The sequence below is a fragment of the Accipiter gentilis genome, chromosome 7, assembly GCF_929443795.1.
Source record: "Accipiter gentilis chromosome 7, bAccGen1.1, whole genome shotgun sequence".
Taxonomy (NCBI): Eukaryota; Metazoa; Chordata; class Aves; order Accipitriformes; family Accipitridae; genus Astur; species Astur gentilis.
In genome coordinates, this window is record NC_064886.1 from 30514486 (window position 1) to 30658664 (window position 144179).

A 144179-nucleotide genomic window follows, 5' to 3' on the forward strand; every position below is an offset into this window, starting at 1 on the left:
AAGAGTAATCCATGCAAAGAAAAACAAGCCCTTTCTTGGTGCAAGGGGTGTAATATGAAGTCATTGCTTTTAATGAAACTGTTCTGAGTGAAACTGAATTTGCTACTTCAAAGCATGTGTAATTGTTGGTTTTGTTGCTTTATACATCTCTCCGTAGTCCTGAGAATTCTGGTCACATTTTAGATAAGTGATGATTATGAAAACAATTTATGGATTAACATGAATTAAACTGAGGTTCTTTCATAGGAATATTTCAGCAGTAGGAATGAGAGGCCTAAACGGCACTTGTATAGCTTCTAAAAACTGCACTTTCCACTGTAGGTTAGACTTAGAATCAAAGCTCTGATTTAAATTCTCCTTAATAACTTTATGTGATAACTTTTCCTTTCTGTGCCCTCTAAATTACTTTGTCTATTCTAAATAAATTGATCTCATCAAGTCTGAAAAGGGCATCTTTTTTGAAGCATCAAATCTTTCTTGCTAGAATCTAGATTTATTAACTTCACATTATGAAGTTAATAAATGTTGTCCCTCTCTCCCTTCTGAGGCCTTTGAGGATGGAATGGACTGAATGCTTAGAGGTTTAGGATATTTATGTGTAATGAGAAGTCCTTAACAATGAACTGCACCTTTAATTTAGGGGCTGACACCTTATGTTTGGAAAAGGCACCTTTTGAAGGTTTTGTTGTTGTTGCTGCTCTTTTTTTGTTATTTGAAGAAATCCATTTGGGACTTTCAAATCTGTTCTCTTAGACATTCAGTGTGTAGTAAGATGTTCAGCTCCTTGCTTCAGGCTCCAAATGGAGATTTAATGAAATGAATAGTTTTAAAGCACCGGTCTAAACATAATTATAGCAGGATGTGTTACTGAGATGGCAACCTCGAGTTGTTCAGTAACTGTAAAGATAGTATTCCCCAGGGAAAGCTCCCAGCAAATATAAAAGGACAAATAGTTATCTACCAGCCCAGACCACACGCGTGGTGCAGGTACCTACAAGATAGATAGTGAAATGGCAGAAGCACTGATATACACATTTCAGAAGCAATATCATCTCTTTGTGGTCCAGAAGATGCCTCAGGGAAAACTGGGAGATATTCCTTTTTAAGTGCTCAAGATGTCTGCTGATGACAGCTATTGTTCTAGAAAAAGACAAGTTTTCAAGTATAAGCTATAGCTATTTGACCTATAGAACACTATTCCTTATATATGCAAGCTACTTTCAAGCATAGCTGATTTTTAGAGTATTTAGGATACACTGCAAATATTTGGACCCAAGAATGAGATTTATTCAGAGTCACAAATACATAAATGTCTATATGAAAAAATCTAAGACAATCTACTTTTTTAAAGGATTTAATGGAAATATTAACATTCTACTTGTCAAAGAGCTACAATTTCAACAAAAACAATATTTGAAATTCCTTTTGATTTGCATGAATAAGAATATATTTTTTCCTCTGTGACTATTCTTTTGAAGGAACCCAACCAAAGTACTTGTGATTTTGCCTGAAAGCAATAGTTAGCACTAATTTAGCTAGAAGTATGTAACAAAGAATATTTTATCCAGCTGTAAGTGTGTGATGATGAATTGGTGGGAATATATAGCCATTTGTTGTGCTTATATAGCAGTTCATAGCTGCAGTAATCCTGGATCACTTGAGTCTTCTCTGTGAATTAAGCAACATTAATATTTATTTTTGTCTATGCAGATTGAAAGACAGAAAGCAGGAGAGCTGTATTTTTCACTTCTTTCCCCCCCCTCCCCCCGCCATGGGAAAGCTTTTTCAGTTATACTGGCTTAACCTCCTCTCTCTCTCTCCACCCATGCAGATAAACTTCTTAGAAAACTTTGGAAGTACTTTAACTTTAAAGTTCAGATGTCTTCTAGGACCACGTTGTCATAGCTTTGAACTTAGACTCTCCCTCTGTTGAGGATCGCACTTAGAGGTAAGGAAGAACAAGTGTGCTAAAAGCTCTCCCAGACATTTCTCCATAATTTCAGCCTAAGGGAAGACACGCACTGCTGCAATTGAATGAGTGCCTGCTCCATTTTTGCATTTGTCCAATTGCATCTGTGGCAAATTCAGTCACTCTGTGCACTGATATACCCTGGAAGATGAAGCAGTATGTGTAGGGCTTTGTGGTGGGGATGTCTGTATGAAGATTTACCTGATTCAGGTTCCAGTTTCTGATTACCTAAGCTGTAAAGCCTGAACTTAAATGACTTGCCCGAAGTTACCTAACAGTCCTATTGTGGAGTAAATAATTTAAATTGATATCTCCAAAGTTAGTATCCTCCATTCACTGTCGATACACACTGATTAGAAGCTGTCTGCGGCAATAGGTTAGTACTTTAACTCTTCCTGAACTCAACAGGAGCTGTTTTGAGTGTGACAGCTTCCAGCATGGTGCCCCTTACCAGGCAATTTGCAGCTGAGTTGTAGAGCAGAGGAACAGCATGAGAGCTGCAGCTGTGCCGCTTCCAGTGAGCCCCATGCCAAGTGCTACCCGGCATTACTTCTCCAGCTCTGAGGTCTTACAGGCTGAAGGCAGGAATTAGGGAGATGGTTTTTCCCCTTGTTGGTTCTCCATATCCTTTTCTACATATGGACAAGTACTGATTTATGTGGAAAAAAAATACCCCTTACCATGGCAGAAAGTAACTCCTATCAGTGACTCTTTTTCTCTCTCTCTTTAACTGTGTTCTTTGAATCCAGTTTCTGATAACACGGTCTTATATTTATATTAAGAGAACTCATAATCTTACCACAGTGCCTGTGCCCAGTTCAAATCTATCGGGTTTTCACAGGTGCTTTTCTTTCATTTCAGATGTTATTGTTAACACACTTTTATTAAGCAATCTATAGAGCTCATATCAGGCTATTTCACAATAAGTATTCCTAATCTTCTCTGTAAAATTCACCGTGTGCATGTATATCTTCTGGTAATTCAAACTTGCTTTCCTCTACCAACTGTCTGGTTTTTAAATTACCATAATCTTGATTCAAATCTACCCAGTTATCAGTTGACACAAACAGGTTTATTAACGTTTCTTATTCTCTCTGCCAGATCTCATATTTAGTGATGTGTTTTACTTCTACCTTATTGATCAAAAAACCCTTTTGAATCATTCATCTTTTTCTTCTAGTTTTCAGAGCTTGTTGCTCCAATGATTTAATAGTTCATTTTACATTACAGTATTCGTAACCAGAATCTCTTATTTTCTAATTTAGTTGTAGGGAATACCTCAAAATTCCCTTCTAAGCCAATCAGTATTGGTGAGGTAGTAAATATGTCTGCCAGTGTTGTTGTAAATGAATCTTCCCTCATCTGAAGGTTCCCAGGACTCCGCTATGCAGTTTTCTACCTACTTTTAAGTACAAAGAAAATTTCTACGTCTTTTAAGACAAGAGTTTTAGGTCTGACTTTCCAATCCCCATCAAGTATCTTTGAGAGGCAACTGCTGTATAATATCTGACATAGCTACATCGTCTGCAGCATGTAGATTTTGTACAGATATGCTGATCTAAAAAAAGCCAGAAAGAGATCTCACCTGGACAAACTAGAGCTAAGTAGCACCCCTTCTGTAGGCATTCTGAACTCTGCCTTTCTGTTCCTCATTCCCAGAGGAGCCTGCTTTTGCTTATTGTACTTATCTATATACTTATGCATGTGTATATTGGTAAAATTGGCAGAAAGTGTTAATTTGTGTACATGTGTTTATGGAGGTAGGTACAAGTCATCTTCTGTGCTACAGTACAGAAAAGGAGGGTAAAACAACATATCCTGAAGGTTGTTTTAGTAAAGACTTTGAGATTTTTATCGTGAATTATGCCCTGGTGCCATCAAATCACAAAATACTATGTCCTTGCTGTTAACCCAGTGAGAGTTTCAACAAGAAACTTATAGGTCTGATGTCAGTGTAACTCTGGGACTATACTGTAACTTCACTGGTTCAAAACTGTTTTTCTTAGCTCCAGCCCCACAGGTGTGTTAAGTCACAGGTGCACATAGGAAATGCACACAAGCATTCAGAGTTCTTGTAAAATGCTCAGCTTTTCTGAAGAGTGCAGGCTGGATGCCCTGGCAAGGCACGATTCCTACTTCATACTGTTGGAGCTCATATCTGAGTACTGATACAGCTGCCTTTTGTCCCATGTCTCTCTGTGGTGAGCATTGAGTGCAGCAAGGGGCAAGGGAGCACACGGCAACTAGGACCCTCCTGGCCCTTCTTTTACACTGTGTCTCCATCCTCTGCCTCCACTCACCGAGAGACAAATGTGGCCTTGGGGTCTCAGTAGTTAAGTGTTCCACTTCCCTAAATGTGCCCTGACTAGGTATTTGCCTAATTATGAATATGTTAGGCTAACAAAAACCTCCCTCATCCTGCTGGCCTGATGAGGGACCTGGAGAAATATACCCTCTACTTAATATTGTGTAGTGATAAGCAGTTTCCACTCACCATTTTAGGCATCTGCAGGCTTCAGCTGACTCCATAGGGCTCATTTGCATGCCATTAGGCATGGTGGTTTGTGTTTCTTTTCATGCTTTGTCAATTGATGTGAATTCGTATGGGTAAAAAAACACCAATAGGTCAGGATCTCTTACCCCAAAAAAGCCTCAGGTTGGGTGCTCTAACGTGACACAGAATTTCCCAGGGCTTAAAAAAGAGTCTTTGTAACTTAATGAGGCTAGTTTAGTACGTAAGCAGTTGTGTGGGTACATACCGTAGTTCATAAGCTACAGCAATGGTAGAATGGGAGAGGTTGTGGTTGCTTTCTATAAATGGACCAAACGGAAGGTGGAAGTGTTATTTGAGTTAAAGGGCAGCATTGGCAGCAGAACTCGAATAAGCTTTCCACAAATAAATTTAATTTGGTAATGAGAAGGTTGCTAAACACTAGAGCAGTGAGGTTCTGGAGCAACTTTGCAATTAGAGCAGTGGGGACAAGAAACCAAATTACTTCTAAGATGGAACTTGCTCATTTGTGAAGAGGTTATATTATGTGGTTGCCTGTGATAGCAGGGAATTGCATTTGATGACCCAGGAGGTCCCTTCCAGTCTTACTTCCTATGAATATGCAATCATTATGAAAATAAATAAAGCTTCTGGTGTGCTTCACTGGGTGCAAAATCATTTCTGTAATAACCCTAGGAACCTAGCTGGAAATAATTAGTAGAATTACCAGTTATAATCTGAAGACACAGAAAGCTGAAGTGAATGAAGAAACAATGTGGAGAGTCTTTTACTTTCTGGATTTGGGTGGCAAAATTGTGTATGATGCACTTCCTTGAAAGGGTAATTGCTATTAAAGCAATTTGCTTTATGCCCTTTGCTTGCATTTACAACAGAACTTACTGTATGGAACCATATATTCCCTCTTCTATTGTACTGTATCTGTGTGCATTTTTAGCTATCCATTGCGTGCTCCTATGCTGTGTACTTAAATGACTGACAGTAGAAATTGCTGGCATTTACTGAATATTCAGAATTAACTTGTCCAAGATTTCCTTCTCTTCTAAGAAAGCATGCACTCTGCTGTTGCAGCAGTCAGTGATTCCCGAGTGACCTTCTGATCTTCAATTCAAGTCTTTCAGATGGCTGCCTGACTTGTGCTTCTGCTGATAGAATATATATCATCCTGAGGTGACTGAGGCTGCTAGCTGTATTTCTGAGCAGATCAGACCAAACAAAGCAACACTGCTGGAAATCCAAATATGGTCTGTAAAGCATCATCAAAATATTAACAATAAATCACAGGACTCTATGCTGTGCTACAAATCCTGTGATTCAGTGTGTCGAAAAGGAACTATTAGGCTTCCAACTTGGGATAAAATAATCACAGGAAAATAGGTGGATCTGTCAAGTTGTTAAAAGATAATGCTGAAATATGCAGCAATCTGCTCAGCAATAAGGCTGTCAAAGATGGTAAATATTAGTCTAGAAAATGGGAAAATAGACAATTTTTTACATTAGTGCTTGTGAAAATAACTTGTATTTGACTTTGCATTTTAATATTTGCATCTTTAACCCACACTGGAAGGTTAGAGCCAAACGAAAATATGCAGAAGAAGCTATTATGTTAAACAAAAAAACCCACCACCAACAACAACAAACACCACCAACAAACAAAGAAGAAAAAAACCCACAGCAACCCTAAATCCCTGCTATATGACCTTGTAGAACAGAAGTACAAAGAAATGGTTTGTATTTAAAAAAAAATTAAAAATTACTTGGGCAAATCCAGTTTTAGTTTAAACAAATTTTTATGGTTCATTTACAGTACAAAATCCTAACATCTCTGGAGACCTGACAAGAAGGAACAAAAAGTTTCATCTTCTTCCTGCAAAATTACAAAGTCACCTTTTTGATTATCAATTGCTATAAATCTCCCCAGTGCACTTAGCAACCTAAAACATGGTTAAAATACACTGACTTGCAATGGCAAAGGATCACTGCTCACACCAGATTTGACAGTTCCGTACTCAAACTGTGTACAACGTGCAAACACAAACCCTACATTTTCAGTTTTCTAGTATTGTGAGGGAATCCACTTGAAAAACAATGTCACTGCTTCTAGGATTGCTGGTAATTGATCAGTCTCACAAATGCAGAGGAACACTGACGGTGCAGCATCACTATTACTTGGTGCCTATTAGAAGAGTGTGAAGAATTCTGCAAATGCTATGGAGTGCAAGAAGGTGTTTTCAATCCACTGCAGCTGCTCACTTTCCTCACCATTTTAGACATATAGCTTAGATAGGGAGAAATTCATTGTCCTCTTTAACTCCTCAGAGATCATTAAAAAGCGATGCACTTGGCTATGCTGTGCTTTACAGTCATTGTTCAGTGCAGAAGAAACACAAGCCTGTAAGATATGATGTAGGCGTAGCTGTTTGTGCTTCCTGGAGTTAAGGTTACCTTGTATGTCCATTTTGTAAGATTTGTTTCTGCTGAGTTGAGCTTCATCAAGCTGAAGTATGCTTGGCTGCTGCTATGGGATGAATTTGAGACTTTGTCAGCAGAAACAATTGAGCTTTGCCTTGGAAGGAGACTACATTCTTAATTGTTGGCTGAAAAGCTCTCACACTTTCATATTTCAGACCAGACGCTTTTGTCTAGAGGTTTGCTCTGTTGGTGGGGTGACTCTTTTTCTGTTCCTCTCATAAGAATCCAGCTAAATCTAGTCAAGTTACTGACTTGGATTTTATTTGCATGTGCTTTGTTAGAGGCTGAATGGGGTTCTAAATGGGAAGGTATCACTTTTCCTGGACCTGCCCTAGCTCAGGGATACATTCAGACCAGCAGCTGCTTTGTAGTACCCGTAAGACATCCTGAGTGGACAAGTGAACGCTCCATTGCTGTAGAGCTTCTGCTGTGGCACTGAGGTAGGATAGCCCCCAAAGACTAAATGCAGCAGGGACTGGAGCTCAAGGCCGATGCTTTGGCTGGGCAAAGGATGCTGGAAGCTGAAATAAGGAGTAGTGAGGTGAGGAGAGGAGAGGAGTGACATGGAATTGCTGGAGGAAGACTGTAGGCAAGGGAGTGCATATGAGCTTAATCAAGAAAGTTCCATAAGGGCTGGTGCGGGCAGTGGGTGCTTGAGGTAGCAGCGACTGAGATCAGAGGGGTACTTAGCACTGCTGTGTGTGAGAGTTGTCCATGCGATGATGTTCCTGGGGTAGAAAAAAAGAATGTGTTCATATAATTATGTATGTATAGAGTTGTGATGCATCTGTTCAAAGAAGCAGAATTAAGCTTAACTGGGCTTGAGTTTGCAGCCTGAATGATCTTTTACAACAGCATTTTGCATGCAAGAGAAAGATGTAAGCTTACTTTCAGCTGGATTTCTGGGTGGTTCAGTGCAGACAGTTTTAATGGTGCTCTTTCGGCTCCCTTACCTTGGGATTCACTGCTCACCGCCAGTGAGACCCCAGTCAGTGCAGTTTGTCCTTCTGCCTCCTACCAGCAACGGTGTGATCCAAGCTGTGTATCTCTGTTCTAACTATGTTTTTTTGTGGAAGATGTGGCTGTAATACCAGCTCCTGAATTTCCATCTATTTGTGGCAAACAGCTCTGCTGGTGTATGGCATTCTTAGTCTGTAGCAGATGTCCACCTATGTACCCTCTACATATGCTGCTGACAGCTTAACAACTGATGTAGTCTAAAGATAATTAAATATTAAGTCTTGAATAGGCTCTAATATCCTATCAGTAATTATCAGTAATCAGAACTACCATAATATATTTGCCTGTGTTTACTGCTGTGTGCTAAGCCAGATGCATTTCATCATTTTGATCCTTTTCATGCAGCTTTTCTCATATAATGCAGCTTCATGTGTAAGCAGTTGTATTAAGTAACAGCCCTATGTGCTTTCCATCTGTCTTTGCTATAAGAACAAGCTACATGCAATAAATGCATCCCTGTTCTTAAAACAAGGGAGAGCAATTACAGAGACATTCTGTAGCCACCTATTGGAAAGAATCTGTCCCAGATATTCTTCATAATTTCTTTAAGCTTTCTTGACTACTACTTACTACTTCCACCCCACCCACCCACCCACCCTTAATTAGCCAGTATGTTTTCTAGACCTGGCTCTTTTCCCTTGTACCCTATATGTAGCTTTATTTATTGTTACAGGATTGCATGGTTTCCTGAAACTGTTCTACACAAAAACCTTTGGCTTTGGTTTTGCCAGAACTATACAAACTTTGCAAATAAGTCAATTTTAGGGGCCCACTTAAGCCAGTCCCAAGATTGCCTTGCAAGGGAAAAGGGAAAAAGGGAAGGCAATGTTGCCTTTGAAATTTGTAGCTCTGTCTCTTGGTCTGGTAAAGGACTGTACTTCTGGATTTGCCTGGATGATAGTTAGTGTGGAACTAAGGGCAGTGAGAGCACCAAAAGCACCAGCAACCTCTGTTACTTGGCCACTGTTGGGAAGATGGACCCTACAAGTACCTCAGACCTCTCAGGGCTCATATCTGTGTACTCTAGCACTAGAACTGTGTGCTGTGAGGTGCTATGTTTAAGTTCATACAGCACACCAATAACTAAGTGAGGAGAGTAATTTTAATTTGATTGCTGTAGCACCATGGTCCTGCATTATGGCTGTGGTTGTCTTACACTAGCTGCCTCTCAAACATGAAGCGAGTCTTCTGCCTTTCTGTAACTAATAGTCTAGTCTCTTGATAAGAGAGTGTATGCAACAAATCTGTCTCTTTGAGGAGGGAAAGAAATGGCAGACAAAGACATAAAAGTAGGCTTCATGATGGAGAGCTAGATACATAATATCAGCTAAAGTCTGTCTCTTTTTTTTTTTCTTTTTTTTTTTCCCCTTAAGGGCCAGAACCCAGATCTGCTGGTTCTTTGCCCCATCCATTAGGCAGCAGTGTCCAATAGTCTGTATTCATTATTCACTATAAACTGAAATGTTATTCTCCTTAGACAGCACTGTAATCCTCCTTCTGCTTTGAATCAAATGTCTTCCGGTGTAAACCAAACCCCATCATAGTTGAAGAAGTAGGTCAGATCAAGAGACATTGCTGTGCATGACAGCATAATCCAGTGGAATTGGTTCCAAAATGGTGCCTTTTGATGGGGGAAGGGGACACTGGGCTGCAGCCTACACTTTGAAACAGTGACTGTATTGGAAGAGTGTAAACATTCAGTGTTTGTCGATGCCGTGGTTTTTATTTCAGGGCATATTGTGGGTGCTGCATTTACACAAGGATCCCCATGCCTTTCATGTGCTTTGCCTGTCAGTGCTACACAAAAATTTGAGTGAAATACACTTTCCAAAGTCCATTTGCAGAGCAATGAAATGAAACCATCTTAATCTAACAGTATGTAAAAGTGTATAAATTTGGCAGTGACATATGGATGTATAATTGTACAGCTTATGTACTGCATTAATGAGGTATAAAACTTGTCTCAGGAATGCAGCTATGCAGTGACTTTCATTCCACAAATCCATCAGAAGAGCATATCAACGAAAGTATATTCTTTCCACGGTGTTTGGAAGACATTTGTTAAGCGTTAGCACTAGTTGTCATATGGTTCAGAGAGTCACTGTAAGGCCTAAGAGGGCTGATTTTGCCCCACTTGGACTTACTTGCATTGAACTATTAACTGTTATGATTTAATATTTCTGTCAAATGGCAGACTCCAGGCTGAAAGGACCATCTTGGCTGTGGGGCAGTTTGGTGTGGACTTTGCTATCTCTACACTTCTGGTTTGGAAAGGAATTTGCAGGGGGTGTTGGAACAGGACAGACAGTGCACAGCTGCAGGGAAGAAGAGGCAGAAAGAGAAGCCTGAAGTATGAACAGAGCAGACAAAAGCGTAGAGGACTGCTAGAGTTGAGGATTCTGGGGAGATACTTTCAGAGAGATCTTCAAGATCTCTCTATATCCAGACTGTTTTCATAAATCAACTCTATATGAGGGATGCCTTTCCACAGTCTGTGCATTGGCACTCACATTCCCATGTGTATGGGAGACAGTGAACAACCCGGGGCTGGATGGAGAGCTGCATTGGTCTGTAAGTAACTGGAATTCAAAGCTGATGGAAACCAACTGCATATACATTGAAGACTTACAGCTGCAGATGTAAACTGGGGGCATGCAAGTTCTCACTTAAGATGAGCAGAGTGGTTAAATGAGCAGACCAGTAAGGAAAAACTCATCAGTGTCGTAAGAAACCTGAAAATGAACTTTGCATCTTGCCTGAACAGTTCAGAGTTTGTTAAAACAAACAAATAAAACAAACCCATACCTATTCCTTGACGCATTTCTTAATAAGTAGCTTTAGCCAATTTTTTTTGTCCTAATGTTAACATTTGAACCTCTCTCTTCTGGGACACCGTTTAAGTGAAACATTGAGGTATATTTAATTTAAAAGTATAAGCACCACACAAAAAAATTAGGTATTTGAACTAAAATGAAACTGAAATAAATGGCAGCATGGTCCTTAGCCAGAATTTTGTGTAGTGATAAAGCAGTGGGTTGGGGCCTCTGGAAAGGTGAGGCTGAGACTGCTCAAGGGAGTAGAGCACCAAGAGAACTCTGCAAGACTGTGCCCTCATTTCAGGCAGTGTGGTGCAGCAAGAGCAGAGCTGTAAAATGGAGTGGTTAAGTGCTGAGGTCCCATTGCCCCTGTTATACGCAGTTCAGAAAAGCTCTGTCTGGTCCTAGGGATCACATATCAATTAGTGGTTTAAGTACATTAGTGGCAGTCTTCCAGTTTTGTTTCATACCAAAGGAATCTGTTTTGTCCTCTCTGAGGCTGCACCACAACAGAAAAGACTGCCAAGTAGGAGTGACTGGGATGTTTGCCTCAAAAGTACCCAAAACAGAGGGAGACCTAGAGAGAAACTGATAAAGGAGGATGTGGAATGAAAAATAAAGGTCATCTAACTAGGATCAGATTTTCTCATCAAGATATGTTGATGTGAAAATAAGCAATTGAAAAAACTACTACTATTATATCGGACTTTCTGGGGATCTGTGCTGGAGAACAGGTCTTGCATGAGGGCAGTCTGAATTTGCACCCCCAGGCTCTGGGGTCACATACATCTCTTTTCTGACCAAGTCTGCAAGTGTCTGGGCAACTGGACATTGGAAACGGAGAAAAGGCTTGTCCCAAGTAGTGTGTGCATACCCAAAGTTACACTGCAGCAAAACCTCCCAATCCTTTGAACACATGATTCATCTTCACAAAAGCTTTTATCAACACAGTCGACATTACGGATATGTTTTCCTTTATCAGATCTAAGTAAGGAATACAGGGAACAAATCTTTTTTGTAGGAGCCGTTTAAGGTTCTCAAAGTGTACTTGTTGCATATGCTTGACAAAATCTAGAACAAATTCGACTGTCTGCACAAGACAGGCTATTTTACACTGACAATGCAAAAAGCCAAGCACAGTTTGGAAAGGAGGTTATTCTGAATGTTGGTTATAATGAGAATCCTTCAGCCTAATTCTAAGCAAACAGATGGAAACAATCATAAAATTTCTTACAGCTCAAATAAAGTACAAGAAGTGTAAAATGTAAGCCAATGTTTAAGATTCAAGTTTATAATCGAAGAATCTCTAAAATCCTCTATTGTCCCCAAAGCCTGAATGAGAAAGAGGTAAGTCCATCGTGATCATGGAATTCAGATACTTCAGGCTAAGACCAGCCAAGGTAGTTTTCAATCCCTTCTCACCTAATAAAAAAGAAAAACTGGTACATATTGTTTAAAATAAGTGTGTGACAAAGTGAAATGCTTTAGTAGTTGAGTTTCCTGACATGCATACCTTAGCAGCATGCTGTACTCCACCGGAGTGGGGACACCAAAGGTGGGAGAGAATTTTATAGTCCAGACTTCTTAAATTAAAATGTTCTCTGTTGTTTCCTTGCTGGGTATTTGCATATATATTTGCAAGTGTTGGGCTGAGGGGCTAATGAGACTGAAATTTGGGAAGGAAAGTAGAGAGGTTGAGTTCAGCATGTGAATTTGGCAGGAAGAAAACTTGTATCTAATTCTAAAATGAAAAATGTTATCTCTTTTTGGAGACTGATGCTTAGTTTGGGGGAAATGGGAAGCAGAGTGGCAAATATCCCCATGCTTTCAACACTGACTTTGTAGCAGAAGGATGTGAAAGGTCTTGATTTTGATACAATACTAAGGATGCTACAGAGCATGTATCATCCATACCAGCCTGGATAATTTAAAAAAAAAAAAGAAAGCAAGCAAAGAAGAAAGAAAGAAAAAAAGGGGAGAGAGAGAGAGTATCGATCCTGTGAAGGATCATATGATATCTGATCAAAGTACCAAAACTTAAGTCATAATTCTTATTTTGATGTCAGTTATGAAATGTACATTTGTTACCTAAATGCAATGGAATGCCTTTCCAAAGCTGATCAGGGTTTCATTTCTCCACTTTATCAACATGAAGTAGGTAACCTGAGCCTTTTCATCTCTGGGTACTCATCTGTGCTGAAGAGAGATCTGTTAATTAGAGCCTTCTCTCAGTATGGATTTTCTTTCTTTCTGTGTGTATGTGAGTGGAATCAGTCTTTTAAAAAAGCAACCAAGTAAGTCTGTATTAAGTGCTCTGTGGCAGCACTGGATTTGCAGACACAGAATGCAAACCTGTCACCTTTTGTGTTTGGGAGGAAGGCTCTGTCTCTCCTGTGGATGAGAATTGACTTGAAGAGTCAACAAAGAGCAGTTTCATACCTGATTCTTTGCCAGTGTCTTAAGTCCTGTATGAAATTATTAAAGCTGGCATCTATTTTTTCCAAGGTACTTGTTGAGAGTAGGGATTGCAGAGGTTATGTCAGCCCAAGATACCAGTATGATTAAACATGTCATATATAGGTTTTTGTACTGTCTTTGTGGCCTCCAAGAAATGTATGAGTAATAAGAGAATTAAGGAATGCCATAAATAACCCCATTTTCAAATGGGTCCTGAGTAGACCTTTAGTTCAAATACACAGGAGCATGTCTACTCCATTGTCAGAGTTAACTTGTTATCTGTCTTCTAAGCTTGTAATGGCTATCACAGTAGAGAGATGATGTACAGATGCTACCAAATTAAAAAAAAAAAAAAAAAAAAAAAAAAAAAGAGGAAATATGAAATGTTACTATCCCTATCATTAAAAATCTCAAAAATTCAGTAATGATCAATGACTGAGCATTGGCCAGTGAAAACTAGAAGGACCAAAAGAAGTCATTCTTCCCACAGATAAAGGCAAAACTGCACAAAAGATCTGTAAGCATCTGCTTGAGGTAATGGAAGACTTGGAAAGGAGATTAAAGTGATAGAACAAGCAGGTGAAAAGTAATGCATGGCTGATCCTCTGATTGCCTGTAAGATTTAGAAGTTTATCACTAGTAATAACTTTTTCCACAGTGGACTGACAAAAAACAAGTTGAGAACTCTGCTGATGCATTTTGAGAAAATGATCAAAACATAGTAAAATTGTGTTAAAGCAACGTGGAGATTAGATTAATGAGTTGACTATCACTTGTACATTTTCAGATAATGTACTTAAGCCAAACTCCCTCTGCTGTATTTGTGCTCTTGTGAGAGGCTGCAGATAAGTAGAAGGAAAAAAAGCTCAGATCTGTCCATGAATCAAGGCTTCAGCAAGAAAAGATCAAAATATTTCTTATGCATCTCTGCCACTGATTCACTGTCGTGAAAAACGTGTGATACTTTTTTGTGATACATCACAAAAGCCACCTTGCCTTGAGACCCTTAAGACATGTACACACGGTGGGGTGGTGGAAAACAATGGCTGTGTAGCATGCCATACATCTGTTGTGTTCTTACCAGTGCAGCTCTGCAATGGCATTCAAGCAGCCCTGCAGCTGGCCAGGGCCTTCTCCGAGGGGCAGAGCTGGTGACCCTGAGAGAGGACAGTCACGCTGCCATGCTGCGTGGTTCCCTCTCATGCATAGGAGTGGGACATGGCTACCTGGATTGGGGCTGGGCTGGTCTGTAGCCCTTATCTCAATTTAACCTCCTATTTCTGCAGCTGATTCTCTGCAAGCAAACGGTTTTCATTCAGCTTCTGAAAAAAAATTGTATGAGCAGATAGTACAGGAGTTACCAGAGTAGGAAGATTCTCCCAATTGGTGTTGACCTGTGGGTTTGTTTGGTGGTTCAGGGGTGGTTTTTTTTTCCTTTTTCAAAAAACAGAAGTGGTATTATGGTATTGTATGTAAATGGATGTATTTTCCCTTGCAGTAAATGTTCCTTAAATGCTAAGGTTTGTTTATACATTCCTGGTTTTATTTTATTATACTTTTACCTTTTTGCAATCTTGCTTGAAATCTCTTATGGTTAGTGCCTGGCCATCTTTACTAGTTTTTAAATTTCAGTAAAATGATTCCATTGTTTATGTCAAGGGGATTAAAGGAAATCACATTCTTCTGCTCAATTTTTTTCCTCACAGCTGGATTACTGATAGAAGTTATCACCTTTAGGCACTTCTCAGCTCACACAGTGCTTTCTCAAACACCAGGGGCATGTCTTTTTGCTTGAAAATTCAAATTCAATTGCATTTCAGGCCATGTCAGATTTAGCACTGAGAATGGCAGGGGTCCAATGTAAGTGAGCATGTGGTCATACATGAAGCCTGTGTCAAATACACGGGGCACCTCAGTAAGGAATTACAGTTTCATTCTTTTCAGATAGTTGGATCATGGCAAGCTAGCAAAAGCATTAATTCTTACTAGCTTAAAATTTATTTTCTTAAATATGGTATTGTCATGGTTTAACCCCAGCCAGCAACTAAGCACCACGCAGCCACTCACTCACTCCCCCCTCACCAAGTGGGATGGGGGAGAAAATCGGGAAAAGAAGTAAAACTTGTGGGTTGAGATAAGAACGGTTTAATAGAACAGAAAAGAAGAAACTAATAATGATAATAACACTAATAAAATGACAACAGTAGTAATAAAAGGATCGGAATGTACAAATGATGCGCAGGGCAATTTCTCACCACCCGCCGACCGACACCCAGCTAGTCCCCGAGCGGCGATTCCCGGCCCCCACTTCCCAGTTCCTATACTAAATGGGACCACCCATGGTATGGAATACACTGTTGGCCAGTTTGGGTCAGCTGCCCTGGCTGTGTCCTGTACCAACTTCTTGTGCCCCTCCAGCTGTGTCCTGTACCAACTTCTTGTGCCCCTCCAGCTTTCTCACTGGCTGGGCTTGAGAAGCCGAAAAATCCTTGACTATAGTCTAAACACTACTGAGCAACAACTGAAAACATCAGTGTGTGATCAACATTCTTCGCATACTGAACTCAAAACACAGCACTGTACCAGCTACTAGGAAGGCAGTTAACTCTATCCCAGCTGAGACCAGGACAGGTATACAATATGTAATGGATAAAGTAATAAAATATAACCTATATAAACAGAAGGACAATCTTTTTTACTGTAAGGGTGATCAAACACTGGAACAGCTTGCATGGACAGGTTTTGGATTCTCCATGCGTAGTCATTCAACTCTCAATTGGACACAGCTCTGAGCAATCTGCTGTAGTTGGCCCTACTCTGAGCAAGGAGGTCCAACTAGATGATCTCCTCAAGTCCCTTCCAACCTCAACCTTTCTGTGCTTTTATATCTGCAACACGCTTAGTGTAGTCTTAATAGACTGCGACTTTCCATGCCAATTTTCATCCTGAAGCACGTTTTTATGACAAAGTTTCAAGTCCTGGTAAGAGATTTATAATGGAAGTGCTAGCAAAACCTTTCCTGTAACAGTACAAATGTGTTACTATTATACAGAAAGAGAACACCAAATAAGGTCTAGAATTAGGGATTGACCTATAACTCATGCATGACAAAGCATTAGGGATGCTTATAATTAGCAATTATCAGTAGCAGTCTCCTATGATTTTCTGTATCATATAGCCCTTTAATATCTGCTTTCAATTTCCTCTTAAATTAGAATATCTATTTCATAATGTATTCGATCTGATTTTCTTATGCTTTCAAAAATCATTATCAAAAGAACCAGCTGAGCCTACTTTTGTTTGTTTGAGAGTTGTTGATAGGGTTTTTTTCTTTTATTTTTAGGTTTGTCAGGTTTCTTATCTATTTTATTTTTGTGATTCTAGGATTGCATTTTATTGTTTGTACAGTGATGCATTTTCCTTCTGGAGAGATTGTCCTCTATGTACAGTATCTGTTATTTCAAACTATAAGGCAGCTTAATTTTTGAACTTAGATACACAGTTGGGTTTGGGGGGTTTTTTTCCTCCTTAGTGTCATACTGGGTGGGGTTTGGAAGCAGGAAGTTATTTCAGAGACATATATTCAAACCTGATGAGCATTCCCCCCTTCCCCTCCCACTTGGGATCTGCCCCTGCATTTGAAGAATAAGAAGGGAAAAAAGGACGTTGCTTTTCTATATTTCATCTTAGAGGTGGTTTCATTTCTGCACTGAAAACAGTGATTTGATGTTGCCTGATTGTTACTGATGGACCTATTCTGCAAGTTGCAGCACAATCGTTTCCCATTTTTATTGCCAGTTGGGACCACTCAGAACTTTGAAGCCAAATTATGCAAAGCCTGTTGGGAACCTTTCTGGAGGAGGAAAGGTATCGTAATGAATCTAACCTATTTACTCTCTTTAACTCAGTGAGAGGAAAGTAAACAGGGCCTTGGAAAGGGACTGAAAGGAAGAGGAAAGGCTCCTTGATTTAGGATTGCAAAACCAAACTTGTCCTTCTTGTAGAGGCCTGAGAACTGAGTCTTCAAAGAAAGGACAAACATCTGCCAGTAAAAACAAGGTTAACTTGCTGCTTGTGATCTTTTTTTTCTTTTCTTTTCTTTTTTAAGTAGAAGCTATTGTGATAGAGGAGTCCAGAAAAGTCAGAGAAGAAGGTTGTTAGGAAGATGTGTAACTAGGGAAGACATTTTATTTCTGGTTTGTAATTAGGAAAAAGAGGGCTCTACTTTGTGCCTTGGCTTTAGGCTGTAGCTGCGACGCCTGGCTGCCCCTGTGCTTAGGGCAAGGTTACGTGGACTGCTCAGGCTGTCATGCACAGACAGTAAGAAGTTAGAACAAACCTGTTTCTGTTCAAGCTGGTCTGTTGCCAGGAATCTGATAAAACCTGTGCCCATCAATCCAAGAAAAAATTTCTGGTTACAGGGCTTTTTAGAAGTGTAGTCCTTGATGTTATGTTGTCATTAATGGTCCACCTCCCATTTTCACGTGAGGAAGCTATTACCCCAATTGCCTGCGTAACAGGCCTTTTTCTAATTATTCATACTTACAGGTAGTGGTGTTTCACTTTTGCTCTTCAGGTTGGCTTAAGCAGCACTCTGGCAAGGAAGCAGATGTGTCAGGGGGGTGGGGGGATGGTATATGTATCTCTCTTTCATATTGTTTCTCACCATGAAATGTATTTTTCAAATGAAAGACAAAACACATGCTTGTCTCTAATTTTTTTTTAATTAAAGTACCTGTATACTTGCAATCTATGTTTAATTATTTCCTATTCATGTTGGCTTCCCCTTGGTCACTATTAGTGTTGAATAATTTATTTTATCATAAAATCAATCTATTTAGGTCAATTTTTAAAAACTATGTATTTGTGTCTTTCAGTCGTCTCTGACAAGAAAGCTTGCTATGTATTTTTTTAATTGCAGACTAAAAAATGGAAAAGTGATTTTTTATCTGTCATGTCTTAATTGTGTGTGATCTGTCAAATATGCTGCATTAAAAATAAACAAAACAGATTCAGAAGACAAATTATGGATAAGATTCTGGTGGTAACTACTAAATTAATCTCAAGATGCATCTGCTTTATGGTGAGGTTTGTAGGCAACAGTAATACCACTGCCACTACATCGTGTTTCATTGGCAGAGTCAGTAACTGGGGAAATTCTGATAAAAGCCAGGAGGATTTTTTTTTTTTTTTTTTTTCCCCTCCTGATTGGTAGGGCAGAACTTCGTCTTTTATTTTCTTTGCACCTATGTACTCCTAAATTTTAGTGCCACATATTATAACAAACTGCTATGTTCATTCAGGAATATTTATCAGTGTATTAAACTGAACTGCACTTACTAGATGAAATTTTAAAAAATAATCTATAAGATCCCAGAAGCTTCACCATACGAATGCAGCACTCTACAGCAGGGCAGAGCTTCAGAATGGAAACTATTTGGACAACACTGTTCTCCTCCAATCTTTCAGATTTTCTGTAGTGCTTCTCAGCAATGACTAAGCATTTATTGCTCTCTAGATTATCTGAGTACTTACAAGTGTATCTGATAAGTTACTCACTATATAAATGCATGAAAATTTGCAGTATCTCTCTAAATGACAAGAATATCAGAAGTGACAGATAATTTATTGGGTACGGTTGTTAACTGGACATGAAGTTAGTATGAGCCAAAACCCAGAGCAGTTTTCTGGCTCTGACAGTAAAATACTGACTTTAAGCATCATCAGGCTTCTTCAGGGTTTCTTTCTACAATGATATGTAAACCCTAATTGTTAAATATTCTGTGGGACCTCTGGCAGCTGTGCCAGTTGGACATTAAGCCAAGTTTTCTTTCTCTCTCCAGTAATAGCTTAACTCCGTAGGGTTGTGGAGAAGGTGGGCTGAAAAATTCAGTTTGCTGGATTGCTTACATGCATAATACCATGCATGTGTGAGTGTCCTCGGCAGCAGTGCTTGCTGCTGGACTGACATCGCTCACAGTGGGTCAATTCTCACAGTGGCCCCCGAGGATTCACAGAGTCCTCTGGTCCCAGTTATAGCTCCTGTTTCACTTTTGTTCCCATGTGGTATGTGTATGCTGAACGGGGAGACTTTGCAGGCTGGTGGCTGGTGGGGTGTGCGTGCTGGGGAATCCCATTTGAAAAGGGTCCTTTTAAACCATGTCAGTGTTATACCATTGTAATTTTGCTGAAGCATTTTGACTCCTTTTCAGTTCTTTACATTGTTTACTGAACTTTTAATGTGCTTCCCCACATTTAAAGGTCCTTTAGTAAGCCTCTTGGAGAGCTACCATGTCTGCTTGCTTGCTAGAACACTATTAAGGTATTGTTGATAAGCTACAAAACAAGATGCACATGTAATAGATACATAAGAAAAAAGAAGAAAAATACAAAAGCCCGCTTGGGAATATAAGTTGGTTTGCTTTTTATCAGAGGTTTATAGTTTTCTTCTAATTAACTGTCACAATTAAAATATTACTGTCAAATATATTTTCTTTGCAAAAAGAAATGGAGTTCTCTGTGGGACAGTAAGAGTATCTATCTGATACCTCCAAATGACCTTTGTCCTTTAAAGTCCAGCAAAACTTCATTCATTGCACTTTTCGGGCTGTATAAGCCTGGAGGAGAAACATTGTCATTCAGAAGTCAGTTCTGCTAACCCATTAGGAAAGCACATTCACACCAGTGGTTCTACAGTCAATCAGTGACAAAGACCTACAGGAAGACATACCTGTTTCACTGTTCACTGATCTTGCAATTTGATCAATATTATTTTAAATAAGTCTTTTTTTACTTCATCTGTAACATCTCTTTACGGCCAGACTGAATATACACCATAAAACTGTATTGCAGATATTGCTAAAAGGACTAGCCATGTCTTTCACAGGTCTAAGTCCATAGTCGAGGCTCAAGCTCATTCACCCACATGGTTTTATCTGTTTTCAAATGAGCTCCAATTATTCTGTCATACCCTGAGGGACTGATAATTGTGATCTCTTCGCTGACTCTTTGAGATGCTGTTCTCTCTAGCAGAATTTCTCAGCATGTACCACAGGCTTTCTGTATGCTTCCAAAGTGTTAGGGAAGCTTTCAGGCATTTAAATTTTGCTGTTCTGTTCACAGAGTTGTAAAAATACGAGAATGACTCAAGTTTAACTTTTTATCTGTTATAGGTGGTCTGTGCCTGTGGTTTTGAGGTCTATATTCCATGGTCCCAGCGTAGGACCATAGGCAGAGAGCTTCCTGCGGAGCCTGTGCACTCTATACCGAGGATGGACTGATTTTCTGTTCTCACCTACCTGTCTCCAGCTGGATGAAGAAATCATTCAGCTGGTAAGCGTTCATGGGATCTGCACAGATGTGACTTGGTTGCTCCTGTGAAGAAGAGCTTCTGCCAGTGTTTCATTTCCTCTCTGCTTTTCACCACTGCAGCTAAATACAAGGCAGATTTCCAAGAAGAAGGTAGGAATCTTAAATGAAAGTACTTATACTTGTGTAAGTCAATTACAGTTCCATCCAGAGAACAAATACCATGTAATATAGAGAGCACAATGGAGATCAGAGGCTTGTAGCAGAGCAATTTATTTATTTTCAGTCTAGCATTTTATTAAACACGTGACTTCCTGTAAGCTGTGTATTACCGAGCAAAAAAAATATTTCTGCACAGAGTAAGAAACAAGTGGATGATATTCTTTTGTTGAGAAGGTTTCAGTTGAGAAGGAGCTCTACGGGTGACCAGGTAATCTAGTTGTTCAGATCTTATTCTTCTGCTACAATGAAATCGTTTGTAAGGTGTTTAAAGTTAGAATGGGTCAGATTAAGTACATTATAGAGGAAACCATATCTAGAAGATGCCAGGTAGCAATATGGAATGTTGTTGCCTATTTGGTGCCTTAAATAACTGAGAAAATGGCACAGGGAGAAGATAACTGTTACAGCCCCAGTGTTAGTAGAGGCAACAGAAAGCATGTCTGGATGTGGGCAAGAACAGTGTTGTAAGGCTTTTCCAGTAAAGAGGAATTATGTGATTGGAATACTAGGGTCCAGAATATGTCCACAAGTTACATGGTCTGAAAGTAGAGAGGAGAATTACTGTTAGTTGTAAGCAGAAGACAAAAAGGAAGCAACAACTGTAAAAAGCAGTTAATACAGTTCTAATTGAAAAAAAGCTTGTCAGATTTCTGCTTCATAAAGAGTAAGAGAAGGATACAGTCTGGGTTAAGTAGGATGGAAACTTGGCTGGGGTATGAGACTCCACTCTCCTGGTCCAGAATTCTTCATTGACCTGCTGCATGGTTTTCCCATCTGTAAAATGGCGTAGAATGAATACCCATCTTCTGAGGTGCTGTAGTACCTTAACCTAGAAAATCAATTAGATTCATATGCTTAATAGTAAGCATATGTAAGTAACTTCTTACTACTACATTAAGTAACTTCTCAGAGATGCCGGTGTATCTTATCTTCTGAAATGTTTCTGTCCTTTCCTGAGGTCAAGGCCAAAATGTGCTGCATCTTGCCAATTCAGCTATCACAGAACTAACTTCTAGATTCAGATACTATAAATAGCAGAATTATGGAAAGTAAGAGTGTAACTCTGAGAGAATTAAAACCCATCATTAGAATAATTCTTGTGTGCCACCCTTCATTAACTACAGACTGTATTCAGAAGGGCCATTTTTTATCTAACACAGGTTGTGACGTATCTGCATTTTACAAAAGTTATCGGTAGGTTTTCAACAGGGATGTCCTGAAACTTTCTATTTTCTCAATCTCCTAGCAATAAAATTCCATTATAAGCTGCAGGTATTCTGAATAGAAAGTCACCTGTTTGAAGAGCTCTTAATAGAATAAATGGTAGAAGTGTGTTTGTAGTTTATGTAACTGCTACCATGTAAGAACAGGTAGAGTCAAAAGTGCCATTTCTGTAATGTATAAAACGTATTTTACTTTTTAATCCATTTGCAAGATTGTTATTGGCATTTAAAATAGACACTATGTTGGACATCAGTTAGTATGGTTGTTTACATATAGGTTATTGATTTTTTATTTTTTAATTCTTTTTATATCACTTAGGAAGGAGAGCGAAAGCAAACTTTGTAAAACCACAGACTAGATGGTCAACCATTTGTGGACTTGCAGAGCTTGCAAAAAAGCCCTAGTTTGAGTCAGCAGATATTCTTAGTCTGTTATTTGAAGAGAGAAAGGAGAGTGCTTTTCTAATCAGCTAATATTATCCATCCTGTGATCAGTAGTGGAGAGAGGCACGACTTAGGAGGTGCTCTGATTTGTCTTCTGCAGGAGCCCCTCTGTGCTGGCTCTACAAGATCCTAATTTAGATGCTGAAATTTGTAGTCTCAAACTAGATGGTATGAATCAGTCTCTAATCAACTTTTTCTGTATTTCTGCATAAAATTTGGGGGGGGGGGGGTGTATTGGTTTTGTGTGGCAAGGTTTTGGTAGCGGGGGGGTTACGGGGGTGGCTTCTGTAAGAAGCTGCTGGAAGCTTCCCCTGTGTTTGAGAGAGAGCCTATACCAGCCGGCTCTAGGACGGACCTGCCGCCAGCCAAGGCCGAGCCAATCGGCGATAGTGGTAACGCCTCTGTGATAACATTTTTAAGAAGGGAAAAGAGTTGGGACGGGGAGAACAGCCGCCTGAGCGAGGAGTGAGAACATGTAAGAGAAACAACCCTGCAGACACCAAAGTCAGTGAAGAAGGAGGGGGAGGAGATGCTCCAGGCACCGGAGCGAAGATTCCTCTGGTGAAGACCATGGTGAGGCAGGCTGTCCCCTGCAGTCCATGGAGGTCCACAGTGGAGCAGATCTCCACCTGCAGCCCGTGGAGGATCCCACGCCGGAGCAGGTGGGTTCCCGAAGGAGGCTGTGACCCTGTGGGAACCCCGTGCTGGCGCAGGCTCCTGGCAGGACCTGTGGTCCCATGGAGACAGGAGCCCATGGAGCAGGTTTTCTGGCAGGACTTGTGACCCTGTGGGGGACCCACACTGGAGCAGTGTGCTCCTGAAGGACTACACACCGTGGAAAGGACCCATGCTGGAGCAGTTCGTGAAGAACTGCAGCCCGTGGGAATGGCCCACGTTGGAGAAGTTTGTGGAGGACTGTCTCCCGTGGGTGGGATCCCACGCTGGGACAGAGGAAGAGTGTGATGAGCCCTCCCCCTGAGGAGGTGAAGCGGCAGAAAATAACGTGTGATGACCGTAAACCCCATCCCCGTCCCCCTGTGCCGCTGGGGGGGTTTGGTAGAGAAATCCGGGAGTGAAGTTGTGCCCGGGAAGAAGGGAGGGGTGGAGGGAAGGTGTTCTGAGATTTGGGTTTATTTCTCATTACCTTACTCTGGTTGATTTGTAATAAATTGAGTTAATTTTCCCCAAGCTGAGTCTGTTTTGCCTGTGACGGTAATTGGTGAATGATCTCTCCTGTCCTTATCTCAACCCACAAGCTCTTTGTTATATTTTTCTCTCCCCTGTCCAGCTGAGGATGGGGGAATGATAGAATGGCTTTGGTGGGCACCTGGCGTCCAGCCAGGGTCAACCCATCACAGGGGGGGTTCAAGGACCAATCCCATTATTGTCTTAAAGGGTCTAATATTGCTCCCTTTGCTGTGGGGAGGAGGAGGTGATGATTCACTGTCAAGGCATTCAGACCCAAACCCCTGTTACACTTGTATCTACCTTTGCTCGGGAAAGTTTTTCTGTTGATGTATTTTCTCATGAGTAAACTTTTTGGTCACAAGTTTTACAAAGTTCAGTACATAGGGTTACCCACCTGATCATGGTGTCAAATCTTGGGAACTCATAAGTAACTACACAAATTGCAAAACATAACTTAATTACATAAATCCTTTGAACTACCTAAATAATGTAGTATTTTGTTTGTAAGATTTTTCCTTTTTTTTTTCCCCTTACCTGAATCCAAAAGCTGGTGATTGTATAGCAGTTTTTTCTTTCTTTTCTGAACTCAGAAATGCTAAAGAACTTGAACCTTAAAAGTTCAAAATGAAAAAGCATATTCTTAGGTAGAAAAGAGAAACCTAATAATTTATTATTTTAAGCCCCCCAAAATTTGGAGGTTCTTTTAATAAATTTTGAATACTACTACTAGCAAAGCAAAATTCAAACCATGATAGTAATGCTAGATGTGTCCATATGCCATGTTGAGACCTAAGAAATATCTTAGGTTTTAGAGGAGATTTTCAGTCCCCTCTGTTCCACAGAATTATGTCCTAAAGTTGAAAGAAACTCCCCAAACATCAGCAAGTTTTTAAAAGTGCATTTTTATTAAGGAGTTTTTCTCTTATTGTGCAATGTAGTGTTCCTTTTTCACTCTGTAACTTCAATGATCTTTTTCTTTAATTTTTCTTTCACAATCTTGGGTTTATCAAAAGGGACCCCAGTGTTGCCTTGGTCAACTTTCAAAGCCGCTTGTAAACTGTAGAGATGAAATTAAGCCAGTAACAAATAAAAATTTATCTTTGTCTATTTAAAATAATGCTCCTACATATAGCTATTTTCTTTTAACATCAGATTCCTGCTCCCACTCTTAATATCAGGACAGGCACATTCTTCAAGTTAAAAAATTGCTTTATGTTGGTATCTTCTTTCCTGGTGTGAAATCGCTTGACTTGTCCATCAAGTTTCTCTGCCAGTCAGTGAGTGTGTTACTGCTAACAGTCTGTGTCTTGCAAATTAAAAATGCACTGAGATCGTAAACTTCCTTTTTTACTCTGATAATTCTCAGATTATTGGCTATTCTCAGGTAATGTTAAAATAATGGGAACTTTTACCAAGTGAAAGGATGCGATCCTTTCATTTAAAGCAATTCTATATAAAAAGGTTATGAAAGGTTATGAGTGGATGATCAACTCTTAGTAATGTTTCTCTAAGTATCTCAAGCCCGACTTTGGTTTGTGAGATTTCCTGATTGCTTCTACAGAGGGAACATGGTGATGCTTCTCAGTTAGTCTAGAAAGTCAGCTTCAAAACCAGTGCAGTGAAATTCAGTTGTGTGCACATACTCATTGAGTCAGTATCTGGTACACTGCAGGTGCCATATACATGCAAAATTAATATTAGATAATTTAAACTTCATTGCACTGTCAGCGCACACTGTTCTGCATTCAATTGATGCTTGTCTCCTACACTTAAAAACAGAGGCTTGGTGTTCCCCCCCCCCCCCCCCTCTATTTTTCCTGTTCTGCAGAGTTAAATGCATACATTAATTCAGTGATATCTGATTAGAATAAATGATAGCATGAAATTGAAGAGAAAAGTAATTGTCTCTAAGATGTCAATAAAATCAAATGACATCTTCCCATTCTAGCTTTTCTTAAGCTCAGGATTTCCTGTGTTCTTTCAGCAGTGCTTTTAATGTGCTTTGAGTTCATTATGTTATTGCTTTGAAGATAATCTCTGTATGGTGAAGGTGCTGCCAGCCCTACCAGAAGGGCATTGCTATTCCTTAGTAGCTTGGAGATAACATCTCCAAGATATTATCTAGTAATAGATAATTATTATAGATAATATAGATATTCTCTAGTAATAGATAATTAATAAATAGATAAAGAACAGACTAGCAGCCAATTAATTTTAAGAATTACAAATATAGTTAACTCCCTGTTTCCAAAATTATGAACTTTTTCACAATTAAGAATATTGCTTGCAGTGTATCATAGTTTTTGAAGCTATTATCAGAGCATGTACTCTCTCTGTCAAAATGAATCCTCCTGGGGATAGTGTATTAAATGAGGGTGAAAATAGATACCTTCAGTGTGAATGCACTGAATTAAATTCATAACACATTACCACAATTGTAAAGGTATTGCTAAAGAAGTTTTTATCATTTTATATTTGAGGAGTATTTAAAAAAGTATAATTGAACTAACAACCGTGCCATGATTTTAGGAATATGTGATAACCAAAGGTCTGACTGCATTCATCCAAAAGGATTCTACCCAAATCCCTGAAGGCCTAATGAATTAATGTCTGCCCAAATCATGCTATAATGAGCCATAATTTATTTATAATGTTTTTTTGTGGAAAAGGAAACCTCTTTAAACTTCAGCATTTTGTACCAGGATTTAGAAAAGTGCTCTTTTTTATTGCCACATGGAATAGTTACTGTGCTTCCCATAGTTATCTTCTGTTTCATTCATTTGTTCCGTAGTGTCAACTTGTTGATATTAGTGTGCTATTAATAGTGAGCTATTCATATTCTGAATATTAAATATCTGTAGGTTATTCCTACATTTTCACTCTCCTGTGAAGACAAAGGCACTCTTGGCATGAGCCAAAGATCTTTTGAAATCACCAGGGAAGTTCCTACTGCTGTTAGTGGGCACTGGCTCCTTTATGTGGTATTTAGTGACTCCATTTAATAGAGTTGTTGGCCGAACCGAAGTCATTCCTCTATCAGAATGACAGAAGGAAAAGACTAGAGGCCAGCCTGGCATTGCACACCAAATGCAGCTGGGAGATGCCTCACAGTAAGATCCTGTCAAGGCGAGAGTGGCTGCACAGATCTCTGCATTGTGCTCTGGGTATCAGCAGCCTTGCCAGGTAGGATGGAGGTGGCATATGGAGTCCAAAACCACCTACATTGCAAAGACTTCAAACAGGGCAAGGAAAAAAAAACCTACAAATAAATAAAGACACCCAGCAAAAAGATGTTTTAAAGTGCTGCTCTGTACACACACATTCATGTGCTTTATTTTACACTAACAAGCAGCTCCATGCAGGCTTGAGGGCTGAAATGCGTGAAGGGTTTGCCCTGCCTCACTGTGCACTGGGTCCAGGCTGACCTCCTAAGCCCTGCCTTGAAAATACTGTATGCTGAATACTGTCTATTTCTAAAGGTAAACCCCAATTTTTAAAGTTTTACTGTAGTTTCATGCTGTTTGTTTTAATCAGTAAAGGTGAACAGTATTATGGCACTCCATACGCACATAATTTTTCAGCGTATAGAATGTCCCCCTGTAATGGTGGTACCTAAAACCACATTTCTTTAGCAGGCAGTGAAAATCATGGCTAAAAAGAGTACCTCAAAACACCTATTCAGCAGTCATAAATCTCCCTTAGACCACTCTTTTTAACAGAGCTATAATTTCACAATCTGTGATATTAAAATGAAGTTTGAAACCATAATATTGCTATGTGCAACAGAATGGTAAAATAAAGAACGCTATGGTGAGAACTGAGAATCATCTCAGCTTTCTCAGTTTGCATCCAGCTAAATCTATCAAGATAAGTGACAGGTGATTTATACTAACAAGGAATTGTCCGAGAGGAAAACAGAACAGAAAGAGAATAGAATTGAGATAGACACGAGTGAGGAGAATGAGACACTTGAATTTCTCAGATGTGTCTAAGCATGTCATTGTATAGACAACAGCTGAGGGAGCAAAAAGAAGTCACTGATCAAGCACAGAGGCAACTACCAAACAGTAACCAGAAAAAAACAACTGTGGAGAAACTCATTTAAGTATTCTGGACAAAACTAGATAATGAGGAATGTACCTTAACACCAATTTATTCCACTGACTGCCTTAAAATGTCACTTGTGTCTTTACTAAAAGCATTTATCATCATAATTTTAAATAACAGCTAACAAAAATACAGCTAAGTCATACTGGCAGTTGGTGTGAGAGGAGTGTGGCTAGCAGAGGAGGGTGGAAGCCTGCCCGTGCCTCCGAGGCAGCGTGGTGACCCAGGCAGATAGTGTGTGGGGTCCTCTGCGCCACGACACTCATGCTTTGGTGCTGCTGTATGGTCTCACTGCAGCCATGCAGCTCCGCAGGTCTCTGTGGCTGCACAAGTGATTCGGCCCTTTTGTCCGTTCTGTTCTCAGTCAAATTGCCATTTCCCGTTCCATATTTCTTTCCCTGTACCTTTTTTTTTTTTTTTTTTTTTTTGAGTGGCGATGCTTACAGTGTGCGCAGCTTGGAGCACAGTGAACCTTTCTGACGGAAAAGGCCACCATTGTAATATATCTAGATGGTTAACTTCTGCTGTTGGAAAAGTAGATTTTGTTCCAAGAAACAATGTGCTGAGCTAATGGTTCAAGCTTAAATAAAGCACCTGCAGCTTTTCAGGACTGGCCAATTGCAAGGCTCAAGGAAGTCCCACGAGGCGGGGAGAAGCAGAGCAAAGAAGGGAGCTCATATAGGCAAACTGCCTGCAAGATGCTTCTGCTCTTGGGTGGTTGCTTGGGTAGCTGGAGCCAAGGAGCCGTGTCACCGCGAGGCGACATGTCACGGGGTGAAAGGAGAGGTCTATAGGGAGAAGACCACCAGGCCACCTGCCCACTGGCAGCGGGGAGATGACAGAGTGCCGACAGCAGAGCAGGGAAAGGGACAAGGGAACTGGTTAATCGCTGGGTGGGCCGCAGGAGGGCTGCGGGGGCTTGTCAGCTGAACTACACCGATGCCGGTGACTTGAGGGGTGTGTTTGTCACCCTGAAATGCATTAGGAAGGGGGATTTAACTGTGAGATTTGCTTAGATTTTCACACTTTCTTTTTATGAAAAGCAATGAATATTCTGCTTTCTGAGAGGTTAAATATAAAAGCTTGTCTCTGGTGCAGCTGCCATTTGTTCTGTTGCAGAGTACCTTTTTTTTTTGTGCTGATTTTTGATATGAAAAATTCATTATTTAAGACCAACTGCTCCTTTTTTCCTCCTTTATCATTTTAAAAATAATCTTTGAAATTCTAGAATAATAAGCTGGAAAGAAGTGTCAGAGCAGAACAGATCCAGTTCATACACTTTGGTTCCAGCATTGCATAATTAGATCTTCTGCAAACTTAATTAAATCTTCTTTTAGTGCTGTTCAGACCTGTCTACAGCTTTCCATTTGGTTATGTAATAAACCTGTATCATTGTTTAATTACATCAACTAGGTTGGTTGGTTGAGCTGACATCAGGTTGCTTACTTGAAGACGCAGCATTTAAAAGAGAGAGCAGGCGTTTATTCTCATTTTCTTCACTGCATGCTTTGATGTGTGTACTCTTCACCTGTGCTCATCTGTTCAGTGTTTCTAGGTAATTATTGCAATTGAAGACCTGTTTAATTATAACTTGTTACGTTTATTTTGATAATAAGTCCAAAGAGTATATATTTCTCCAGTCTGTATGATGAATTCTTTTTATGGAAACAAGTTCTCTTTTCAGTAATGATGATTACATTCTGGTGATTTACCTGGCCTAATTGGAATATTTCTTGTCGCGGTCCTTAAAAATAACTTTTGGGGTGCATTGCCAGTGCATTCTAATGCCACTTACTCATACATTTTGTCTTACTGATGCCACTCTTCTGTGACTGTATGAGTATTAAAAATTCAGACTGTCATTCTATAGATCCTGTTAAATGTTAAAACCATCCAGGAATGTCTTAATCGATTAGTCTTGTGCAAACATGAGATGCAGAATGATAGCAGTAAATTCCATCTTCAGCTTATGCTGTAACTGCTAATGCTTTAGTCCTTATGAAAACCTTCTGAATTTTTTTAAATGTTTAAGATGATTATAAGGAAAGCTGACAGGTTTAAGGCCTAGAAGTTGGTGCAAGTTTATATTTAACAGTCATACTTACGAAGTTCATGTAAGAAACAGCAGTAGTAGATGTGCAATTTGTACCCTTATGCGTTGGTTCCTGTATCGGCATTTGTTTTGCATGTTTAAAAGGAAAGAGAAATCCATTTGCTGCCTGGGTAGTTGCCATTTTATGTTTACATGTAGTTTACAGTGAAGAAAATGCATTTTTCTGCCCTCTGGAAGAGCTGACTTGCATATCCATTTGCAGTTTGTATGTTATCTGCTAAAGCAGGGCGACAGTAACACTGCATATAAAGCATAGTGTCTGTACTGAACTATAATAAATACTCAGATTCTGACATTTTCCAAAAACTTTGACGCTCAGCAGCTTAACTGAAGCAGAGCAAGAAGCAGCTTATTTCACACTCAGAAGGTCCCCAAAAGATTGTTGTCTTTTGAGGTTAGTAATTAAGCAGGGTGAGCATCTTCCTAATTCTCGTCCAGAGGGCTTGGAGGTGGCATCTGGGCAGCGAGATGCCAGGCACCTCAGAAAGAAGTGCAGCCAGAGTCGGCACGTGGGCTGCAACGCTGAAAAGCCGAGAGGAGGTTGGACACCACGGGCATGGGACAGACAGAGAGGCAGGGCCCTGTGGTGGCAGAAAAGCAGGGGAGGCATACAGTTGCCTTACCCTGTTTGTCCCACCTTTACAATGGATGTCTCTGAACAAAGGGGTAACGTATGTTCACAGGTGGTCTATGTTTGGGTTCATGCGATCATTCCTACAGAATATTTGGGGGGGGTTGGATTGCTTGTTTCTTTTTGAGGAATCGCACTGAAAGCATTTCATTGCTCCAGGTATCCTCTAATCACTGATGCCCCTTATCCACTTTTCCTCCAGAAGTGTCCGTCACAGGACACCGGTTGTAAGACACATAATTTTTTCCTCTATAGAATATAGGCTGTCTTTTTCCCAGTAGGTCGTGTTTATCAGTGTGTTCAATTCTGGGCTAGCAGTGGAAGTGGGAGCCTGCATGCCAGCTCTGGCCCAGTGCACTCCTTCAGACCCAGTGTGGATCTGCCACTGGCAGGTCCCTGGGGACAGAAGTGGGTCAGTGGGAGCCCAGAGCATTCCCACTTGCTGCCTGTGCCATTGTGTTCCCTCAGCTGTGCTGAGCCTGGCTTTGCTTCTGCCCAGAGCCAAATGGGATGGGCAAACTGAAGAATAAAATTCTCCAACATGCCCATTTTAAGGCCATTTTTCTAGATTTCGCTCTAAACACATGGAACAAAATCAAGCGGCTTTAAGAGTGGAACATAAAAATATCAAGAACAGAGAGTTTCAGTGCCCATGACCATAGTACTGCTCACTACAAGGCTGGCTATTGTATTAGCCTTTGCTATTCTTTTTTTTTCCTCTCCCCTTTCTCCCTGTTTTCAACCAAAAGTATAATCCACTTCAAATCAAGAACAGTGTGGTACATCCCATAGAGGACTGCTAAGTCTGTGGCTGCCAGTGCTGACCTGTTACCCGAGAAGCCGTGTGGGGTGAGAGGCTGTGGGGTCCTCTGCATGGAGGCAGACACGGAAGAGGTGTGCTGCCAGGACAAATGGGATGTGCTAGTACCAAACTTGAAATGCCCCTCAAAAATAGCAGCATCTGCTGGAGTCGTCATGATTATTTGTTTTTTTGTAAACTTGAAAAGTTGCTTCCCATGACTGCAGTCCTCTTTCGCTCAAGATGGGCCCATCCTACCTGTGTTTCACCCAGCTCTACCACTGTCTGTGACAAAACTAGAGAATGTAAATTGAAATTATAGCCCCAAATAATCTGCAGAGACCAAAAGGGATACCCCTATATAACTGCATACTGTTGGTATTGAAACTTTGAATCATCTTGATTCAAAAAAAATTTCAATCACCTTGTAGCTTTACTTTCTAGTCTTACCTAATGAGAAAATACTAGGAAGCCCTGATAACACACACGCATACATGTATCTTGAGCAAAGATCAAGGTAACTATCTAGTATTCAGCTGGTAATTATTCAAGCCTTAGGACACCATTTTCTTGAAAATACACACAAGGGAGAAATGAAAAATAACCATAATAAATTATGCATTTCAAGAAAATTAATATGCTAGCTGCAAAAATAATCACTCTGAAATGCAAATATGGTTAGAATGGTTTAGGTGGTTAGATATGCTGTATTGATAATAAATATTTATGGAGGTATAGGTTGTCATAAAAGTTAGCTTTGGACACGCGGCTTCTTCCGCTTTAATTCTACATGAATTTGGTAAATAGAAATTGTGCTATTTCCTACAAACATTTCTAGACTCTAATTTTATTTTTGTTTTGACCTGAATGCTTATTCTGTTTATATTTATAATTTTCCAAGGTATAACTACTGCTTCATCTGCTATACAAATAGACAATTTGCTTATTGCTGAGACAGAAGCCTTTAAATATTTAACAAAATCATGTTATGATTGCAGAAATAGAACAGGAAAAATTTTGGAAATCAAAATGCTGACTAGATAAAGTTTGTGTTATTAAGGAATGCATGATGAATTAAACATTTGTCTCACATGTATGTGTTTTGAGTATAATGGTCCTTTGGACTTTGTTTATTCTACAGCCTATAGGTAAAGCAAGTCACACTATTATTTTAATTTTTCCCTTTCTCAACTGCTCTTCCATGTTTAACATGCTTGCTATCAAAAACTTACATTTGAAAATCACCCAGGCAATTACCTTGACAAATTTTAAAATAAAAAATACTTACTTAGGAAAAGTTACCAGTATTTTAATGATTGTAATTGATTGTAATACTTAATGTTGGAAATTCAGTATTGGAAATCTAATGTTAAATGGATTGGATTGACCTCAAATGAAAGAATAGTTTGCTTCATCAAACAGATATAAACTGTTCTGTATATAGACATGGCTAGTTTTATTCAGTCAGGAAAAGTTAAGTAGGTTTATTTGTGCAAACACATTCCTCACCTGCTATATTACATAGCACTAATAATCTTGTTCTGGTGGGAGATGCCGCCAGTGGGTATCACAGTGCGGCTCCTGTCAGTTTCTGGAGGAACTCTGTGCTGCTAGGTATAGAGCAGTTCTGCAGCAGAGCCCTTCAAAAGTGCCACAATGTGGTCCTTGCCTCAACAGAGACAGCAGCGAGATCTTTTTAAGATTAAACTAGATACTTTAAAACCTAAGGGTAACCTTATTTGCTTCATTGGTGGTTGAAGAACCTACTACTATTGGACAGTAGTTTTGTAGATGGTTATCATCTGTTTAACGAACTAGCGGTTAACAATTAATTTGATCAGTATTCTTTGGGAAGAGTGTTCACTGATCTTTGAATTCTGGCTATTAGGAATAACAGGAAGACTGTTAAAATGTGTTTCAAGTTCTGGGCTCTTCAGTTTCAGTGATATCGTGAGAAAATGCAAATGTGTAGGTTGGGTATTTAAGGTGAAGATTAATTTAATTAGGAATTGCTGTATAATGTTATTCCATAGAAAGCTTCTTTTCCTAGTGGCAAGTATTTAGTGATACTCACAATAATGACACATGGGAAATATTTTGGTCTATTGGGTACCTTGGTCTTCTGAATCCTTGCATTCAGAACCTTCTATTTTAAATTCACAAATGTATCTCTCAACAGTGGCAGAAGATTCCCCCGTCCAGACTGTAAAAACTAAAGCCAGAAAAGGGAAATCGTTCACAGCAGTGCTCTCAGAACTTGATCTTTTAGCAGTTCACCTGTGGATCTGTTTAATTTCTTGGCACAGGACGACTTGTGGGACTCTGGGCGATGTATCACTCATTACTATAGGAATCACAGTCACCTGAAGAGCACCTGAAGTGTTTACGGAGTTGGGCGCATTAACAATTAATCTGACTGAAAGCAAAACAAATATTTCTTTTATTGCATAAGAAAGAGTCCTATATGTTTATAAATATTCAGCTTAGTACAAGGAACCTTATTCAGTAATTCCTGTGTTAAACTCCTATGTGCTTCAATCATGATAGTCATCCAAGTCACTGCTTCTCCAGCTGTGGGGTGCCTCCGCAGTGCAATACCACTTCTCGAAGACTACAGAAGCATGCCAAAGGCACTGGAAAGTAGAAGAAAAAGCTTTAAAGTGTTGAAAATATTCCACCAACTGTCTCAGACTTTGCAAGCAGATAGAAACAGAGAGCCAAAAGGGGGATTGTATTTTCAGTAAGTCTGAGAAATACTGATGGAAGGAATTCTTAAGCAGCTCCATTCCTCTTTATATTCAGATTGTTAACAAGGTTATTTGAACTTCTTTCTTTGCATGGAAAAACACAGAGGGAGTCTGCTGGATATTTCTATTCTAATTTGAAAGAGTATAGTATATCGGGGAATATGCGGTAAAGCAATATTATGCAAGTGTGTAATCTATTTTTAGCTAACCTTTAATGCGCTGTAGTATGTGAAAATGAGTGAAAAAGTAATAGCAGCAGTCTCTGAATCACCTTAACATCAACACTGCCTTGAACGCTTTGAAATTGCACATTCTGCCTCATCCACATTCTGCCTCTTTCCTTATCTGTAGCTGTAATGAATGTCTGGATAATACCTATTGATGCAGATGATGGTACTGCCACTTCTACCTTTCAGTAATGTTCCCTTTCAAGCTGGGTTTTTATGCTGATCCTTTGCTTTGCCAAAATTCCTTCCGTTGTTATATTTTATATGGAAGATGCCAAATACTTGCCATTTTCCCTGTGTCTCACTTACCTGGCCTTATTCCATTTTGTTCTTGCAGGTAAATGATACTGTGAATTACTGGGGGTGCAGGGGTGATGTTCATGAAATGCAAAATTTAGCCTTACTTGGCTTTGTCTTGAATTACTGTTTTTCATTTTAATTATATTTGTGGCAGACTCTTTTTTCTTATTTTGTGACAATCTCAATAATTAGTTTTCTGGATTTGCACTTTGTCTGGAAAGTCCTTCATTTGGATTTCTTATCTCTGTTCATGCAACCTCTCTCACTACCTTCTTCACATGTTTCTGGAGCTCCTGGCTCTGTCAGTGATAAATTTCAACCTAGGATGGGTTTGTTTCTATCTCCTCTGACTCATTCAGTGTCTTTTGTACCGGGAATAAGAGACAAAGAATAAGAACTGCTTCTGGTATGTGAGAAGACAGAAAGCTGCATTTCAATACAGTTAGCCTTCAAAAATACAATAAAATAAAACGGGGGGGGGGGGGGGGGGGGCAAGAGAGCGGGATTACTCTGGAAAGCCTCACAGATTATACATCTGCCCCTGTAATTCAAACTGGGAATTAACACAGAAGTGGTAGAATAATCTCCCTCTTTCAGTGGCATGTGTCTTCAAAACCTTCCCTCACTAACCACCCCCTCACTCTCAAATGTTTGAATGCTGCTTACTGTACTTGCCAAATATAAAATTAAACACCTGTATGGTTGTTATGCACAGCTGTACCCATCTGCTGAGCATGCCACTTGCTATTTGCTTTGATTAAGAGCAGGTTAAGAGAGGCTTTAATTAAAAAAAGTCTGTAACACAGTTAAGCATCCACCTCTACAGCCTCTTTCCTTGATTATATATTTTTCTGCTTTTCTCCTTGCAAAAGACAAGGTATTGGCTCCAGTAGGGATATAGTTTAATAATAAAAATAGCTAATGATTTTCCAGCTTAAATATAGAGCATCTAGACAGCATGCCTAGACTGACACATTGGCTGTGATTTTGTGAACCAGTGATTCTTCCTCAAAGTGTGGTATGGGGCTAACAAACTACTCTTGACAGGCAGATGCTGTTCGCTTATTGTACTGCCATCATGTAGTGTAGTCATATTGTGCTGTCCCTATGTATAAAGATAATAGTTTTCTTGAAACTGTGGTTATCTGCTATTAGGGTAGGAAATACCTTAAGAAGTATTCCATGGAAAGGCATATAAGACAAGAAAAGATTTCAGAGAACTATGTCATAACGGGGACATTTCCCGTTTGGATGCAAGACAGCCCAACAGTATTGCGGAGTGGCACTTGTGGGCACTGAGGTGAAGGACCTTGGTCCGGTCCCAAATAAATTTTAGAGCACCCAATCAGTATGTGCTCTTGAGTCACAAACTTTCTTCCTTCAAATTGCTGCGACTTGGTAAATTTGCTTCTTAATGAGAATTAGCTATATTGAAGTAAACAGCGATAAAATGCATGCAGTAGTTACTGTGTACAGTTAATACAGATATTCTTTCTGTAGCACTCTTAGCTTGATTGCAGTTGCTACCCATGGTCTGCAGTTTGCAGTAAGAGGAGTAATCAATGATACATTTAAACAAAGACAAAACATATCTTATGTGTGCATATGATTATGAAACTCAGTGTGGGATCTGGGGGCATATGGTCTAGCTTGCTGTTAACATCCCGAATTTTACAAAGGAAAAGAGAATGACAAATAATTAGTCACGTTAATCTTCAAGTGATTCTGATTGGTTCTTGGTAGTCATTCTTCCTGAAGGGAAGCCCAGAGGACCTCTTTGGAGTGCAGCTGAAACTTGCAAGCATTACTGCTACTACGCACTTCCTCTGTTATTCCCAAAAATGTAAAATAAATGTATCTGGATCGCACCAGGAAATTGCTGGTAAATATTCATGGGTGAAATTAAGCTTCACTTGTTATTTTGCTTGTTTGGGAAATATTAGGGAACATCTGCAGTTAGAAGGAATGTCCAGAGTAATTTGCTGGCTTTTTCGGGGCTGTTCATCTAGTTTTCCAAAGGCAATAAAGTGATATAAAGAACTCCAGAAGAGTACTTAAACAAAACAAGGCTGAAGCTTTGCACTGAGTCAGTGCTCAGAAAAAAGGTACAATGTATTAATAGAACAAGCCTTACTAGGATTAGAGAGGAAAGACAGACTTACTTTTCAGTTGAATGGCAGCCAATTTTTGAATTAATGTCATGTTAAGAGAATATGTAGCTTTACATTTGAAATGTATTGATTTTTACCTCTTTGTCTTTTGACATTTATTTTCCAACTTAGCTTGAGCGTGTTCTGAATCTTTTTCTTTTCCTCGCACATTTTCATATACAGACCTAGAAGACAAAAGCTAGGAGTAAAAGCAGGAAAGAACAGGTTTTGAAAGAAAGGCAATATGTTGAGACCTCTAACGTTTTTAGATTTATTAAAATTTTATCTAGCCACTTCTTGTCTGGAAGTTTGAGACTTATTTTGGACATGTGAGAGAGTGCTTGGTTCAAATCCTGCGATAAGCATTATAAAGAATGTTAGAATTGTATATATGCATTATCTATCAAGTTTGTAAATGAACCTTTCCTCAGTAAATCTTGGTATCTTCCTAGAATTTCAAACTGAGTTAATGCTGTAATAATGTTGTCCTTCTGACCTTCTCAGCCTATTGAAATAGTGCTTTTTGAATACATAATATTTTTATTAACATTGATTGGCTTTTAGGAATGTGTGGTTTTGTCAAGACTCAAAAAAAAAATCCTCTTTCATGTCAGAATGAAATGAGGAGTTTTCTTTCCTCACTATTCATTTATCTCTATTCTGGGAGCTTGCCAAGACAAGGAAAAGGTGGGGTAAGGGTGAGGGTGGGGGAGGTGTTTGATCTCGGGTATCTCTTATCTTAGAAAGCACAGGGAACTTGTGAGTATTATGAGATCTCATTCTGACCAAAAGTTTTATCCCAGACGTGAAAATATTTCTATGTGAGAGGATCAAAATTTATGGTCTTGTAGGGATTTAGTTTTGATGAATCTGCCTTTTCCAATTAAGAGAAACCATTTTGCCACAAGCTTCTGGGCTAGTATTGGTAAAGCTTCAGCCATACATGAGAGGAGCAGATGAACTGGCGTGTTCCCACTGGCAGCATCTCAGAGGTGCCACGAGATGTTGCTGAGCAGCAAATTCAGGGCTGCATTGGGTGTTCAGCAGGAGCACTGTGGATACGCTCCCATTACCTGTGGTGCCCAGAGGGTTGCATGGCACAGCAGGAAGCCTGTGTGCATGGTTCCCTGGCTGGAAATACAAAACAGGGGCCCACAGTTCTGCCAGAGCATTTCAGGTTGTTCGGCAGTTTCTCGGTTGTCTTCCTGTAAAGAAAAGGTGACCTCTCTGTGGTAACTGGGTCTCTAGCCTGAAGAAGAGACTCCTTAGAGCTAGACAGGCTGTGGTTCCTTTCAGGAAGGACATTAGATCTCCTTCTTCAAGGCACATGTTGATGGTTGTCATCACTGTTTAGCACTTGTTGCAGACTTCAGTTTTCTCAATAATCTGGAGAAAAACATCAACTGCAAATGGCTACATATATCAACAAAACAATTTATAAAAAAATGACATTAGAATATCAATCAAGATGACAAGTTTTACAAAACTGACCTTTGTAAGCAACAGAGAACCGGGTGAAAGTCACTTTGCATTCTGAATAATATTGGTAAACTGCAGTGCAGATACTTCATCCACTTTAAGAGTGTGGGTACAAATGATATGTGGTGTGATTTAGATGATAACAAGACAAGTCTGTCTGTTCTTTCTATCCGGCCTTAAAGCTCTATAGATTGACCTCAGAATTGAGGTTAAAAAAGAATCTCTAATGTTGGCACCTAATAATATTGCCATGTTACTGTGTTCTTTGAAAACACATTTCAAGTTTATAGCACTTTATAGTGATTTCATATTGATTTAGCATCAGAGGTTATCAAAACAGAATTATAGGAAAAACCCAAAGGTTATGTCCTTTCAGTGAGCCAGAGTCTGAATTTGCTTCTTTGTCTTACTCCCATCCACTAGCAAAGTCCTGCCCTAGATTTTTGCTGGTTTAAATGCTTTCAAAAACAACATTGTGAAATGGTCCAGATTAGGTAACAAATCAGTGTAGAATTTGTAGTAAGGTGGCAATAGGAAACTGCCTAGCTAGGATCAGCAATAGCAAGTTAATTAGACTGTGCCCAGAGCTGGTACAACTGATGAGGTGAAACTACAGTCTGCAGCTGAGTTTATGCAATTCATCGTTGGTTAACACAATTGTTCTGTGCTGCAAATAGCATCACTCAGTGGTCCAGAGCTATGCTTCGCTGCCTGAATTCGGCTGGCTTGAACACATGGTTATGGGAAGAAGCAGTTCAGCGAAGACAAGCTCTGGAAGGAGAGTCTTTAGGGTTTAGCCCAGTCCTTGTACCTCCTATACTATGTTTCCCAACTGATCCTTTCTAACTCAAAACAACTTTTTCTTTTGATAATCTACTGTCCAAAAATGAACTATATACAACCCATTTACCTGGTTCTCTGCATTTTGCTGTCATTTACCAAAGCCATTTTGAAATTTGATCTGTCCTGTGAAGTCTATTAATAGAGAAAGCAAGCAAACTTAACAGCATGTATGTCCTCTAGCAAAACAAAACCCCACATCTTTAATACAGGAGGAGGAAAAGAAAACAGGAGTGTGGGGACAATAAGGGGACAACGTTTATTCCAAGTGCATTATGCCTTACTACTGTGGTTCAGCTAATTGTCTGAGGCTCTGTAAACATTCTTCTGTGTGTTTTCTGAGATCTGTAGGTCAATGATTGTCTGATATCTTCATCTGGCTTGCTGTGAGCAGCCTTAATTTTGTTTAAAATCTTAACTGTCTCTGATAGATAGTTATTATACAGGCCACCAAAGAATTTATGTCTGTTGTGAAAGGGATACAGCGGGAACACAACAAACACTGTCAGCTGTGTCCTGGATAGGAGACGAGAACAAAATTTAGTGATTTATTTCTCTGACACTTTCACTGCCTTCATTCTTTAATTTGTGCTTGGTTTGGGGAGATGCAGTCCCATTAACTCTAGGCCAAACTGATGATGTTTCACTTGTATCAACTGTAACTGTATCTACTGAGGTTTCTCTTTTCCTTGTGGGCCATATTTTTTTATGTGGAGTTATTTTGGAGAAATTGATAAATAAGTATCTATATGCTGGAGGATTCAAATCCAGTTGTCCACAACCAGCTCCCAGCCTGTTTCTAGCCTGCCATGGTCTGAGTGCAGAAGAATAGCATTTCTTTCACAGAAACGCAACTTGGTTGACAGCCAAAGTTTCCCGTGAGAGACTTTTCTTCAAAGTCAATCCCAATGTAAGCAGGAAAGGGAGAGCAAGGGAAATGGTGCAGCCAGGAGCTGGGTTGGCAGGCTTGCTGTGGCATGACAGTCTTTCACTGGCTGTGACCTGCTGGTAAATGCTGCCAACTGCCTGATGGTGCTTTGTCACCAGCATCGTCTGTGTTCACGCACAGGAATGAAGGTGAATTCCACTTATTTGTCACTCCACTGCTGCCAGTTCTTTTCTGTTGAACTGCCAGAGCCTATATTGCTGCTACACCTCGTATTGAGAGACACTAAGTGAAGATTGACTAGAACAAGCACAGATTCAGTTCATTGGTGTTATCTGCCCTTTTTTTGCTACCTGCATCCCATTCAGTCAAGGTTTCCTTCAGAAAATATTTGCAGCTGACATTAATATAGGTGCAGAATTTCAAACTCAGTTTTAATATATAAAATTAAATGTGATGTTGTGCTGGGAAAAATGCCATCAGCGTTTTTTCAATAAACAAATAATGTCTGTTCCCCTCCCCAGTGCAAAGACACACAGTGTCAATAGAAACAATTACTTTGTTGTAATTTAATTTGAAAAGCTACTTGCAGAGAAACGGGCAAACAGTTTAGCAAGATTGATGTAAATGGTGGTTTATTTAGGATAGATATGGATCCAATCTAAAAACAGGAGGGTTCTCCTGTGCATCCGAGTCCTTAAGTGTTATGTTGAGAAAGATTTGAATTAAGGAAAGTAAGGTTTGTTTTTATAAAACATCTTTATTTATAAAGCCTGCAGTTAAGGCGAAATAGGACCTGGATCCAAATATAGTCATAGTAATTTTTTTTCCAAAACTAAATTCAAACCCTGAGTTTTTCTAATACCCCATCAAGTTTTGCCCCTAGCTTTGCTCTGGGATGTCTGATGTAGGAACTTGTAACTTAATCATATGTAACAAATTAATGAATTTTAAGAACATTGTTACTTCTTGAAATCATGATAACCCAGTTTTGCCCTGAGATTATATTAATGGAATATCCTCTTATTCCAATGAGCACAACAAATTGCTTTAAATAACTTGCCTTAAGGCAAACATACAAAGGTCAAAGTTTCTACAAATCCTGTAATGGCTTTCCCAGTGTTATTCTTTCATCGAATAAGGCTTAGCTAATCTGTAGTTACAGTATGTGTGATCAGTTTTCTTTTGAAGCAGTTCAATGAATATAAAAAGTTTGTTCTGACCTTAAAGGGCAGTAAACATTGTGGCACGTCATGCAGCCAGGCTGGCAATGGTTTTGGGTTTTTTCCCTTCTTCTTCTTCCTACCACAAACCTAACTATAAATCCAGTGTTTTAAAAATGAAGCAGTTATGCAGATGACCGAGGTGTAAACACAGAAGAAGAACAGAGATTGTGCCTTACTTTCCAAAACCTACAGGTTAGTGCCAGATACTGAGCACTTCATGTAGACTGTGCTTCTGCAATTTCTGGCAATTAAGCATATGGGTATTTGTATTGCTTTTACTACTAATTTGATACAGATCATTTAGGGCAGACTGTGTTCAGGGGGACTGATGATCTTTAAAGCTTATCCTTGGGTATGTTGAAATCTAGGTAACTGGGGCATAAGTCATGGAAATGCTTGTAAGTCTGCTTTCTTATTAACTTTTTGTTCAGTTTGGATTCTTATTTTGTGTTCAGGGCACAGATTAGGCTGGGGTGTGAGGATGCAGAGGAGTACCACTGTTTCAAAGTGACTTTTTTTCTGCAGTGTCTCAGTTTCCCTTTTAAAATGGAGTATAAAGGCTTTCCTGCGTGAAGAAATCAGGGTGAAGTGAGATGTGCTGCAAATTGATGGCATGCCAGCTTTTCTGCTCTACATACTTCTTCATGCAGTCTCCATGGCCATGGTTAAAAACCTTCCCTTTCCCCCGCCTCTCCCAAATGAACTAGGTATAAGTGATGGAGAGATGTCAACTAAACCTGAAGGGAACCTGCTATGATAGTTTGGAGACCTGCAAACTGCCTTTTTTATTCTGGCATAATGTTAATCAGCTGTCCAGTGCAATCAGTTACATGTCACCCTTGTTAACAATTTAATTCTCCCTGTGAAAAAGGGAGGGAGAGGATAACAGATACTTATCGTTCCCTCTCTGCGACCTCTCATTTAGTGCCACCAAGACAAGACTGTTACTGCCTTCAGCATGAGCACCACCAAAGGTGTCCAGAGTACATGCTGACCGGAGCAGGCTAATGAGGAGCCCGTATGGACTCAATGAACTTATCGCAAGTCGCAGGCAAAGTTCCTTTTCAGCTAGCAAGGCATTGTCATCCTTTTCTTTATATACATCTATAGCTATGCAGATATCTGCATTTCCCTGTTCTCTGCTTCGTGCTTAAGGAGTATTTAGTTGTGCAGTGGGAAAAAATACTTTTAAGAAAAAGTCACCTTTGTGAACCGCAACGGTAGGTTCGGTTGAACTCTACGAGGTGGTGATGTTGCAGGCCAGTTTTTACTTAATTTGAGCAAAATTATACCTGTTCTTAATACAAATAATGCAGTTTGTATGGGCAGGGTAAAGGCTGCCAACTGGGATGAGTTGAAGGGAAACAGAAACGAATGAGTTCAGATAAATGGCAAAAACAGTAAAAAAGAGAGGGCAAAATGGAAATATCCAAAGAGACTAGCAGAAAGCATCAGGCATTCATAAAAAGGCAGATTTGAAGGCACGTGCAAAAAGAGGTTGATGGCTGTAATAGCAGGAGCAGCAGCATCTGAGGCAGAAATGAGAGAAATTGTAGTATCTAGGACAGGAACAGATGCTGAAATAGCAAGAGCAATAATATGTCCTTTCACTGCGCACCCGAACCACTCATTTAGGGGCAGCCAAATAGACTGTTACAAAGCAAACAGACCATTATGGTCTATTGTACAAATATGTATTTGGATAAATGTTGATGTGCAGTGGCATGGTGAAACAGAAGTTGCTGTGCATGCTTAGCAGCCCTGGAGCCATGCTGTTCATTAGCAACAGTCCTTTCTGCAGAGGTGCATTTTTTCCTTTCTGTAAGAGGCAGTAACCAAAGCACTCCAAAATTTCCAAATATACTCTTAGTTTTTCAGTCATCAGTTGTTAGTTTAGTTTAGTCATTTAGCTTTTTTAAAGGAAAATACTCTGGAGACACCAAATCCATCTTTCTTAAAGGATGGATACATTCCATAATACATTGCCTGGACTCCAGGATGGCTTTCACAGCCTCTATTGAAGAGCAATGCCTTCTTCCTTTAAAAAAGTTACATTGGTCTCTTAGCGGTTGCAACTACACGTTCTCCCTTGGAACTACTTCGAGCTGCAGCAACTTGTAACAGCAAAGAAACTAGTCTCTTGACTTCTGGGCATATTTACTTCTGTTTGGAAAAACACTATTTGAATTCTTTGTGAAAAATTGGTAAGTACAGTTACATCACCTGGCTTTGCAGTGGGTTTGGGTTAGAAGTGTGCATGTACAGACATGTGCATGTGCAGAATCATTAGATTTCCCATCCACTCCTGATAGGAGGTGTTCACACATTTTAGAATCTCAATTCATTGCCTTGGGGGGGGGGGGGGGGCAGAGATCAAAGCCCCTTGTTGCTTTTCAGCATAAAAAGGACAAGGCAGCACTCTCTGAATAGTCTGTGTGAAATATAAGCTGCTTTAAATAAAATTTCTTGGAGGAACAGGACTTTGATTCAGCAAATTCTGAAGTAATGCTTCATCCTGAGCTTAGGAGTCGCCAGATTGCAATAGCAAAGCACTTGCTTCTGTGCTGTGCATGACTAGTCTTAACGGTTTAAGTATCCCACTAATCACAATTGTGTATCTATGCTGTGGGCATCTTCCAGCACTTGCTTCCATTGGCCAAGCTCTGACCTTAAAGGCACACGTGCACAGCTCTGCTGCCATTGTTGAGTGTGTCCACAAGTTTAACCTAAAAATGTCCAATCATTTAATAGTAATAATAAAACAATTTGCCCTCTTGCAAAGATGTCTGATGGAGCCTTTAACCTTGGAGCTAAATTTTAGATCTAAATTCTAATTTCTAGTAAAGTCGGGATTAAAATGGAGATGTTGACACAGCAGAAGCACTGCTATAAAGAGAGCAAGTCATACACTTCATTGTAACAGCTTTTGATTGCCTAGCAAAGAAATGTATAATGAATAAACATTATTTTAAAAGGCTTGATAGCACAATGAATTTTTCAGTGGGAGAAACAGAAGAGAAAGTATTTAAAAATACATGAGTTTCATATTTGATTATAAGTCAAGAAGCAGCAGAAAGAGCCAAAAAAATTGACAGCAATGGCAGCAGGCACCAAGCTTTCAGTCTTGAATTAATGAGGTTATTCATAATAGAGAGAGGGAGTGACATAGTGATTAGTTAATTACTGTGCAGAAACATACAATTAATGCACAACTGGAATTAGTACACAATGAATTGAACTGCCACATAATGCAAGCAACAAAAATTGAGAAGGAAACCTTGATTGCCGATTGAAGTTATTATTACAACATAAAGTCTATTGAAATCACAATAGTTTAGCTATCAAACGCCACGTTTAACTTGTATGATCTGATTCAAACCTGTTAACAGAACTGCTGCAGCAGACAGCAGCTTGTGCATTAACTGCAAACTTACGTGCATACAGGAGCAAGTGAGATTTAGCCCAAGAGGGTACAAAGGTATAATGATAGGAAACTTGCATGCACCGTAACAGCGATCTTCAGTGACTTTCAACAAAACTAGTAGGTGTTTAGCCTGGCTAGTGTATCAGCTGGCCTGTCATCATCCACCCAGGGATGTTGCATCCCAAGCGCAGGCTGGCAAGGACTGATCAGGCACAGAAAACAGCTAGTGCTGCGTGTGGATCACACGCCAGCAGTCCTCTCACAGCTGCTCCACAGACGTAGGATAGATGTTTTGCTGTACCCTTCGTATCTTGTATGAGTACAGTGGTAAGGAATTATTTTGCACATGGGGCATAGGTGTCTATTCTGTATGATTGTTATGGGTTATATGTTATTCTGTATGATTGTTATGACCATAAAGCATAAGGTCAGCTGCCAGGTCAGGAGCAAATGGTGTTTACCAAGGCAGTCTCTTTTTCTTTTGAGAGAGTAGGCGTTAGACAAGCTTCTATCATGTTAGGGAGGGAAATATCTCAGACTACACCACATCATAATTTAAAGCTGCCTTGGGTCTACTCTAAGCTACGACAGTGAAAAAAGCTTTTTATCTTATGTATATCTATAAGCTATAAATATATATATATATGTTCTCTCTATATATAGTGATCTTGCTATTGCATGCTGCACACCAGCATCTAGCACACTACAGGCGGCACGGGAGCTGCAGGCACCATGCGACAGCTCGCAGCAACTTGACAGAAGGCTGAAAACCTTGGTCTGCAGCATAGCGTTTTACTCCATTGGCAGACCATTTCTGCAGTGGTTCAGATAAGAGTTTGCAAGTGCACACATTTTTAACTTAGATTGCAGAAAGTTGAGCTGATAGTATTGAAAGATCATGCTAGCCTCATATTCATTATCTCTCTTTCCATTTAGCAATGTAAATAAGAGTGATATTTTAGATATAGAATAAGATCTGGTTTCTATTCTAAGGAATTTAAAATCTGAAGTAGAAAAGTAATTTATAATAGTGTACATAAAGATAACCTTAAAAGAATTAGGTGAAGGAGAAAAATTAGAATAGGAACATTTTGCAGAAGGTTCTTTATGCATGGAAACTCTGAAGTTATGATCATTGATTTATCTTATAGGATATTTGTTATGGTCTAGCATGTATTGCATTGCTGATACTTTATTTTAACTGTGTTTAAAAATGAGTGGTAGTGTATTTTCTTGGGACATAGTACTTCACCCTTTTACTTCAGATGAGTTATAAAGATCAATAAATCAATAGTGAAAAAAATTTTAAAAAAAGCAAAAAAAAAAAAAGTCAAGCGTTAAGTCACTTTTAAGTCAATACGAAAGTATTAGTAGGTATATTTTGTTATAGGAATCTAGGAATGTAACAACTTCTGGACAGAAACAGGAAAACAAATTATTAACTGTGATAAATTTAAGTCCCTGACTGAAAGGAAGCTTTAATCTTAGGAAATGGTCAAGAGTTAGCAAAAAATAAAAACAGAATTCCTAACACTCTTCTTTCCTATTGTGGTTTCCAATGCAGCAAAGTACTCAAACTTTAATTTAGTTGCTCATAAAGACTCTGCCAGACAAGTGGAGTTCTCTGGAAGCCTTTCGTTGTGTCACCAGAAGCTGCAAGAAAGTCACTAATTTTTTCCAGGTCATTTCTGAAGAAGACCCTTTTCAATAATACTGTGTGAGAAAGTTCACCTTTAAGTGCTTAAATCTGACCCTATTAAGTTGAGGGCAAAAGTCCCACCAAACTTAATTGCCCAGCATTGGTGTGACGCTGGGAGTTATAGCAGGAGTGAGGCTCCCGGGCTGTGTGTGACTGCTGGAGTGCAATGGAATCCTCTCCTCTTCCTACTTTTCCATAACATACCACAAAGATTTCAACAAAACAAAACCTTTAGAAAGATCACCCAGCACAAAGCAGCAAATTGCCAGCTTTGTCACATGTAAATTATTCTGAAAACAGACTTGGACTTTTTCTCTTCATTGCTTGCTGAAATAATTTGCATAATCAAATGTCTCTTCTTTACCAAAATCTGGTTAAAATTCATACCATGTCAATGAATGTGGCTTCACCAAATCAGAAGAAAATTGGGGTTTGTTCAGCCTTATCTCGGATTTTGTTCTCTTTCTCTTATCCCTCTCTTCCACTGCTGTTCCACTGAGAAATTGACTCAGCCTTTCAGTCAGTGTGAGAGCCAGGCTGGGAATAACAGGAAAACCTCAGTTACTAAGAAAGGTATTAGTTTATAATAAAGTGCTGATCCTTGAAACATCATTTTCCTGTTTGAAGACAGTAAAATAATTGGCAATAGAACATCAGGTACTCTGTTAATTTAAATGGTTGACTTGCTAATATTTACAGTATTCTAAGCAACAAAAATAACTGTGTCTGCTTGTAGAAGTTCATCCAGCAGTATTTGCTGTGAAAAAGCATGACTGTTTCATGATATTAGGCAGGTATGAAGTTTCTGTTGTTCTGTACTGTTGCTGAGGAGGAGGGAAACATCCCTGAGATTTCTAGTCCCAGGCTTCTCAAAGACACTTCTGTTGACATGGGTGAAGCAGAACAGCATGCTGCTCATCTCACAATAGCTCTCTCTGGGGCCTTTTCCTAGAGGTCTTCCTATGTATGTCACTTATGGAGCCTATGGAAACCAGTCTTTACATCACATCTCCCTCTGTGCTAATCAGCATCTTTGCTCTAGGCAGCTGAGCATTTTCTGACAGATACTCACAAAGAAGCATTTGGGACTACAATTATTTATGGCACAAAACATGTCTAGTAAGATGAAGACTTGGTTCAAACCATGTTTGGAAGATTCACAGTAGAAGTGAGTGTCTGACTGGAGGGCATAATATGTATAATGCTGCTGGTTGCTTTTATTTGCATTACCTTCTGCATTAGCTCTTACTTGGTGTGGGAAGAGCTGCCTCTCTGGGATAGGTGCAATTTATGGTAGAAGTGGACCTGATTCAGTGTTTGCAGTCAGGGAAGTAGTAAAATCTGGATCTGTTAAACACACCTATGCAATAATGCTGATTTATATAGGGCCTATAAATATTTTTTTTTAAATTACTCCTTTTGAAATATGTTGCTCGTGACCATTGGCTCCCAAGCACTGATGACAAGTAAAATATTAACAATAGCAGCAAAACTCAAAAGTTGAGGTTTGTTTGTTTGTTTTTAATTACTCACCATTTCCATGGTTGGGTTTCAGCTGAGAACAAAACCCCTAAGAAAAACAATGGCTAATTTCAGAGATCCTGAGTCTGGGATTTGCCAGCACTGTCACAAGGAGCAAGTGGTATTTCAGGCTGTAAAAGAAACTGTCCTTTTCAAAACATGTGACAAAACCTTTTCTTTTGGTAACATCATCCTCTGTCACTTTGAAAAAATTCCTGTGCTCCATTATGAGAAAAAAATATTTTACCCTAATGCCAAACTAAATGTGAATTGCTACCTGCTGAAGAGCAGACAGGGAGTGAGTAGGGAAGGCTTCTGCTGTAGTGTAACAAGAAAGGAATTACTTTACATCACTTCAGATGCTTTTTTTGGTACAGCAAAGACCTGCATCATAAAATACAAAATGGTCTGAAGGGCTTGAAACTTTGCACACCACAAAATGCATTATGCAGCTCCACCAAACACAAGTAAGGGTTGTGCCTTTTTCTACCCTGTACAGGCAGGAGTAGGAGCTGGAGTTTATCTCAGTTATTCATCTGCAGGAGTACGGCTGAGACCTGAAGGAACATTTTCTTCTTTCTGATGTGAAGCTTTAGTTTGTTATTCTGGAAATGGCAAATCTGCAGGCAGATTTGGAAAGATTCAACATATTAAATGTTCTTAATTCAACAGGTACGGAATATGTAGCTGGCTGGGTGGGCACTGAAACATTAGTTACTGAGACAGTGGATATACGATTTAGTTTGAGGGCAGAAAGATTAACAGTCAGTGACCATGATCCGTGTCAGAAAACCTAGCCCCATGCCAAAACTCAGTGTTACTGGTATTTTAATTGCAAGTATGAAATTGTACTTGCAATTTTTTGTTTATTATCAGGTCAGTCTGCTAGTTTCATTTTTGCTTCTGTATTCTCAAATTAAAAAAACAAAACCCCCAAAAAACCAGACAAATGAAACCCAAACAACGGTTCCCTTATTTGTTCCAAAAAATTAAACACAAAGTAATGCCATCACCCTGCCCCAGCAACACCACTGCATCAGGGTTGGTGGCAAATGCTTCAGAAAACCCAGCATGTTGTTTCTTCTGTGGTTTGCCAGACTGAGACTGAAAATACTGTATTCAATTCTCTGAGTTCTGGAATTATAACAACATGTCATAAATAGATGCCTGGCAATGCACAGCCTTACTAGAGAGAGTGACAGAACAGCATGTCAGGGCTGCCCCTGATGTATCTCCACTGACATCGTTATGCCAGGGATGAATTCGACATAGATACAACAGGAGGAAAGGGTCCTGTGCCTCAGTAGGCACAGATCCTCCTCATGTGAATAATTATCCACTGTTAAACAAAGGAAATGTAAAACTAAATCATTCCTGTGAATATGTAATTTAGAAAGTTTTAGTTATACATCAAATGATTATTCAAATAACATCTAGATGTAGGAAAGTCCTCAACAGAGGTCTATGTGTTGAAATAATCTTTTGTATAAAAATACCATTTCAGGGTTATGGCAGACAGCGATTCGTAAGTGGGTATTTTGATGCTGTATGTATGTGACCGTCTCTCATATCTGGGGGAATTGAGTGCAATAGGAGGGAAATATTCACCTCCTCAGAGGCCGATGACAAGGTACAGCTACAGTCTAGCTCTGCAGTGTCCCTTTACAACAATGAGGAATGTACTGAAAAAGTACAAGTTTGTTGAACATAGAGGAAAAGAAAGTAAGATGGTAAAATGTTGAGAAGTACTAAATGACATTTACACAAGAGGCTTATCTCCAGGCTTGTGTACCATTTCTGAAAATGTGTTCAAGTGTTGTTTTGTTGTTTTTTTTTCTTTTACTCCATTCTCCTCCATTTCTAAATGCATCTATTGTATCTGTTGTTTCTAGAGCACACATAACCTTAACATTTGGGTGCAAGGTCTGACAGCAATCAGATGTCATATTCTGCCATTCATTTTTCCACATGTTATATTTTATTTTACAATGTTGGAGGAATACAAAACAAGTTTTCTAATAGCTTTATTTTTTCTCTCTCCTTTCCTTGCCATGTGAGGGTAGTATGCCTCTCACAGGATATTTTAAAATAACTCCAACATTTTTTCTGGGTAATTCCATTTCTGAATACCTGCTCACATTCTCCCCACATGTTTCTCTTAATATCTGATATTTTTCAAAGATTGGAAGGCAACATTACACAGTAAAAACAGCTGACATTTTTGATTTCTCTTTCTCCATCTCTCAGTGGAGGAGGTAGCATTTGTCATCCCTGGGCAGAGCAGCTGTTACAAAGCTTTATGGTGAATTGTCCATGTTTACAGTACTTCAGAATGGCATTTTTGTAAATCTTTTCCTTAAATTGTTTATTGCAGAGTCCTATCTTAAACTCTGTCTTTTCATACACGCTGAACTCAATAGAGGGGCAGTCTCAGCACTTATTGCCTTGTAGTAAGTGGAATCTGGTCTAAGCCTTGTTGGCAATAGTAGGGCTTTTTCCATTGATTTCAAGGGGCTGCTGATCGAAACTCTATACTATGAACTGGAGCTCAGATTCTCCCAGTGAATAGTTTACTACATTTGTAGTATTTAGGAGTGTGATTTTTAACCTAGATGATCTCCTCTGCTCCAGAAAAATTTGTGAGGATATTTTTTTTCTAATGTCTCTCATTTTCACATTGATGCCAGTCACTCAGATACACTTGTATCTGCTTCTGGCAGTTAAAGCTTCATCTCCTGCAGACTCACTCAAACAAGTTTTTTCTTTTTTCTTCTATTTTGCAGGGGGTAGGGAGGTAAAGTCCTATGCTTTTGACTCCAGTATTCTTTTAACGCTCCTGGGCCATCTGGGCACTGAGGCATGACTTTGTGTTAAGAACTGGATTACAATGCAATGCTCTTTTCTTCTTTTTGGTACTTTTCCCTACCTTTTTCCTTCCTTTTTCCTGCGTTTTTCTGATTCCCAGTCTACTAAGCTGTATTTCTCATGCAGTGCCCAATTTTTCTGTTTCTTTCTCTCACCAATAGCATTTTAATTTCACTTTCAGTGATATTAAAAATTAAAATTAAATTATAAAATAGGCAATGCTTTAACATGATACAGATACTGCTTTCTGGTTGATATTATTTACCTCTGAACTTTAAAATTCAACAACATGCCCTGAAATATTTTTCAATTCTCTTGGAATTAAAAACTTTTGATTTGGCTAAGCTAAATCTGACACATGAGCAGTTCAGTGGGACAGACCTTCCTTAGTCTCATGAAAATGCAGTGTCATTATTAGGAAATTCCTAAACTGAGGCCACTCTCCTGCAAGTGAGCAGCATCATGGGTGGAGCCATATGATGACGTTTAAGATGAAGATCATGCTGAATCAGTTTTCTTTAACTGACTCCACTTGTTTGTTTGGGTGGATCAGGACCAGCTATCACATTTGATGCCCCTGTTTCTTTCTATAATGGCAGGTTTTTTTCTTTGTTTGCTCTTCCATTGTCCGTCTTCTACTCACTGCTGAGTCACCATTTTAAGTGTGGCTAGTGCAGACATACTGATTTTCATCTGTTCGGAGAGGACAGAAAGGTGAAGATGTGAAGGGTGGTTCCTGAGGAACTTTGACCACTCCATAGCCCACAGGATGAGTCTGGGGTACTGTGGAAGGCAAATAAATTTTTGTCTGCAAGCAATGGCCATGCGTGACAGATTCGATGCGGATAAGCAATAAAAGGTTATGGTAAAAAGGTACAATGATGAAAGTCCTTGTGACTGTTGGCCAATTTCCACAACAAAAAGTAACGTGAATATATGTAGAAATGCCATCAATTCAAGCTTTTGCTCTAGGTACTGGAATATCCAACATGGAAAGGTTTCTGCTGGTTTGAGATAATTTGGTAGGAAGGAGAATGTCTTCAGATCCCCAGGCTACACTCAGGGTCCCTCCTCTGCTCATCAAACATTCAGTCAGCCCCCTGGATATGATGATCTAATGGCTTGAAGGCCTCTCTCAGGTAGCAAATTTCCTTGCAGGAAGGCTGTCCTCTCCTGCAATTTTTGGTACAGAATGTTTTTCCTTCAGCTTTGCAGTACATATTACTTTCTTCAAATTGCTCAGAACCAGAGTGAAAATGAAAGCAAGAAGCAGGAGGTGGTGCTTGCGGTAGTCTCCAGATGCATACTTATCAGCCTGAGCGTACATTCTCTCTCTGACTCTCCTAAAACCCATTGAGGACTATACTCAATGCAGTGAAGAAAATGTATAGTCAAGTAAAGCAATCAGGGTTATCCGAAGCCTAGTGAGTCTTTCCCTTTATCGAATACTGTAACTGTACATTAGCCATAAATGACTGGTAACTGCTAAAATATCTATAACCCTTGCAAACTGGAGACACAGTGAGGTTTCCTGATTTCTCTGCATAATCCAGCATCTCTGCAGTATATAAAAAGCCTCTGTGAACGCTCACAAAGGGATAGTGCCTCAGCTGAGGCCCATTGACTTCACTGGAGCTTTGCCAGCCTCCACCAGCCGAGAACCTTTTTTCTTGTATTTTCTAAAGATACTATTGGGAAAACACTTTTGAAATCAAATGAACAAAGTTCACTTGATAAAAAGTGAGAAAAAATAGCATGTGCAGCAATGGAACAAGTGAAATTGAATTTGGAGGTGACTGAGTGGTGTTGGTTGATGCATTTTTCTATCTGATAATACTGATTTGGCAAACTGGGAATGTTTCCTAAAAATGCATCAGGTTTTATCAGAATGCGATGGGAAATCATTGGAATCTTTTGTGTCAAAATTAGAACGTAGCATTTTGTTTCAGCTATTCTGCAATGAAGATTGAAAAATCTTTCTGGAAATAAAGCAGTTTGATCCTCCTGAAAGAAAATATTTCTGAAATCTCATTTTGCTGTAAATTGTGACATTTCAATTTGTTACTCAGATCTGGCAAGAAAACAAATGCCAAATTTCCTCATGGAAAGGTGATTTAACACAACTTTAATAAGAAGCTGTTTTAATAGGAAGTATTACCTTGGAGAACTGTGAGTGAAATAGGCAGCCTTAGTTTTGGCAGAGGTATGAGTTACAGGTGAAATCCTCGCAATCACTTTATAATAGAAAATTGTATAATATTAAATAGTAGCACAGCATTTCAAGACAATGTGTCATTTTTCTCTGTGTTTAACCACCACAAGTTCCACAAGCTCTCAGTCTCACTGCAGAATACAGATATCTGCTGGACCCAGGAAGAGAGCATCGGCATAAACGTATCTGACTTGTCTTAACAAATTTCTAGATGAAATGTAAGAATGCAATAGGCAATGTAGAGTCAGAGGCAAGACGATGTCTAAGTCTGCCAGCCCAGCTAAGAGCTGGGATGGGAAGAGAGATTGTTCACTTAAGCACCCTCTACTGACAAAATTGGTGGGGATTATTATTTGGAGTATTCAGCACTTAAGTTTCTGGTATTTTCATGCTGTTTCCCCACAGATTATTTTCCTGTTGGTAAACAGTTGTGGGAGATGATAATACATCACCTCTGCAAAGTTGTTGATGCTAGAAATTTGATCCATTCTCTGAGACAGTCTATGCTGGCAAGGCAGGTATATTTAGAGATCTTATATTGGACAGGATGAGGGGTTTTTTTCCTTTGAATAATGTAAACCATTTATCTCTCTTTCTGCCTCTGGAGAGAACGTTTTCTGTAACTCTAAAAAAGGCAATAAAAATACTTATCTGAAAAGCACACCGCACCTTGGAGGTGCGTAAAGTTCTCCTTGTACCAGAGCTCCTTTGAAGTGGTCCCCCTGGGAGATTTCCCTAAAAACTGCAGGAATGGGCCCTCCATTAAGAATAAAGATAAGTCCAAAGTGCACTTTCATGACCTTCTATTTTGAGAGCCTCTATTCACCGGATCTGGGGATTTGTTCCTCTCTTCTGTATTGATAAAAAAGTCTCTTTTAGTTCAGATGAAATATATATGTATTCATGGTACTGTTTCTGAGTTCTCAATTCACAAGGATATTTGCATACTGAAGTGGAGCTGATTTTGTTCTAATTCCACTCATTTTATTTCACATATTTTTTAGTTGTAAGGAGTAGAAGACTTCTTTAGATCAGAGGATCATTATGGAGAGAAAGGAGCTTAATATTCTCCTTCTGTTTCCTACCTGCAGTGTGGTAGGAAGATTAAAGTTAATCTCTAGCCTTTCCACCTTCCTTTCAAAGAGGGAAGAGTCACTGAAGCATCATTTGTGTTTGTGACCCCCAGCTGAAAGAGTAGGTGAAGCATCAGATTCCTTCACTTAGTGCAGTTTTCCTGATTAGTCCTAGTTTTGCACCTATTTATTCAGGAGCGTCTAAATGTGCCTGGCTTGGTCTGCAAAGAGCATGGAGTTAAACAACAGTACAGCCAAATCTGCTGTGGTGTCGCTGATTCTGTATTCACGTCCCATTCTGTACTGTTGGCATTTGTGCTAAGGGGGTATTTGAGAAACTGCATCCTTCTCTGAGCAGCAGAAAGACCATAGAAAACCTGCAGAGGCTTTTCTTCTGATAACCTCTAGGTGAGCACTGGTGTTCTGGCAGTAGGGTAGACTCAGTACCTGAGCTCTTCTATGCATGCTGTTAGTTTTCAGGACTTGCAGCTTCCACTGTTCAGACAGGATTTTCTGAAAACACTTCAGGCAGGCCTCGTCTTTGTCACCCTGTGTTTCAGGGCAGGAGCGGTGTTACTCATTTTGCTGTGCTTTCTGTGTGTGCTTAGAGTCGCCGCAAGAAGTAGTGGACTTCAGTAACTCCTTTCCTGAGTCAAAACGCTAATCCTGGCCTCATTCTAGACATATGATTTCACAACCCATAATGGTAGAGTATTCAAAAATTATGCAGGAAATGAAGCTACACAGGACTTTTTTTGTTCAAGTCTTTATGCTAACCACAGAGCCCATCATAACTAGGAGAGACAAAAATAACTCTCTCTATATAAATATACATTTTATTTATATATTTATTAATTTATGGAGTTAATTTTATATGTATATATCTGTAATGATTATGCAAGGAGTAGAACTCCCAGATGTTGGTTGTTTGGGGTTTTTTTCATTTAGAAGGATGACTCAAAATTTCCTGAAAAGTAAATGTAGGCCATAAAATCTATACTTATCCTGAATCTGAAAACATTTGAGGAATATGCAAGAACTGAATATTTGCCTCGTTACCTCTTCCTAAACCTCACAGATAGATATGATGCTAGATTTAAAAAAAATAGTAGAGTGACCCCCTTTTACCTCAAACGCCCGCACTTAGATTCCACTGATGCCTGCCCTCACTTAATTAATGAACTCTTTAGGGATTGTGCAAAAATCAAACCCCATATTCTTCTGCTTCTGATGCCCTACACACATCCTAATCCCAGATTTAGCTATGGTCGGGTTGGCCACTTTTACCCGTGAACAAAAGATAATGGGACCCCTGTGATGCTAGGTCGCATACTAACTCTTGAAGGCTTCTGGCATTCCAGCAGCCATCAAGTTCTTCTGTTGCCCTTGTACCTTCAGCCCAACCCTAAACTAGTTTTTCAAACAGTACTTAGTTTTTCACTTCTTTTTCTGTTGAAATTGTATCCAGTTGGGTCAAATGCACTATTTTGTTCCCCAGGTCAAATACAGCCTTTTTTTTAGTGATTCGGTCCACCGAATTCAGTGAAGCTGACGCACAGGTTCATTGGTAGGACTATGCTCACTTGCAGTTTTCCAGCCACCCAGAGGATGCTTCTGTTTCTCGTGCGGGCTGTGCTTGGTGCTGCTCTAGGTTAGTGAAGATGCATTTCCAGCACTAAGTGTGCTGCCAGCCTGGAGGAGCCCTACAGCTCCTTGCCTTGCAGAACACTGAGCAACCCCTCAGGGAAAGGGGACAGCTCCTGTGTAGCTCCAGGAACAGTCGGAAGATCATTTTACAGTGGATATGTAGATTTGTCCCTAGTGCTCTAATGCTGTACTTGTGAAAGTGTCAGAAAGTTGTTCGAGACTGCTGTTGGGTTTGGCGTGTCGAACTCTCTTCCAGAAAATATACGCTGGTAGGCAAATGCCAGTAAAATCCCAGATGCCGGATGTGTATGCCTGCATGGGAGAAGGAACACAACCTCAGTAGCCTTAGGTTATTACTGATGTTATAGTTGTATCTATCTGTGCCATTTAGCTGTTCTTCTTTGGATCTGGGTTTTTTTCCCCTTGTCTAGTCTTTACAGTCTCCTTTTTTGATTTTGTGTCTCTCTTATAATTGAGTACCTATGAGTTACCTTTGTCAATTAATTGGTGTATAAAATATTAAGGGAAAAATTCCCATAATACAAGAAGGTGGATACAGGCACAGATACTGTCTATTATAAGAAAACGGTGGTGTGAGAACAGGGTTGCCTGTTTGGCTTAAATAAGATCTCCTTATTTTTGTAAAATTATAATGTAGATAGGGTAAATATTAGTTTTGTAACTGATTGACATACAGATTAGGCTTTCCACAATGCTTTGTCTCAGCCAGCAACAACAGCATGAAATTCCCCAGGCATTCAAGTTGTTTTGCCTACCCAGGGGCTTTACAAGAGAGCTCTCTTGTGAAAAGTGTGCCCTTTTACTAGGTCCCTTTTCACAGCAAATCTGAATCATTCAGTATGGCAAATGGCTCTGGGAGGGCTGTGTGCTCTAGTGAGTAAGGAGTAGAACTTTGGCAACAAGCTGCTAAATGCAGATTTCTGTGCTGATTTGTTCTGTAGGTCATTGTTCACTGGAAGCTGTTGACTAGGCTTTTATTTTGGCTTTTTAAAACTTTTTTTTTTTTTTAACCTGTATTTTATACTTTTATAAAAGTTCATGCTTTTTTAATATCAAAACAGTTATCTCAGTCTGCCTTCTCTTGGGAGTTGATTCTTCTCCTCTCATACCCCAGTTTTATCCTTCACTTTTCCTTCAACATGAGTGCTGTCCCTGGATTTTGAATAGAATCTGTATTTTGTATCTAGTAAGACCTATCCGTGTTTGCTTTATTTTCTACCAGCGAATTCCCTTTTTCTGATTGCTTTTCTGACTAAGCAAAAACTATTAACAGAGCAGTTCTGATATGAGCAGAGATTTGTTAATCTTGCAAACCTTAACTAGCGTGTTCTTCAAAAGCCAAGCTGAGATGTCTCTTTTGAGACTGTCAGTGTAGATACTTCCTGCTACTTAGATCAATCTTGAAGAAGCCCTCAGCAAAGATTCTTGGACATTGTGGTTTTATGATGATCTATTATCCCAGGAGGCTGAATGGGATGGGACAAGAAAGTATATCTGGAAGTTGCTACAAAATGATGCTTACAGTGTGCTGATACGGCCTCTGCTAGTTAGCTCTGGGCTGTTCATTACACTGGCAACTTCCAGTGTCCATCAGGGCTCTCCAAGGACATTATTAAAGGGGTAGAGAAGCTGGAGCTGTTTCTCTTAGCAGAGTAAATCAATTCCCATTACTTTTGTCAGATAAACCCATTTTAAATGTGAAACTTACTGTTTGTTTAGCTTCCCATACTCTTGGCAGCTTCAATATATGTTAAAGTGTTTGACTCCAGGTGAGTCCAAGGGGTACATGTATGCTCTCTGCAACTCTTCAGGAAATAACCTTTTCTTTTTGTTCCTTCCAAGGCTGCACATTGCGTGTCAGAAATAACAGTTTGGTGGTACAGAACAGTGTGGTATAAAGTGGTTCGAAACTTTGTTGATTTAAGTGCTTTCCATAGGAATTCAGGGGACTGCAACCATCCCCCAAAAAGCTATGTCTTCATAAGCAAACAAATAAATTTAGGTAGTCCTATTAAAACAATTGCAATGTTTGTTCTGTTTATAAAATAAATAAAATAGAATAAAAAGAAGGGGGCATTTTTGTTTTACTTTACTGTTAAGCACACTGTCTAACCTCTGGCTGATAGAAAAAGATGCAACTTCATTGCAAAAGAACTTATTTTATTCAAAAGTGATGAAATGTCATTGCTGGAGAAATGCAGGAAAGATTGTGTAGGACAGATTCTGGATGGCTTGTGTAGGGTAGTGATCCCAGATGGCCCTCTCTATTTTACAGCATCACAGCAGTGTTCATGGAGGGGATCAGGAATCTTGACGTCTGTGTCAGCTGCAGATATAACAACTGCATCTGACAGACGGGTCATTCTCTGCAGTCCTGCAGTAAGTCATTGCCATTTTAAAATTCTTGGGGTGATTTGGAATTGCTTAGTGTCCAGCACTTGATAGGCTGGCTGGTTATTAAGTTTAGCTGCAGACATGCTTTGATTGAAATATGTCAGCACTGAGTTGTGAACTGCTGAAGTTTGTGGCTGAGATAGACCATCTCACATTAATCAGTTTTTTGGCCTTGGCACTGACCCCTCTGCTTTTTTTTAATTGCCTAAGGAGACCAGGCCATTTGCCACAGCCCTCCCAACTGCAACAAAATCCTCTGGCTGTTTACAAGACTTTAGCCCTTGTAAACATTCAGGCTGTGGCCTCTCTGCTTTCTCTTCTAGGGACAGCAAAATGAAATAACTGCTTCTCTCCTTTTGTACTTCTGTATGGACAGTGATCCTTAATGTGCTGGCTTTTCTGGGCTTGTGTTTAATGTATCATAGCAGCTCTTGTGCTACACAAGTGTAGTTGTTTCGGGCAATTGCTGCAAGAATGCTAGAGCAAGCTTTTGTAGATGGTACCCTAGGCTGCCTGTCTGCTATCCAGGCTCAATTTGTAATCAGGTTATTTGTGTCAGAGCTGAATCTTGGCCTCTGCTGCTGGTGTTGGTTGTCCCAGTCTGCCTTCCCTGAATGTGAATTTAGGTTGCTTCAGACTTTGTTCTTGTGCCAAAATGTAAACAGAGAAGAGGATGCCACCAGCACCAGGAGACTTGCTTTTCCAGCCTGGTAAATACTTCTGGTGTGAGGAACGGTTGAGAGCTGATGATCAAACATAAAGTGCAGCTGCAACCCTAGCCTCTTACTTGCCTTTCTTTAACCACAAAGATATCTAAAAAAGAAATACCTAAACTCTCCAAGTAGATAAAGTAATAATTCTTAACTTTTTCAAAGCATATTTACTGTGATCATTAAAGCCGAAACCCTTGAGAGTACTTGACCTATGAACTGACTCTATTATTGAATAAGCCAACTGGCTTATTTCTCACAAAGCCAAAATACAACATTTGCAGATGTTGTGAATGTTCAAGCAAGCTACAATGGAAATGGGAAAGGGCTTCCTTTTTAATACTCTTCAGGATCAGAATCGAGCATTTACCATTCACATTGATCTAGATGGTTGGCTTTGAGTGTCTTTCACTACATTCTTGTGATTCACCAATTTTCTTCTTTTGCTGCTCATCACTTCTCCACATACCTGGTTACCACTGCATTCATTTTCTGCAGTTTGAAAGAGCAGAGACCATACCATCACTCAAGGAAGTTTCAGCATCACTACAAAGGCTGAGAAAAAAACTTCATCAGAAAAGTAGTATATCCAGTACCCTTCTGCTATGCAATGAGAATTTGAAAGCTTGGAGCACTTTCTCCTGCTTGTTCTGGTTATTGGCTTGGTTTATTGGGGTTTTTTAAGCAATCTCAAAAAAAGATACAGACCTATACAAATTGACAGGAGATAGTGGAATTACATCAATAGAAAAGAAGTCTGAATCAGTTCTTGAATGGACAAGAAATTTTTTGCAGTAGTTAAGAAGTGAAGTCCTTCATTCGTTATTGAATCCAGCTGTCCCATATAAAGGAACAGATTGCTGACATCTAACCAGTAAAATAAACACCCGTTTTCCCTAGCAGTCATGGACTGATGCCCCATGAAATCTTCTAACAGTTCGGATCTAGAAGCACAGAACCATACGTTGTTCTATTGACACTACTAGTAGCAGTTTTGCAGATGCACTTAAACTGCCTCAAATAAAGTTTTAATTGCCTAATTTTGTGGAAATTATGAGCCCAGATCCATGCATCTATATCTGCGGTATGGTATTTGGAACAAAAAACTTATACTTCATTCCATAACATCGAGAGTAGTGTGAATCTGAGTGCTCTGCAGTTGCTAAGTCAACAAAATTACAAATCATTGAAACTCCTGGGAATGAAGGTTGGGGAGCCTGGAGGAAAGACATCTGAGGGAGTGACTAGGGAACAACAGGTTGAGCTTCCTTGGTTTGCTTCTAGTCCTAGCTGAACAGCTTTGAATTCATGGCCATGCCTTTGGATGCTGATAGTGTACGTTTCCTGACAACGTTGATCAGAGGTAGAGGGAACCTCCTTCACCTAGATGGATGTCTAGAAACTCATTTCCCTGGCCTGTAGGAGGAATTTACAAAGCAATTGTTCTGTCGACTTGTGTCATAGTGATTTCCAATAATTCATAATTCATTGTACATGGAAATCAACTGCTTCACTTCAGGCAATTAATCAAGGTTGAAAACGAACACTCACCCTTTTAGATGGCTTGTTTTCCCTTCTTTCTCTCCTTTCTCCCCACTACTTCCTCATGATCTATACTACCACATTTCAATGGACTTGCTACGTTTAGCAGCTTTGCGCAGTCCCCTCTGTGGGGCTCCTCTGAACCCTGTATAGACACTCAAAGGTCATGTTGGGAATGCTTTCCTCAACACTTAGACCTAAATGTTTTCATTTTCTAGGGCATCCACTAGAACAGTTTTCCCTTGGAGGAGTCTCTGGTTATTTGTGCTTGAAGCAAAAGTTAGTGAGAAGTCTATTGACCCTTTAAGGCACCAATATTCAGCTATTTGCTTGTGGTTCTTTACTTGATAAATTACTAATTTAGGGTGAAATCATACTCTTTAGTGGCTCCCTGTTCATAAATCACAATCTGACATTTTTTCTCTGGGGGAAGATTGCTGTTTGCAGTATGCTCTGCCACCAGAACAGATGACAATATTAGTTTATCAGGAGAAACCTATATTTTAAAAACAAATCCTGATGCAATAAATTCCCAGCTGTCTGTATTGCTGCTTGAATGTTTTTATTGCCAGACCATCTCTGTGATCTTGAGCTCAGAAGCCTTGGTATAGAAAGCAGAGAAATCCAAAATGGAATGTATGATCAAATGGACAGAAAGGGGAAAGCAGTATTTGAATTTGACAGTGGTTTGACAGCCTGTACAGGTATTATACCAGATTTCTTATGCTGATGAGAAATCACACACCACTTTCAATTAAGCAGCTTTTAATTGAGAATAAGTTTTTACTAAACCTGGAATCCAGCATTTTCAATAATCTGTTAAGCTATTCTTGTTTTAAATTGCTAACACAAAATTTGAGGCTATATTTTTAAAGGTGTTTTAAGCCATTGACTCTTGCAGAACTGGAACTTTATATTGTATTTTGATGTCTTGCCTTTCTAACTAGCATACAACACACACTGAACTAGTGTAAGGTCCCTACGCATGTAACTCGCAATGGCTTTTTGCAGGAAGAGTGAGGCAGAGAAATTACAGGGTTTGTCCTCTGCCTCTTAGATGGCAGAAATGGAAGTCACCATTTCAAGCCCTTGTGCTTAACCACAGGATGCCCAACCTACCTCGCTGCTGCTGAGACCAGGAGTAGCACCTCAGCCTGTGGTTTTTGCTGGCCTGTTGGTGGCGAAACATCTGTGTGAAGAGCAGTGGGAGAAGCTTCCTTCCCTGCTCCCCCATGCAATATGCTTTCCCTGTCTGTGGCTGGGTAAGTTTGTCTCTCCTCCCCTTGGCTTACACCTCACCAGAGTGGCTGGGAGGTTGTGAATGATGGCTCAGCCCACACAGATATCTGAGTTGGGGAGCTGTTCCTAGCGGGGTCAGGTGCTTTCGGGGAGGGAGGTATAATGCACTGGGTCTCCTCCCTCCTCCCACTTGGGGCTGGGCTCCCATGGGCCACCAAAGATTTGACCAAGCGGAGAGAGGCCTTGGGATCAACCCATGAGCGTTCCGTGGGACCTTGTCCCCAGTTTCTTCATTGTAAAACAGGAGCAGTGTGAGAAGCGGTACTCAAGGCTTCATTTTGAGCAGCTTTGTGTTCTCTGTTCTCCTTTCCTCAAACACTGCTTTGGAGAAAGTTGGAAAGAAATCACTAAAAAGCAGAAGGGAGGGAGGAGGACTGGAGAGGATGCTCAAACCCAGTTCTGCTCCTGGCACCAGCAACTTCTACATCCATTCCTGCCCTTGCTGCCCCCTTCCCTGTCTGCCAAACAGTGTCAGGGCTTTGTGGCTCACACCTTCCTCCTCTGCCGTTATAAATGGTGCTGCTGATGGGCTTGTCTGCAAATGTGTCTTCTGTGTGTGCATCAGGTTAGGGTACGCTTGGGCAAAGTGCTCTCCACATTCCCTGTGCTTTCAGCCTGGGATTGTCTGGGAATCAGCAGCCGCAGCAGCAGTGCTAGGCTCTTCAGTCATGCTAAAAGCATTTTAAGAAAGCAAAACCCACAGGTTCTTTTGTATTCCAGTAGAGTACTGCTGGCGTTAGAACACTGTTCCCATGGGTCTGGAAATGTCTTTATATCCTTAATGTGTCTTTACTTCAGAGAAAACAGGCATGTGCAATTAATTCTTATATGTATGCTACTTGAGCCTATTTGAAATTACGTGTCTATATGTGCAAGGTAATTAATTTCCATTCTTCAGAAGTAAGAGAGTGAGGGAGGCTTTTTTCTCTTTCTCCTTTTTGCATTGGCAGGGTAAGGATTCTAACTTGGGCAGGGGGGTAGGGGCGTCTCCCAATTCTGTGCCGTTGCTTCCAGATCACGCTGCTTGGGAAAGTACAGTCCTCATACAGAGGAGCTTCAAGCAATAAAAAAGTGAAGGATCAAGAAAGATGTATTTTAATGATTATCAGTACGCAGCACAAATCAAGGAAAATCAAACAGCAGTTTCTGATTTAGTCCTTAATGAATTTAAGATAATTCACTTATTTCTGAGAGAGAAATTGTCTTTCTGAAGGATGCTGCCACGATAAGAGCAGTATGAAATGATTATCTGTTGGAACTAAGACTCGTGCTCCCATGCAAGTTGCTTCATGAAATTAGTTTGCAGTGTAGTTAACATATGCTGGATTTGGTTTTCTCTATGGTTGTCTATTTAAAATGTCCCTCGGGGTAAGAAATTAAATGCATAGCTTTAGGGATTGCAAATTTTATTCATCAGCAAGAACCCTATTCAGTGCTCAAGTAGGCAGGAGTATGACCACTGCCAAAAGGAAATACAGACAAAAGAGGAGAAGGAAGAACAAGTGACAGACTCTTCTTTGTGTAGTATCTTCTTTACCTTTGCTTCCAAAAAATAATTTTGGCTCCTCAGAAACAAAGTTGATGCACCCAGGCAGTTTGATACAATTGCTGTTCTTTTCCACTCATGATGTAACTCATAAAGATGTCTTGCCCCATTTATGCGGAGTCTGTTGTACTCGACATAAAAAGGTGGAAAGAAGTTGTTTCAGGAAGACTGTAGTGTGTTCCTCTGGGAGTCATGAAACTCAATTTTCCCTGAACGTAATTAATAGCTTCCCCATTATGAACTCGGAGAAGGTCCATGTAGCCCGAAATGGCAGCAGACTAATCATCAGAAGAGACACAGGGCTGAGAGAATCATATGCTGGGTATTCATTTAGAAAATGAACTTCAGGGAAAATCAGAGAGAGGCACTAATGTCAGGCTTTATGACTGTGCTCTACCACCTATACAAACAAAAGATGTGACTTTCACTGACCTACAGCAGTTGTTATGCAGTGCAGTGGGTTGTTTCAGCAGCACCGCTATCCCATTGCAATTGCACACAAGGGGCCAAAATCCTTCCTTGATGCAATCCCCTTCACTTTGCTGAAGGAGCACCATAGCTGAATTTGGCTCATACTTTCTGTGAATTGGAGCCTTTTACCAGAGATGCAGCTATTAAAAGGAGACGTCAGCACAGCATTTTCCCCCCTATGAAATATTTTTTTCTCAATAATTATGGACCATGGCATTTATCACCAGGAAGCTGTGCCCATCTTTTTGTCAGATGTAACACAGGCTGGCCAAAGCCTTCAAGAGCATAGTGTCACTGGTAAGTGACTGGGGAGGAGCATGGCCTGGAGCACCTGGGAAATCCAGGCAGGACCTTTTAAACTGTTACCTGTAAGTGAAAAAGAGAGAAGTAACCAAATGGGCCAGATGTGATTTGTGTTCTGTTTGTGTGATGTCGTGGGGTGACGAAACAGTACGTGGCCTTTCTGTGAAGCCTTGATTAGCAGACTCGAGAGACAGTCTAGTTCCAGGGAGGAGGTACTGCTTGATCAGCTACCAGAAACCTGAGGAGGTTAACACCATCTTTTATTCTCAGCCATTGAAACACAGCCATGGCAGCTAGGAAGAGCAGCAAAAGGCTACCCTAGATCATGAGTTTCTGCCAGGACACAGGGAATCTCTGGGGCTTTTCCTTTTATTTCCCAGTAGGTCTCTCTTCTGCGTTAACTTAAGTATCACATTCGCTTTCCCAACAGCCCACACAGGGCTAGACGTTCTCCAGTTTTGAGTGCAGTGGAACGGCACTGTGTCAGTCACTCTGGGTCTCATCTGCTGTCCCTTGAACATGTCCTGCTTACCAGTTTCCACTTTTGTCACCATTTTCTGCTCAGGGACACTGAACAAAACATTCTTTAATCTTCCAACAAAGCAAGTTCTCTAAAGAGGTTTCAAACTTGTGTCTGATATCTTGTCCTGGGTATGGCTGTGATAGATTTAATTTTCTTTCTAGTAGCTGGTATAGTGTTATGTTTTGGGTTCAGTATGAGAAGAATGTTGATAACACATGGACATTTTTAGTTGTTGCTAATTAGTGTTTCGTCTAAGTCAAGGATTTGTCAGCTTCTCATGCCCAGCTAGCAAGAAGGCTGGAGGGGCACAAGAAGTTGGGAGGGGACACAGCCAGGACAGCTGACCCAAATGGGCCAAAGGGGTATTCCATACCATGTGACATCATGCCCAGTATATAAGCTGGCGGGGAGTTGCCCTGGGAGGGATCACTGCTCGGGAACTAACTGGGCATCGTTTGGCGAGTGGTGAGCAATTGCATTGTGCATCACTTGTTTTGTATATTCTAATCCTTTTATTATTATTATTGGAATTGTATTATTGTTATTATTATCATTATTAGTTTCTTCCTTTCTGTTCTATTTAGCTGTTCTTATCTCAACCCGCAAGTTTTACGTTTTTCCTTCCGATTCTCTCCCCCATCCCACTGGGTGGGGGAGAAGTGAGTGAGTGGCTGCGTGGTGCTTAGTTGCTGGCTGGGGTTAAACAACAATATGTCTTCAACTATTAGACTTGATCTTTTATAAGAGAACCTCTTCTCTATGTTGTTCTGGATGAACCAGTTCAGACTTCTTCAGCGATCTCATCCTGCTGACATCTAGGAGCAAGCTCCATGGGACCTAGGTGATGAGCTAGATGTAGTTAAGCTGCAATGGGGACCTCCCCCAACCCTGACAGTCAGTTCAGTAACACACAACATATTTACCAACGAAGTGAGAAATCAAGGCCTTCCCTGTGTTTTCTGACCAAGCCTCTGAAATGTTTTAATCCTATGAAGGAGACTGACCTGTGACTAAGAGTGCTCTGAGGCAACAGCCTGAAAGAGCCTGTGGCATGACATTAGCTCTGCTGTAGGAGTCAGCTCATCAGCACACAAGGGGAGCTTTGGGAGGGACTGATTTGTGAGGGCAAACAGGATGGGAGCCTGGCATGGAAATATGTGGTATTCCTCTCATTATAGCCACCTCTCCCTCCTCTGAGTTCATTTTCTGGTTGCTACAGGCAATGAACCTGTAAAGTGTCAAAACTTTGATAGGTTGTAGCATCTCAGTGAGGCACGGGATACTAAATATTCACACCTCCCATGGAAGCCAAGGAGGGAGTTCACCATGTTTTAATTCTGACTGGCTTCACAAATTAGGACCAAGCCCTTCATTTACCAGTTATCTGCACTTGTCTGGCAGTGATCAAGTCCACTGGTGTTACCCTATTTGTATAGGTCAGCTGCATTAATTGGGTTTTGTGCATCTTGTATACTGAGCATGCAAAACGTGGACTGTCTTGCCAAGAATAGAAGCAGAGGCAAATTAAAGAGTGCTTATGTTGGGGTAATCATAAGATGCTTCCAGGTAATTTTAATAAATTAGTTGTTCAAGTCACTCAGATAGTACTAAATTAATATGTCTAGAGCAATGTGCTGTATTTTCTATCAATCATTTTTTATTTTTCTTAATTACATTTCCTCTGCTTCAGCTATTGCCTTCTAGCTGTGGAACCGTTATACTTTAGCTGCAGTAGGTACAAAGATTAGAATAAAAACAGTGCATTTAGCTCTTAGCAGGAGACTGAGTTTAAAAATTGTTCAGTGTGTGAGTGCACAACAATGTTAAATGTGGAGCGTACCAGAGATCGAGGAGTGGTTCTGAGAATTCTGTTCAGTTAATGCATGAGGAACATACCCAGGGCTAAAGACTATGCAGAGGTACTAGAAAAGACAGCCCTGGATACTTAGTGGGCTATTTTTGTGTAGATAATGGAGACTACTTGGCTTTTACTAAATATCAGAGCTGAAAATTTTAAATAAAATAGGTTATTTTCAACCTAGCAGAGACTTCCCTTGTCTGCACAGTGGTATTATCAGAAGTCCTTGCAGCTAAAGAAGCCATGGGAAATGTCACTTGCATGTTCAAAGGCCACTTTTCCCTTTCCCTGCCACTGATATGTCAAGAGCAATTCTAGTGAAGTCCAACCAGTTAGACTGGCAAAGAACCAGTCCAGATTGTCACTTCAGAATATAAGGCCCTGATCCTGCAAATCTGCCCCGTCTTCACAGACAGCTTCTGAGATTCTGTGCAAACTTAAAAGTTACCTGCACTGTGCTCTTTACAGAATGATCTTCTCCAGTAACACCTCTCCAAAATTTTATGTCTCAGCGTGGTTAAGCACTGGAAGATGGGATTTCAGGCTAGTGAAACAGGAGGTTCAGCAGAGAGTTCTGAGCCATGTTGAACGTACTGACACAGCTTTATTAGCTCTTTCTTACTACTGGAGACAATGACTTGGCAGGGCATATGCAGAGAGATTTGGAAAAAAATTGGGAATGCAATGCAGAAGCCCTGGCTTGCAGCCATGGCTCATCCAAGCCTGCAGTTGGAATATATTTTCCTTGGGCGTACTCCAAAGGGAGGGGAATGTCTGATGTGCTTGGGGGTGGGGGGGATGTAAAAGCACAAAAATTGCAAAATTGGCACAAATGTGCTGAAGATACAAGTGGGCAAATCATTCTTGACTGGCACAAATAAAATCTTTATGATGGAATAGCTATATTTAGATTTCTTCCTGCTTCTCCATGCATTTTCGGTGGTTTTTTCCCTTTTCTAAATCTGTGAAATTTTACCTGGTTTTATTTGATAAAAGTATTAACACTAGGCTAGTGCATCCTTTAAAACAAAACCTACATGTTGGCTGAGCTACAGCAAGTATCCTAGTTTTTACTGTTTATGCATAATGTCAACTACAGTGTTGCCTGAGTATTAAGGTCTAGCCCTACAGTCTGGATTACATGTTTGTGTTTGCTAACTCACTGTGTATTTACATATGTTCTGTTGGGTAGTAGGTATCTAGCACAATTGTCTTGCTGTTCGTATATTTAATAATCTGGCTAAATATAAGATATATAATCAAGCTGTAGCAGTCTCAGTTCTTAAAAAAGTCCTGTTTAACAGTGCTTCACCTGCATCTGTTTAACTCAAGTGTTATGTTTTCAATCAGATTGCATGATGGATGTTCAGGGGAGACACCAACCTGGTTTCGAGTTTGAGTTTTCTTTGCTGTTTTTTCATCTTGCAATGTATCTTTTTTTCCAGTGTATCACTCTGAAATATGTATGAGTGCTTCCAATAGTGATTTCTGGCCATCTGTGCAGTCTAGTGGGGATTTCATAGGCTATTTCTATGAGAATTTATCATTTCTTATACATTTTCTGGAGGACCAAAGTTGTACAGGAGATACCGGAGGAATGCCCTTGTGGTTCTGAAGTGCAGAAGAGAAGAGCACATAGAGAACAATACAACCAAACAAAAGCTTAAGTGCCAGTGGATTGTCCATAAATAGTTGATAAAGCTGAATATACCTTTCTGTAAAGCAAGGGAGTGTGTGCCTAGTATTAAAATGATGCAGACTATTCAAAAAGTAGATACAAGTTAATAAAACAAATATTTTAAAAGCAAGATCAGCTTTATTGGGAAAGCCTCCCAAGAGATGGAGTGGAAGATTCTTCACACAGATCTTTGTAAGATGAGACTGGGCAAAAGTAATCAGTCTAGGCTCAGTGCTGCACTAGCTAGGTAATGGAAGACAGCCTCAGGTCTTTTCAATGTCTAATTATTATGCTTCCATGAATATTCTCCAAATTCAGGTCACTCAGATCATTAGGTGCTGATCACAGATGAACATTTCCTAGCCTATTTGCATTTTGCAGGATGCGCTCAAAGGGGTAGCAATTGTGGATGCAAATTTAAGATGACTTGCAGATGGAAGAGGTGAGATAATTCAGCATTTCATTGAAGATCTAATGCCAGCAATTGTCCAATATGCCTGAAGCTCTTAGAAACACAAGTCCTAATTTCCCATAAATGAATTGTAGGTGTTTAATTTTGAAACAATGGTTCCAATCTTCTAATTTTAAAGCTTCTAAAATTTCTATTTACAAATTGTCCTTCTAGAATTTCTTATACTTGGCAAGAATAAACAGACTGTTCCCACAGGCACAGTATTTACAGCTCAACATACTGGTTGTTTCATGAGTAGAATCATAGAATCATTTAGGTTGGAAAAGACCTTCAAGATCATCAAGTAGTGATGAAACTAATAGATCTGTTGTTCATTTAACCCCATCTGACTGAAAAGGAGAAGTTTTCAAAAGCAGAGTCAACAGACCTGCCGTTGCAGTTTGGAGTTCCTAAGAACCCAAAGACTATTTTGGTATTGTACATGCTAGCATCCCATTTCAGGAAACACTTTGCTTCTCCAGGATAGAGTTAGGGATTTGTGATATTTGTGTAACATTTATCTCCTAGGAGAACACTGTTAGTGTAAAATTCTCCTTTGTGTGCTTTTTGCCCTGTTCCAGGCAGGGGGTGGGCTCTGGTAATTCAATGGCAGATGATAAAATGCATGTGTTATCCTACAGCAGTTTGGTTTCTGTTTCTCATTGTTGTACTTAGCATCCAAAACAATTTTTGTACCCATTTGCTATGGTAGTTGATTTTTAATTTCTTCCTTGCTGGTTTTTGTTGTGAGAACAAATGCCACAAGAAAAAGGTGGTTTTGTGTATTTCTGGTCTGGCCAAAAGCATCTTTCATTTCAATTTAGTGCTGCTAGCTCAACTCCAAAGGCTCTTGATGTTTACAGTGAGGCCCTTGTATGCAGAGCATAAGAGCAGCTTATATTATCAGGAATATCCAGGGGGCTTTAGGATATGTTTTGAAAGGATCTTGAAGTTATAGTTTTGCTGTTGATTCTCAGAAGGCTCTAGTAATGAAGTGAATTCAAAGAAAGTTTGCTATAATTCATGGTAACATGGTCATTCATATACCAGAGTGAGAAGATACCTCAGAATATTTACGTTGCAATCCTCATTGAAGCCCCATGGACAAGGGAAAGCTGTGTAGAAAGTATAGCTGTGAAGCTAAACATTCACCGAAAGGTGACCTTGAGAGTTTTGGTGTTGAATTTCCATTCATGAGGTAGAGAGAGGTTATACAAGCAGAAGAGGCTTAAAAGGCTCTTGGCTGCTAAGGCTGTGAGTGCAGCTGGCTAAGAGCCTCCTGAATGCCTATCAAAATGTGCAATTCCTCACCCTCTTCCTCTGCTTTCAACATGAACATGCCAGCCTGTATTTTCTGTTTAGAGCAATAATCCATAAAATACCACAGGTACCCTATCCAGCCGCTCCGCCGAGCCCAGCTATCTTGTCTGTGACCCTCACAGGGCATCATTCACTCTCATCGTTCACAGCTTGCCAAAGCTTTTATTTCTGTTTGTGACAAGGTTTATGGCTTCATTTCAGACATACGAGACCTCCCCAGGACTGACTCATCACTGAATTGTCTGAAAAGCAACAGATAGGTCCCCCAGCTTGCTCAGCCAGAGCTCCAACATCTGACAATTACAAAATTGCATTATGCAGCAATTCTGCCATTGCAGAGCCAGGTGATGTCACGCACTGAGTTGATGCCACAAATTGAAAGGACGCTTTGGAAAATTAGGCTCTGTGGAAGTGGGTACTGACGATACCTTGGGACTGCAAAAGCTCACACTCCTCTTTAGATTTAGCAGTGAGAAATGGCACAGTATCTTGAACGATGATCTGAGCTTTAAAAACTAATACAAAACTCATGTCAGGTCCATTTTTTAAAACCACTTGAAACGTCATGTATCAAAGTAACTGGAAGCTAAGCTGAGGAAAAACCTTTTGTTTTTTGCTAAGCAAATTCATTGCAGCTTAACTGGGAAAAGTTCGCAGGAACATTTTTCAGTGCGAGACTGTTGCCTAAATTTGTCACGTTTCCTGAATGTGCTGTCAGGATGAAAAATGTCACCAACAAATCAGCTACAGAAATTCAGGAACATGGGAATTGGTTAGGGTTTTGTGGTTGGGGTGGTTTTTTTTTTGGGGGGGGGGGGGGGGGGGTGCAGAATTGTGTCAGCTTCTTCATAGTTTGAATTAGGAGTAGCAGAAGCAGCCAAGTCAAGCCTGGAATCAGGCAGTGTAAGTACTGTTCTGGCTCTGCGGGAATCAAAGGGTTTTATTTCAGAAGAACCAATATGACTATTTAATAATCTGTCTGTGTGTACCACCTAATATGTTGTTAAGCTCACTGTACTCCCAATAGTGTCTGGGGGTGATGAAAACCTGGTTTAAAGTTAGTGCTGTTCTTTGGTACTTACTTGGTGTTTAGTGTTTGCCTTTGGCTCTTTGGTGATTGCAAAATACCAGAAAAGAGCTTGGAAATTCACTTGTGAAGACAAAGGAATTTTGGTACTGGCCTTCAGTGAGGGCAGTGACAATCTGGGTCTGCTGCAAAGTCCTCCCCAGGGAAGTAGCTGCTATAAATCACAAAGTCCCGCAGGATACACTGAAGGGGAACTCTCAGCATTTTTTTCCCACCCCTGAAACTACTATAAAAACTTAAGCATCTTACGGCCTACATACACGTGTTCTTCTCATTGACAAGACCCACGGAAAGAGAGAGATTTATTTTAGCTGGGTTAAAAATGAAAATTAGCATATAGATTTTTGAAATTGCTGGTGACTAACAAATGAGAAGGTTACGCTGCAAGGCTTAGCTCTGTGTGATCAGCTATTATATTCATATGTAAATATTGGGAGACTTTTGGTTTTTACTGGAAGGCCATTTTCCCATGCGGACCTCTCCCATCTCTGTAAAAGGCTGATCACATTGGGGCTGAGAGGGACAAAGGACCCCTCAGTGTAGAAGCTGAAGAGCAGATCCTATCAGAAAGAGAAGTCTGGCCATTTTAACAGGGACTTTGATCTGAGTGGAGACAGCTGCATTCTGTAAATTGACTCTGAAAAACCATTAGAAGAGTATTCTCCAATTATTAACTGAGCAGGAACTTTTCCTATTGCAGTAGCTATCATGTCTTTGACATAAAGCTGTGAGAGTCATGTTATAAAGTTCAAGTGTCCTATTTATATTATTTTTTTCAGATTTGTTTCCTCTACCTTCTGATTAAAATGTGTAGCCACTGTGATAGAGGTGCACTGCTGGAGCTTCTTCATTCATATGAAGGTACTGATAATGTCAGGAAAACAAATGGAAGAGAAAAGCTGTCTGATTGAAAGTAAATACTTAGAGCAGTTTCAGCAGTCCTTTGGGTGGGAGCTAATATAAAGTTGCTTAGTAAATCAGTAAACAAGTTAAAATGTGCACAAAAAAGATAAAGACGTAGAATACCATCTGAAATGAAGGGCTCCCAGGAAATAAATCAAACAATCAAATATGTGAAGAGCTGGACAGAATCTCAATCCCCTGTGCTGCATAAGGCAGACAGCTTTCCTCTCACAGTTCCACATCTCTGAAGTTACTGGCCTTAATTGTAAATATTTTGTAGTTCTGTCAAGACTTACTTAGCCTTTATGGCCGATGTGCCTTGATTGCAGTCTTTTTGCTGGAAGATTGAAGAGAATTTGAATCATCGCCATTAGCACTGCACCAGTAACTGCTACGAAGATCATGCCTATGTTTGTATATTTATAAGTCTACAATAGATAGAGATGATAATTATTTTAAGGTTTTCAGAGCTCAACTTTTCCAAAATTTACAAAACGTGTTTGTTTCCGCTAAACAGGTAAAGCTGCAATAAAATTATGTCTCTAATAGGACTTAGCCTTACAAAAGGCAAGAAATCTGTAGCTTAGTTCCTGTGGAAACTGAGCACTCAGAAACCCACTGTGCACCTTTGAGAAATCTGTAATAATGCTTAAGCTGCTACTGCCCCATTTTTTTGCATCCCTGGCAGAGTCTCACAGTTTGGATTGGGTTTATGTGTAACTTTTGGGTTGTAGGAGGCGTGTAGTGAGTCTTATTTCAAACGTTTGAAGCCAGATGCTGTTTCCCATATTTATCTCACTAGAATATTTTCTCATTAATAGCCAAAGCATTATGATGGAAAAATGTTTCACACACATATGGTTATGAACTGTTTGCAAATAGGATGATACTCACTTTGAGGAAACACAATCTTCAGTACCACACCACAGTTTTACCTGGCTCCCATGGATCGATCCAGCACCACGCAAAAATCAAATTCAGGGTTTAAATAGATGACCTAGGTGTCCTGTTTGAAGGTTTATAGCCAGCGGTGTTGACCAACAGCTGTTTAAAACTCAGGATTTTTACTTAGAATTTAAGACAGATCAGAAAAAAAAAAAAAAATTAAACGAACAGACTCCATGTGTGTATTGTCTTATCCAATCTGATGCTTCAGTACATGCTGAATGGGACAGACCTTCCTCTTCAATTAGAAGAAAGGTCTAGGCCAATTTGCAGTCTTCTGGGGCTCACCTGCTTACCAGTAAAAGTTGCGCTGGCAAATGCTCCCAACAGAAATCTTGCTGCTCAGGAAGGCCAGATAGACACGGTTTTGCTGATTACATTTGCTCTCATGATATCTTGTTAGAGTAGCAAACAGTGTGTCATGACCAGACACCAGCTTTGAGGAAACATTGGCAGCGTATAACCTTCCACGCAGTCCCATCGCTGCCTTGTCATGGAGGCTCTGCTGCAGCATCCAAGTACGGTCTTTTGGGTTTGATCCCTTAAAAATCCTTCTCTGTAAAATCAGTTTAGGTGTCCATTTCCTGCTTTGTGCCTCGTCAAAATCTGAGTGTTTTGTTTTTCTTTCCTGTCAACGTACTTCATAGATCTTTCACACTGCAAGGAGAAGTAAAAGTTGTTCAGCAGCTTGTCAAAAAATGTTTTGCTTTGCTCTCTTGTATCCTGACCAACCCAAAGGGGATAGTGCCAGTCCCTGTGTGTGCTGTACTTGCGTCAGCTCTGGATCCAGGCTTAATAGTGATTAGTGACCCCTGCACTCATCATATGCATCAGAAACTTTTTCTAAACCATAGAATTAAACTTCTGTCAAGCGCTATGTGAAGCAATCAGTGCAGCTGAACTATTCTGCCTGGTTAGCCCCTAAGTACAGGCAGGAATAAATAATGATTCAGGGCCTTTCAGTCAGCTATAACCACACTCTGTTAGGGACTCAACAGGACTAGGGACTGTGGCCAAAGCCTTTAACCACTAATCCAAACCAATTTCCTCTCTTCCTCAAATGTTCCATGATTTGAAAGCTTTTTGGACAAAGAATAAAAGTTTACAAAATACTCCCTTTCTAAATGAATTTAACAAAAATCTCACAGAAAGCATAATGAGCAATACAGCCATGTTTTCTAAGTCAGTATGGCTTTGTGCATAAAATTGTATAGGAAATTTAAATCTTTCTGAATTGAGCTGTACTTACAAATGTTGTAATTACAAATGATCTTTTAGATCCAGAGATGGGGAAAGGAATTCCCTACCACTTGCTGTCCTTTTTTTTCTTCTTGTATTTCAACAGGCAGCAAGTATCTAGATAATGTGTCAAAACTATGCATAGGCTATATAGGTGAACTGTATATTCAACACATCTCACTTTCAGTGAAGCAATCGGTATAGGAGTATCTTCTCTTTCCTATATGATTAATTGAAGATCATGAAGTGGTGTGTCCAAGGCCTTGAAAATTTATTCTGAGCATGTGTGTACTCTTTAATGAGTATGTAGACTAGACTGTTGCAGTTTATCTTGTAGTTTTTCATGTGCTATTTATTTTTGCTGCATATCACTGTCATTGAGCCACATCACTTTGTTTCCTTTTCTTTCCTTTTTTCATTCCTCAGAATCAAATGAATTGAAAAATTAAATTAAATTAATATTTGTGCTTACTACAAGGCACATCTTGCCTTCTCCTATCATACAGTTCCCAACTATGTTAATGGCCTTTAATGAACTGGAAGTATTCAGGATAAAAATTTGGTTTGTGATTAAGGAGAAAATAATTTTGTTATAGATTACCTAATTTGTAGAGGATAGTGATCATTTTTGTAGGTTTTATTTCCTTTGGGATTAATGAAATGTTTGTGAACCAGTTCCACAATTTCCTAATCTATTCTGCCTTCAGAAATATTTAATAAATACTACAACCAAGCAAAAAGCTGATGAGCTATGGATTGTTTATGAAGCAAGTTTTGAAATTCAGTTTTCAGACTCTGCATGTTCATTCATGAAAAATAGTACTTTCTTTTTTTTTAAAATAAACAATGAGATCAATCACATTCTACCTGCTAGGCATAACTTAATCAACGATCACATAATGAGATAAAATATGCTCAGTCAGAGAAATCTGTTGTGCCTGCTGTTGCTTCTGTCTGGAGCTCCAGGCAAGTTTTGTAGCACACACACACACACACACACACACACCCCATTTCAGTATCACCTGAACATTGAATTATTTACATTTTCATCAGATATTAGCCAAAACACTTGCTAAAATCTTGCAAGAATTTAGTAAAACATAAATGGAAGAGGAAAAGAAATTTCTAGCTAAGTATTGATATGTTTAAGTGGGCAACATTTTTCTGGATATACATTTCTGGAAATTGAAATAAATCTTAAAATAGGAATTTGCTCCTGTAAGTACATACTGTTTCATGAATTCTCATGAATTCCCACTTTCTCTGCAGATCTTTTTATGCTGGTATGAGACCTCAGTTTATTGACATGTCTATCCTGTAATGGGAAAGACAATTCCATTTGATAGTTACTTCTCTGTTTTCACCCTATCTGTTTCAGAATTAATGCCAGTTCCATAGACCTGGGTACTGTGTTCTGACATGCAATGTCTGGGTAATCAACATTCAGAGATAATCCTCTCTGTTTCAGGCCTTCCATTCAATAATATGCAGAATGACAGAGGGCTTGGTGGTTTTGCCGTTGTCAGGTTTTTATCCCTTCCTTTCTGATGACACATTTAACCCCCCCCTCTTATTTTAATGAGGTTTTAATTGTGTGTCCCACCTCATCTCCCCTGCCCTCTCTGTTCTGGGCTACAGCTCTGCTTGGCTTCTGACCGCAGCGCCACAGAGGCTGCATGGGCTCTGCCAGAAGTAGGGCAGAGATTGTCACCTTCTCATAGGCCAGGCACAACAAGAGCTGCTTTGCCTGTTGCATATTAGGCTTTTTGTTTGCATGTCACAATAGCTTAGCTTCATGTTTTAAGTCTTTAGAAATGGTAGTGTGTTTAGTGCTGATCAGATTAACGTGGCAAAATTAATAAAGTACTTTAATATACAGGGAGAAGAGACTGGAGGGAATTGAAATTAGGGAGACAGAAGAACAAAGGCAGTTCTTAAATGAACATTTTTAGCAGTAGCTTAACATTATAAAGATTAATAGGAATTAATTTACATATATAATGCAGTGTACAGAACACAATTCAAACTGACTACCGATTCTACAAACACTGTTATTGTAAAAGAAGAGCTACATAAAATAGGTGTATCTGTTTTCTTCCCCTGGCCCAGTAAGCATGCTTGATTAAAACTACAGCAGGGACCAGTCATTCTCAGATGTTCTCATGTCATGTGCCTTCGTCTTGTACTGTACGAGCACAGCCATCCCACATGTTGATTCTAGTGTGAGTATTCTTATTTTATAGCTAATCAAAGCATACATAGTCATAAGTAATGATAACACCAATAATCAATATTTATGATTAAGTTGAGACAAACCAAGTTGATCAATAATCTACTGGTTGGTTGCTCAGGGAAGTAAGGGGAAAAAAAAAAAAAAAAAAAAGCCTAAGGAAGAACCAAGGAGTAATACAGTAAGAACAGAAGTCATTTTATGCAAGCTGGCTTAACTAAAACAGTCTCCCAGCACACGAATGTGTAAGCTGCAGCCTAAAACATACAGGTCACACTGCGTAGGTTCAGCCTCTGTTTTCTCTGTTCCTCTGAGCATTCCCCGCTCATCTTTTCTCAATGTAGTGTGCAGTAGGGACATACCTATTATCCGCCCAGTTCCAGCATTTGTCTATGGTGTTATAGGAAGGCACAGGTCTGGGGAGCACAGGGTGTAAGTCCAGACTGAGAGCTCATCAGCTAGGGCTAGGATTACCAAAACTAATATGGGATTTCCTGTATTGTCTGATTGAATCTTATGTATTTGAAATCATCCTAATAAATAGGATGGTATTTTCTGTATTTCCCCAACATCTGCTTTTCCTTATGTGCAGACAAATAGCACATCCTCATGCTGGAAACCTCCCTGACACGTATACATGATAAGAAATGTCGCTTCATACCTTGTCTAATGTGGATGATCACTGGGAAAGGGGAGAGAGAAATGCCTGCGCATCAAAGATAAGAATAAAGGCCTTTTAAAAAGGAGCAATTGCAACAGATAAGCGATAACACCTTCCCTCATCCCCATGCAAGCTACGTGTAGTGGGACATGCATTGCTGTCTCAGTCGGCCCAATGTAGCATGTAATTTAGCTCACTAGGTTGCACTATTTTGCAGCAACTGCAAGCTGCTGTCACTCTAGGAAGTGGAGGCAGGGGTGCTTGTACCACAAGGCTGCTGTTCATGTACAACAAATTGAGAATCGCCAAGATGGGTGCCCACAGCGTATTTATATAAAGCACGCTGCAGAGCAAGCCGTGAGCCTGCTTTTGTTTGTATCTGGCCATCTGTGATTGTGCTCGCTCGCAACAATACCCCACTTCCAATTTGTTGTTTCCACATGGTTGCTTACTGTTTCCAAATGCTGTCAGATAATACAGTAGAGGAAGCTGGTCTTTACAATTCCCTAAATATCCCTTGAAACCAATGCTTTACATGATGTTTGCACACTGAAGTCTAAGACCAGTGGAAAACCAGAGGAATGAAGACTAATTCTGAAATAAAATTTGAGGGAGGGTGTGTATTTTAGAAAGAGAGAGTAAAATGGCATTTTAGAGTTTTCAGAGCTCCTGTTCCTTGTCCTGTCCTGAAACTGCTGCTTTTATGGCTCCTCTCCCGAGTGCAGAGCAGCTTGGCAGCTGCTGACTCTCATCGAGTACAGTGGTGGGAGAGTTGTAGTGTTTCTTAGGGCCCACTCTGAAGCCCTGCTTTAATTCTGCATCATGGAGATAGCGTGTGCTTGTATGAGGAGTTGCTTCTGCTTCCGCTCTGTACAGAAAATGTACCTTTTCCAAAGGAAATGTAAAGGAGAGAGTAGCGTGTGCAGTGCTAGATGGTGTGAAGATGTTTGTTATGTGCGTGCAGGGACAGGTATGTGTAGTGTATCAAGAAGGATCTTTCAACTGCCTCAAGTTTGAGTTTGAGTTTCTCTAGTTTCCGTATTGAATGAGAGCTCTGAAAATGGGCCAAGGATGGTGCTTCCCTGAGGAGTGGTCTGGAAACGAGGTAGCAGGGATGTTTTCGGCACATAGTGGTTTTGTCCTGTTGGCAGTGCCCAGACTTCTGAGAGGAGTAACCATGCCCTCTAATACGGTGTAGTTTTCCAAAATTAATTTTAGTGTCAGAAATAATGCTGATTGGTTCTCATTACAAGAATTAATTCAAATTCCAGTTTTGGACAGTAAAGAGGACACTGGCTTTTTACTGTGGAAATGAACAAGCTCATGTTCATGTATCTGTATGTTTAGAGAGAGACCATTTTTAAGTAAATCCAACTGAGAAGTTGCTTATCTGAAACACTGGCAGTCTTGGAACAAATCTCTGCCTTCAGTGAATGCACTTCGGTCTTTTGGCTGCCTATATTGGTGCATGTTGTCTAGATGAGAATGTTGGCCCAGTTGAGAATCTGGGGTTTACTGTGCAACCAGCAAAATAATCTACAGAAATTGTTGGGTTTTAAATAATTATTTCTTGACCTTTTTCCTGTAGTCCAACCGTGTTACCTAATATCCCAGTGCACTCTTGATCAAAGACCTACATCCTACTCCTACAGGAAAGTAGATTTGCTGGCTTGATGGATCCTTCTCATTTCCAGCTTCTGTAAACCTCTGTCTTCACAGGGTGCTCCAGTGCTTCTGCATTGGCATCATCTGCCTTGTTAGTGGAGGGTTGCATAAAGGTGTTACATAAAAAGCAATAGAAGGGAAGCTGGACGCAATCTCAGGAAACTTCTAGCTGACAAATAAGACAGTTCATATGGCAAGAGGCATGCAGATAACCAAAAGGACGTCTTGTGGGAAGTAAGCAATAGCACAGTGCTGATTGTAGGTGCTGTTTGTGTCAATAAATGACTGATAATGGTTTTGGAAGAGTGAATAGATTTTAGCCCAAGGCACAGATAACATGCCAGTATCATGAAACGCTATTCAGTGGCATTGGAGCATCTACAGAGACATTTAGTGTCTACAAAGATCATAATTTAGCCAGGTGAAGGCTGCTGCACCTATTTGGAGCTACTGTGTGTTTGCTTGCTTTTCAACTGTATTCATTGCTCTGTGATGCAGCTCAGTGTTTATAGATAAAAGCTTCTTTGAGCAAAATTTCCTTTTGGATCATCGGAATAAACATGTCCACAAAGCCCAGAGTCCCTTGTCTTCAGCCTCCGTGTACAACAGCACTTGGAGTGGTGGTACTGTCACACTTGCATGGAATAGCTGTGGCCTCAGTTTTAACTTTTTTTGTATTATTTATCATCTTAGACAATGACTGTGGGTTCTGCAGGTAGCGTGCTGCTCTCAGCCATTTTCTACTCTGGAATAAGGAATCCCCCAAATCCAGGCAAATACAGAGTCAGCAGATTGATCCAAGTTTGATCACACCATTAACAATATCCAGTCATTTACAAAAAAGGTTTGAGATTGGTTTGTTTGCTGCAGCTGGAAACCTTCATTTCATTACGCAAATTATTTCTCTGAAAGCTGCTAAGAAGGATTGTGGTCTATAATTAGAATAATACCCCACAGGATTACGTTCACAAATGTAATTATATAATCATTTAGAACTAAATTGTGCCATGAAACTACAGGGTTTTTCAAAGTGGTACTAGCATTTCTGGAGGGTGGTTTTTAAGATTTTCTGTTGTAGAAAAGATTTTTGGTTCAACTGAGAGCTCCCCCCACCTTTCCCTAACAAAAGTGTGAGATTAATCAAGATTGGGGCTTATGTTCAAATATCTGCTGTAATTCAGAACCAGTTAACGGCACTGAAATCACATGCAGGTTCTTAGCTTTCAGTATTTAAGGTGAGATAGTGTAAGTTGGAGTGTGTCTGTTGAACGTCCACAGAGGAAGGCTGCTTTACACAAGCTCCTTTGGTACTTTAGTACAATTGGTACTTTAGTATTTCATTCAGAAGTAGACAACCAGTTGGTGACAATTGTCTTTCAGGGACTCTAGTATCACGGCTCTATGGCAGGGAGGCTGCTAGCTGCATTTGTGTCCACGATGCTCTCAGAAGACAGCAGTGAAAGGGGGAGCAATTCCTCGCTGTCTAATACCAACCTGGTTGTACTGCCTCCCTTGAAGAAACGTTGCAGTATGTTATTATCAAGTGGTGCAGTATACACTATGACCGTACTACTTGCAGCGGTGCTCGGGATACCCTACCTTTGGTTTCACAATTATGTGAATGTGAATACATTGAACTCCCTTTCTGTACTTGAACCTGTGTGACTGTGTCAATGCAGTTCATGGATGAACACTGATACAGAACTATTTCACACTAAATTAATTTCACTGCTCTACTGCCTGAAATGATGAAAAATAAATATGGAATAGAGCAGTTTTAATGGGTGCTTTTTTTTCTTCAGGTTTGCAAAGCCCTTTTTAATACCTTTACACTGTTGACATGACATCAGGTTGCATCCTTTTTTACATAGGTTTCCTCACTTACAGTGCCTTGTCTCTTGCACAGACAAAACACTACCAGAACGTTTGTTTAGTGTAGCGCAATGTACTGAAACTCCAGCAATAAAGAGCAGTACATTGCCCTGTTTTATTAGGAATTCATCCACTGTCCTTTCAGGTTGCAAACCCCTGGTTAGTGAGCCAATGGGCAATAGCAGGGTAAACTAATGAGGAACTGCAATATTTGCAACCTGAGAAAGGCAAATATTTCACTGAGCTCTCCAATTATCTCTGGTAGCCTCATACACTTCTAATGAGCACAAGGTAATCAGCCTATCTCTTCCAGTGTATTAATGAGAGCCACTTAAAATTCTCCAGGATTCCTGTGGAGAACCGATATATGGACACAAACGGATAAATAAAGAGGTTGTGCCATTGATACTTCAAGGACTTCGAGGGCTGCCATACGCTTCCCAGGACTGCCTGTCTCTCTGCCTGTCGTGTGTTTTGTTGATGCCTTTATTGTATGCAAACTAAAGAGACAGTAATTTTGGAACTGCAAAGGTGCTTGAGCAGCAGCATAATCTGGCTGCTGGGAGACTACGAAATCATTCTCCTCCAAGATAGCATCTCCTAACAAGGACTCCTCTGTGTTCAGTTGCTTGCTCACAACTCAAGCAGTGCAACTGAGCAAGAAATAGGGTGTCAGAAAATGCAAACCTGCAAACACCAGCAGTTACTACCTGGGCTTTTACCATACCGTCCCGTGTCAGGAAGAACAGGAGGATCTCAGGAAGCGGTGAGCATGGCATGATGGCCATCTGCTTTGGGAGGCAGAATCCTTTCCTACAACCTCCCATGTGAAGGAGTCGGTGGGAGCTGGGATAAGACCTGAAGCTGTAGAAATGGGAAGCACAAAAGAAGTGGGGGGGTGATAGGAAGAGCTAGAGGTGTTCTGTTTTACCATGTAACTTAACAGCTTGGGGACTAAAGATAAAGAATACAACTAAAGAAGTGTTTGCTTCTGATCAGCAACAGTAGCTGTATTTATTTGAGGTTTTTTAAAGCAAGGACAGGAGAAATTGTTACTCAAATGGATTTTGCCTGTGAGGTTGGAATGTATGCAGATTTGTTAATACCCAACAGAAACTTGGAAAGGAAATAGAATTTGAGAACATTCTCCAATCCAAAGTCTGTGCCATAATGAAACCCATTTACAAGCAGATGTTTATAGGAAAAAAATATCAGTCATTTAAAAAATGTAAACTGACAGCCAGTATCCTTTCTAATTCCCTAATCTGCAGCTGTGCTGAATTCAAACATGCACTTTTGAATGCTCAGGAGATTGGTACTGAGGGATGTTCTTCCACTTTTAGTACCTCCTGGCCTTATAGTTACACCACATGATTGTATCTGCTTACAACTCATACTACACAGTTTTGTAGCACAGATCAGTTAAGTATTTTTGTAATCGTGTAATACCCTCAGCTGAACTTTAAGTTCAGCGGGGGGACAAAACACTGAGAGTCTGTTGTTACTGTATGAGAATCAAAATTGCACAGCTGAGTTTTTAACTAGTGTCTTTGTCTTGTATGTAATTAGCATAGAGATAGCCTAAAACAACTGTCTTGAACCAGGAGTCTGAACTGCAACGTCATTGCTGTGTTGCAGTCATTCGGTGGCTGATGTGAAGGTTTGGGTGGCATTGCAGCTCTCAGCGGGCAAACACCTGCACAACAATTCCAGCCCAGGCACCTCCTCTCTGTCCCTGCTGGCTGAGTGGAGCCGTGGGAGTTTCAGTTCTCACAAAACACCAAGAATGTCAAAATTGTCTCTAATGTACAAGTTAAAAGCTTCATCCAGCAACGCAGCAGCTCCAGGATTTGCTGCTGAAAAAGTTCAACGCTGAGAAAGAGTCAGAGAGAGCTGGGAGTACTGCAACGCACCAGCTCAGAGGGCTGGCGTTGGAGCCAGCAAAGGCAGCACATCGGGGAAAGTAAGGGGGAAAATAAATACTAATATGAGTGAAGTGTTGTGCCTGTGTATAAAACTTCAGTTGTAATCTTGTGATACCTGTTCTTCTGGTTTATGATGGCATTAGGCTCTCTAAAGGTTTATTATGTGCAGCTGGATGTACATTAGTCTATTTATTAGTCATCACAAGGTTGTTGACATTATTTCCACAGTGCTTTTACATTAAGAGCTTACTGAAATGATAGATTTATGTTAGGGTACTGAAGTAATTTCCTCATATCAAGACAGCTTAGAAATACAGGGACCTAAGCTGTTGCTGTAATGAATTTTCTGCCTCTCGGAGGGATATTTATCCAATCTGTTCTGTAAACAGAGAAATTAGTTCAGACTTGTGCAAATGCTTTAATTACTCTTAACTGGATTAATGGCTGAACTCTGAGGAAATGGTGTTTCTTCAGACAAAACAGTTTGACCAGGTCATCAAAGTACATTTTAAATTCAGCCTGCTGACTCTGGACAAAGCAGGCCTGTATTAGCTGGGCTGCTGGTGAAGCAATAGCTGGCCCTGGGCAATTGGGTTGGGATGTGAGGATCTGTGACAAAGGCCTCTTTGGATTTAGAGTTCATGCCATCTCCTTTCTTCAAGCTCACTCCTCTTGGACTGAAATTAGTCTTTCGGAACTGATCCAAATTAAGGCAGTTTCACAGTCTCTTTCTTCCCACATGAGTGAATGATTGGGTCCAAAGGTCTTATGGTGAATATTTGCTGATCAGTTATCTAAAGGTGAATGCAGCAAATCATGGTAAAGGCTCCAGGTCTGGTTTCCTTGACTGTATTGCATTAGTTTGAGCAGCTTGCTCAGAAGTTTGATGGCTTTTGGAGAAATGCCAGATGCTCTGTTGCTTTGGTGGCATCTGCATGCCATTCCCCTTAGAGCGACTTCAGCTATGTCCTGAGTGAAGCATGTGTCCGCCTGTGCACTGGGGTACTGCAGGCAGCCTGTCCCAGCCACAGCCTCCTGCATCCTCCAAAAAGCACTCTTTGGCCCTGAGAAGGATTTCTAATCTCAGCTTGTGCTAAGCTCCTCATTAAATTGCTACAGTCAGCTCCCTGCTCAGTGTGCTTCTTTCAGTATTGTGTTGAGGCATTTCTATTTCATTTTTCACCTTGTTGAAACGAAGTATATCTTAGACAGGGAGTGTAGGTCCCACTGTGGAGCCAGGACCAAACAGTGACAGCTCTAGACACTTAATTCTGTTTAGCCCCAGGAGCTCAGCATCCTCCTGGCTTCCCTGTGCACCCCTCTGTGCGAGCGCCTGTGTTAGCCCTTGGCAGAAGGTTGCTCGTTGGTGTTGACAATACGCCCTGAGTTTAAAGGAGCCACCTCATTTCTTCTCAGACTCCAAAATGGGCATAAAAGCTAAATTTGATGACTGTGGTCCAAGGACTCGTGAACATAAGGCAAAATGACGCTTTGCACTTGCACCCTTTCTCACTTTCTCAGGGTTCTTTATAGAAGACATTTCTGTGCTTTCCACAGATATGCAAAATGTGAGCACTGCCACCTCTGTTATTCCTATATGCTCTAAAATTTGCTTGTCAAACGGTAATGCCCAGCTTTCCTTTCTTCTCCACTTCTACACCACTGCAGCTCCTGCACTTCCAGCCCTTTAGCCAATTAGACGTAATAGCTCAGCTTCTGCTTTTAATTGCCACTGTCTGAATTGGAAATACTGGAGAGCTGTGGAGTTTTTCTGGTTTGCTGGAGTTCGGGAGACCAGAATTCCCTCTAAACCACAACTGCAGCATGAACATCTTCATGGTACATTTTAGCAGTGTCCTTGAAATGTATTTTAATTAACTCTCTCTGATAAAATGTGTCTGTTGTACATATCTATATAATATTTATATCTCAGGTATAGGAAACTGGAAGAATTTAAAAAGTGGTTGTATAACGGAAGATGAAAAGAATGTGTGCATACTCTGGACAGACCTCCTATTTCATGCAGTGTCTGGGAAGCAGTGTTCAGTAAAGTATATACAATTTTAGTACATCCACATACCCACTTCCGTACAAAGATGAATGTTGACTTTGATCATAAAAACAAAGAAAAAAAATGGAACTTTTATTTTTCTCAATATTGTAAAGATACTGTTGCTACAAGGACAGCTGTGAGCTCTATTCTCTTTAAGGTTTGAAATAGCTCTATGCACAAAAAGGGAAAAGGCCAGGATTGTCAGATCCTGCCAGAAAGGAAATCGGCTATAATCAAAGTGTGGCACGGCATTGCATACCTCACCTCACCCTGCAGACGGTGCAGGGCTAAACAGAATCTGTAAATTCAGTATGTGTCAATTCCATGTAATTTAGAGTTCACTGATTTAAAATATTCCTGATTTGCACTGGTTCACCTCAGGAGAGGGAGTCTTCCCCAGCTTTTTAATATTAACAGTGAGTGGAAATGCCATCAGCATTTATCATTCAAACTTTGCTGAATACATTACACTGCAGATTTCACTGCTCCTTCTGCAGAACGGGAGAGGAAGGGAATTGTGATAAATGCTCTGTGGTTGTGCCAAGAGGTTCTTGCTGCTCCTGCTGCTGGGAGCGGTTCTCCCCAGAAGCAGAAGTCCTCTCCACTGTCCCTGCAGTGCCATGCATGGCTGGACAGCCTGGGACGGTGCTGGAAGGACTCCCAGAGTCACCTCCGTGTAAGCTGCTCTGCTGAGCAGTGGCTCGCACCATGTGTTGGGAAACAGACTCAGGCCTGTGTTTCCTAGAGCTCCTCTTTAAGTCTTTTGAACAGCATTGTAGCAGATGGGTTTTTTTCAGCAGGGGAACAGTAGCAGAAGGTGATTATTCCCACAGTCGGCACCCAAGCATTGCCCTGCTGCTGCAGGGCACAGAGAGAACAGGTTTGTCCTCCCACCTCCCAAGGTGGAGCAAACTCCCTGATTCTTTCTCTTCTTTTCTCTCCTCTGCAGAGAGCAGTGGTTTGCTGTAATGTGTATCTCCCAGAAAAGGATCCACTCCTGAAACAGACTATTAAGAAATGCAATGGCATCGCTACATTGATTATAAGAGATTAAGAGCATGATGCTTTGATGCTTCCCCATTGCTTGATAGTTGGTTCATTCACTTTATCTCCCTCAGAGCTTACAAGGACATGTCTGGCTTCTGATTTGGCTTTGTTTGGGTTCAGCTCCCTGATGTTGGTTCCTTTCAATGTTTTTTTTTCATTAGATTAATAATCCTGTTAGTGTATGGTACTTTCTCACCTCAAAGGTGACAGTATAATTCAGCCCTGGGAATGTCTCTAGATATTAAACCACAGCCCATGGCTTCATTACAGGGAATGGTGACCAGTGATAGGACACATGGAAATGGAATGAAGCTTCATCGGGGGAAGTTCAGACCGGACTTTTGGGAAAGGTTCTTCACTGAGAGGGTGGTCAGTCGCTGGAACAGGCTCCCCAGGGGAGTGGTCACAGCACCAAGGCTGTCAGAATTCAAGGAGTTAGTCATATGATTTACCATGAGTGGAGAGTTGTACTTGATGATCCTTATGGGTCGCTTCCAACTTGAGACATTCTGTGATTCTATGATCCTATGATCCTATTAACAACTGGATGTCTTCTCATCTTCAGAGCTTTTATTTTCTCTATGGCAGCCAAACAACAGAGTTTAAGTTAGCACAGAGAAAAGATCCAGCTTGCTTTGTGCTGAGTAAAGCCCATGTGGACGTTACATTAGCAAGAGTTTCTTGTTGTTCCCCAATTTTGGCAGGGAAGCCTCTCTAGGAATAGCAGAGACAACTAACCATCATACCTCATGTAACTGATTGAAAGGGGGGCTCGTTCTCCTTTCTTTTATGTCAGCAGAAATAGGAGCAGTTTAACACAAGTCAAAGGAGGTGCACTGGTGCTGACTGGTCAGAACAGAGAACTGTTTGAAAGTCATCTGCATTGCTTCTTGTCCTGGAGCTGGTGATGGGAGGAAGGCTTACAAGTAGAAACTCATTTCAGACAAGTACGGGATTTCTAAGCACTTGTTTGGGTTTAGAAAGTGTAATCACTTGTATTATTACCATAAAGCAAATACCAGGAAGGTTTTTCCAGGTTTTGTTGAGCTCCTGAAAGCTATACCAGAAAATGCTGTTAGTGAGACACAGCACTGTGGGATAATTAGAAAAATAGACACATAGTAAACAAGAGACACCATGGGGCTGTTCAATCTGAGCCAGAGGCACCTGCAAGCAGCAGGCCTCAAGGACGCGGCGAAGGCTAACTGTTGCTACAAAGTTTGATGAAATAAGCACAAGAAGCTGAACAAGATGGTCCTACGTGACTGAAAGCGGGACACCAGGCAAGACACAGACAGGAGGAACCATTCGCGTGATCAGAAGACCTTATCCAATCGAACTATTGCTTTAGGCGCGCGAACAGCACATGTTAACCGATCAGTAGATGGCTTGCGCATGGCTATGGTATATAACCAAGTGTTACGTAGCAATTAAACGGAGAAATCGCTTGATCCACAGTATCTGTGTCGGTCCGTTTCTCCCCAGGGCGAGTCCCTGGCGATGCATCATTTCTCCTAGATTGTCACGACGGGAAAGCGCGACACAACGCCACAAAAAACTAGAAGTCACTGCTGTCCATTTGCACAGAGATGGTGTCAGAAAGAGCTAGCTATCAGTTTTCATAGCAAAATTGCTATTTGTTGGTGAATCAGTTTTATGCATATAAAAAGTGCTTGGAGATTTTGTTCCCATGCATGTTTATTTATGAAATGGAAAGCAGGCAGAAATTTTGAGTAGTCCCATGGTATAACCCAGAACTGAAATGTAAAGATACAATGAAAAAGCCAGTGATGCTAATAATAGAAATACAAGGTCTCTGAGGGTGAGCATGATCAGTGGGGAATGCCAGTGCTGTTCTAATCAGGAAAGAAAGGATTATTCTGCTTCACTTCTTCCCAAAAGTTTAGGAAAGCTTTTTCTTTGTTTTAAACTTGTGCTTCACAAAATCTGGTGGCAGTCACAACCTGAAGGAGCAGTGCAGAAACAAACCACGACCGCAGCAGTGCTGAATGTTTGGGGGCAGAGTGAACAGCCAGTTTTTGGCTTCATGACATCCAGGAGCAGCTGGCAAATTTATTCCTTCTAGGTTGGCTTTGACTGTGCCTGCCTGCACACGGCTGAGGGGTAGCCCTCTGCTACCTCTACGACAGAAAACTATGAATTCCCCTAACTGATGACGTGAACAGTGAGCAAATTTACTGGCCCAAAGCAGCCTGCGTCTCAGCAGCAAATTAGCACAAACGCAATGAAGCTCCCTTGCGAGGTGCATTTCACCCTCCCTCGTTCCCTTGCTGTTGGGCTAAGATCCTTTGGTCATATTTATTTCAAATTCCAGTGGCTTATGTGCGCTCTTACATCATACGGCTTTGCCACTGGAATTGCTTCTATGTTTGTTTGTCTCTCTGGCAGTGTTTAATGCCTTTTTTAAGCTTAGTTTTCTCTCCTTTCCCCTCTGTTCTTGTTAGTTCTTCAAGTAGTCTGCCATGTCTCTCCTCCAAAAGTGGCATAAGCGCCTTAGCACGCTAAGCCTGCATGGATGGTTGCTCCTGTTTCATCGAGTGGAGGTGGAGATGATAGGGCCCCTCTTTCCAATCCCATTACCTCCTCGTACTCTTCTTATAAAAAGTGGGTAATGGGGGTGAGCTGGCCATGAACAGTGTTGTGCAGGACATCAGTACAGTCATGATTTAACACTATCATTCAGCAGATATAAGCCACTAAAGCTTTCAGCAAAGCTGTAAGGCTTAACCCAAAGCACTCGGAAACAAGATAAAAGCTTAAGCATTTCCTCATCTCACATTCGCACCTGAAGATATGTGTGTACTGACCTTTCATATTGCTGGAATCAGTGTGTAGTGAAAATCCCTCTGTAATTTAGCGCTACAAGGAGTGCAGCCTGACTCATCTCTGAAAGAACATTTTGTCTGCCACTCAGGGTCCAGAGTGGCTAAGCGTATTATTTGTCTATAAATAAAAACATGCATTCTAGTCAGGGAAAGCAGGCATATTTGATCCACGTGGTTGTTTTGTCCACAAAAGACAAAAATTGAGGAACTGTGGAGTGGCTCTCAGTTATCCAGGTCTACTCTTCAGCACCTCCTGCTGTTACTTCAGCAAGAGATAGAAAATCTCTTTGAAATTAGTCAGCATCCATGTAGAAGGGAATGAATTGGCTGATCAATTGATCGATTCTGTTCTCATTATCAGGGTATGACCATCGGCAAGAGAACCAGAACCTGGGCCAGACTGGGCTGTCTTCTATAACTCTCACTTCAGGTAACAACTGCACTGCATCCAATGTCGGTGTGGCAAGCATATGGTGTTCCTGGCGTTAGACAGTCTGCAAGAGGCTTAAGAACAGCAGGGCAGAAAATACGGAATGATGTCCCATTACGCAGGCTGTGGCAGGCTCAGCAGCCAGCTCTGGTGTCATTTGCTCTCTATAGCGGGAACTTTTACTTACCCTCTAGGTTAAATAACTTCTGGTAGCAGCATCCATGAGAACCTGTTGCCTTCAAGTCCTTAGCTTTTCTAGCAGGGCAAATATATTGGACTAGTCAGGTTGTCTTCTGTGATACCTGTCAGTTTAAATTGTAAGCCCTTTCAGTGAGCTCTGAACCTCACCTGTCTGAGTCAATTTAATCATGTGTCTTTGTAAGGCTTCACAATTTCAGAGTTCTTTCAGCTGAGAAAACTAATTGAAAAAAAGTTGGCAAATACTTCACTTTAAGTAAACTTGGAGGAGAAATATATCTTCTTCTGCATGGATTTTCCTATATTGTTCAACTTAACTTCCTTTAGATGCCTTTTGCTGAAAATGTTCACCCCTAAAGCAGCCCTTTATCTTGTCTGTCTCTGCATTTGACTGGTTCTCAGAGATCAAGATCTGTGGAAAGTAATTAAACTCAATCTTTTTTCCTAATTGGATTGAGTCAGTGCCGTTGTTGTCCATTTTCTTCAGGCTTCACAACATAGAATCAACCATTTCCTCTTGAATTTCAAGTCTCCTATTTTCAGTCACAGCTATATTTCACCTTCTCATCCCGGCAGCTCCTGTTTGCTTTTTCCAAACTATGGCAGTATCCGTATTTCTCATTCTGAGGAGAGATGGTGCCTCCGTGTGTTGCCTTTTGTATAAGAACTTCAAAAAACCCTCTTTAGGTCCTGTTTTACTTACTATAACCATGTCTCACTACTCTTTGGGGCTTTTGGCTAGCTGGAGTGGTGGCACAGAGGGGAGCATCTGCCATTCCCTGCCTTTCCACAGCACCTGACTGCTCATGCACCTGCCTGCTCTTGCACTCTGCTATTCCCATCAAGAGTGAAGGTTTGGTTTGGTTCCTCCATGGCATATGCAACACCCGGCTCAATGTGGGGGTGGTGGCAGAAGTGGGGACAAGAAATTTACAGTGTTTTATGGTCCAAGAGCACCTACTGCAGTGCAAATAGGTGCAGGGGGAGTTGCAGATTCTTTTGCTCCCTTTCACCACTCCAGCTTTCCCAGGGAATCCTCCTGCCCTGTCTGCAGTCTGAGGCGCCAGTCCCGGTACAAGTCACTTAGAGTCACTGCACATTTATCAAAGGTGAATGGTGACAATTTAAGTTTAGCATAACTGAGACAAGAAGGATTTAGGCTCCAGTTGCTAATGGTATCACCAGGCCAAAAAGAGTCCCTGGCTACTTCTTTTATTGGAAAGTAGAAATGCTTACCAAATTATTTGCCATCCTCAGGGGTTGGAAAATTTCCAACCCTAAATAAAAATGATACTATGTTATGTCTTAGGACCTGGTGTTGCCTCATCCCCTGCCTCTGTTACAGGCTGGGAACACTCTATTAGAAAAGAAAAAATGTTCAGAGAACACATAATACCATCAGGGCAGAAAGATCCCCATTTTAACTGACCTTTGCAACAACCCTCATACTTTACTACCCTTGTAATAAAAATTAAGATCCCCATTCATAAGAGTTCTAACATCTAGAAACCCAAATGTATGTTGTGGAGGAAAATTAGGGGAGAGAGGCAATCAACAAAATCCTTAAATAAAAAAAAAAAATTAAAAGTGAAGAAAAAAGCTCGGCATCAACCACAGAGTTGCCTTATTATCTCTGGGGTTGGGCACTTCAAGGGGGAAGAGGCTTATTGGCCCTGCTCAGTGTATTCGCAACTGCTCGGTTGGCAGTGTTACTGGCATTGCTGCACTGATTGACACGTCAGCTCTCAGTTACATGATGGAGTTACCAACCAGCTCAACACTGCCCAAAGCGGGAGGTAACTAGAGACAAGGCCAGGCTGTAATGCTTTTGTGCATGATGCATTTTCCTTGGTTTTGAATCTTCCTTTTCCATTGCAAAGCAGAGCTGAGCCCGATACAGTGAGAACAGTGCACAGGAGCATATCAGAGGAAGGCAGTGACATCTCACCTGCTGAGGAGCCCATCTCCCAGCAAAGATCTAGCAGGGAAAATAGACTCAATGTACGTAATGCAACCTAAATTTTTCAACTTGTCTGTGTGTGGAAGAAAGGGCCCAAGAGTATAAATCCACTCATCATGCAATCTGAATCTTGGGCTCCTTGTTTCATAATTTATCAGATCCCATTTTGACTTGTATGAAGTGTCCACGTGGGTGAGACTGGGAGAGCTGCGGCTGCGGCTGTAATGGCATGCAGCACTTGTGATTTCACTCACTCAGCGATCACTCAGTAGCCACTCAGCAAAGTGAATAAGAAAAGGTCTAGTGTAATTGACAGTAAAAGGCCTCTGAATTACGTTACTCCTGCTTTTCCTTTTAAAGTTTCTGATTAGAGTGTAATTGCTACTCAGCAGTAGTCTTCAACAAAACTGCCATTTTTCCTCATCCATGTATTTTTGGCTTTCTGATGTCAGTGTTAGTCAGGAGCAGCTCAGTAATTCCATGCTTTTGAACTCGGTGCTGCATAGGCCCCTCCTGTTTGTAATGAAGCTGTTATTTCACAATTCCTAGTGCTCATCTGGTTTGACTTTAGCAGAAAATATGGCTGTTGACTTAGAATTCATCAATAGCAACAAATAGGATGAGGTTATAATTTGTCAGCTGTGTTCACTGGGCACAGGATTTGTTTCAACTGTCTAATAGATTTCAAACAAAGTTCAGGAGCCAAATGCACGACGGGCAGTGCCCCAGGCAGGCAGCACATCACCGTGCTAGTGCAAGTGCCTCAGCAAAAAAAATTGGACACAATTAAGAAGAGGCTGCAGCGCAGCAGGGTGGCAGTGAAGGACTAAGACATGTCAGGCTGGGAGAAACACTGCCTGAAACTCTGGCAGGTCACCATGCAGTTACAACATATGCACTTAGGTGAATTTCAGACAAAGCACGGTAAAAGTTTCTTTCTCTGCAGAGGCATCCAAGTAGAACGAATAAAGAAGATAAATTGTCTTTTAGAAGGGTGGGAGGGTTTCCAATATGCCTAACAACCATTATGGTTTTATGTCAAGCAGTAGTGGAGGGAAAAAAGAGTTCTCTTCTACAAGATCTTTTCTTAAAGGATATGATAGATGATTAAGGTGCACAGAAAGCTTCAATAGTATATACGTGAAAGTTCTCCCTACAAGGGTTCATTGTAAAACAAATGTGCTTCTTTAAGGATAATGGCATGGTATTATTTATGTAGACAGTTCCAGCAGTTCCCAAAGAGGAGTAAATGCTGTAATCATACCCATAAAGGCCTGCCTGCTTGCTTGCACATTATTTGGCATTAATTTTAGTATAGAATAATTATCAGAGGAACATTTGGATTTATTATCTGTAAAGGCAATTTTAAATGAGGTATGAATTCAATACAGTAAGTGTTCTCTCAGCAGTGTGAATCCAAAATGGAGTTGTCGTCTTCTACCCGATAAGTCAAGCTGTGCCTGGGCATATGGAGATTTTCATAATATATTCTATTCAAGAATTAGAAAGCAGTAAATATTTGTGAAAACAATAATCAGCAACTGCATCTGAGGGCAGCAATGATGTACTGTAGGATTTAGAAATGAGTCCCTGAAGTCAGTGATCCCGCATTGGATGCTGAAACTTTGGCTTGGTTTTAAGGTCTTTTTGGGGAGAGAATGAGGCAGGAGAGTGAGGTTTTAAATGCTGAGAGTACAGTTTTAAGATGAGAGCCCGAGCTAATGCTGCTCAATACGATGATCACCTGCAGTGAAATGTTCACCTAAAATTCCAGCGCTGCCATTTTTCAGCTTCTAAAAGTAAATGGCTTAGGAGATGGTACAAGCCATCTGTACTGCTGCAGACCATAGGTTTTATTGGGCTATTTTTTATCTCACTGGACTAAACTCTGCTCCTGGTTTGCTAGATAGCAGTGAAAAGAAGTGTCCTTTTCCATCTGCCCAAGCCAAGTAATTTATTTTGCTCTTCAGGATCGAAATGTGCTTTATGCCCTCATCACCTCAAGGCTTGACAGTGCTGTAATGGGCATTATACAGTGCTAACCAGAAAAGCCACATTCAAGAATCAATTCAGATCACCCCACTTTTTGATTAGAGTAAGCCAGCAGAAGCGTAACATACCTTTGCTTCATACACTAGTGTTTGCTGGCACTTGCACAGGAGCCCATGTCACTAAGAAAACACTGCAAGTATTTCCAAGTGCCTTTCAGCTGAGTTTTCAGCGACTGCTTCCCCATCAGTGATCTCCTGGGTTCTGGGAAGAACTCTTGGGGAGAGCCAGTGGAGCCCGCTCTGGTCTTTCTCCTGCCACTGTCTGTCAGGTCATGAATCTGGCTAGTTTTGAACAAGAGCAGATATTCTTCTGTCTGTAGAACTGCTTTATTTATTTACTTATCTATATACTTATTTAATAGGAGTGGTAGATAGTCTGGGCTGGCAAACATTGCCCCACCAGAGTGAAAACCACATGCACACATGTAAAGTTAAAGAAAGGTGTCGAGCAAATAAAAACTGACAAGTGCTCGGGACTCAAACTCCATTTGGGACTTTTTCTAGTAATAAAATTAACTTTAAAACCTCATGGGGCATTATAACTTTTTAAGTAGGAGGAGAACAATGTAGCAATTCTCAACAGTAATGAGCAGCGCTGCCAGCCATGAACCATACTTTGTGGAGTTTCTCCTGAATGTGGAAATATAGGCAGGAAAATATAGTGACCTACCCGAACAAAATTTTTTGTTTCATATTTTGAAGTAACTGATAAGGGCACAGACCTTGAAAACTGAGAGTTACAGTGCTCACAATTCTAAAAGTAGACGTAGCAAAGTGATTGATAGAGGATCAGTTAACTCATTTATCCCTTTTCTCCAGTCGCGATTTGCTTATAAGCAGTGAAGCATTTCCCAAGTGGGTGCTCCTCATCCACTTGTCGACCTACAGGTAAATGTCTGCTCACTTCGGGCTCGTTTTTGTCATTGGTGACCTCCAGGAGGCATGAGCCTGCAAAGAAAAGTCAGCAGAGACCCTTCTGTAGATCGTGCTGTTATGAGCAAGACATTGGCATTTGTCCCTAAAAAGCAGAACCAACAAGTGGATTTGGTCAAGCCAGCACAGAAGATAATGTGACCACGAAAGGGGAAGGGCCTGAGGGCAGTTTGTAGACATAGTTAGACAGCTTGCTGGGATGGAAAGATAAGAGCAATAGGAAAGCTTAGGAGAGATGGATCAGAGAGAGAAAGAATGAGAACACCACTGCTTCAGTAAAGAGAACAGGATTCATGGCACCATAAAAAAAAGAAAGTAGCAGACCAGATTTTCATGTGGTGTAACGTGCTGCTGCGACCATTCTGATTTTCACCAGGTGAGGATCTATCTCACTTCTTGTAAAGGGGCTGGTGGGCTTCTCTAGCTGAAAAATACCCTGATGCTCAGTAAGGAGCAGTGGCCCTGACACAGGGGGGTGTCCAGTCACCAGCACTGTGCTGGAGGTGAGAATTAGATGATCATAATTTTCCCCTCTGGCTTTAAAATCTATTAACAGCTATTTTATGGTGCTGATCATTTATCATTGCACCACAGACTGCAAGACCAGGACCACCATGATATACTTCATAGTTAATTTATTTCCATTAGTTCACAGCTAAACTTAATTTAAAAGACTTTCTAAAAACTGGATTAGAAAGGAGAAAACTGAGACACTTTCCAGTGTAGAACTATTCGGGGAAAAAAAGGAATTTCTAGAGCTGTGAGTTGATGTGGGGTCTCGGATGCAGGCGTTTGACACTTGGTTGTGATACCAGCCTGTTACAGGAATGCCCCACGTTTCCCAGCAAATGATAAGGAACATTAATACATGTACCCAGACAGATGTACGCTCAAGGCTCCTTCAGCATGGCTGTCTTCATGGCTGAAGCTTTGCTAATGAAACACCTTTTGCAGCAAGGACTGATACACTGCTTAATTACTTTCTCTTTGTCCTTCTGGTGGGTAATATTAACTGTTCCTGAAAACAAAGCATGTCCTGCCTCTTCTGCAAACCTGTCAGAGCTGAGACACACTCTGCCCCTCGGTCCACATCATACCTGGTGTATGGAGACAGTAAAATGGGTGCTGCTGATGAAAATGAGAAAGGGGACTTTCTCTGTAGCTGGCATGGAGAGGGAATGGAGGCAGGCTTGGTGGAGGACAAAAGGAGTAACCGGTTGCACCATTTTTCTTCTCTGTTTTACAGAATTGCTCTCTTTCTTCTCTTTTTACCTTTTCTCCTGTCATGACCTTGCTCTGCAACATGGGGAAAAAGGGATTCTTGAGGAACTGGCCTGGTCACTTCTCCAGCATAGCAGTTCTTCTCCATGCGCTACTTCAAGCACACATGCTTCCAGGAACCAGGTGGTTTTAGCTCCAGGTTAAATCTCACTGCACACCCCAGGGCAGGATTGTCTCACAGAAGGATGAGGAAGTTCTGATGATGATATAGGAAAAAGTTAACTTTTTTTTTTTACTTGAATATGTTACAGTGATTTTTTTTTTCCTGAGAACTTAATCTTCTATATTAAATTAAGTCAGATAATCCTCTTGTCACTATAAAAATAATTATGATAGGTTTTTGAAAAGAACATAGGAAATAAAAGGTTTTTTCTAACCCCAAACACCCACAGCTTTTCTTTCCAGCATTATTTTAATGAGCAAAACAGTGTTAGATTTAAAACTGCAATTAAGATGAAAGTACAGAAATGACCAGCTTTATTTTTTGACCATATCTGCTGTTGTTGATGCTGCTAATAGGTTCCGCAGGCTCTAGTACTAATTGGCCTAACACCAGATAAAACTAGATTTTCTTTTAGGCAGATATTTTAAAAAATAAAAATAAAAAAGAAGAAGAAAAAAAGAAATACAGGGACAGTAAAATCTCCTTGCTTTTCAAGCATAAGAACTCCAGAGACAAGGAATCAACTCCTCCAGGTCTCATCTCAGTATTGAATGTTCTCCCCTAATTTCTGTCATCAGTCCAAGCTCTCTCTCCTCCAGCCCAGGCTGCCCTGCTGATGCACCAAGCACAGAAATAGTCCCAGTGGGAGAGGAAGCAATGACCCTTAATCAGTAATATGCCTTTGCATCTCTTAGAAGAAGTGGCACTATTTTTTGTAGTTTTCCTTGTAAGAATTACTTATATTCCTGTGCTCTTTGGCACAGATCCATTAACCAAACGTACTTTAATGTCAGATGTATGACCATTACAAAATACAAACTGAACTAACATGACAAGGTTACTGATTGCTAAGACATGCAGGGCCAGGGTTTTAATCCCCGCTGGATGAAACTCTCTACTCCCTGTGCTTAGACATTTTCTGCATTGGGACCATAAGCCCTTAACGGAGCTTCCCAGCGCAATCCCCGAAGGGGAACAGATAAAGCTGAAATAGCTGTGACTGGCACCAGTCCTGGCTATAGACAGGGCTACTCTCCAGATTAGCTAAGGCCTGAGTGTTTGCATAAATCAGGACAGCAGGAATTGACCCGATATTTGTAGAGTGCATTTTGAATTGTAAAGTTCATTTTCTCCTATAAACTCTCTCGTTTTCCACTGTTAAACTACAAGGACTTTATTACACTGTTAGTAATCATAGCGGCAATTTCTCGACAGCCCTGAAAAGTATCCTAACTGAGATCAGTTCATTTTGCTTATACAGTCCTTGCCACCTTGCCTTGCAAAATGTCTGAAGTGAACAGGTTTGAACAATGACTCAACACGTGTGTTGCTTGCCAGTGTCCGGGTGTCTTGGTTTATTCCCCAGCCATGGCTAATGATGTCTCCAGCACTGCCTGCACAGCTCTGGCATTTGTTTGTTTGCTTGTTTGTTTATAGCAGCAGCTTCAGCAAGAGGTGGGAGTGTGAAGCATCTCATAGCTGATGTAAAAGGAGCAAGAGTCTTTTGTAATTCCGTGTAGCTCTTTCAAGTACATCCATTTATTTGACACTGACGCTGTTGTATATTTTAACCAAACGCACACGAACAAAGAACCCAGTCCTGAAGCCTTTGCTTATTGAGAAAGGACTTCCAGATGTTCCTTACAGATATTTAAACTCTTTTAATGTAAATTTGAATTCTGGATCTAAAATTAGTGAGTGTAGCTCCCTACCAGAATCTGAAGCCTGATCTGGACAAGAAAGTTTAATTATCACATTGATGCCTGCTAGTAGCTCTCCTGAGATATTTTCACATCCAGGAGAAGACGCCAGCTTTGTACTCCAATTACTTTTAAGATATTCCTAAGCCTTGTCCCGTAGATTTATTAAAGTGAAGGATGAGTGACAATATTCACCTCACTTGTGGAGAAGTCTCTAAATGTAAAGGCAAATTCCCTGCTTCTCACGCCATCATCTAGCATCTCCCATGATTTTCTGTTTGTGTGGTATCACTAATTTACTGATGTGACGCCCTTTTATAGCATTCCAATCCATCACAAGCTCTAAACATTACACTTGTGTGTGTGTGTTTTATCCCTTTATTTTTTAACTAGGTGTACACAAATGAATACTGACTTTGGGTCTAATACCTGATTTACATACGTGCAAATAGGTTATTATGCCTTTAATTTGCAAGCCTGGTTGATACAGTTAAAGGTATTTGTGCTTTTTAGCCACACAATTGCATATGGCTTTTTAAAAAGAATGATCCTCCTAAAGGATTTTTCCCCACTGATGAACATAATGATTGAACATCAGGTACAGAGCCATTCTGCAGGCAAGAGAGTGATATTCTTGTAAAATGAGGTATCTCGTATGGGCTGGTAGTTGCATGGTCCGAATATAGCCCTCTTACCAAACAGACCTGATTTTTGCTGACTGTTCTGACATACAGTCCTTTCTTTTGGGTGATGGAGGGGAATGTACAGGAGGACAAACATGTAATAGCCCATAAATATAACATTCCTCATTTAAGCGATCTTTCCAAAATGTAAAAACTTTCCTAAAAAAGCATTAATACCACATAATCTATTCCGCTTCCTGTGTAAAAGCAGAAACAGCTTAAAAATTTCAATAATTTTGTGTAAAATATTCCTGAGCTAGTCATTTTTATGCTGGATTTCCACTTGATGCAATATGAAACCGCGGAGATACCTTATCATACTCTGAAAGCTGGCATTATAAGACACTACTGAAAATATTGCAGAGCTTTGCATAGCAAAGAACATTCAGCCAAGTAGCTAGTGAGTGTCCTGCGTTTTTAAACACAGACACCGTTGCTGCTTGAATATTATTAAAAGTTCAGGAGGCAAGAATCAAGCCTATAATATCTGTATCATTTTTAAGTGTCATGGGGAAAAAAATCCAAAATTGAAAGGAAAAAAAATAAGGGGGGGGGGGGGGGGGGCAGTCTAGTTGGGAAAGCTCCAGGGCCTCAATTCTTGCATAGAGCACTTGCACAGTGTGACAGCAAAGCCGGTGTCACCAACACGTCAGGGCCCGCGGAGCTGGGGCTGCCGCTGCGCTGCACGGCCCGGCTGCTCCAGAGCACGGCACCCCGCTGCACAGCAGCTCCCTTTCCGAGGGAGCAGCTCAGCTGTGAGGGCACCCTGGGGTCCCCAGTGCGCACATCTTAGATACCAGTCTGGCTACTAGAAAGCATGAATCATCAGGGGATGCCTGTGCGCAGTGAGGCAGGCTGAGCAGCGGCGCTTCGCTGGCTTCTGTGGTCTCCCTTCAAGGGGAATAGCTCGTAACTGGGCACCTCGCTTATAAATGCATTTATTACAGTGCTAAATACCAGAAGTGCGGCCTGCCAGTATCTTGGTTAACGTAGAGGGCTAACTTCTCACCATATCCACTGCTGGCACAAGATCTGTCAAAACACACAGTAATAAAAAATGAGGGGTAATCTTTAAAAACAGCTGGGTTTGATACAAGATGTGGGTTGGGTTTGAGTTTTTATCTTCCTGCTTTGTGTAAAATTGGGTATTTAAATTGTGGCTTGTTTTCAAACAAGATCTCAAGCTTTCCTGCTTTGTTTTCCCGAAGCCTTTGGAATTGGATCTGAATTTCACATGGAATCAGAAACAGTGTTTATGTAGATTTAAAAAAAATTGGTTTTAAAACACCTCCCAGTGGCTAAATCCTTTGCTTGCTGATGATAAGGAAACACTTTTTTTGCTAGTGGTTTACTGCTGTTTTCATGGCTTTGTAAATCTAAGCTTTAATTTTTCTTCCCATTTGTGTTTATGTCCAAAGGTGTTCAAGTTGAACTATTGTAAAATTAATTGCATCTGGAAAAATGGCATTATTTTTCTCCCATCTCTAATGCTCATATTGCCACTGAGGGAGGGAGACAGATGGAAGGGGAGGCTTCTGAATGTTGTAGTAGACTAGCTGCTTGTTTCCTTCACTGATGAAGAGAGTGATTCCTTCAAAGTAGAGTAGAAAGATGGCTTGGGACCTTGGCTGTGAATAACATCACATAAGGCTGCACTAGGAGAGGTGTCGATATCATGCTTTGTGGGCCACCAAATGTCTGGGAATGAATGCTTTATGATCACATTTAGAGGGGGCTGAAACAAATCTAAACGAGCAAAAGACTTTTATATTCTGAAAACTCAAACCTTTGGAGAATGTCTTATATATTCTGTGCTAATTAGAAGTGTAGTAAAAAATTACTCTGAAGATTTACACAGACACATAAACACATATAGATGCAAATTTATATAAAGCGCAATGGAAGAGGGGAGGTAGATTTAGATGTGAATGCAAGAAGGAAAAACTAAACACAGTTGGACTGTTGTAGCCAGAAAAATGAATTAGTACTGTGTTTTTCTACCAAACCCAGAACATGCATCTCATTTTTAATTGTCTCCTGAGCCACAGATATACAGCTAAATAGATGTGATAAAAGGTCAGGGGTTTTAAGCTCCACACTGAAACAATAAAAAAGACAGAACTAATTGTCCTGAGACCTTTAGCATCACATAAGAAGGACAAATAAGGCAACTTTAGTGTGGTAATTTAGACTTGATCCTGTCTCATGGAGTTGAGGGATATAATTGCCCTTTCCCTGTCCCATAGAGGACCAGATTTCTTCGTCACCTAAACATTTACGAACCCTTTGCTCAAACGCTTCCCAGGCAGGGCAGGAGGTTAGAGCACACCAAAGCTGACAACAATGCCTGGTAAACTTCAGATAATTCACAAATCCATCTTAATTACCAGAGTCTCCAAACTTTTATTTCTTTCTTGAGGCCTACTGTTTTCTCAAAATCTGAATCTAATAAATCCCGTTCCTCTGTCAGTAATGACAAAACTACAGGGGAAAAAAAGCAGTGCTGTGAAAGAAGTAAAGGACCAAAGTCCACCTAAGTATATGAGAGTATAAGAGTTTACCCTCTCTGCACACAGATTTACCCCCATCTGCAGAAGCTCCAGAGGTGACCTGTGAAAACCATCATCTGATTCTTCCACTTCCTTCTTGAGGGCCCCAACTCTCCTTTCCTTGATGACTATCTCAGAGGGCACGTCTCGCGGCTGGCTGCCTTGTGCTACTGTGCAGTGGCCTTCTCACTTCTCCATGACCTTCCTCCCTGATGTTAAGCTTTCCCCTTTCTACTGCCTCCCCAAGAGGGCTTTCTACCCTCCTCCTTCCTAGCTACAAGTGATTAGTGTTTTCATCTTTGACGGTAGTGGTGATGGCAAATACCTTGCTCTGTTTCACTTTCCTGGCACTAGAGGTAGCTCATTGCTGTCCTGCTGGGCTCTAACTCCTTGTGGTGTGCTGCCAAGGAAGACTAAGTTTTGGTAGACTCTGTCAGCTACATGGAAGCACTCAGGGCTTTTTCAGCCCCAAACTACTTCTAATAAAGATGATTTATGAGGGGCATCTTTTCCCAAGACGGCTTTGAAGAAATGTCCCTGATATCTATGTCTATGTATTTATGGACACACACACGTACAAAAAGCAGTGCTATTGGGGTTTTTTTTAATATTAAGACATTTGTGTGCAACAAATACACAATTTTTTTTATTATTTTATATTTGTGTGTGTGTGTGTGTGTGTGTGTGTGGTCAGATTCCCTGGATTAAATTTCAGCATTACCATACAGCATTTCACTTATCCGGTTTAGTGTTGGAGTGGTGCAATACTGAGATAAAGTTACAGAAATCTGAAATCAAGAAGTTTTTTATCCATTTTAAGAGCTGCTCAGAGTCATCCTAAAGTTAGGAATCATGCAGAAGGTATATACTCTGGAAAAGGAGCAGACATTTCACTGCTGTCTGTTTATTCCTCTTTGTTTGCAAAATAGTTCTCCTTTCACCTTAATAAATAGAAGAATTAATGAAAGCTTTTTTTGGCACACCAGCTATTACTTTTATATAGCCATCAAAAGGAAATGTGAACAGGATTGACAATTTCATTTATCTTTGTGATAGAAATGCAAAGTAAAGAATTTGTAGCAAGTTGTGTGCACATCATAATAAAAGGGCAGCAAGAAGCCCTTTTCTAGCCAGTGCAATTTATTTACCTCTTTTCAAAATCAACTTCTCATTGTGTGCCTACAAATCTGCCTGCTCTGAATATGCATTCAAAGAGAAAGAAAACAGGACAACTTAGAAAGGATATTACATGGGAAATTGCAGAAAGTACTTTATAATTACTTGGAAGTTTTGTCAAATTGGACACTGTATTTTTGTGCATTTCAATAGGGTATAAAAATGCACTCAGCTGATGACCACGGAAAAGGGAAGCCAGCGTGAGACTGGTGAGGCCCACTCCTGCTTGTAGCAGTATCAGTGAGTGCGTCCCTCCCCAGTGAAGGTGTGACTGCTTGCAAAGGCTCTCATCTACAGAGGGTCAAAGAACAGAGAAAATTATGACCCCGAGACAGAACTGACTCATGCATGCCGTGATTAGATACTGTTATGTGGAAACAAGCATAAGATGAAGGGGCTGAAATTAAGACTTGGAAGGGCTAGTTCTCCTTCTCCATCACAGGGACTTCTCCATCACGCCTGTAGGGTGGAGATTATTAACTGTCTAATGTGGGTGACTCCATAGGTTCTAAACCACCGGTTAAAAATATCCAATTTTTGTATAACAGTTTGGAAGAAATGCCCCAAATCTATCTGCCCCAACCTGCTTTGGCCCACCCACTCAGATACACTAGGTATGTTGGCCCTCACTGCCACAGCCAGGGACTACAGCTTCACACAGGCATCAGTGCAACACTCCTGGCTCATCCCGAGTTGGAAGAGGGCCCCAGTGGAGTTAGTGAGCCAATATCAAGTGCCCTGAAGGTCTTTTCCTGCTAAGATGGTTGGGTAAAGGAGCCACTTAATTTCATTAGCAGACCTCGCACCCTCTGTACTTACTAATCGTAACAAATGTAAATAATAACATTTATATAAAAAGTAGCCAGGGTTTATAACAGGAATGGAAGAGAAATTTACTCATTGGGTTGAGGGAAGAAGCATCACCAAGGGTCTAGAAAGAATCAGTTACGGGCAAGAGCAAGGCAGGTTTTTTAAACATGAATGCTATAGTGTTCACCAAGCACCTGCCAGAAAATTTCAGATAATCAGCCATGAGAGGTGAATCATGACAATAAGTAGCTGGGTGAAAAAAACAGGCTCTCCATGCCACTCCAAGCTGGTAGTTCTGTAATGTCCTACTCAAGGAACAAATCCCCACCGTTACTGTTTACCTAAACCAAAGGTTTATGTGGTTCTTTGTCCTGGAGATAAGATACAGTCTCTGCACGGAAGAGTGTTAAACTAAAGACTCACAAAACCTCCAGCCCAAAGGCAGGGATAAAACCAAAAACATTGTCAAGTCTGAGATAAAAAAGGATTTTTGGCATTCCGTTTGGCAGCATTAGCGTGCAGTATCAGGAACATTTTCCTTCCGTCTCTCAACACCACCACAAGTCAAATGTGGAAATAACAATAATTCTTCAGTAGAAACAACACCGCGTTACACGTGCTTTCTCTGTCTGGCATTTCATTGAATTTTCAAAAATCTGACAAATCCAACCAACCATTAAAATGTGTAATAACAACAACAAAAAAGCATGCTTTGAGGGAGCATACACATGTAAATGCGATGATGAAGAAACGTAAGTAGAATTTCTGACTCATGATGAAGAGATTGAATAATCTGGTCAGACAGTTTTAGTAATTTGTTATTTATTCATTAACTTGTACTGTAGCACATTCCTATTTATTTTGAGTGCAACGGGAAAGTACAGCTGCACAGATGCAGGCAGAGAGTTAGTTAAAGAATAGTTTTAGGACAGGTGGTATCCTAGATTTGTAAGAAAGAAGGCCTTTCTGTAATTAACAGTGGATTCGCCACACATAAAACATTCGCTCGTGCAGTGTTCCTTCATGTATTATCAGGGTTATACTAAAGCCTATCAATTACTTTGCAGAATTCATAAAAATAGAGACATATAATATATTTGGAGAGTAAAAGGTGAGTCATTAGCTGCATTTTTAATTTAACAAATTTAACTTTATAAATAAGATTTTTTCCCCAGGCTATCATTTCTAATTATGCACCTATATAAATTTATGCTATGGTATTAACATTTCATAAACCACAAAGGTGGTTTTCAGTCTGTGTGAAATATTGTAGAAAAATTTCTGTGCAGTACAACTTAATAGCATAAGAAGTTATAGCTCGAACATTTGTTCAATATTTTTGGAAGCGGCTCTATGTCAAAACTGCAGCTTTTTTTCTACCCGGGTAAGCCACAAATTCAAGTGCAATCAGGTGAACATTTTAGTCTTAGCTTAACCTCTACCATTAGACAAAGAGTCTGGAAAGCTATCAGCTATTTCTCAAGAAAAGGTCAAAAATAACTGCCAAAAAGATTGAATTCTTTGTTGCTGGATATGTAGGTTGATCCAAGTACAGCCAAAACAACATCAAAAAATATCTTGCAAGAAAAGCTAAATAAAGATGACAGTATCTTAAAAACATAAGTTATTACAGCAGTTACATTGGAGGGAGAAATCCACCTGCTTTTTTTAATCATCTCTGGTATTAACTTTACCTCTGGAAAGGTGAGACTTTTTGGAGGCTTCATGAGAGCAGTGCTCATGGGCTGCAGCTACCCAGCGCTCAGGAGGCCACCACAGCTTCACTGCCTGCACCCTCACATCCCTGTGTCCCATCCGTCACTCCCCCCAGCTGCTTCCCGGGATGGTTGGGCACAACAGCAAATTTCCCAGAGAGTGAATATTTTCTGCTCTCCAGGGCCTCATTCTTCTCCTGTGAGGCCCAGTGATTCTCAGCGTTAACAAAGAGCTTCATTTTTTTGGGCTTCTGAAGAAGTTCTCCTGCCCATCCTTTCCCTGGGTTGCTTTAGGTGCTGGTAACTGTCCACACATGCAGAAAGCCACAGATTATTCCAGCAGATCCCTCTTCCTTCCCACAGCACCTTTCCCCTTTCTGTAGGGCAATGCTATAACATGGGAATTATTTAGACAATGAATTGATACGATTTCTTTTAGCCATGACTACCATGACCAACTTCAAGCCTCTGGTTTCCAGAGATCTGCTTTTGACTTGACGGTATTGCATTGGCAGAGAAACTATAGACAACAGAAGAGCTTCCTAATGCAAAAAATGTTGCTTGTTATTATCAGGATTTTCAATAATTATTACCTAATCTGTGATTCACTGTGATGCACTTCACCAGAATCTCATCAGCCAATCGATCCTGCCTATTTGACTTGGCATTTCTCATCCACAAAACAAGGCCATGAGGTTGGACTTAAAGAGACCCCTTTCCTGACAGCAGAAATTATTTTGTACAAAATCATGAGCAGCAGTGAGGAATCATCACCCATAAGATAAAATGATACTCCATCAAGCAGATAATGTAATGGTGATAATCAGTATAAGATGAAACACGGTAAGCTTATGATTTTGAGAGCCAGCTAGGAGTTTCCCATTCAAAGCTATCTTTGAAAGTTTAGGGGTAGTGTTTACAGCAAAAGCCATGTGTGCCATGCAGGAAGAAAACACAGAAAACATTTTGGTGAGGTTTTGGCTTTCAGGAACAGGTCTCGGAGACACAGCCAGATAGTGCGGGCAGTGCAAAGCAGCCTCTCTCCGGTGCAGTGATAGTCCCTGGAGGGGTGGTCTTTGTCCCTGTGCCTGTTGCCCTTGTGCCAAGAAAGCGAGGTGTGCTCAGCCCCAGCATGCTGTGGCCAGCTCTAGCAGCAAGGAGCAGGACTGGTGCGCCTCGCTGCCCAGGTATGCAAAAGTGCTTCTGACACTTCTCCCCATTTGTTAGGGCAACCATCTGGCCAATGGATTTGTTGTGAGGTGTAAAGGACGGCTCAGAGAGGCTTTATTGCTAAGAAAGACGCAATAAAAATAGGTAAGCAGGAAACATCGTATGTAGAGCTTTCATACACAGAATAATAATGCTGGGAAAACAGACCGAGCTTCCACATATGGTGGCTTAAGCTGGAAGCACTGGGATAGACTGTGAGTGCACACACAGCTGTAAGAAAAATACTGACTTTGCTGGGATAGAAAACTCTAATCAGTGCTTAGAGTTTTCCTCACAGTGTTCATCTGCTAACAGTATTGTGGCTGAATTCATTCTGGTTATCACTGCAGTTAACGTCTTCATAACCGCTTCCCGGTTTCCTCCTGAAAGCCTAAACTCCACAGTAGCAGAAACTAGTGGGTGGTACAGGATCGCTGCAAAGAGCTCTAAGGGAGAACATATATTATAGTCAACTTTATACAGGATTGTGAGGATTATCTCCTAAAAAAGATCAAAATAAAGCAGATCTTCTGAACAATGGAAATCGTTATCTCTAACTAGCAGTGTAGTCAATTTATTTCAAAAAATATCTATTTTTACATGGTGGATTAATCTCAGATTAGTGAAGTAAAAGCCTTACTATTGAAGTAGCTGTAAATATCTGAATTCTAGCATCTTTATAGACTTGTTCCTGTTTATTTCAAATATCTTTCTGCTTAGTGATATGATTTATTCTGTGGCTAATCAGATACGTACCTTTATCTTCTTCCTGTCGGTTGCAATACGCTTGAGGCGGGTGCTGATCTACGCAGGCTGTAGGTCCCTGGGGTTGGGACAGAATGTGCCTTGGCACAGCTGGGCTAGAGCTGCAGTCCCCCAGCACCGTGACCGCTGCCCACCGGGTGGTTACCCTGCCCGCCAACTGAAATATCTCACAAATGTCATCCATACAGCCTGAGTCCCAGAAACAAATTAATTCCTAGCATGCTACGAAGCCTGTCCTTTCCAATTCACCTGGATACCTGCCTCTGCGTTTGAATGACTGCCTGCAGTGAACTGGACATGACTGAATTACAGCTTAAGAAATAATCATTCTGCTCAAAAATTTTCACCATGTAGAAGGCTTAAATCAGAGCAGAGTCACATCTGAGCACCAGGACTCTTACCCGCATAAGAGGCAAGGAAAGCAGAAACATACTTATGTGTCCAAGTTTTGTTGTTTACATGTTATCGCCTAAATTAGCCTCCTGACAGTCAGTGGAGCTTTCAGAGGGAAGCATCTGAAGTCAGACACATGCTTATCCCTAACAGGAGCCACTTCGAACAAATGTGTGTTGCGATATTTTTCTAAAACTCTGCAAATAGAACTATTTGTCAACAAAACACTTTGTTAGAACTATTTGCTCCCCTCTAAGGATTCATTTCATGAAGATCTTCTGTCTAAGACTATTTTCCAGGATGCTTTCGCAGATTAATTGCTGGAACTTGTGTATTTCTACAGTGGTCATTATCATTATTTTGAACTAGCGAAACCTTATTTAAATTTTTTTAAAAGTCAAACTTTCCTGAGCCTTTCCTTGAATCCATCCTCCCATATGTTCAGTACCTCATCTGAGTATTGGGCTTTGTCCATAGCCAGTATTTTCTGCCCACCCTCTTTCCACCTGACAAGCTCCTGTTTGCTTAAAATTGATTATTATCACTCTGTAATGCACCATGTCTAATCTACACCTACCGAATGTGCTGCTGAGGTTAGGTTTTGGTGTCCCCTATTAGAATCTGTACAAAGGGCTGGCGCAGAAAACCCCTGTCAGAAGTTAACCAGCTCAGATCTTGGGAGAAGGGAGGTAAGAAAGGATTGGTTTTAATCTCATTTCCCTGAGAAGACTGAGAAAAACATCAGAGTCCGCACACGAAGGATGTGGAATCAAGAGCAATCTGCTTTCCAGTTCCCATCTTCTTTCCTTTGCTTGTGGCAGCATCTCCCCAGGTCTACTGGTGCCATCTCTTCGGAGGATGGGGAGAGGCTCCTATTCCTGAGCCATTTGTGACCAAACAAGTGACTTAAATCCCGTAATTTCTTGAAATGTTGTTCATCCTTTGGGGCTGTGCAACCCTTTCTCCTTCGGGAAAAATTGCTTTAGGCTTGTGGGCTGCAGGAAAATTACCCAGGAGAAAATTCATCCTGGCCAGGAGTGGGCTCTGACCTTCCCAAGCCAGAAGTCAAGAAGCAGAGAGAGGCATCGCTCGCGTCTGTCTGTTTCTCAGGTCGCTCACTGGCGTGGTCCCTATTTCCAAGCTCCGAACATAGCCCTTCACAAGTGACTGCCAGCATCTGCCTGATACACACATTGACTGGTTTCTTTCATTTTGGGGGCTAAGCAGTTCCATTTTCTGGGTGGTGGATTTTTCTTCAGTCTAAGTCCTTCCTACCATGGCCATAAAATGCTAATGTGTCAGCAGGCCATAGCCAAACTTCCACACTGTCACCTCCCAGTTCAGCACTTATTCTTCCACGTGTGTCAGCCCTGCGGCTTTCTACCTGCAGTGAGCGCTGAGAAAACACTAGCAAGTAATTGATCCTGCTTGAACAAAATAGTCATTTCAATTCTAATTTAGGAGCCATAGTCTCTAAGTGTCTTTCTGAAACAGTGGCTAGCGGGTTGATTCACTGACAGACTGCAGAGATACATTATTGGTGAAAGGGTTATCTGCAAACCGAAAAATACATGTCCTTTCACATTCCCTTCTCTGTTCCACAAGTGCATGCTGCGATGAGAGGGGTGTGGAGGTGACCCCCTCTCAGGCAGGCTGCTGCAGGCTGCAGAGATGCTCTGCTGGCATCTCTACCCAGGCTGCCTTCTCCCAGTGCCAGGGTTGCTCGGAGGAATGGGAACGGAATAGGGAATCTAGCCAAAAGTTTCTTTTTATTTCATATAAAGAAAAGTAATATAAATGATTAAGTCAGAGCATCTAATTTATCTGTACAGCATGAAGTCAGGTGTTTCAGCTGATAAATGAAGACATCGACTTATTAGCCTAGTTTTGGCAGAATTATTAAGAGCATGTTTACATTCAGGCTCATTAAGGGAGACATCTAAAACCAGAAGCATCCAAAATTAATGGATGCTTTTTGAAACTGTTGGCTTCAATGAGTTGTGCTGCATTCTTTTATTAAGTGGATAGGTTTTTGTGGTTTAGGCAGAGAGCAGCTGCAGGTAGTTCCTTGAAAAATAAAAATACAGTCTTGATCTGTAAAGGAAAATTAATGGAACACTTGGAAACCTTTCTGCACGTCAGCCCAGATATGGTGTGTTTAAGACAAGATGTTTGTGCCTAATATGATTTTCCATGTTGTGTGTGTTTTATATATAGCGTAACATTCTTGTCCTACTTGAACTTTTCTTTTTCTTGCACTCTCTTCTTTTATGCTCTAGTATTAATTGGAAAGATGGGGTTTCTGTACATTTTCTGATTGCACTGATTTAACAAAAGTCATGATTTTGGCTTTATCAACTAGCCGGATTCACACTGTCAACACCTTTTCTCTTGCTATCTCACTCACCCATGATTCAAAGAGGTAGTACATTGACATGCTATGTGCTTAAATCCTTAACTGACAGTTGCAGTAACTCGCGTCCATTTGGAATATTCCCCTATGTTCTCACAGCTTAAGTGGCATTTATATAGGTATTTAATATAGAAAATGTTATAAATCATTTAAAGCACAACAACTCTGAATACTGAGTATCTCTCTATATATACACTCTGTATAGAGCGAGAAATATAGATCTATAAAAAATAAAATGTAATTTATGTTAAACTGTTATTAAAACAATTGGTCCTGGCAAAAGGCCCACAGGTGAGCACAGGAAGGTTACCCCCCCCGTACCTGGATGATCATTGTGGTGAGGCCAGGAAACAGAGGCCAGCGTGCTGCAGAGGGTGCTGCAAGTCCTGCTGGCTCAGCTTTCTTCCTCACTTCTGCAAGAGCAGTATCCTCCCTGCCATAGCAGTTTGTTTCTGTGAGCTACCTAGCAGCCAAATCAGGAAACCTAATGCAACCACATTTAATAAAAAATTTTTGTCATAGTAGTTTTAGCTTCAGCTCCTCACCGGGGGGATGCAAGAGATGACTTTTTAACAGCAACGGGGTTTTTTTCCAACAGTTTATCAAGTATTTATTACTTTTTTTAAAAAGGAAAAAAAAAGGAAAAAAAAAAATCAATGCATTCTAAGCAAATAAAACTCATTTCCCTACCTCTAGTTAATCAGGCTTTATTTGCTTAGTATCTGTGATGTTGCAGTAATTATACTAATTCTCCAGTCATCCATTGAGTCTCTCTTGAAAAACTGGATAGATGTGACTTGAATTTCTAATTCTTTTGATTTTCTAGCTTTGTACTAGTGGAGAGCCTAGCATGATGTAATCCTGGCAATGCAAATAATAAAAAGGAAAGGAGAAACAATCTTAGCTTTTTTAAAAAGTAAAGCAAATGCTCTAGTTTTACACATGGAAAACATGTATTCTTCTTTAAAATCTTGCACAGCAGGTCCATCTCCTCACCCTTTACATTTGGAGCTGGCAGATTGCTGAGGCACTTACATTGCAGCTCACATAGAAACACTTGCAGAACTGAGGCCTAAGCGTTTAAGAGGTTGCTGCAGATCTTGTCTGATCTGCTGGTTTCTTATATGGATTTTTTTCCATATGAAGTGCTGGGAGTTCTTTGAGGTCAAATATATGTCAATTGTCTGTGTGGGAGATGTTACTAGTTTCTCTGAGCCCCGTGGAAAATACAAGGTGTTGCCTAACTCAGTGGTGTTCTCTCCTGGACTTAATGTTCTTTTTTTTTTATAACATTTTTAGTAACATTTATGAATAATATTTTGGCTTCAATTCCCCATTAATTATACCACTTTGAGAATGTAATGAATCAGAATGTTGGTAAACAGTTGCTAAAATGATTTTGTAGACCCAAATATGGAGTATTTTGAGTTTTCTCAATGTGTTTATCTCTTTCAAAGGATGATTATATTAATTTTTCCCCAGAAGAGGGACAAGTGCTAATTTATAATTTATAAAATGTTATTTTATAAGCATTATCTTTAAGATATACAATATTACAAGATAGTGATCTAATATAGTTTATAAAGATCCTGGTGCAAGTTAACGCAAACATGTTACTCAAAGGGAGTAACCACAGTATGTAGGTAGAGACACTTCAGAGGCAAGCAATGCTTGCCTCCGTACTGTTAGGCACTGCTGGGACGTGGAGATCTTGCTGGGATCTTGGAGTCAGAGCTTCTCATGGTAATGTTGAAGTTTGGCTGCTTCCCTGTATTTAGTACACTTCTGCAAAGCCAAGTATTTTTTATAATTCCCAAGACTGAGCTGAGTTGGCTTTTACTCTGCTACTCCGCCTCTGGGTGGTCCGCCTCACTCAAGCTCTTCCCAATAAATATACTAGGTCCCTTTTCGTATGCAGTGATTGCACAGAGCTCTGGAGGTGCAACAGCTCCAATCTGCTGCAGGGTGAGCTGCCAAATGGCAACCCCACGTGCTGATGGACCTGACAGATGACAATTTTTATATGTTGTCTTGTCTTGCCATCTTCTACTCCTGTCTAAGTGTTAGGCAGCCAGCATCATGTCTTTTATTAAAACAGGCTACATGCCCTAAATTTCAGATAAATTTTACATTGTGGAGTAATCTGATTTTTCTGACTGCTTTTGATTTTATTGTAAGCATCGTTTGCTAGAAAATGAGCTATTGTTACATTATTATGAATATACGTGGCCTTCTCTTTCTGTATGTTCTTGCATGAGCGTCACATACCGTTAGATCCTTTAACAAAGAATATCAGATAAGAAAGCTAGATAAAGTAGAAACTAAAGGCAATTAAAAATGCATTTGCTGCATAAAGTGAGAACTGTGCCTAGCCAGAATGCAGAAACGTGCTTTCTACCTTAATCGGTTTCATGGAAAGTAAAATAAAGGTTTTTGGTGGAAATGTCACTCGCCCAGAGTAAGGATGAATAAACCAAAGAGAAAGCACAGCCTGACAGTTTTCAGCCTGAATTTCCTAATGTAAGACCAATCAGTTCTTTCTCAAACACTGTGCTAGACTTCTGCTTATCACCTGGATCCTGGAATAACTTCAAGGCAGTGCAGCCCACTGCTTCCAGATGGGAAATAGGAAAGTCATCATGTACATTGAAAACAATCCAGTCCTTTGAACTTGCAGCTTTTATGACCTTTTACAAACTTCTTATGGGAACACAAGTACACCGTCAGTTTGGTTTGGGCCTTATCAGGACTGGAATTCGGGGCGTGGGGAGGAGGAAGGAAAAATGCAATTATACCTCTTGATTTGATGTTAAACCAGTGACATTTTAAAGGCAACCAGGCTGGCAGTTGCCAGCCTGTTGTTATGAGCTACTCTGAGACAGAAGCTCCACAGTGAAGGTCACTATGCTGGAAGCAGAGATGTGAACATTTTAGCATCTCTCTCTTTTGCCTTTTTTTTTTTTTGTTTTCTTTATATCCAGGATTCGCTTCTGCCCCTCACCAATTTTCTGAAGATAATACCGTTTTCAGAAGCCTGTCAGCATGCCATCAGCGTATTCCTGGGGTTCCTGGGGAGGCACCCTGAGCCCCCAGGTTTGCTTGAACGCTGCCTGTGAGCTGAGAGTGGCAGCACTACCTGCTCCGCTGCAGGAGTGGAGGGCCGGGGCTGCCCTCCACGTTCACGGGCGTCATTAGCAAAAGCATTTACTTTCTATCAGTAGGAGCAAAACTGGCCCCTGTGACTATGAAAACATGTCAGTCTAATGAGAAAAATGAGGGGAAAACCCTGACAAAAATCTAAGAATAGAGTGTTGAACAGGACTTATTTCCGCCAGAGGATTTACGCGCAGAGATGCACATTGCTTAAATATGGCAGGAGTACTGCGTCACATCAAGTATGTTACAGCGCTTTTAAACCAACTCAAAGTAAATGTCTCCTCACATATGCTTTGTGTGTGTAAAACTGGATATTTTTGGAGCCTTCTCCTTTTCAAAGGTGACCTGCACTGCACTGTTTTAATTTCTGAATGGATTAAGCCCAAACAGCAGCATATGAATTAAAGGCTCCTCAAGCAGCCATTAGAAAGTATTTTGGTTATTCAAATAATGGAGTTGCTAGTCATTTTAAAAAATTACAGGGAGAAATGTTCTTAAACGTCATCAGCTACACAGAGCTGGAATCGCTTAGGGGATTTCATGAGTTGCTATAAAACATGGTCCAGCAACGGCAAAAGCAGTCTGCCATTACCAGTCCCGTAAGTCTCAGTGTCTGCTTAAAGCGCCAGATATTCATCCACTGTTAATCGCCTTCACCTCCTGAGGTCAGCGATGCTCCCACATTTCGTATCAAAGGAGGATTTGGGGCTAACAGTGGAATATGAGAATGGGACTAAATGACGACAAAGATGACTGCCCCTTCAGGAGGAATTCTGCTGGTTTCATCCAATGGTCCCTTCAGACTCCGTCTGGCTTCCCTGGAAAGGTGCTCAGGAGCCAGGAAGGGGAGGGGAGGGACTTCAGAGCTTCTCCCTGCCCACCATCTCCTCAGGGATGAAGTCACATGGATAAAGTGATGAAGAGTCCTGTTGCCAAAACAAATGCTCCTGTGTTTTGGCTTATCCTACAGCAGAGAGAACCTTCTCTACTAAAATCTGATTTGGAAGTGAAAAGCTACGTAAATACCATAGGATTTCTCCATTAAACCAACCAATTTCAGTTTGCCTAGATGTAAAATATTGTTACCTATCTGCCACGCAGCTTAACCTGAGTGACAGTTCCAGCAAGATAATACGGGCATCAACAAAACACAGCCTTTACTTCAAGCACTTGAATAGTTTCTCTGATTTCACTGGGAATCGCTGGGGTGGATGATGCTGCAGGATGAGCAACTGCAAAGGGAGCTTCTCCCTGTGATATTCCTGCCGTTCATCACCTATCTTGGGGTATGAGTGCAGACAGGCAATAGCTTCTGTGTTGTAGAAGTCCACTCTGCTGGCAGGATTGAATCAATAAATGACTTCAAGTGTTGTTACGATCCTAAGAGCAAAATGATTTGCACAGAGTACTTGCTAGTCAGTGTAAAGCACAATAGTGCCCCATTATCATTTTAGTAGAAGAGGAGAGCATAAAAAGTCTTGTTATTACTTTAAGACTGTGAAAAACACGCTTGTGTTCCTAATTCCTTACTTTAATTGAATACAAAGATATCGGCGCTTCAGTGTTCAGCTGCTAGATATAAAATAAAATTTGGTCGGTTGTAAATACAGTAGAACTGAAGGTTCAATATTATAAATAGAGGGACGTGTTCAAGATAAAACTGTCTTCACTTCAGCAATGCTATTACTACAATAACAACCTTAGATTTATTAAAATAGAACTAAGTTTAAATGCATTTGCCTTTCCTTTTCATTTTTATTACTTATTTTTTATATCTAAGAAACAAAACTCACTTAACATGAACTGGGTATTTTTACATTCCAAGCCTTTATAAATTTTCCCAATGCTGCAATTTCAGAAGAAATTTTTAAACATCAATTTTAATAAAAACTTACGTAAAAGTTTTTCAAATACGATTTGTCACTAGTAATTTGATATAAAAATTACTTCTGTTTTGATTCTCTTTATCCATTAGGAGTTTTCTAATCAATCCTGCTGCAGAGGCCACAAAGTTGTGGAATTGCTTCACTAGCAGAGGACCCAGCTAACCCATTCCTGGGATTTGACTGAAAGACTTCTGCTGCCGAGCGGAGTGGCTGCTGGATTTGCTTCCTCAGGTACGTCTGTCATGATTGCCTTTCCCTGCCTTCACGCGGCCTGATAGGTGAAGCACTACGTGGGGACTCAGGCAAGGTGGCCATAAAACTCTCTGCAGTGCTACGTGGCTTAAGGCCATATGTGAAAAGAAATCATGATGCTTACTTACTGCCTGAAGCGTGCTGAGCTTTTGGGTGGAAAAGCAAAGCGTAAGTGATTATCAGACTATTTGATTCAATGGTGTTGAATAGTTATTACAATAAAAGCTTTTATGATTGGTGGGGACTGACTCCGCCTGCCTGGGGAACGGGGCTCTGCCTGCTGGCAGGATTCAGGCTGGCAGGATTTAGGCTCCCAGTAAAGACTATGGAGAAAGACAAAGGCGTTGCTCTTCAGGCAAGTTGTCATGGACCTGCCAGAGGACTGTCACAGGATTTAAATCGTGATATGATCAGTAGGAATGGCAGAAAATGCTCCAAAGAAAAAAAAATCCCAAGAGGAAATAGCGACTTGATGCGGTTTCAGTATTCTTCAGGATCGCATGAATTTTACTGAAACTTCCTGGTGGAAACCATGCGGGGTGGGTTTTCCTAGCAGGGAGCCAGCAGCTGCCAGGGCCCAACCACTTAAGCCTCTAGCAGTCTGGCCAGACAGGGAGTTAGCTAGGAAGCTAGATACTAGCACCCATTTAAAAACTGGTCCGGTTTAGTTATTCAGAAAGTGAATGTTTCTAAATAATTTGTTCCATAGAAAGCTTCATGCATCCGACTTTGCATTCTGGTACAGAATGAAACCATTAAAAATACAAGGGAAATTCTCTGTGGATCATAAAATACACTTCCCATGCCATCCCAGCAATTGCATGAAGCTGTGCCTGAATAAAATGGTGACTTTTAATGGGATTTCAGAAAAATAAGGCAAAGATTTTAGAAAGGCACCTCCAATTCATTAGAATACAGCTCCCTCACATTACTTACTGCACAAATGAAACTCCGCTTGTGACCGTAACTCACTGTAACGACTTTTCTGACTTGACTTTCGAGCGCTTCCATTTTTTAACTGGGGCGTTTGCCTGAGAAATAGCTGATCCACAGGCACATTTTCTTTTTATGATACTGTATTCTAAATCAACGGCCGTTGTTTTGTTGTTGGGTTTTCCTCTTTTCCTTAATGTATTTTAACAAGGAATAAACAAGAGTTCGGAAGCCCGACAGCAACCGAACAATCCGCTCTGGGCACGCACCCCGAGAGGAGAGACCCAGGCTCGGAGGAGGACGCCAGCAAAAAGCCGCCCCGTTATTGCTCTTCATTCGAGTACTTCGCCGTTCCTTCTAGAGCGCGTCTGGGATCTTGAGAGAAGCGGGAGGCACACGTACGGCGCGCCGCCGAGACCAAGTTGCACAGACAAGCTCCGTGCCGGAGGGGGATGGCGAGCGGACAGCAGGCACGGACGCAGGCGAGGGGCCGCGGCGCGCCGCGGCCGGGCGGGCGGGCGGCAGGCGGGGCCTCCCGCTGGGGGCGGAGCGGTGCGCGGCGGCGGAGGCGGGGGCCGGGCCCGCGGGTGCAGCTGCGGTCGGGCCGCTCGTCGCCGGGGAGGGGAGAGGCCAGGCGGGCTGGGTCGCGCCGCCGCCCGTGCAAGGGCTGAGCCCGGGCCGCGACGGCAGCACGCTGGGCGCTCCCCAGGCGCGGGGAGAGAGGAGGCTCGTCCCTGCCGCCTCGCCGGCCCTTCCTGCGAGCTCCGAGAGCGGGCTTGTCAGTGTGATGGGTCTCGGAGGGGAGCCCGGCGTCGGTTCCTCGCTGGCGGACAGCAGGAGCCCCCATTCAGCGCAGGGCAGTTGAATCCCGCTGGCGGCGGAGCACCGAAGAACCGGGACGAGATTTATCGCTTCATTCCCAGAAACGTCGCTTCCACCTGCGAGCGAGTCCGAGCGGCCGGCTGTGGATTTTATATGTGCTTCCCCACAAACCGAGGCTAGTCGGGCGGCTTTGCCTTTTTGGGAAGGAGCCCCGACCCGGCCCCGCGGCGTGCGATGGATTGAGGCGTGCCCGGCTGCGCCCCGAGCCCGGCCCCCGCCCGCAGCCCACATAGATGCGATGGAAAATCGGGGGCTCTTCTGCACCCTCTGTTACCTGATGTTCAACGCGCCTCTTCTCTTCATCGTCACCGGTGAGTAGGAAACTTCTGCCTCTTCCCTTGGCGAGCCGCCTCTCCGGACGCAACTTGCTGGCGGGAGCCGGCGGGGCTCCGGTGCCGGCGGGGGCTCGCCGCCCCGCCCGCAGCTGAGCCCCAGCCGCTTCGCCCCTGCCGGCGATTGCTCCGAGTCCCGGCCTCCCCGCCGCTTTTTCCTGTGGAAGTGCTGCCGGCGGGGGGGCAGGGAGCGCTGCCCGGGGGGGGGGGGGACTTTTTGCAGAACAAGGTGGCACTGTTGCGGCCGCAGCTGCCGGCAGCGCGGGCTCGGCGCCTCGCAGCCACCGGCGCGGAGCGGCGCGCAGCGGGCGCGCAGCCCGGGACGGGTCCCCGCGCCGGATCTGGGGGAGGGGGCAGCGGGACACTGGTGCCCCTCTATCCAGCCGAGGAGGGCTTTCTCGGGAGGACGAGGGGCTTTAAGGGCCTCTTCGAACTTTCTGCTGGGGTCGCGGCCCCGGGCTGCAGGGCGGCGGGGACCGGCTCGGCCCTGCCCCGGGTGCGCAGTCCTGGATGCTCCGCTTATCCTGCGGTCGCCGCACTACGGGAAACCCGCGTCTCGGACGGCGCTTAGCCCTTGAGCTGAATGAAGCAGCTCACGTTACGCTTTTCATGAAAAGGACTGATCTTGTCTTTTAATCTCTCCCGTTAACCAGCCCTTGTAACTCTATCTTCCCCTCCCAGCTACCTTTACTGAAGTTCCCAAAGATGTGACTGTTAGGGAGGGAGATGATATTGAGATGCCTTGTGCTTTCCGAGCCAGCGGATCCACCTCTTACTCCTTGGAAATCCAGTGGTGGTACCTTAAAGAACCAGCCAGAGAACTTGCACACGAATTAGCCATCAGTGTACCCGGCAGCAGGAGCAAGGTAATACAGTCCTATGGAGCTATAGCTCTTCAGAGAGTGCAACATGCTCGGAGGGTGATCAGAATAAACTCAGCAGTCCCAGAGAGGAGAGTTGTTCCTCTGCCCCGTGCCAGCGGGCCGTTGGAAGCGCTGGCATCCCCAGGCCCTCCCTGAGGTGGAGGAGGACAGGGCATGCACCGTGGGGGACTTCACCTCAGGAAAAAAAGTCAGTGCTTTAAGGATTGTAAATAGAAAATGAAAAATGTCCCGCTGCAAAATCAGCAATGAGGACCCAAGGGAGGCAGTCAAAAATAGCTGTAGTACGAAGTGGGGACAAGCAAAAACCAGTGCTGCTGTGGGCTGAGCTAGGAATTGTTGTAAAACGTGGGCGAGCCTCTGTGTGTTCACTGATAGAGAAAGGCATGAGGGATACACCTCTCTCTTGGTATGTTAAGTACATATCAATCTGCATATACAAATGCGTGCAGTTTCTTGGGGTGCGCGTACGCACCTATGTCCATATCTGGAGCTCAGCAAGACATTTTCAGGCAGTCGGATATAGTAATTAAAATGCGTGAAGCAGACTTAAATCTTGCGTGTCCTTTCCCCTCCCCCTAGCAAGCCGCCTGGCACAAGGGTAGGCTCTAGTCTAAATTTTTCAGCTGCATTTCCCCAACATAAGCCAGTTCATTCTGCAGCCTCCCCCCACCCACCCCCCCCCCGCCCCGGTGCAAGACACCTTGCTGGTGCCAAACGGGGCTGTACGAGGAGCCGGGTAAAGGAGGACTTCCAGGCCACGTTGCCTTACTGCGCAGGGCACGTCATCCTCTCCAGCCCCCCATCCCCTGCACCGGCAGGGTGCCCCGCGGCAGCCTCTGTGCCTGTGCCAGCTCCCCTCTCTGTGGCACGCTTGTTTTCCTGCAGAGCTCAAATAGAGATGCAAAGCATATAGACACTCTGAGCTAATGCGATGCCGCCTAGCTGGGGAAAGTGTAAGTCAGTTGTCAGACAGGGAAATAAATCGCTTGGATTTAAATGTCTTCTTTAACCTTATATAAAAACCGTGAGTTGCTTTTACAATAAATGATGACAGGGCATGCCTGGAGAATGATGCCCTGGGAGGCGCATAAGTGAGCTCTGAGGCATCGCTTAGGTTTACAGTAGTTGGCTGGAGACAAAAAAATAACCAAGTACGAAACCTGCTGAGCGATACCTGCTCCCAGGATGTTTCAGGACCGAAGCTCTGCTCTGAGCAGTGTGGGATCCATCCTGCCCAAGCACTTCACCGCTGTGCTAATGCTGCTGGTAAAGTGTCTTCCCCAGTGTTTGTCAGTGACTGCGAGCAGCACAGCATGCAACAAGCATTTCTTTGGCTGCTGTTTGCACCCTTTGTAAAGGCAGCGCTTCTGTGGGCACCACAGGAGCTTCACCAAAACAGTCCCCGGGGCTGAGCGCTGGTTTGCTGCGTTCCCCATCGCCTGGGGAACACTCTCCCCCCCCCCCCCCCCCCCCCGCGCCCCCAGCCACACACAGGCTGTGTGAATGGCAGGCAGAGAAAGTTGCATCTGTCCGTATCCTGTCCTTGCACCGGGGTGGGAATATGAGCATCTTGTTGTGTGCTGGCAGAGCTGAGTTTAATCTCCCCTTTTTTCTGTTCTTTTAGGTAACAAATAAGGATGCAACCAAAATCAGCGTAAGTGCAGCTCGAGCTGGGTGGTGTGCACCCCTCCTCCCATACACGTGGGATTTACTGCATGCCCCCCTCCTTTCCTGACACATGAATGCAGCTGGGCTCGCTGGCAGCCCCGCTCCTGCAGCACGGCGGGAGCGTGGCACGTTTCCCCTCCTCGGTGTGTTGTCGCTTGGTCGAAACGTTACCATCTGTTGCTGGTTTAGCAGTCACGTCTCATTCCTCGCAAATCGAGAGGAGGCGATGCTTGCCTTACAGCCCTTCCTTAGCCACGTTTGAAAAGGACTGTGGGCCGGACCAGGAGAGAAGATTGTTTTTTTTGCCTGCCCTCTGCAAACCCCGGTCGCCCGTGGCGACCCCCTTCTCTCCCTGTCCTGCAAGAAACGAGCCCCTTTCCCGTCGATGCGGGCCTGGGACTGCCTCCGCCCCAGCCCTCCTCGGTCCCCGCTGGGCGGCGCTACACCCGGCAGGGCTCGGCCCTCTGCAGCGGGCGCGGGGCCACCCCCGGGGCGCTGGGCTTTCCCCGAGGGTCGGGTTCGGGCGGGTTGGAGCCTGCCCGGCACCTGGGAGCGCTGCGGGGGCTCCGTGCGGGACTGGGCAGGGGGAGAGGGGAGAGACGACCCCCGGGAGGGGGACGGGGGGACGGGGCGGGGCGTGGTGGCGGGGTAGGGGCTCATTCTGGATGGCGCCTTGGGGGCCGTAGCCGCGAGGTGCTGGGCTTAAACGTCCGGTGCGCTCGGCTGGCGGGGGGAATTGGCCCAGGCGCGGTGTTCTGGACAGCAAAAGACGCGTACCTGGGGCGGGAGCGAGCTCCGCCGGGGCTGCACCGGGGAGAGCGGGTCGCCGCTGGGGAAGGGAAGGGGAAGAAGGGGAAGGCGGCGGGGCCGGCGGCCGCTGCTGAGGCGGCGCCCGGCGGTGCGCTCTCTTGCAGACGGTCCGCGTCCAGGGCAACGACATCTCGCACCGGCTGCGGCTCTCGGGCGTGCGGCGGCAGGACGAGGGCGTCTACCAGTGCCGCGTGGCGGACTACAGCGACGACGAGACGCAGGAGCACAAGGCCCAGGCGCTGCTGCGCGTCCTCTCCCGCTTCGCGCCGCCCGACGTGCAGGCGGCCGAGGCGGTCTCGCACATCCAGAGCGGCGCGGCCCCGCGCCGCCACGGCACCGCCGCCCGGCCCACGCCGCCGCCTGGCCCCGGCGAGCGCCCGCCGCCACCCCCGCCGCCGCCGCCCCCGGCCGAGGTGGGGGCCGCCGCCGCCACCGCCTCGGCGGCCGCCGCCGCCGCCGCCGCCTCCTCGGCCTCGCCGCCGCCCGGGCAGGCCGCCATCCTCCGACAGCAGCACGGGTCAGGTAGGGCGCGGGGGCGCGGGCGGGGGGCGCGCCCCTCTCCCCCGCCCGGCCGCGGCTCCCCGAGTCCCGCCGCGCGGTTTAGGCTAGGGCACCGCTACCTGCGACGGTCGCGGCCGGGACTGGCGCTGGGCCGAGCGCTCGAGCCAAGTAATCGCACCCGAGTCGGGAAGCAAACGCGCTCGAAGGAGCCCAGAAGCCGGGGCCTGGGCCGGGGCATCGCGCCCTGCCTCGTCGGGAGCTGGCGCCGAGGCGAGGGGCTGGGGCGGCGGGTCTGAGGGCAAGGCGGGGACCGGCTTCCTTTGGGTAGGTGCTGCGGGAGGCCCCGCTGTCGGAGGCCCCCCCTTGCAGCGTTTCGGGCGGGGTGTTGTAAACGGCAGCTGCGGCCTCAAGTGAGCGAAATGCCGCGGCTGTTCTGCAGAGAACTGAAATCGGCGAGCGGTGGCGGGGGCTGGTCGGCCGGGGCGGGCACGGGGCCCGCGCAGAGCAGGTGACGGGTTCGGAAGGGAAATGTCAATTGCTGTGCGATGAGCTCCACGTTTGAGTTGCTGGCAGGATAAGAGTTGGAGATGCTACGCTCTGGAACGGTTTGCAAACGTAAACGTTGTGCTAATACCGATTGTCTGTCGGTTAATGCCGTATTAAGTTAATAATGCCACATCACCACGTTACGGCTAGCCGGAGAAGGCCGTTGTAAACTTTTGTTTACGCTAATGACAGCAGCAAAGAACAGAGACTTAAATGTGGATTGCAAAGGTATTTGAAGCTTCAGAGGTGTGGTGCTGCTCTGACTGGGCTTTAGCTCCCCTCTCGGCCACTGTCACTTAACCGAGGTCCAACAAATGTCCCTGCCAAGTTATCTGTGGAAGAAGGGAAAAAAATTTACGCCACGGACTGTGCAGGGAAACCCCTGAGCTCCCCTCTCTGCTGAGTCTCTTCTGATGCAGGTTCATAATCCTCACGCAGGAACGTTCACACTTCTTCCTGATACCTCTTCACGCTCTCAGGGCAAACTGTTGCAGGTTTTGGCTCACAGTAATGGAAATCATTTGTATGTAGGTCACTGTGACCTGCTGGTGCTTTACAGGTGCCGTGTTTTCTCCGACTACTACCTTTCGCTGTTTTTTTGAACAATTTTAGTTTATTTCTCCTGTAGAAATATATGTGAAAACTAGGTTTTACTCCTTACCATTCTTAAGACTAAGCTGGCTGTTCATTGGTGTCTAGTGGAAGACAAAGTGGTAATTCCTGAGGTCTAACTACAGGTGCCTGTGGGCGTATAAAAAAGTACAGTTTGCTTTTGGTGAATTCACTGACCGCAATAAATTAAACTGAATACTGTAAGGCTCACGATCTGTTGTTTTCCTATTGGAAAGATCTGCTTTCCTCCTAGGAGCCCAGGGCTGGTGGTTGTTTTCGTGTTTCCTCTTTCCACTCCCCACAGTGAGAATTCTTGCAACGTTTTCCACATTGACAATGGAAGTTAGGTTTAGGATTCACGGCACTGTGTGCCCTGCCTACTGAACCCAGAGCTTATGTTATGCATCTGAACTAAAAACAGGACGATGGAAGTGCAGTGGGCTCAGTTCCATCTCAACAGATGGATGTGAGTGTGTGCCGCCAAGACAGCATGTCAAATATGTCTGTTAGGGCAAGACCCCCTGCCCGGATCATCTAAACTGCTGTCTATCCTGATTTTGTACATGTCTGTGGTTCGGGGATGTGGCACTGCTGCATCATTTCTAGGCTGGATTAAATTTTGAAAATAAACTACAAGCATTGTGGCCAGCAGTGGAGATAATGGAATGATTTAAATCAGTGAAAAAGGTAGTGGAATGCAGAAAAAGACTTTGTGGGGATCTCCAGATAGAGACTGATGCTAACAGGGCTACAAAATGGGCTAAACCAAAATTTCCTGCTGTGACGTCTCTCCTGTGCACACTAGTATCTGTGCACAGTGCCACTCCGTGGCAGTTTCTGTGCTGGGAGAAGGCTGAAGTCAGCGTAGAGATCACAGGACTCCTGTTCTTGTTCATAGTACTGACTTAGGAAGGTATAAACCAGCAGTTGCTTTTGTCTCCATACAAGGGAGGCAACTGATTTTGTATTTTGGTATGGTCCTCTGTAAAAATACTTCGCTTGAACCAAGACCCCCTGAATTACGGGCTTCTCCTGGATTTATTGTAATTTCCATACCTGTGGCAGGTTGGAGCTGCTTGTAATTGCTTATCAATAAACCATCAGCCACAGCGTGGCTCAGGAGGTTAGCAGCTGAAAGACTTGGCCCTCGAAGTTCCTGATTCAGGTGCGTTCTGGACCAGAACTGTCTGAGACTTGTTACCACGAGATGTCTCTTTGGTTGCTTTTGTGAAGCAGATTGCTGGTTGCTGTTCCAGTCCCTATCACCGGTGTATTTTAGAAAGACTGTCTGGGCCAGGCACTTGGTTTGAAGCAGAGGGAGACAGCTTGGTGTAGAGGCAAGAAATGGATTTATCTCCCCTAGACATGAAGTGTTGCTCCCTACCCAGAATAAAGGCGTGTGGATAAAAACTAACGTGGAGGTCAGCGTGATGAGAACTTGCAGGGATATCACCTGCTCTTGTGAGGAAATCGAAGACTTGGGTCTCCAGTGCTGTCACTTGGGTCGGATAAGCACTAAACTTTCTTCAAAATACCTTAAAAGAAAATTACATCCTTGAGCTTCAGAGTTTCCCATTTGTATGTTGAAGTGGTGTTGTTTAGAGCTAATACAGGTACAGTAATTATTTTTCACTGTAAATAATGCAGTCTCTTTATAGGAAATACTTTTTTTTTTTTTTCCCCCTCTTTTTTTACCTCTGGAAACTGGAAGTCCTGTTTTGAGTCCACGCCCTCAAGGCAGTGTCATAGCCGGTTTTCCACACGCTAGGGCTATCAAATCAAACTAAATCTTTGTTCGCGTAGGTGCGTAAGACTGCAGGACCTAACCCTGTGTTGCAGTACGAATTACATACTGGCATAGCAGCATATTTGGAGCTCTGTAACACACGTACAGATAAGTACTTGCACCAAACCTGTGTGTAATAATTGAATCATCTCATACATTTACTCTCAAAAGTCTTTAGCATTTGTAAGTCTTTTCATTGTACACAGGGATATTTCCTCTGTGTAAAAGCAGAAATGTGCTCAAACAATGGATTTGCCAGCAGTGATTAAGAAACACCCTCATTTAATACACTGGAGAGCTCTGCCTAAAAGCTGATGGCATGGCACTAGCCACAGTGTCCTGCATGAATTGTGTTCTAATCCTGTTTTCCTTGCAATAGCAATCTTCCCAGTATGTTCAGTGTAGTTAGATAGGGCCTCTGTGTGCTTGTATTCCAATAAATGTGATTATAGATGAAATGCTGCTTTCAGATGTGCCTGCAGGGCTCTTGTTGATTTCAGGTGGAGTCCCAGTCATGCACTGTGGAAAAATGTGATTCTTTACATCTTCTAGTTGAACTGAAATGTGAACTTATTAGAATAAATGTGTCTGTCAGTGAGATTCTGTAAAGAGCATAGAGTCTCATCTGACAAACCAGGTATAAACAGAAAATCCATAGTTTTGGACATGTCATCTGAAGTTGTATTTGGTAGAAATTTGTGATCAGCATTATAGTATATAAGGGAATAGATCCAGTGTAACAGAAACATTGGCCAGTATGCCGGAAATATTAGCTACTCAAACAGAATTTTATCTTTAATGTTTAAACTACCATATAAAAACTTAGTGCTGCGGTCTCATGAGAGTCAAAAAGATTACCGCTTGTCTGCCCGTAAGGTAGGCTGAAGCGGAAACTGAGAACATGTTACTTGGGCTGCAAGGAGGCAAAGATCTGCTGGTAAGATCATTGGTTTTAATACTACCAGAGAGGGAGTTCTTGTCTATATGGTTCTAAAGGAAAATAATATTTAGCTTTCAGTTTAAATACATAGACACAAATGGAATCTTTTGCTGTAGGAAAAAAATCAGGGTGAACAAATGAAAGGGCACATATAGTGTTAATGTGTTTGGAAGTGTTCCTAGTTTTTACTGGGTAGGTGGGGGGGATATAGGAGCATCACTGAGCAAAACGTGCAGTGTCTCTGTCCCAGAAAGTTTGTAGTCCAAATGGGTGAGACGGACAAATGGCAGGAAGAGCGATGACCAACTTTGTTGAGTGTGCGGCAGCTGTGAAATTAAATGTGAAAACTTAATTTCAGATCTCTGAAATTTAAGTCCAGTGCCTTAGTCACGAGACTAACTTTGTCATCTGATAAGTGAAGTAATAAACAAGGATCTTCATACTGACCTTCTGGGAGGCAGATAGGACGTATTACATCCTACCAAATGGTCTCCAAAATGAGTGCCTGTCTATCAGCTTGGGGGCAATTTTTAGTTTAACTTCTGAGCAGAATGTTGATCAGACATTGCAGCTTCCAAATTCCCTTTTATTTGTTTGATCTCTAGCCTCAAAGCTCTGAAGTGAAAGCTTTAAATAAAATAAACAAAGATGGGAGTGTGAAACAAGAAACTGTGCTTCATTACGCTTAGAGTGCTCTAGGAAGGACGCAGAGAGACTCATGTGTTATGCAGAGATGAAGTGTTCACAGCAAGGAAGAGAATAAGTCTTCACGCCTATCCCCCTCTCCCCCCCCCCCCCCCCCCCCAAAGCCTTTTATGTCTGAGGCAGAAGGAAGTCTGCTTGTGGGCTACATGGCCTGAGATAATAAAGGACCAGGTCCCAATTCTGCAGTCTGTGTGCATGTGCAGCTCGCCGTGATGCTCGCGAGAGCAGTACATGCACTAAGTCAAGCTGTGGCAACCTACCTTGAGGCAGGAGACCGTGTGGGAGACTGTTAGATCTCCATTGTGCACGGGGAAGCGAAAAGTACTTTTTTTGCAGCTTAGAGACAAGAAAGTAAATGAAAACGCTGTTTTCTCGAGTGTAACGAGCTGCGGCTGGTTAGAGGGCCTTTGTTTGGAGTGGCTGTGGTTGAGTTTGGATTAACTTTGGGTAAGGGTTTGTGTCTAGGGTTTTCCTGGCTTTGCAGAATTTGAATGACTCTGCATGCTAGTTTGAGAAACAGCCCATGGAGCTCGTTTATCTTTGATAGATGAACATTACACAGAATAGTGAGAAGGGAAAGTCTCTCTATGTTGCTGTTCAGCTTAGGCTCCCTACCTTTCCAACTCGGTAATGTCTGGGTCTACTTCACTCCCCCTGTGGTTTTTATGAGACCATACATGAGCTGACATTCTGTTGTTATTTGTAGTTAAATGTAACCTGGGTCACATCACATTTTCCTTTACATTAAATAAAGTAGCAAGACAGAGGCCATAAATGAATTATCAGGCTGACCTCCTAAATGTCACTGGATAATAAACATGCAAAAAGAATTCTAATTAAATACACATCACTAGCACTTTAATATCTAGGCAAATTAGACTGCTTTGGGGACAAGTGAGGACAAATTTCTTCTTTTGTGTGTGTGTAATGTGGATTAATTCTCAAACTGGACAAAAGCACGAACTGCAGTACCGTGTCACCTCATTACCTAGGGCAGAAACAAGCTGTGCCAGGGTGTTTTTGTACTGTGGAAATGCAATTTATTTGAGTAACCTCCTTTCAGCGGTTCTTGCTTGTTCCCCGGAGGACAGAAAAAAAATGTACTAACCTATTCTAGTAAAGCCTGTGCAGTGTCCTTGAAGAAATCTGAATACTATTTGAATTTCTTTAAGATCTTCAAGGTATAGATGAAAAAATGTTTAAAAAGATATTACTGAACAGAATGAAAGGGGTGTTCCAGGTCTTTCTAATGAATGTGGAAGCTGTACCTAATGCTGGTCTAGATTTCTAGATGAGATTGATTCATTAGCGAGTGAAAATTAGAAATCTGTATGAGGGAAGGCTGAGTGCAATTGTGTGTCTTTCTGCATGAACAAACAGCATTTGGGGCAGGAATACACATATACTGCTAGTTCTTTATGTAGGGTTTCAATAGATACTTTGCAAAATGGAGTCTTAGTTTACAGTACCAGCTAACTTAGTTTGTATATTTTACAAGAGGCAGATATTGTTATGCGTTCGTCACCTCTGCTATACTGATGCAGCTTTACTGATGTATAAAGTAACACTTGAACTGTGTTGTGGATTGTATAGGTCCTTAATACTTTAAGTGGTATACTTAGCAGTCATAGCAGAAAGAATGTCAAGACAATCTTAATGGTAGTAGTTTTGAGAAGGATATTAATAGTGGTGTTTCTGTAGTTGGAAAGCAAAAATAAAGGAGGATCTGCCAGGAAGTGAATCTTACAGTAGTCCTGTGAAGAAGGTGTGTCTTCTTTACCTAACACAGCCTGACAGGACTGTGCTGGTAATAAAAAGGGTTTGGTTTGGGGTTTGATTTAGCTTTGCTAAAGCAGTAAGAATGCTGGCAGGTTCACTGTTGCTGTTTACTATGTGTTTTTTAAAATTAGATAATGGCAGAGCAGTCCCGTATGTCAATAATAAACAGTTCAAGTAGGTTTGTATTGGAAAAAATGGGGTTGTCAGCAGAATGGTGTTATTTGTCACAACAGCGGTTAACAACTGAGTATTTTATATTGCTAGGCTGTTATCAGTTGGGAGGCAATTTTATTAGCTGGAAAGAAGAACAGTTCGGTAGAGCAGCAACTGCACTCTGTGGAGAAGTCAGTGTGATCGCGGTGCGCAGATCATTGTGCCACGGCTGGAGAAGGGAGCTGTGCTAACGAAACTTATGCAGGGTGTCAAGTAGTTGCCGTAATATCTGGTCTTACCCTGCATTTGCATGGCTGTGGCTAGGAAGCAGAGCAGCCTTGCGTGTCCTAGGAGCGGCTGCTAACTTCAAAATGAGGCAGTGCACAGTTAGTAAGTCCTCTAATGGACACAGTCTTCTATGTCTGTCATTTTATTGGTCATGTGTAAAATTCACTGAACTGGTATAATTAGAACTACTTTACTACTTTATAAATTTTAAAATCTGTTCTAATCTGAATCCCTCTCACGCCAGGGAGCGGGAGATGTCACATGTAAAGAGGGCACTGAGGAATATCCCATGTCCACAGTTTTTCCAAATAATCCCTTGCTGGCTTATTCCATGAAGTTTGGCCTGCCTTAGATCTAGGGCATGGCAATGTCTTCAGTTAGCTAATATCTAGTAAATATCAATTATTGGAAAGGTTTGGAGGGTCTGTGTATTTGTGGGTCATTCCCAAAATCTCACCGTTTGTTTACAGCAAAAAAGTGATCCCTTCTTTGTGTAAATCACAGGCTCTGCTTTTTTTCAGGCATATGCTCTCAATACAGCCATTTTCCCTGTGTCATTATGTATTCTGATAACACGCTTAGCTCTGTTCTTTAAGTATGGACACGATAGGGTTATTTTAAAAAAAAAATCCTTAGATAATCTGCAATCGGATCTGCTTAACTTTAGTAATTCTGATTGGAGTGGTAATTACAACTACATTGGCAGCTTGCTCCTAATCCTGATCAAGTCAAAAGTACTCTAAAAGTCAGTGAAGTGAGAACTACAGTGTCTTGTTCTTTGTTTCTGGGTTGCAAATATTTACAGCTTGTATCAATTACAGCATGTAAATCTGTGATTCTGTCCAGTGTGACTCTTATTGCAAGTCTTTTCCTGAGGTGTCGATTTACGGGATTGTGTGACCGTATCTAGCTTGCCTGTGCTTCGCAATGTGGCTCCTCCTGCTTATAATGAAAAACTTGAGAATGTGGCCCAGACCCACCTCAAAGCTCAGTAACTGAAACCCGCTACCAGTATTCTTCATTGCCTCATGGTTTGGGGAGTTTGAGTTGTGCTTTTTGCTATTTGTGTGTATCAGTATGCTGTGGACTTGCTCACATAGTAGTACTGAGAAGGATGGCTAGGGCTGGATGCTTATTTCTCACCTGAATTACCACTAATGTAGTTAGTTAGTTATTTTTCTGTAAGTTTTAGTTCAAAATTCATTTTCCACCAAATCACATTACAAAGAATTTTGTATCTCTCATTATTCAAGAGTCGAGGAGTGAATTAATGGTGCTTGGTTATGTTAGGTTAGTTTTAGATCATGGAACTGCAGAAAATTCTGGAAATGAAACAAATCCATAGTTGCATGCTCTTTAGTAAGATAGTTGGTGAGGAGAGATCATCTCACAGATACCAAAGCAGAAGTCTCTTTATGGGAATGTACTACAAAGTAGAGACCAGCTGCAGGTCTCAAAGGAGGAAAGTTACTGGCTTATTTAATTGCAGCCCAATGTAAAATATTTAAGCTGTATAATCTATATAGCATGAATGACTCTTTTCAAGTATTCAGGATACATTTCTATTCTACATTGACACTGTCTGTGGCGGTGTTTCCTTTTGGAGCTTGCTATAAATTAGTCTCGGTGTTTTCTTGAAGCATGTGCTGGTGTTTTCTTGAAGTTTTTCCTTAATTTCTCTGAAGAGTGGGTATTTGGAGTGGTTGGGCAGTTTATTTGGCTGTCTCCAGTGTAGGACAGATCCCAAGAGCAGCCCCTCAGAGGCACAGCTCCATGTGAATCGGCTCAGCTGCTGCTGTGCTGGGCTTTCCAGGGGCACCACCTTCTCTCAATACAGCAATTTTCATAGTCAAATGTAGCATTTGGAAGACATGGAGTGAGGCTTTCAGTAAGACTGCTGACTGCTCTGTACATCTTTGGCTACCACAGAAGGGAAGTGGGGATATTGAGGGAAAATGTACCAACTGTTTCCTGTATTGTGTGTCCCTACTTCTTGTAACTTTAGTGGGAGGTGAGTTTTTATCAGCCTATTGACAATGAAGCTGCATATTTCTCTGGCAACCTAAAAAGTAGAAATATTTCTAATAAAGGTAAAATTATTTCTTGCTCTCTATCTGATATGCACATCCGTATATTAATCAAATCCACTAGTTCAACTACCCCTCTTTCTGTTTGTCAGTAGCTGTGTTTAATAGAAAAGTGTCTTGCAACACAGACTTGCAGCAACTGTCGAACTGGATCAGATCAATTGTCCATCTAATCCTGTAGCTTATGTCTAATAATGTCCTTACGATCTAAGAGAAAAAGGGAAGAGCCTCCATAGAGGATAATTGAGCACTTGACTGATCTGTGTACCATATGCATGTTTGGAAGGGATTGTCAGTCATAGCATTTTGAGAACAATTAATGAGTCTCAGTTGAAAAGAGCTCTAATGTGATCAGAAATCCACCTCAATAATTGCAAGTGCCTTAAGAAACATACACTCAACTTCTCTACCAATTCCTACATCTGTCCGACCCCTCAGGCACTCACAAAGGTTGACTTCCAGCAAAGCACTGCAGTACTTTAGAAAATCAACACTGCAGAAGGAATCTTTATTTTCTTAGCTTCGTATCAGAACCAAACTTTTCCTTCTGCATCATTTCCTTGCATGACTACACCTCCCTCTCCTTGCCATCCAATTTCTTTGTTTTCTAATCTGTCCATAACTATGTGATGTACATGACCCATTTTTCACAGCGTATGCTAAAACAGGGGCTTCACGGGTGGTTAGCCATGTTGTAGTTTCCTTTCTCAAAGTGGGGGGTTAAGCGTGTCAGTTGAAATGCTCAGGGAGCTAGAAGATGCTGCTTCTCAAGAAAACAAGGTTCTGCTGGTCTCCTTACCAGTGGCGTCATACCTTTCAATATGCGGCAATTCCCGTGCCTTTCTGCTACCCCTGCAGTGGTTTACCACTAAAACACCAAAGTCTTCTGTCCTAGATGGGCTTTTTCAGATGTCACATCAAGAACAATCAAAATTAAGAACAGGCTACTACAAAGAATTGGATTTTCCTCAAATACACATACTTAACTTTTCTGCCTGTGCTGGAAGTTTGCATTGTGCTGCCCTGTATGCAGCCTCTGTAGCGTTATCACGCCTTAACATTCTACCTCACCTCTGTGTTCAGTCACATGAGTTCAGCCCAGCATGTAAATAGATCTAGATATGGGCGAGTCAGACATGGTCATTTCAGGAGTGCTAAATACTCCAAATGCAAATGGAATCTTATTTGAACTACTAAAACCTGTTGAGTTTCCAAAATTAGGATAGGAGTGGCTTTCAGTTACCCTTGTTACATGGTATTTTGGCAATTCACTTCTAAATGTAGGCCTGAACGTAGCAGTGGGTATCTTAAGTGAGAAGGTAGACAAACTATGAAACTCAGGTGTATTTGAGAAGACCTAAAATGATGACACAGTTTTTACAAAACCCTCGCCAGTATCTTCTGGCCAGTAAAGCTGGTTTCAGTTTCCTGGAGAGTTTGAGGCTACAGTGTGGATAAGGAAAGTGAAACACGGGCATTTTCAAGAAGAATGATGTGGAGGGCAATGCTGATAGTTTCACGCAGCTGCGTGAGAAGACCTTACTCCTGACCTTAAAAACCTTGATGGCATGGATGAAGGAAGAAAGCAGGATCACTAGCTTATACGTGCATGGTTGTGTAGAAATAAATATGTCTGCTGACTTCTATGAGGCATTTTTTTTTGAGATGAGTTATGGAAAGCTGTTCCAAAATTCAGCGAATCGTAAATAAAAATGTGTAGTGGGTAGAAAACTAATTTTGTCATCGTGCCTTCTAGGCAGGTTCAGTGGTGAGCAGATCCCATGCAGTTGCTTATAAATATGTGGGAAGTCACCATTGCCAAAATTAGCAACACCAAAAGGCAGCTCAGGAGCTGTTTCTAGTTGTGCCTAGGCATGATGATCCACAGCCAGCTGAAAGCCAGGAGCAATGGGGACCCCATAGTTTAGTATTTTTGCATAGATTTACATAGTATCACATAATTCTTGTAACAAGAGCACTTCATGTTACATGCAGTGCTCTAGGGTTTAGCTGCGAGAGTGTGCTAAAGTTAGCACAGGCTCTGGGTACGCTTCTGCACGGCATCCTGGAGAATTGGCACTTGGTGAGGAGTATGAAGTTTAAGGCACCAGTTACAAGCCTTAAAAAAACCCCGACAGCAAAAATGCAGTGTGTGGATTGTGCTGTAAGTATTTAAGAGTAGAAGAAGGATATATGCAGCTTATAAGATCATGTCTCAGACTGCGAAATAATTCTAATGTGGTGTAGCTTATTATCTCTTCAGTTCAGTAAGTGTATAGTGACTTTAGTAATGGCGTCTTTTTAATTAAAAACTTCTAAGAAGCTCTTAGATCTGAAGTTTGGTAAATTCCCTTCAATTCAGTGGAAGTGCTCCAAATGTATGTCAGTGAGAGAGAATTTGTTTTATCTAGGAGGTTATTGCATGTAATGATCCTTGACCAACAACCCCTATAAACCCCTATTTTTTTCCATAGCTACAAGATAGCAGGAGCAATTTCTCCAAGAATATGTCTCAAGTGCAGTCTAAAGTTTCTGGATGGAGAGACTAAATCAATCTATATGGTCAGTTTGATCTCTCACCTCTTAATGAAATGCCAGGTTTGAGAGTTTTAATTGAACATTGTTCTGTAAGGAAACAGGCTGAGGCTAACAGGTCACTGCATAAAAGCCATTACAGAGAAATGTCTCGTGATACTGCCAACCGGAGTCCCAGCTCCATCATGAATAGGCAGTCAGATTTAGGTGTTCTGTCATCTTTCAAGGAAAATAGACTACTGATGTCTTTCAGCTTTTTATTATATGGGCCACTGCTTTTTACCACTATCTATCTCAGAAAGGGACATCAAGGAACTTTTCAGATTCTTTCTAGGAAGAAAAATAGGAAACTGCTGGAAACTGTGGTTTTGGCCGTTGGTTAAATATAGCTTGCAAAAAAATCATCACATTTTTTTCCATGTGTCCCAAGTCACTTGGTTAATTAATGTTTGTTTTCAGTTGGATGAACTGTTTAAGTCAAACTTTGATGAATGCTGGTACAAAACAAATTATTAAATAGAAAACTACAGTAAAACATTATTATGTTGTAAATCGAAAAAAAGGATGAGTGATGCCAGAGAGCAATTCACCATACACAAACATAACAATTTGTTATTGTTCTGCTTAGTGGTAGACCTTCCCTTTTAGCTATGTGCATATAAATAATTTAAAAGCAAAATTGTAAATCTGTGTAGTGATAAATAAGGTTACAATATCAAATGAATATTCAAAATATAAATGAAATGTTTTCTTGTAAGGGTCTGTAGTTTGTGAGTAACTGTGTACTTCTGATGTAAAGTCTCTGGATAGAAACTGCCTGTTCTCAAATCTGGGTCAATCCAGATACTTAGTGGTCAAGACCACATGCTGTTTGTTTACATCTACAAATGTAGCAATTTATTCAGTAAAAGTCAAGACTTCGACTACTGCAGTAAAAGCTGAATTGAGGACATTTAAGTCCAGCTTGTTTATAAACAATAGTACCTATAATGAAAAGGGTTCAGGTTAACTAAACAGGGAGAATTTACTGGAAATGGTATTTCCAGTCTGCTTCTGTTCAGAGGGAGGAGAATTCTGAAGTCTGAGTATCTGCTTCTACTGCCTGAAGTCTTAGAGCAGAGTAACGCTGAATCAGTATGAAAAAAAGCAGCTTATAGTTGGTGGTCAGTAAGAATAATTGCTTTCAAAGAATTTCTAAAAAATACGTTTTATTTAACTGCCGAGATTCTGTTAACAGACTCTGAACTCACATTCTGCTGTTGAATTAAGATGGAGAATGTAGGTTAAAAACAATGGCAATTTCTACAGGAGGAAAAGACAAAAAATTTGGACTGTTGCATTAATTCGCAGTTCCGCATTGAGATTGAAACTAAAACCAGTACCTAAAGGTAAAACTGGTGTAGGAATTCTTTCGGTAAGCAGGCACACAGCTACAGCATGGAGTTGTGACTAATACTGCTTTCCATTCAAAACGGAAACAATCCTAACCCGGTGTCCTTCGCAGCCCTTCAGTATGATGGTTGTAAGAGCACTTGAGCTGCAAGAGCCTGTTTCTCCAGGTTGAGTTCCTCAGCATTTCCAGGGGGGATTCCCCCCCTTAAAAAGTGCAGCGTTCTTTTTGAGTAACTGGCAGCATCTCCTCAAACTCGAGTCCTCTTCATTGAAAGAACAAGCTCGGCCCTGGCAGGGAAAAACGGGTTCTCACTGCCCTCGGCTTTGAGCATAATAAATAAATACCCAAGGCCTGATCTGCACCGCAGTGGTGGGCAGGTGTGGAATTGGCACAAATTTGGCACCTGTGAGCTGCAGGCAGCTGCCAGGAGTGTTGGCTGCTGCAGGGCTGTCCTTGCCATCCCTGGGTACAGGGGATGGCAATAGCACATGGGGACTGGGCTGGCGTTCTTGCAGGTTTGCCAGGTCCCAGAAGTGAGACGAGCCATCTGACAGCTTGGAAATGGGGATGTGCTGACAGGAAGTATGGGTCTGTCTGTCGTGCCAGTGACTGCAATTTGTGAATAAGCAGTCAGTCTTCAGATAACACATAGCATGTCAGGCTCAGAGACGGACAGAAAATGGGGGTTTACCTTCAGCCTTCGCAGCCAGCAAGCTGTTTTCTCTTGCTGGTGTAGATAGATTTGTTGTTGGGGCTTTATTCTTGCTAAAACTGTGGGATATAATGTATTTGTGAATTGACTGTCTATTTTTAAAGGAACGGCGGGACCTGCTGGAGGAGGGAGGTCCCTGAGGCTAGAAAATGGCTGTCAGAGCCCTCTTTCTTTGCTCCCAGGCTGGCGCGGAGGCTGGGAAGTCTGGCAGGATTGGCATCAGCACAGGCAGGGCTCCCGCTGCCCTCACCCTCTCAGCGCACAAGGGGGTTGCTTATCCTGCCTGCAGGTCTCCAGGGGCAGACCCTCCTTGCACCTCAGCTCTGCAGGGCTGGTTCCTGGGGCAGGGAAGGCAAGTCTGAGCTTGCGAGCTCTTGCGTTGCTGCCTCAGAGCAGCAAGGACGGTTTGGGCTGGTGATTGTCTGTCCCATGTGCTGGCCAGGAACCTGAGCTTTAGCAGCTGTTGTGCGCTTTCCTGCACATGCTTCTAGTGTCTTTTAGCAAGAATTTAACGAGTTACTCCTTTAGTTACCTGAGTTAATTGTGTGTGTTAGTGATTTTTTCAGCTTTAAAAAGAAAACTCCTGAATTCCTCTTAATGGCTTGCTGTTGCTATATAGGCAGTCCTTAGCCATGTGTTTGTGCATGCAAGGATTTAATTAAAACCTTAATAACTAAATAATCTCCACACAGTCTAGGTGTCTATGAGATAGCACTATGGAGACATTTCTTGAGTTCCTCACTTGCACACCACATTACTATGAACTATTTTTTGATACTGGATAATAATACTCTAGCTTTGCTGGTGAGGTCTATATAGGTTACGAGGCAGCCTGAACAGTGAGCCCAAGAGCAGTGGTTTACTCGGGAACTGTTCGAGGTATTTCCTTTGATCATGCCACAGCTGAGAGAGACTCACATCTCCTAGAGACCAAGACTAAAGTATTTGCATTAGGGTGCCTGAAGTGAGTTTCCTAAATAGAAGTGGCCTGATTCTTTTTTCAGAGATACTGAACATGAAAAACTTTTTTTTTTTTTTTTTTTTTTTTAAAGCTTTCACGCTTTGCAAAGTGGCTCTGCCAGTCACTTTTCTGGGTGGCTGTCAGTATTTTGGGCATTGATTACTCCCGTATGTAGGGTGTTCAGCACTGATGAAGCCTTTCCCCAGGTGTCTCTGTGCTTTCCAGCTGCAGGGCAAGGCTCTGGCTGGGCTCTTGCTTTTGTATTCACCCCTGTGGAAATGCCCCACAGCCATATGAGGCATCAGTCACCTGTGTGCAGCCCTGTATTGTCATGATGCAGTGTTGGTGACAACTGCACATGCTAGTGAATGTCATGGCTTTGGAAAGGAGTCACCTATTGGCACTTGGGACCCAAAGAGCTGCTGCTGCGGACCAGCCCAGCCTTGTTTGCCTGGGCTCAGCAGGGGCTTGGGGAGTGAAAGGCAGGGGTCTCTTGTCCTGCAGCAATGGTGAAGGCTACACCAGGACAGCAGAACTTCTCCGTAAGAAGGGACTGTTCTCACTCTTTCCCGGCAGCAGAGCAGTGACCCATTTCAGAGATGGAGTCAATGCACCTTGGCCCCATCGCTCAGCCTTCCCGCACAAGGGAGGGGAGCTGGACCATGGTGGCACACAGTAAATTCCTCTCTTTTTGGCACAGGTAACTAGAAAATTAAAAAAACGAACAAGTATCTTAGTGTCTAAGTGGATATGAGGCAGGGACAGCCTTGTTAGCTGCAGTATGGACATGGATACCATTTCTTACTGTGAGCAAAGGCGTTGGTGTCTGCCCCTGCCCAAGGAGAGCTGCATCCTCCTTCTACAGCCATAAGGTCACAGGCACCTGCTTTCCCACGATGGCATGTACATAACTAGCCCTGCAGCCCTATATCATGCCGCATAAGCTTACCTCATAGGAGCGGGAGCAGTCTTGCCCTCCCTGGGTTTGGATGAAATGACTGTAACAGAAGTGTTCCACATCAGACCTCTGTTTTTCTATAGCTCTGGTGCACATTTTAAATTTAAAATTCTGCTCTTTCCCATAAAAGGTAAAGAAGATGTCAAGGTCTTGCTGTTCCCATTCCAAATGAAATGGGTTCATGTCCTGTTAATCAAGGAGTACAGCCGCAGCATTTGTCATTTCCCTTTAAAGTAATGGGTGGTGGATACCTGTCATTTCTCAAGAAACTATATACCAGATTAAGGTGTATTTATAGAAATCTCAATTGCTGGTAACTTGGCTGAAGCCAAGTTTAGGCATACCATTAGTAATGCATAATAAAATGACCTAAGCGGAGTTAGATTTGTGAGGGGGAAGAGAAGGCTATGTGCGTTGGATAGCTTGAGGATGCTGTTTTACTATTAAAATTAAGCTTCTGACCCCTGGCTCTGAAGTGATAAAAATAAATCTTCCTATATTTCTCTTCTGCATTTAATCTTCTATATTGGAAAAGATAAAGAATAAAATCTCCTTCTCTCCCTTGTCTCTTTCTTTTCTAGGTACAGGACCTATTTATGCTACAGACCCACTCCTATATATGTCCCTGTTAATACTGCATAAGCTTATACATTTATTAGTAAACCACTGACGGACTACTTCTTCCACTCCTCCTCAGCCAAACAAAAAAAGAACCTATTTAAAAACAGAACAAACCCCTGACAAAAAAATACCTACACTTTTAAAGATGGACAGAAAGAGACTGAAAGAAGCATGATAAATTCTACGTGGGGGGGAAGAACATATTTTTGGGGATGCCACAGGAAGTAAACCACACAGAATAATGCATCTAGTTTCCAGACTATGGTGTCAAGCCCTGCTCTGTGCATGGCACTTATGATTTCTTTATTTTAATGTAATATTTTTTCTTTTCTAAACATTTCCTCTGACTTTTCATTTTGCACGAACTGTTGAGCAGTTATCTTTATGACAGTATGTAAAGATGTTGGGTCAAAGCCCTTCCTAAGAAAGGAAATATTTTTAGTAGATTATTGTGTTTAGGTTTTTTGGATTTCCTTTTTCTTTTTTTTTTTTAATTAAATTATTTCTTTTGGAGACATTTTAATTAAAAAGGTAGATCTTACCATAATTAATATCCACTGTCAATAATATTTATTTTTAAAGGAAGATTGGAAACAAGGTAAGACATTTGTTTATAAACTGTATTGTATATTGCTGAATAACAGTTGAATAAAAAGATTTTGAAATAAAGTTTTTACAGATGCGTGTACCTTTCCCTGTGTCCTGAAGCTCTCTGAGAAGGCTTCACGGCTGTGTCTGTTCCCTACCTTGTCACAGCACAGAGAATTGAGGAAAGGTGCATCACAAACAAAATAAAATTTAAATCGGTTATTTATTACACACCCCCATGTCTTGCCAAACCCCACAGTGGAATGTGCTGACAGCTAGTCACAAGCTATAACTGCATTTTCCTGTGGTGACACCAGTTATCTCAGGGCAGTTAGTGGACAGTGTGACAGTGTGGAGCATTTAAGGTAAGTTGCTTTGGTTTTCCCCAGGCCCCTTTGAAAAAAAGATGAATCAGCCCTGGAAAATGAAAATAAAAATAAATCAGCCTGGAATATTGTATTCCCTAGACCTGGTTCCAACATTTGTTTAAAAAAAATACTCAAGATTTTTTAAATTACATAATTGTGTCATTTGTCTTACCAAGTGAGCTTTCCTCTAATGAAGCAAAAGGCTTTTTTACAGTAAATACAGCAGTTACTTTTCTATCCTAGAAATGCTTGGTTTTTAAGTGAGGTAATAGGATGACTTGGTAAAGAAACATGACCTTCTTTAGCTTAATTTAGCGAAGTACTTTGAAATTTCAATGTCTGACTGTGATACTTATCCTTCCATTTGCGTAGCATTTTGGAAAAGACCTTAATTGTGGAAATGGTAAAGTGACAGCTACAGCATCAGCAGGACTCTGTCGGCAGCAGCTGCGGAGCAAAAGCAGGACGCGCCATTGCCTCACCTCGTACCCGAGTCCTCTTCTAGAAGCAGGGTAGGAAGGGATTTTCAATTTCTTAGATGGTCAGAATTTGCTTTTTCTAGGACTGCCAGTAATAGTGAGGGATTTCTGCCACTCACGTCTCACCAGGTGTGAGACTGAAACACATCTGTGTTTCATACGTACTACTACATTGTGGTGATAAAAGCCCTCTTGTACTGGGGCAAACTTCCCATGGGGATCCAAAGGTGATAAAATCTTTGTAAGAATGTTCATCCCCTTAATGCCAGCTCTAGTGTCCTGTGGATTGGGGAATAATCCATAATCATCCCACAAAAAGCAGAACCGCTGTTTGGAACAACTTGGGGGAGGTGGTTGCTGTAAGCCTGGAAGTGCATCAGAGCATGAGACACTGAAGAGCACAGTCCTTGGCCTCCACATGCACATGGGAAGGTGAGTCTTTTATAACCTGAAAGGAGAAGACAGGTGGAAAAAAAGATTTGAATGTCAGACCACACCTAAATTAATACCAGCATTCATGTCTATGAACTTGTTCAAGGACAATTATTCAATGCAGAGGTACGTGTGGAGTCTGCAATGTCACAAGAGCTCTAATCCTTCAAGTAATGGCTGGTCACAAAAGTGAAACCTGCCTGGGTTTGAACTGTGGGTCCTCTGGCAAGCTCATCATCACTGCTGCTTCTCCTCAACGGCAGTGAATATTTCTCGGTCACTCGTCTTCCTTCTGAGGGAAAGAAACAAAGCAGTTCTTTTCACAAGAGGAAGAAAAAAAAATCTGCCTAAATTTATGTAAATAAATAGCTGACGATTGAAGCATGTCTATCTAGGAGTACTTAAGCTTCTATTTCAACTTCAGCCATACCTCAGCATAGTCTCTTAGTAAGCATATACAACTGCTTTGCTCTGATACTTCTGTTTCATCGCTTACAGAGTGCATTATGTCTTGAATTGCATACTGTGTGGTTTGCAGAAAACATGGGAGGAAATACATCATCTTCCATTTGTCCTTCCTTTTGTATTGTAGCCTGTTACCTGCACAGGGATGTAGCAGCAACTGGAATTTTTGTGTGCAGCGGCAGTAGAATTATCAAGGTGTTTTAGACTTTAATCACATTAAAGGTGAAAAAATATTAAATCTGCAACTAAAAATAACTTTTTTTATCCTTCCTGAGATCAGAATGAAGTGTGCCACAGTAGGAATAACAATTCTTATATTCCAATTCACTGTAAAACCTCAGAACTACTAAACAATAACCTGAGGATTTGATGAAAAATCTCGTCTAACAAGAGCAATAGGCATTTTTTCTTTCTGGTGAAGACCTGCCCGCATGCAGAGATAACTCATTCCCAGCACTCAGGGTAACTTCAACAAGGGAGCAGATTGCCAAGATAACGTGGCTGTACTTTTACCTTCGCTATATTTCTGCCTTCAAAAACATGCAGAATGAGTCCACCAGGTTTTGGGGCCTTGGTTTGCACATTTGGGCCAGCTTTTCTGCTAAATACACAGCCTGTGTTTGGCCCCATATTCATGTAGTACACGGGAAATAACTGGCTAAAGAGGAGGCTGCAGCTTTCAGTACAGTATTTAGTCTTTAAAAAGCGCTTAAGGGAATGAGAAACATTTTGATGGAAAAACATAAAGAATTTGGAGCCTTATTGCTTGTGAGTGTGTTAAGGACTTTTGCTAAAACATCTGTCCTTTGAGAGTGCTCTTTCTTCTGAAAATGGCAACTGCCTCACTTCTGCTGATTGTATTTACAAAGGGCAAAGTGAGGTTTTGCTGTACCCTTAATGGACAGAGGCTAGTGGCAAATCTTGCTCTTTCATAAATCTCAGCATTCCTCGTGGCGTCTGCTGTCAGAATCAATTAGGAATAAGTGCTTGGACTGCAGAGCCGTGGAAAGGCGGCGTGTCTCCTGCAGTGCTGTGTAGGAAGTCCTCTAGTGCCAGTGGTGGGGTGGGTGCGTCCCTGGGCACCTGGGGAGACAGCCCCTGGTCCCTGCACCGGGGGACAGCGCAGTCAGTGGCTCCTTATAAAAGCCAGCAAGCAGGCGAGCTGGGAAGCACGAGTCATGACTGTTAGGGGCCAGAGCTGAGTCATCTATAATATAATCATAAGGAAACACACATTTTTCCTGAGAGAAAATCAATAGAACTTTGCACTTTTCCATGTAATATTTCCAGTCTGCGCCATCAGCCATAGTTTGCTCACAGTTATACTGCTATAAATTCACGGCGAGTTAATAGATTTCTACAAAAATGAATGGATTTACAACAGTGTAACGGAGCTTATGCTAGAGCCATGCGCTGGTAAAAATACATAGAACAAAAGTAGTTTTTATAGCACACAGGTGACCTTCAAAGTGCCAAGACCTAGCAAGTAAAAAGCAAAATTACCTAGTTCCTGGTATGCTCCTTTCCTGGCAAAACTCCCAAGGAAAATAAAACGTGCAGTCCTGCAAAACATCACTGTGCATGGCAAGAGGGCCAGAGACCCACCAAAGGGAAGACAGGTGAGCGAGCAGCTTCACGCTGTGATGGAGAATGCAAAAGACTGTCTGAACATGTCATTTTTCATTTCCTGCATAAAACATTTTGGAGCCTAGCCTCACTTAGTAAGTAAGTAAATAATGTGCTCGCAAACTTGTGCGTCAAAGCTAGGTTGGTTAATGTATGAGCTGCTTCTGTTGCATTTGTTACTACACAGTAAATTTCATGCTTAGCCAGAGGCTGGCAAAGTTCATTTATTCATTATCCCCAAACTTTGGGCAGTTATTATTCAAACTCCCCTAGTACATCTATTTAATAAGCAAAGAACAGAAAATTGATGGGATCAAAAATGTTAAAGTCTTAATTGATGCTTTTAGCAAAGACTGACTGGGGGGGCGGGGGGAGGGTGTTGTGAGAATATTAATTTGTAGTGAGTGAGCGTGCCGCCCGGTTTTGCTGGGAGCAAAGAGGGGTCTCCCAGCCCTGCCAAGGGAGCTTGGTCCCCGCAGCCCGGTGAGCTGCTGCCTGTGGTGCCACCTCCTGCATCACCCCAGGGGCTTTCTGCCACCAGGTAAGGGAAAAACAGTGCTACAAGCTGTGAGAGAGTGCTAAAATACCAACCTATGCAAATTATTGATTAATAGAGCGTTTAGATGATAAAACATTCACTTGCGGCAGAGAAAAGATGGGATTTTTTTTTTTTTTTTTTTTTTTTTTCTTCTTCACTCTTGCGGGTTCTTGAGGTCTTTTTGTCCCCCGGCAGCCTTGTAGTACTGGAGATCACCAGGCTGCGATGCCGGGGCCTGCTGGGCGGTTGAGGGCTTCGCTCTCCAGCAAGATGCCCAGAGGCAGAGCCCAGGGCTGTGTGCGTACGTGGAACAGGTTTGGTTCTGTTCACACAGGAGCAGTTACAGTTATTCCATACGAAAACTAATGGGCCCTAAAAGAAAGGGAACGAGACAAAGGCTGGAAAAAACCCAGCAAGGCAGGAGGGGGGCCATGAGGGACTCCTGCGCTACCCTGTCCTGCCCCAGAGCAGCAGCAAGCAGCACCCGTTCTCTGGCCCAGCCATGTAGTTTGACGGGATGGGGAGGAGGAAAGGAGGGGGTTTCGTTGTTTCTAGACCGTGTTTCTAAAACCCAGCAATCTCGGCTGAGTAAAGATGGATATTATTATAAAGGGAGCCAGCTGGGGAAAGTACGTGGTTCAAATCTGCATCAATGACAACCCAAACTATAGCACTGAGCAAGATGGGTTTTTTTAAGGAGCTGTGCTAACGTCAATGAATGGATTGAAATCTCCTATTTCTCCTCTGGTGACTGCCAGCCTTTTAATTATAGCGATTATGGACATTCCAAGCAAATCACAGTTATATTAAGCATCAAATGAAAGAGGACTGCACTGTAGAGTTAGTTAATAGATTTCCCTATTTGTTGCCTATGGATTTAGTTTCCTGTTGTTGTTAAAATGTTTCTTAAATCTCACATGGAAAATCATCTGTAGTTTAATACAAATTAAATGACCAAAGTCTTGATAACTTAAAAATGCATACAGTTCAATTGAGAATTATACTTTTCCAACAGGACATTTTTAGGATTTACTTTGGAGAAGATGGGAAAGGGGGTGTTAAGCTATTTTTTTCCTATTCCATGATCAGATCAGTCCAAAACTTTAATTATCTCTGTGTTAATACCCTTGAAATAGGAAGCATCAGATAAGACTTCGGGCATGTTACACAGGATGAAACAAAAGATGACCCCATAAAATGGGCTCTTCTTTTTTTGATTTTTCTTGTTATTTTCTTTCAAAAACTGAAGTAATTGATTTTTTTAACAAACTAGAATAGAAATTCTTCATTACTAAATATTTCTCAGGCTTGTAAGTTGCTCTGACAATCCAGTGACTATTGTGACTCATTTTGGGTTTCAGGATGATCTATATAGTATCTAGGCAGGTGTTGATATTTAGGCTGTCAGTCAAAGTCAGCTGTTTTGGCAAAAAATAGTAGGATACTTCTGATTCCCAAGTGCTGTGTTTTTTATAATAGTTTTTAATTTTATTTTCTTTTTTAACAGAGGGCTTCTGTATTCATAGTCTATGGTAAACACGATATTTAGCTCTAAATTCCCATGGCAGAGCCTTTTTTTAATGTGTATGCTGTAATTTATTTACTTACTGTTCTGGACAGTTATCAGAGTTGATCCAAGTGACTGATACCTGTCAGTATGTCATTGACCAACTGTCTTTGCAATTTTAAAAAAGAGTCATCAGCCCCACGGGGAGAGCTTCTGTGCTGTTAGGGGAGTATGAGGAAGGTTAGTGTCAGGACTTTGACACCTCCCCTTGGTTTGCCTCATCCTTCCCTCTCAAGAAGAGCAACATGGTGGGTTGCTGTGACCTAGATAGGAGCAGCTTGGCCAGACTTCAGCAAAGCATCTGATCACCGAATTGCCCCTTGGGACATGTGCCCTTCCAAGGCATCGGGTAGCCCTGGGCTGGGGGATAGTCTGTGCTCCGAGACATGCACTCAGAGAATCAGTCCTCTGGGGCCTTCGGAGCATCACCAACATGGTGGCAAGTATGCTTTTTTTTTTTTTTTTTTTTTTTTTCCCCCTTTCTCTGCTTTCTGGGATGCCCTCAGAAGGCACTGAATGCGGGACAGCAGGGGCTGGGCCGCCAGGCTCCCAAAGCTGTGGACGGTGCAGCTCAGGATACCTCTTGCCCTGCATCCCCGTGCACACTCACCCTTGCGTGCTCTGCTCCGGCAGGACAGCCACTGCCTCTCCCCCAGCTTTGAGCCAGCAAGGACAACAGGAGCACAAGGAAAAGCCACCCATCGGGTCCTGAAGGGACCCTTAAGTGCCTCAGGATTTAAAGGCCTGCTTTCCCTAGTTAAACTAATTCTGTGTCTCCAACAGGAATTAGGATGTTGTTGAAACACCCCACATCGTTATACTGAACACACATTGCTCTGAGCTCTGGAAAGCTGGAAGTACCTCGTCAGTGTGCCTTGCCACGACTAAGCCAAGCAGCACGTGAGCTTGGGAGCTGTGCTCGCTTGGGAAGGTTGATAAATGTTTGGACAAAGACATGGCGTGCACATCTAAATCCAAGTCAGGCCAAGGAATAAGTGCACTGAGTGATCACCTAGACCAAACCTTGTCTGTTAGTGATACCTGTTACCCTGAGGGGAATACAGCACTCAAAGTGCACAAGAGTAGCTAAAGGCAACAAAATCAAATGAGATGATGAAAACGTACAGTTTGATCAAGGAAACTTCAGTTACTTTATGATCTTTACCAAAGAACACTCACATTTGTGATTCATTTATGCTAATTCAGTGCAAGACAGTAAAAATACAATCATTCAGTGCTACAAATAATGATAATAGTGTAATCCATTTATCGAGTGCTTGGATAGAATTTCAACTTTTATAGTGTAGTGGTATGAAAGTCTCAAGTTCGTTAAATGCACAGCAAGGTGCTAATTGCAATCCTGGTTAAAATGAACCTTGGTTTATTGTAAAGTGCCTGGTTGAGCTAATGACTGCGTATCCGAGCTAGCTACGTCCCACTGAAGTCAGCAGCCAGGCTCCTTATGTTGTGAAGTCTCTTAATAACGCTGGCGTTTCAGTCTCCAGAGAAGTAAGCAGTGTTTGACAAGACAGGAAGACCAAAACTGAGTACGTACCGGTGCATTGATCCTGTTGTGGGTTTGTTGATGTCGCCACCTTGCAGTTTTTCAGCATGTAGGGAGAGAGAGAAGAAAGGTGCGCCTCACTGCTGCCAGAACGGGGGGAGCTTAAACCCAAACAAATAGTAGTTAGCCACACACACCAGGCACCTGTCAAAATCGGAACTGTAACATGATTTAATACCAAGACTGAGTAAATGGAACCAAGTCCAGCTTGCCACAGTGTTAAACATTTTGCAATATTTTTCAAGAACATAAAATCTCCTTATTAACCTATTATTTTAAGACCAGAGAGGTCTTACGCCACTTAACGCTAGACTAAAGCATTCCACTAAAGCAAACCATCGCTAAATCAAATGCGTGGAGCTTTGCTGGGTTCAGAAAGTGTTTGTCAACCTGGTCATAAATGTGCATGGAAAAGTCAACCAAGTTTAGGCTCATTACCCAGGGTAATTCAAACCTTGCCACTGCAGGTTTTTGGAACAGAGCAGCACCAGAGAAAGCACTGCTCACATTCAGGGCCACGAACACACCGTGTATTCACACAGGGCATTTCCTTTCATTCAGTGCTCATCTGTTGCTGCTG

The 144179-nt window shown here is 41.7% G+C and overlaps 1 protein-coding gene and 1 long non-coding RNA gene across 2 annotated transcripts; both read left to right on the forward strand.

Moving 5' to 3' along the window:
- Window positions 1-29234: 29234 nt before the first annotated feature.
- Window positions 29235-100318, forward strand: LOC126041160 (uncharacterized). The gene is made up of 3 exons (XR_007506773.1): window positions 29235-29290; window positions 94982-95139; window positions 100139-100318. It is a non-coding gene; the product is annotated as an uncharacterized LOC126041160 (long non-coding RNA).
- A 15293-nt stretch (window positions 100319-115611) lies between these two features.
- On the forward strand, window positions 115612-136516 carry VSTM2B (V-set and transmembrane domain containing 2B). The gene is made up of 5 exons (XM_049806680.1): window positions 115612-116012; window positions 116715-116899; window positions 118542-118571; window positions 119500-119917; window positions 135933-136516. Exons 1-5 carry the CDS (start codon window positions 115940-115942, stop codon window positions 136019-136021), a joined length of 795 nt encoding a protein of 264 aa, XP_049662637.1. The 5' UTR covers window positions 115612-115939; the 3' UTR covers window positions 136022-136516.
- The last annotated feature ends 7663 nt before the right edge of the window (window positions 136517-144179 follow it).

Bases quoted from the DNA above. Each gene is read 5' to 3' on its own strand.
- VSTM2B (XM_049806680.1), top strand. From the start codon at position 115,940: ATGGAAAATCGGGGGCTCTTCTGCACCCTCTGTTACCTGATGTTCAAC. The intron at 116,900-118,541 runs GTAATACAGTCC...CTGTTCTTTTAG, and splicing joins TACCCGGCAGCAGGAGCAAG to GTAACAAATAAGGATGCAAC. The intron at 118,572-119,499 runs GTAAGTGCAGCT...GCTCTCTTGCAG, and splicing joins AGGATGCAACCAAAATCAGC to ACGGTCCGCGTCCAGGGCAA.